At 39.4% G+C, this 120474-nt stretch overlaps 2 protein-coding genes across 2 annotated transcripts; one reads left to right on the plus strand and one right to left on the minus strand.

The window, feature by feature from the left end:
• Positions 1-6563: 6563 nt before the first annotated feature.
• On the plus strand, positions 6564-79146 carry THEMIS (thymocyte selection associated). Its single transcript, XM_027751257.2, has 6 exons — positions 6564-6654; positions 22531-22689; positions 30740-31198; positions 33886-34931; positions 69940-70090; positions 78998-79146. The coding sequence occupies exons 1-6, from the start codon at positions 6564-6566 to the stop codon at positions 79144-79146; spliced, it is 2055 nt and encodes a 684-aa protein (XP_027607058.2).
• Positions 79147-92744: 13598 nt separating this feature from the next.
• On the minus strand, positions 92745-105158 carry CUNH6orf58 (chromosome unknown C6orf58 homolog). The gene is made up of 6 exons (XM_027751397.2): positions 104837-105158; positions 100548-100634; positions 97462-97646; positions 96125-96258; positions 95435-95673; positions 92745-92939 (listed from the first exon to the last, which is right to left on the minus strand). Exons 1-6 carry the CDS (start codon positions 105156-105158, stop codon positions 92821-92823), a joined length of 1086 nt encoding a protein of 361 aa, XP_027607198.1. The 3' UTR covers positions 92745-92820.
• Positions 105159-120474: the final 15316 nt, after the last annotated feature.

A 120474-nucleotide genomic window follows, 5' to 3' on the forward strand; every position in this document is an offset into this window, starting at 1 on the left:
TGTAGAAAATGCCCACAGGTTATTATTGTTCAGTCCATAAAAAGTCAGCCAAAAACTTACTATTTTTCACAATGTAATGTGTGTACATGTGCTTTAAAAGCACTGGGGGATCCTGGTTCTTCAATAGACCATTCACTGGAGTCAAACATTGGCAAACAACCCTCTGGGCTCAGGAGCTTTTACTGACAGCCTTTTGTTCATACCTGCTAAGCCATTTAAATTTCATACGACGAGCATGTCTAAGATCTCTCTGCCGAACTGTAAGGAAATGTCAAAGAACCCAAAACGTATATCCTGAAAATATAAAGGAATGTTCACAATAAAATCACAGGGCCCTAAAACCAAGATTTTAAAGCCAGGAGCCATCACAATTCACAGGGGTGACCAACTGCTTTCTGAAGGTGTTAGCATTTTCAACATGATCATTTTTATACCAAGTCCAAGAACTTGGAGCAGAGCAAGATTGTAACTTTAGAAAGGTATATTTTATCTTTGTCTGTGGGCTTCAGCTGACGGTGAAGCAGCATAAAATTCTGTGGAAAATTATCCTTGCTTTTTAACATGACTCCTAATTTTAAATTCCAGCAGGATCTTTCTGTGCCTTTGTCTGCAGGATTGAAAAGCCCTGTACCCAAAGTGACTCATTCTATGGGGACTATGAGCAGAGGCTGTCCATGGAAGTAGGAATGTTAAAAAAAAAAAAAAAGAAAAAAAAAAAGAAAAAAGCAAAACAACTTTTTGGGGTCATTGAAATATTCTGTGCAATGAGTGCTTTATATTTTCAGGTGAAGTTATAAGCAATTGTTGGAGTCACATAAGTGTTAGGCTAACAAAGTTAGGTTTCTTTAGAAGGAATGATTGCAGTGCTTAAGAGCTGATCATCTTTGGCTTTAAGGGGAAATTAATCCCATTCACCCATGCATACCAAAGTAGCAGAAAAAGCTTGTACACAAAGATCCACACACCATGTTGTAACTCATGTTACAACAGCTCATGTTTCAATTAGGTCTTTAGCCTATTCAGCCCCTGTCTCTCCAGGACTAATCCAGGTGTACCATTGTAGAGGTTAGATTTTTTTTTCTTATGTTGGGGACAGCTTGCTCAAGATGCTGAGATCATCATCTTACATCCCAAAGACCACTGGAAGTTCGGTGTTGTGCTTCTTGAGTGGGTTGCATGAAACCTGAGTGATGTTACCAGAACCACTGCTGATTGGAAGAGGACGATCACAGCTCTTGAAAGTCTCTGCAATTTCTTTTTAAGCTCAGTTCGCCTTTGGAGCAGTTTCAGTATACTACTGTTCACTTGACTTAGGTTCCTATAAATGAAAGGTGACACTACAAGTGGTCATCAATATATCGTCTCTCCTTTTCTTTATCAGAATTGTTCTTGATGGTGTTTTATAGTCCTATATTTATTCAAGACCAAAACATCCCTGGTGTCCACTTGTTCCCTTGAGAGATTATTTCACAGCTCAGTGCACCTGTGACAGGGAGAATTCCCTACAGTTTAGTATTACTTTATTTTTAATGAAAGGTGGAGTTTCCAACTTTGTCCTGGTTCCATTCAGGGAAGAGTTATTCTTTTTACAGTAGGTGGGAGGAGGTGTGTCTAGGACTCAGAGGTTTTTCTATACCATCTCACGTCATTGCTGGGAGCAGGGAAAAGAGACTCTTGCTTCCAAGGAGAAGGGGTTCCTTCCAATCGAGAAAATGTGGCAGGAGGAGCTGTCCAGAATTCTTTATTGTCGTGGGCTCCACGGCGAGCATTTTTGCACATGAATCACTCTCTCTTTTGTATACTTTTCTTATTACTATTGTTGTTACTGTTCCTTTTCTTATCTCGTTGCCACTTCCAGTAAATTGTTCTTATCTCAACCTGTGATCCTTGCCTTTTGTACCTCCAATTGGATGTGAGTCAGGGGGAGACGTGTGTATTTTTTATAGTGGGAGTACTAAATTGGAGAATACCATTCCTAAAGCATGACAACATTAATTGGTGCCCAATGTGGGGTATGAAGTGTTGAGATAAGAAAAGATCTGCCCAGAGTGGACTGGAAACAAATTTGGTCTAGGCATTTTTTGTATTAGGTGTGGAGTCACTGGTAACAATATTGCTTGGTCTGTTCCTGTGGATGTGGTACCTAACCCTGAATGTATTCCCGTATATACTGCTCATGGGGATCTTTTTCAGAGCAGGGAGAGGGACCAGGATTGCTTTATTGCTGTAGTGTGTGATATCAGTTTATGATACGATAACATCAAGGGCAATGAGAGTCATTTGGAATGTGTATTCACTGTTGCTCTCCTACCCTTATCATGGGTGCTACCTTTGAGAGCCCGTTACCAACACATAATGCATCCTGATGCCATCAAGGTACATAGGGGCAGAATCCCATGGTATCTCTATTTCTGGGGTGACAGGGGGATCCCAACAGCTGACTGTACTGGAAGCTGAAGTGATCCTGACTGTGAGCAAATGGCAGAAACACCCCATTATGACTGACCCAGAAGCCCTGTGCATCCTTGGCATAGATTACCTCAGGAAAGAGTATTTCAGGGACCCAAAAGGGCATTGCTGGGCTTTTGGGATAGTTGCTTTAGAGAGAGGGGAACTTAGACAGTTGAATACGTTGCCTGGTCTCTCAGAGGACCCTTCTGCTGTGGGACTGCTGAGGTCTGAAGAACAACAGGTACTGACTGCTACCTCAACAGTGCACCATCAGCAACACCGCACCAACTGGGACTCTGACACCATCCATGAGATGATTTGTGAACTGGAGAGCCAGAGAGTTGCCAGCAAGACTTGCTCACCCTTTCATAGTCCTATATGGCCAGTGTGTAAGTCCAGTGGTGAGTGGAGACTGACAGTGGACCATCATGGCCTGAACAGAGTCACACCACCCCTGAGTGCTGCTGTGCTGGACATGCTGGAACTTCAGTATGAACTGGATTCCAAGACCTCCCAGGGCCTGGCTGTTCTGAGTTTCCATAAAGCATCTTCCTCTTTGGAATTACAGTTCTGCCAAATCAAGTATCAAATACATTTCCCTTATGTTTATAAACTCAATAAATGGGACATATCTTTCTGTTGACATAATGCCTAGTTTCATATTTATAGGATTGTTTTAAAGTTTACTTTCAACTAGCTCAACTAATGGCTGCATTTATCTAGAGAATGGTTTGAGCTTAAAACATACTGCAAACCTTCACAGGTTCAGAACTGCTTTCATTTGGAAACTTGGAACATTTTATTGACTTTCTGAAAACCAATAACTAAACCAAATTAATATACACCAGCAAGGTAGAAAAATATTCTTGGATATAGCTTTCAAAATTCTTTGTTTTGCCTATGTGTCCATTCTTCTGACTTATCTGACCATTATTTTTCAGGCACATTCCCCTACAGTTCTTGGCCACCTTCTGGGAGAATAAGCAGGGGCTTTTCCACATGGAGAGATGTGGGTCCCTGTTTGTGTGCATCTTCCAGAGCAGCTGGAGTTGCCAACACCATGGCTGCATGAGGACTCATGGTCGCTTTGGCTCTTGCAGGTGTAGGTGCTTGACTTGACCTTCACCCCATTGCTGGCAGTAGGAGATGGAGTGGCCAAGCTGAATGCTACCTGAAGATTCACACAGGACATAGGTAGCACTGAGGTCCCAATAGGCTCTTTGGGAAGAATGCAATAACTCAGAAATGAAGGTGTGGTAAGGAGAGGTTTGTGATCTCTGTTCTTTCAGTATGGGAAGAATAGGCTCAGATATTGCCTCTTCTCAGTACAGTAGATATACATTTTTCAGCAGCATGTCCTAATCTTCAGTATTGAAACTTGGACAAAGCAAAAGGAACTTTTCTAAGTCAAGATCCTCCTAAGAATTTAGTCTGCAATACAATAATCTCCCCAAATGGTCCCTTATTACCAGCAGTCCATGATGATAATGTGATGATTTTCCACTCTGGGATCAAGGATGTTTTGGAGATGGTAAAATATTTTCCTCTGCACTTGGCATTGCACATTAAACTGGAAAAAGCTCCTGCAGAATATTTGGAGAGCAGATCAGTGGTCCTCATTCACCAGTCTATGTGTTAGCAGAGATGGGCACTCCTCTGATAACATGTGACCAGTGGGTAGCATTCCTGATTAAAATTGCAATCTCAGACAAGTGCATATGTAGTTCCTTCATTGCAATGAAGATGATTGGTTTTGTTAGGTAACATGATAAAAAGCTGGTCTCTGCAACACAGAGGAACAGAGAGGGACAACAATGGGTGGGGGAACCCCAGAGGTATTTCCACGGTACTTCCAGGCACATCACAGGAGAGCCATCAGCACACTGAGGCTCATCTCCCCACTGAGGCATGAGGCTCTGAGCCTTGAGGGCTGCTTGCATGCCCCAGTGACAGCAGGATCAGAGGCCAGTTACTGGGTGGACTGTGCCTAACTCCAGCTACTGCAGGGATCCACACTGCATATGTATATATATATATTTCCCACTAGTACATCAATCAGCCAGAGGGGGGAACAGGATGAGACTGTTGGTGCTTGCTGTGGTTTCTGTCTAGGTTTTCCTGTGTGTACTTATGTGTATAGGTGCTGTATATGTGCCTATTGGGAACACATACTTCTGGTTGGCCATGAGAGCACAGAGCTGCAGCTGCCTTCTTCACACTGCTCAGCTTCTGGAGTCACCAACATAAAATAGGTTTTGTGCTAAATTTTTCTTGTATGAAATCCATGTCTGTTTGTACATTTGCTCTGTTGGATTCAAGCGATTTTGAAAGCCTTTATTAATTTGTATGTGCGCTTGCCATTCATGTTAGATGTTCTTTTGTGGTGTTGTTCCTGGCAGTCTTATCAAAGTGAAGAGCCAAATACAAGTGAATTGACAAACTGTAGAAATAGCTTTAGGGGTTCTTTACCTGTCCACATTGTTTTGGTCTATGGATAAAGTCCAGCCACTGGCACTGACACAATACCTCACAGCCTTGGGAGCTGGTACCAAGAAAACTGGCTTTGATTTCCTAGAATTGCACATAATCTTTAAACATATAAAGATGTCCCACTGAAAAAACTGAAACTACTCATACATTTCAATGCTTTGTGCCTGTAAGAACCAGTTTTTTACAATATGGGTCTTTTGACTACCACTGAATGCATGTGATTTTCCCAGCTCTTTACCAAATCAATTATATTTGTTTAATTTCAAATGCATTTTGTTGGGAGGGGAGAATAAGGAATCATTGTATTAAAATAGTTGATGAGTGGTTGGCTGTGCATGTTCTCTAGTTTGGCTTTTACTAATACCTGTCACTCCTAGATCCAAAGTCCTGTTATTGCTCTGCACCTGCAGGCTCCCCACTTAGAAAACCTATTTCATGTTCTCTGGAGAAATATTTGTTAAGACCAAGGTAAGAAACTCTTCAAACTCCATAGTTAGCATGGCAGCTCAAAGGCCTGTGCACCCACAATAAGAATTTGGGAGTTTAATATGTGAAGTTTTTAGTCTGTGAGTAATATTGCCTCCTGTAAAATATTACATATTGGTGAAATGAAGCTAATAAGCTTTTTGAAAATAAATAGTCGATTATTTTGCTCACTGTTTTGTCACAATGTCATGCTTTCTACTTTCCCTGACCTCTCAGGGAGACAGGAGAACAGTGTAAGGAAACATGAAATCACAGTCACTTCAGCCTTCCTCATGACCTGAGTCTGCTGCTTATTTACTATGGCCTTGTTCTTCAGAGGAGTACTCCAGCAATAACGATGCTCGATCAAGCTCAGAATAGCAGAGTTGGAACCAGTGTTGGGGGTTTGTCATCAAAGCAGTCTGATTTTCCCTTGGTACTGGGCTGTAGTCTCTTAAAATCCTTTCCCAGTTACAGCATCTCAAATTCAAATTCCCACAAATTGCTGGTGGCATTAAAAAATGTTGGCCATTTTGCATAACAGCATTGTCTCTTAATGTCCATTTACATGATGAAGTCATTTGTATTCTATTTGTATGTCTTAAATCCAGACAAAATATTTAAGACAGCAAAATGGTTAATTTCTTTTCTTCAAAGGCTGTTTTTAATTTTGAAGTGAACAAACACTAAACTGTTTTGCCATGCTCCAGGGGGAAAAATAAACCACAACAAAACCCCACCCAGACATGGTGTTTTTCTCCCACTTTAGGCAGGGTTGATATTCAGTATCTTCTTTTCACAGGTTCGATAACCATCACTGACAAAATGAAGTTTTGTAGCAGATCGCCCTGCCCCCTCCGAAGCCCAGTACGCACAGCAACACCCCCCCGCCCCCCTTCTCCCAGCCTGGCATGGACGCTGGGTGCGTGTGGGTGAGAGGACCACCAGTTGCCTCACCCCAGTCCAGCTGCACCCACGGGAGGAAGCAGCCACAGAGGGAAGGAAGCAGAAGTACCTCCCCGTGCCACTCCTCCCCTCCGCCGGGGAGCCCCACAGCTTACCGGAGCAGGGCATGCACCAGGCTGCAAGTGTTACTGCCTCGAAAGCTTTTCACTGGTCGTTACGTGCCAAGCCCACATGCTGCCTTGCTGCGGACCATGGCCTCTACCCTGGAGAATTTCATTCATTCTCTGGACCCCAGAGCCCTTCCCAGGGTCCTCGAAATCCAATCAGGCGTCTATTTCCAAGGTGAGCATCGAGTGCTTTCTGTCAAGGCTTTGTATTTGACATCAGGCCCCCCCTCCTGACGAGAATGTGGGGGAGGCAGAGGGAAGATGCTGATGGAGTTGTCTCCTAGCAGTTTCCCAGTTTTCACTTTGAAGAATGAGTGTTTGATCAATGGCTTTGAAAATGTCTTTGGTAGGGTGCGCATTTGGTCTTCTCACTGGCAGTGAAGAAGAAAATGTAGTTAGTCCTCATTGTATCCTGGAAAGAGTAGAGGAACGAGACATGAATTTGCTTTGCTCTTACACAGAGCCATCAATCCAGCAACCACAAATCGCTTCACAGAGTTTATTTGATTAAAGCTAGAGCTGCCATGAAGAGGTGCTTTCTGGCTCAGGGAGTCTGGAAAGTGACCGTGAGGTTATCCTCAAGTTCTGTCCTGCATTTGGCGATACTTCAGGTGGTGCAATAATACGAAGTGGTGGGTATGAGCAACACAGGTGGCATATTTTACTGTGTTTTCCTGCTGCAGAACTTTTTTATGTTTTTTTTAGTGCTGGGCTCTGCTTGCATACAAAACACAGTGGAAAGGTGGTAAAGAGGCTTGCATTGGAAGGAAAAATCCTTATCTTGGTCAGGGCATGGGCTTTGTTCCATGACAGTGAAAACATCATGTCAAGCTCATGTATCAGTCTAGGAAAAGAAAATTACCTCCATGCCACTACAAGGGGAAACTCGGGCTCCAGCTAAATAAAACAGAGAGAGTTTCATGACACAAGCTGAAGTCTGAATCAGCTTCAGCCAAATACCCATTTCAGGATCCACAATATCTGTCTTTACACCAATCTAAAAATCCTCATGCTGGTCCTTAGTAGGAGGAGACAGGAAGTGGCCATGGAACATCTGAACAGCAATTAGTAGCTGTGGCTGGAGTGGATGATTATTCCCTCCATGAGAACAGCCTTTTGGGGCAGAAAGAAAATGGAAAAGGGTCTGTGAGGGTCTGAGTCTGTGATGGTAGTGTCAACAACAACTGTCCATGTTGTCCCAGTTGCCCATTCTGGCTGCTCTGGAAACTGCCTAGGACACATGAATAGTATTAATATACAAAAAGGCATTCTGGAAAATACACATAACTAAAAATACCAGAAACTTTTGAAAATACACTTTTTCTGATCTTTGCTGTGTGGCCTGTTCAAGTTTTATGTTTTAAACTGGTCTGACAGCTGGGACTGAATTAAATTCCTGATAAGGAAGCTACTACCTAAGTGATGAAGAGTGGAACTGTAATTAAAAAAGGGAAAATCGCATCCTTAAGTTGGAGTAGCCACTATATTTGTCCCTTTCCACACACCTAGGAAACATAAGTGATATGAAAACAATTTGTATATATATGTAAATCTATGTACATATACATGTACATATATATGTATTATATGTGTACACAAAATATTGTGAGATATGTATATATATGTAAAAAATGCAGTGATAAAATGATAGTAGCCCAGCTGTCTGCATATTTCTGAGTTCCAACTTGCTGCTCATGGATGGTAAAATTCATATCAGTAAATCTTTGTAGCTGGGGTATTTCAATTTGTGCTTCCACGTACTGTGTAAACCCTTCTACATGAGGAGGAAAAACCAGTGGCAACTTAACCCACAGCCCATTCTGCAGCTGTGTTCTCACATGTGAGACAAAAAAGCTATTAGCTGACTATAATAAAAGTGCCTGCACAGCCTTGGGAGGGGGTGGTATGTGCTCTAAAGACCCGGGAATATTTGCATTAAGAAGTGTGCTGCTCTGATGCTTTTTTTGATCTTCAGCAGCACCACCTCTTCCTGTCCTCTGCTCCTGGTGGTTTCTCAACTGTACTCATACATGTTCCACCTGCAGAGTAGATGCAGCACTAGCATAGGTGCATGTGTCTCTTGCTTAATACAACATGCAAGACTGATACAGACATGCTACTTGGCTCCTTCCCCTCACAGTCAACATATCCCAAGAATACTTGTAAGTACCTAGAACACCAATATCCCATAGCACACTTATGGTGGTTCCTCTTCTTCCTTGCTTCAGAGGAAGTCTGAGATTCTCAAGACACTTGGTGCCTGATAGGCTTGCAGGATCTAGGGCTACAAAAGATCTTCTCGGGCCAGGCCCTCTCTTCCTCTCGCTCCCTCCATGAGCTCTCTGTCCCTGTCAGATCTCTCCTGAATATTTTGCTCCTTTCTGTACCTGGCAGCAGGGGTGAACATACTGTTCTGTGATTGCATTGTGTTTTATGTTGCTTTTTCTGAAGCAAGAGTAGTGCTTCAAAGAGAGTCTGAAGTCACTCCTGTTATATTGCTAAACAGGAGAATGAACTACTTTGAGCACTTCAAGCTTCCATTAGGGCAACCATTCTTCAGCCCTTCCTCAAGCAGATTCCCCCACCCCTGCGACAGCTTTTTTTATCTCTCTTACCCCATGTGGTACACCAGCAATCACAGTGTGGGTAATGGCAGGTCCATCAGCTGGGATGGGTTTATTACTATGGTTGCAGGGACCAAATCTGAGCATTTGTGCATTGATTGTAGTAGCTCCCAAACGGCTACGCAGTCAGGCTGGTCAGCTGAGTGGTTTTATGGAGTGGGATTTCCCGAATCTGTAATCATTCTCAGCACAAGAGGCAGATAGTAAAGGAGAAGAGCTATTTTTAAAGCACTGCGTATGATTGTTTGAAGCTGATCAATCACAAGGCATAATTAATTTTCCTGTGAAAGAATTTAAAATAGCAATAATTTGTATATATGTAAACATTAATATGTATTCTTCTCTCTACAACCTCTGAAAAAAAAGGCAAAGTTTCTTAATGTCAGCTTAACCAGGTACACAGAATGGCTAATGAAGTAAATAATAGTCTACTAAATCCATTAGAGCTGTCACATCAAAGTTGTAGCAGCCAAACAAAGAAGGCTACCAGCAAGCTATGCGATAAGAAGACAGCAAAGTGATTCATTTACTGTTCTGTGGTACCTTGTGTGCTATAGGGATGAAACTCTCCATTTACTCTGTCTGGAAGAAGTGTTTTTTACACACTACACTTAGGTCTAATGATTTTACAAATTGCAAATTAGCCTTGTGGTGCTTGACAGATTTTAAGGACCTCTGAAAGCATAAAGAAAGCATAATGCTTTGTAAAGATGGATGTATCTTTTTCCATGTGGTAAGGTACTTTACTTAGAAACTACAAAGTCAGGCTCTAGGAAAAGAGTGTGAATTTTTTTGCCTTGGGCAAAGTAGCATCTCCGAAATAATCCGTTCTGCCTTTATATCCATGTTATACCAAGTACAATCTAGGTCTCTGCTTTCAGACCCAAGCCTGCCCGCTACCATTCCTGATGGAGAGTATGTAGAAAATGTATGCTGTGTGCACTCATTCTATCATTAGTCTCTTTACTAGCCTATAAAAAATTATGTTCCTGCTGATAGTAGTGAAATGTTATGTATTTAACTTTAGTTCTCCAAACTGCAAATGGACAGGACTTTATAGACTCTGCTTCCATTCGGAATACTTTCAGCTAGAAAAGCTATAGGTAATTGAACTTTTACTGTTGGTAGTGAATACTATGAAGTAGACACCTTTCTGAGGAAGTTCTGTTCCTGTTCACATGTCTGTTCCTGGCCTGAAGCAGAGGGAAGGGTTTCCCTGGGGTGATATCAGTAGTTTTCATGCTACACCTGGACCTTGCAGTTGTTTAAAGCCTTACCAGTTTGCCTCTAGGCAGGATACCAAGGTCTGAGGAGATTTTTCATACTCTCATGTTCCTATTCCCCTTTCCCTCCAACCATGTGTGTGGGTGCATAGTCGGAGCCCCAACCTGCAGTCATCACCTACCACTGTCCAACACTGTGCAGAGTCAGGAACATGGGGTATTAGTAATAGCCCTGAATTCTTCCAAAGTGCTTTTCATTCATCATACTCAAAAGACCATACAGAAGTAGAAAAATTATTGTCATCCCTGGTTTGAAAACAGAAACAGAAGTGAAAGGAGATGGTAGTTCTGCAAATGCCAGGGATGCCTGTCGGGATAATAATTTCGGACTCTGCAGTCATAATGTCATTGCTACAGAAACTGGACTGTAGTGTTGAATCTCTGAAGGGAATAGGAAGGCTGATTATAAAACGAGAGCAAGTCTGCCAGATACAAATACCTTGGTAATCAGCACTGATTAGAAAAAACTACAGTGCAGACTGAAGTACATGACAATTTAATAGCTCATTAAAATATGTTATTAAAAAAATTAAACTGCTGAAACTCCATTGGGAACTGATTTGATTGATCAACTATCTTTCTGTGAACATTTTAGTAAATATTGATACTTAGTGAGGTAAGTACTGTCTGACCACTGATTTTTACAGATAGCATGCAAGTGTGGGCTTTCATCTTTATGTTGCAAAATTTATGTCTGTTTTAATACTGATATAATTATTTTATGGGTAATTGAATTTAATATTCTGCAGGCTTAATTTAACCAGTGGCAGAACAGTAAAAAGTGTCAAACTTTAATTGTGAAAAATGTAGAACTGCTCAAGGCAGCTATTTTGTTGGTGTTTCCTGTCGTTAGCCTACCCACAGCCTTCCCATTCTTGCTCCACCTAAACAGAAATCCCACATTGGTTCTTTTTTATTCCCCTAAACTAAATACACACATCAGCGATGGTATTCTCCCATTCCCCCAGGGATTGAGACTTGCCAGAGTGCGGGGAGAGTTGGTAGCTCTGCTCTGCAGCTCAGCTATGTGAAAGCAGCATGTGTGTTGTGTAAATTGCAGTTCTGGGACATCCCCTCTTTTCAATGGACCTGTGAAACAGATTGGGAAACCCTATGTTTCCTGCTCTTTCTCTGAGAAGGGAACTCTAAGCCAGCAGCCAGCCTCCTCCTCTCCAGGCTGGGTGTGCAGCATGCTGTAGCTGTGGTGCTCTATGCTTTCTGGAAAGTTACAGGTCTCTCTGTGTGGGGAGAAAATGTTGGGAAGAGGCAACTGTGGGGTCACATATACATCCTTGGTTAATGCCCTTCCCGACCTAAGGGATCTAAAGCTGCTCAGTATTGCCAGGCAAGGGTCCCTCCTCTGGGCAGCTGCTTCATGCTCTCTGACAGCTGCATGAGAAACAATGCCAGACAAAACCCTTTGGGATTTCCTCCTTCTTTGCTCCATGTGAATAGTTCCATTTCAGAAGTCACTTTGGTGAACTATGAAGAATATGAACGTGCTTAGGTTCATGGTTCCTCTTGCTGACTGTGTATCCACAGCCACTCTGCAGTTTCAGTTTCACTCTCTCTGCATCTGTGACTGGGAAACAACACCTTTCCAGCATGCACTTCTGCAAGCCTTTCAGGGGAGTGATCAATTCTGCTGGCCATCAACAGAATGCTAGAACTTTTCGCAAAAAGTCTTCTTAACCCTGTAGCTGTAGCTAGGCAAACTGAACATAAGGGGAATCCTTGTCTATCAAGTCTCAGCTGCCCCAAGTCCTAATTTAGACAAGAAATCACTCTCAACACTAGCAGAAAATGATCACATAGGATAGAATGTTTTTTTACAGTTTCTGAGTCAACCTAGAGGGAACAAATCCTGCTCCCTTGTCAAGTGTGATAAGCTGATGAGTTGATGAAGGCTAGGATATGCAGTCTGTAACATGTATGAATAAAACAAGCAAGCTGCCTCTTCAGGATTAATAAAGCTACTTTTTCTTACAAAAAGCAACATGACAATTTAAAATAGAGGCTAAAACATGGACAGGTTTGATGAAGATAAGGGTTGTATTTCTTAGAGGTGGAGTATCATTAAAAATACATTTACAGGGTGGACCCCCAGTTGCACATGCAATCAGTGAAATTTGTGGTACAGTGTTTGCACTTATTAATTTGTCTCTTTTTTTTTTTTTTTTACAGAGATAGAAGCCAAACTGTCTGTAAAAATGGAAGGGTGTTTTCCCTTGAACACAGTTGTGTTCTTGATTGAGCAATTAGGAGCGAGAACCCTAGGTACAGCCAGAGTAACAGATAGTTTGGATTCTCTGTTGTGGTCAGTAGTCAGAGCATGTTGGTAAATTTTCTCGATTAATATGTACCACCAAAACTCTCCTGCACTTGTTCAAGCTGCTTCAAAAGCAGGTTTTATTCTAAACAAGAAAGAAAATGTCCTTCAGTGAATGCAATGTGAGAACAAACTCTGACTTTTATGGGTCAAATATTGCTCACTTTATTCATACTACTGCCCTAAATGGCATGACTCATTCAGACACAGTGAGAAAAATCTGACCCTGGGTAGCTTCACTCAGGGTGAAGCTGTTTCAAGGATTTCTTTTGTAGGGATTTTCTTTCCATGACATTCAGCTTTGAGCCTCCCTGTTGATGGCACAGGAGGTAGGCAGAATACCCAAATTGCGTTGTTTGTCTCAATGCAGGGGTCAACCTCTTGTCTCGGCTTGCTAAAGCTCCCTCAATGTGCTAGTTTCCTCTAACAAAGAGGGCTCTCCAGCTGTCATTGCACTTGAGCCTCCAAGGGATGTGAGGAGGAAGTCTGCAGCAGGAGGAGCCCTATTTCCCTTCCCATGAACCTATAAAAAGCCTATAAAAATATCAAGACAATTTTCATAAACTCAGGCTCTGGGAAGATAATGGGACAACTATATTAAATAACATAGGAGGGAAGATCCTGAGATAAACATCTCATGATACACAAGCCCATGACCACACATTCTTTCTGAGTTACAGGGCTTTCCTGGGGTAATTTTTCCTTCAAGTACCAGGTGGTCTTTTCATGAAGGAACATGGCATTTGTCCAGGTCCACTGTTTCTGGTTAGCTCTCTTTGACACATGGTAATGGCATAAGGGGAAGAGTGCTGTGATCTCAGTAGGGGAAGATGCTTAAAATTGTTTCCAGTTCTGGCCTGCACCTGTGAAGTGCTCAACACTCTGACCTGAACCTGCAGTTTAACTTAAGCAACCTTCTTAATAATAGTCAAACAAAACATAGTTTTTCTGTTAAACATACACATCAATAAACATACTTTAATTCTAAGTAGCTTTTCTGCAAAGAAAATTAATAAAATTAAATAAATCACGAACAGCTTTATAAAGCAGTGGCTAATGCTGTTCAAAAGCAAGTTTGGGAATTCTCTTCATTGCTGCAGTATTTTCAACTCATATGGGTAAACCCAAATAAAAGGTGAAAGATACTGCATTGTGCGGTGTGGTTTCCCTTGCTCTTTCCATTATAGTGGATGTTGCAGACAATAAAGCTCCACTGCCACATACAGAGCATGACTCCTCTGGATAGATGAAAATCATAAGAAAGTATTTATAAAAAAAAAAAGGCCATAAACCTATCTGGAATAAATTAGAAACTGCTGAAGTAATTTTTTAAAAAAGTTCTTTATGATTGAAATGACTTAAAGCATTTGACATTTAAAGTTTTACATTATATGGCAAAAGATAAATCTTACAGCTTTTGTTTTTTGATGGTTTCATGCTGGCAAAAATCAGACCCTTTGCAGCCTAAGAAGGTATGATCAAGATAACATGCAATTTTGCATAGAACCTTTTGGAGGAGTTGTGTCCCAAAATGACCAAACCTGAAAGTTTTTGTTGCACAGAACATGTTAAAGAGAGGAGAGCTGTTAGAAAGCCCAGTAGGTTGCTCTGTCACTTGACAAAGGGTCTTCCACTCAAATTCACACTGCCTTCATGACTGCTGCTATCCTTCGGACTCGGGAATACCATGTGGGCATGGGAGAGCTGGACTCACCCACTCTCCCTGGGGACACCTTCTGAGAGTAGGAAGAGAAGGGTGGATAAAAGCCATAATTTATACTATTTGCAGACACTCTCACAGCCTGGAGTTAGAAGCTGGGGCATGCTTCCTTCTTTGCCTGACTTGTGCATATGCTTTTCAGCCTCTTCCCTGCAAGATAGTAGTTTATTTGAGCTTAATGGGGGAAATCCAGCATGCTGATGAGCATCTTTGGTGCTCAGGAGGTATTTCACTGGGGAAAAAAAAAAAACCAAACAACTAATTCACCATCAGGAATTGTTTGCTTTTCCTCTGCTTAATCAGAGTATAAAATAATTAAAATTATCAAGCAAAACTCTCCTTCCCACAACTTTAAAATAGATCTCTTTTCTTGCCATAGAGCATAAACTCTGAACAATTGGCTAGCTGTCAAAAAATGCCTGTAAAGAATGATTTTTTTTTTTTATTTACACTAATTATAGATACGTTATGCCCTTCATATTACTTTGGGAGCCTTCAGCAGCCTTAATAAAACTGTGATTTCAGCTGAGCGACGTCGTAGGGGAAAGCAGGCGATTGTAATGCTGGCTGAATGGCTGCACCAGGAGATTGAGCCTTTATGTGAAAGCAGAACAATTTCACCAGCCCCTGAAACAGTCACCTCTGATCGGGAAAGACAGCACCCATATGGGCAACTGATGACAACTTAATAGTGGAGAAAGGAGCACTGGGAAAAGGACATGGGGACAAAGTTCTACTCTTTCAGGAGATGTAGGGAGATCTTTCATCTCCCTGCTAAGCAGCCAGGTTCTCAGTTCTTTGGATCTTCTTTCAAAGACTGCTCAGCCTGCCAGCTGCAATGAATTCAGTAAGTGCTACTGAGAGATGAAAGGGAGAATTTTTTCCTTCAGGGATTGAAACTCATGGGGCTAGGGAGTCAATGCCTAGTGTTTGGCCTCCCAAGTTACTGGGTTTTGTTAAGAAAAAAAGCTTGGTCTTTGTTTAAAAAAAAAAAAAAAAGGAAGAGACAAAAGAACAGGGGATACTTGGAAGTGCTTAACAGCACCCTGTAGCAGAAAGACTGAGACTGGGAGTCAGCCAGCCTGGGCTTGAGCTTCAGCCCTGCTGAATAATCCTCTGTGCCGCCTTAGTCAAGCCTTTTGTTTTGCTTGCATTGCTCTCCCTGGCCCTCCCTGCTAAACTACCCAGAGGTATGTGATGAAAGAGCGTTACATCCAAGTGATGTATTGTTGCTGTTTAGTCATGGGCCTGATTTTGAGCCATACTTCCTATCAGCATCAGTGAAGCGTTCATTCTGAGAGCAGTCACCGAATGGAGCTCTAAGCTGCTGGGAAGAAAAAGGGACATATTACTGAGATATTTTACTGTTTTACATTGTATTATAAAATATTTCTCTCAGTGGTACTGTCACATGTCCTGACACGAAGAATGACATTCTCCATGTCAGGCATTCAGTGTATTTATATTTTATATTATTTGTTTTAATACGAAAATATTTTTCTTGTACCTATAACAAGAAATAAATCAAATAAAGGGCTCATATTAGGGAGGATGGTGGTGTGGTTGCTTAACGTTTTAGGAAAGATGGAGGAAAAAGATATTGAACCAGTTGTGGTGGTTTCTTTTATGTGATCACAGTGGTTGCTAACAGATTGTCAACTAGAGATGAGTTTATGAAAGGGTATAAATGTGTTTTTTATTGAACAAAGTAACATTCCATAAAAGGTGATTTCAGAGGCAACAAGCTCTTTAATTACAGCCTTCAGGGGCATTATTTGATCACTGTAAATAAGCTGCTTTATTGTGGGTTCTGCTAAAATGTTGGGAGGGTTTTTTGGATTATTATGCACACATCTTTCTCAAATCAAAAGATTCTGTTCTTTAGGTTACTTGATTTACATTCTCAAAGTGTTACATTTTCTTTGTGACTTGAGTGGGAAAAATGAAGTTATTGTTGTGCAACAACAAATCGATGTACTAAAAGGTCCATTTTAATTTTATTTTTAGAGATATTGTGTGATGGGGTCCGCATCACACAGCTGAAGTAAAATTTTGCAGGGTCACATTGTAACACAGGGGGGAATTTTCATAATGTTTTAAGATTAGTTATGATGGCTTTCGCAGGAAAAAAGAACTTTTATTACCCCTTTTGAAAGCTGTGCAGTTTCCCTCTCTCCCTTTTATCAGCACAAATATTTGCTGGAAATGCCTAGGTAACATTTTTCTTGTCTAAATGTAATCTACATTGTATTATTCCAGGCAAACTGCCAAGCAAGGGCTAAAATCAGGGCCAAAGCAATCCAGTTGCAGACAAATCTGTAATTACAATCAATACTGCATGTGCAATTGCACCCCCAAAATTGAGTCTGTGTGTGGCTGGCAGATTTTCATTTTTAATTTTTTTTTAATCCTGGTATCAATAAAAATGAGGCTTCTGCAATCATGGTTTCAGTCTGTTAGCCATCATCCTCCCAGCCTCTCACCCTCATAATCTTTTAACCTCTTGGCCTATTTTAAATTAATCTGGTAAAGGAGGATGTAATTAAACTCCTACAAGTTGTCCATGAAAATGGTCATCTATGTAGATATCTATCTACGTACATATATACACATCTTTATATCTGTCTATCCACTCATATATATGTTTTCCTACTGATAAGCTGCTGAAGGTTGGCCTCTGACTTCTTTAATCGGATGGAAAATGTGGTGGCATACCTCCATGATTCACTAGTTATATGAGCTATTTATCCAACTTCTCTTCTGCAATGAAAGGTACCATCCTATGGTGATGAGTACTGGGATTCTTGGGGACTCTTTGCTTCTACTCTGCTAAAGCTTTCCTATCTTCTAGAAGACTTAAATCATCTTTCTTAGATGCTTAATACCCTTTCTCTTCTTGATGATGCCCAAAAATAAATCTTTTCTTTCTTCCTCTTTTTTAATTCAAGAAGAGGTTCACTTTCACTGGTATTATTACAAAGCATTTTCTTTGCCAGTGAATTATGTACCATGTTTATTTCTTTAATAGTAGGACCACAGGCTTCCTTGATTTTAATTTTCTTGGGGTTCTTAGTTTGTTTTCTTGTTTGTTTTTTTAAATTAAAGCCATGTTTTTTTTTCTTTAAGTATTAATTTTCATCTCAATTTTTCCTAGAATGGATGCTCTTAGATGAATGATCCATTTGTTTTCCACAGCAATGCTATGTTACATTCTGATGCAATATTCTGAGAGGTAAGGTGCTATGGCTGCCCTGCTCATCTATTCTGTGCACATTCTTTTGTGGTTTTCACTGTGGCATTTATAATCCATTTTTTTTTCTGAATACATTATCTTGGCCCTTGATGTTTCGAGCAGAGCCTGCAGCTCCATGTAATGCTTTTTGTAGGCTCCAGCTTGTACTACATATGCTTGTCTGCCTTAGGTACTTTCTCTCTTTTATGAGTGCAGATTTTCTTTCCTTGTGTATTTTACCCTTTTCTTGTAGTGTTTTAGATTGTCTACCATCTCCACAGTGCTAGGCCACCACTTACCTGTTTTTCTCCTGGTTTGCAAATTTTGAGTGCTTTGTCAAAAGCTAATTTTTGTGTCATCAAATCATCTCTTTTTGAGTGTTTGGTAGAACAACTCTTTTCATAGAATCATAGAATCACAGAATCCTAGAATGTTTTGGGTTGGAAGGGGACCTTGAAGATTTTCTAGTTCCAACGCCCCTGCCAGAGCAGGAGTTTAACTAAATGACGTTGCTCACAGCCCCATCCAACCTGGCCTTGAACATCTTCAGGGATGGGGCATCCACTGCTTCCCTGGGCAACATATTCCAGTGCCTCACCATCCTCACAGTAATATCTAACAAATCTTTCTAATATCTAATCTAAACCTACTCTCTTTCAATTTGAACCCATTCCCCCTTGTCCTGTCACTACATGTTCTTGTAAATAGTCTTGCCCTATTTTTCCTGTAAGTTCCATTCACAAAAAGCTTCTTATGGGTATTGCCCAAGTGGACCTTCAGCCTCAGACCCATCACTAATTGATCCATGTTTTCACTTTCTTTCAAGCTGTTTATACTTCTTATTTTGCAGGACTTCTCAAACTCTGTCATAAAATTTGTAGCTAAGCTACTATGTCTGAGGAAAAGTAAACCTGATAAAAGTAGTAAGTCCCTCAGAATTAGCCATAGTCTGAAAAAGAATTTTCCTCTGACTCCCCTCTTTATTTTTCAGTGGCACCACTCTGTTGCAGTTACAAACTGAAGTAGTGGTTAAATATTCCTCAATCACACCATTTTTTTGAGAGCTTTAGCCCCTTAACTGATCCATTTAGTGGATGAGGGAAAGGCGGTGGATGTTTTCTACCAAGACTTCAGCGAAGCCTTTGACACTGTCTCCCACAGCATTGTCTTGGAGAAGCTGGCAGCCCATGGCTTGAACAGGTACACTCTTCACTGGTTAAAAAACTGGCTGGATGGCCAAACCCAGAGAGTTGTGGTAAATGAATGACAAGAAAGATCTTGGGGTGCTGGAGCATGTCCAGAGTAGGGCAACAGAGCTGGTGAGGGGGCTTGAACATAAATCCTATGAGGAGTGACTGAGGGAGCTGAGGTTGTTTAGTCAGGAGAAAAGAAGTCTCAGGGGAGACCTTATTGCTCTCTAAAACTACCTGAAAGGAGGTTATGGCAATGTGGGGGTCGGTCTCTTCCCCCAGGTAACTAGCAAAAGGACAAGGGAAAAGGGCTTCAAGTAGTGCAGGGGAGGCTTGTGTTGGATATTAGGAAAAGTTTCTTCACTGAAAGAGTAGTTAAGCATTGGAACAGGCTGCCCAGGGAAATGGTGGAGTCACCATCCCTGGAGGTATTAAAAACGTGAGTAGACATGGCACTTCGTAATATGTATTAGCGGGCATGATGGTGCTCAGTTGAAGGTTAGACTTGATGATCTTAGAGGTCTCTTCCAACCTTGATGATTCTATGATTCTTTGCCTCGGGGACAGTTTGGACAGCTCTACTCCAGATACCATGTTGTTAGCAAACCAGCTGCAGCCGGTGAGGACACCGAACCTGTATGGTTCAGTGTCTGTGCTCCTATGGAGGAACAGTGCTGGTGTGTGAGTGAACGTCCAGGGGTGACACTTGCGAAGGCTGTCTAGCAGAGATGAAAACAAATGTGCCTGAAGCCCCTAATTAGTCTGTGTAGTTGCTTTCATGTGTTAACTGGCTTCTAGGAGCTTGTTTTCAAGTGAGGTAATCTGGAGAATCTGGATCTAAATCTGTGCTGAAGAAAAAAAGCCTCTAGAAGCCACAAACTCCCATTTTGAGTAGGTTTTCACAAATATTTGTTCAGAAGTGAGAATATTGGAATTCTTTGCTCATCTTTCCATGTTTCTGAAATGCAGAGCTCATCACACTGGGTCCTTTGGGATTCTCTGTATCTAATAATACCTCGTTTACTTGTAATCTCTACTGTGTCTGATGTGAGGAGTGAGGTGGTTCAGCACAAAGGGAATATTACCCTCTTCACAGCTACTCAATCTTTCTCTCCCTCTCACTCTGATATGAAATAAGTAATGCACATACACTTTTCCAACTGTCATAAAATATCCTATGGAGCTCACCTAAAGCAATGAGACGTATAATAATTCCTCATGTGTTTATTACAGCAGCAGCCAGCCTAGTGATGGTAGCTATAGCAATATCCAGTGGAGACAGCTGAGGTAGTCTATGTTGAATTGTTCAGGGACTGGAGGGAGTGCAAACAACTCTGCACTATTCTTACAAGAAGAATACTAGATTGTTCTTTTTCAGTTAAAGGACAGCAGCTTTCTTATTCTTCTGCTGAGTAGCAGAATTGTTGAAAGCATGCATAAACAACATGTTTCTTCACCTGGCTCTGGTTGATACTTGTGTGTCATTGTAATCTAGAATTTCTGTGTTAATCCTCATCCCGGTGTGCAACTCACCTACTGGGTGAGTTTAGAGCCTAAGTACAGCAGGCCCCTTGAACCTATGTAGGGTTCTTAGCAAGAGAAACCAGGGGATGTTGTCTCATCCAGCCTGTCAAAAGCATCTGACAGATGGTTTTTTACTTTTTTTTTTTTTTTTTAAAATCTGAGATTCCTTCTCCAAAGGGTTAAAAACCTACATCTTCTTTAGAGGACCAGCTGGGGATCTTCTGGTGTCCATCTCAATTGTGAGAGCATTGCACAAGCAAATGATGGTTTTGCCTGAACGTGTGTTCACAATAGAGCACACTTAACCAGTTGCTGTCATTACTGTCGCTCATTCTCCTGTACTCACACTAACCTGTTGTTTTGTGGTGCTCTACAGAGGCTTTGGGTTTAGGCTAAAATGAGAGTAAGTTATGCTCAGGCTGGGCTCCCGATGACTTCCAATGAGGTCAAAGTGATAGCCAAGTGCTTGCCGCTTGCGAGTGCTTCAGCGGAGTCGATAAATATATCCCAGACTCAGTAAGAGATGCTTATTAGCCCAGGCTGGAATTGTTCTTGAGTGAACATTAGGAAGATCAGTCAGCTAATAATTGGTTTTTTGATGTGACATCTGGCAAAAAAAAATTAACTGCTTTTTTTCTTTTTCTCCCCTATCCCCACCAACTATAAGGAAAGCTGTGAAGTAAAGAGTGTTACTCTCTGTGGGAAGTGAGTTCTGCAGGCAATGGCAATATTTCAGTACAGGCCAACTCAATTATTGATTACAACTATGTAGCCAAAGGTCAGGTTTTAAATATCTCTCATTGCCTGAGACCATTCTGGTTACCTAGGTTTAAAAAAAAAAAAAGAAAAAAGGTGACTTTGAACAAGATGCAAGAAGGGGCTTAGAGTGATTGTGAGAAGGAAAATCCATCTTCTCAGAGGTGATAAAGAGAAGGGCAAAATTAACATTGCAAACCCCTTGGGGAAGGGAGAAATGGAAATGAGAGAAAAAGTATTTTAAGTAGCAGAACAATGTTAGTAGGAGAGCAAATGAATGCACTCACCAATGCATTGAGAGTGGAAATGACAACAAGGTTTCTCACTCAAGGGAAATGAAATTTTGAGATGAGACTTCAGAAAGGGTATGCCCACACCACTTCAGGACAGATTTTGGTAAGTTCTTGGGAGGAAATGTGTAGAATTGAAGCTAGCATTAAAGTCAGCATTTCTGATGTTCTGTGTTCAATGCAATTCTATCTACAAATGGAACACCATGTGTCTGCCGCATTGCATTTATATATAGTTAATTGATCCCATGCCTGAAAGCTTCTGCTAATCTCCTGAAGAGACCAAGAAGAATTTGCCTTCTGCTTAACTTGGCTTTTGGTTATCCTTCTCCCCCTGCACCTGCTTCTGAAACAGCAAAGGTTTGACCACAGCTCAAATGGAAAAGGGAAGGCTGTTTTTGGCAGGGCAAGATGCAGTTCCATGTTTTGCTGAGGAAATGCTGAAACGCTTGGCTGGATTGCCTTGTTCCTGTTCTCAAAGTTCTGAACATCACAGAAAAAAAGGAATTTTTTTGCTGCCAGGTCAGAATCAGTAGGGTTGTTTCAGCATGGGACAGAAGTTGCCATGGTTAATTTGCCAGTTTTCCAATTTCTTGTACTTTCTTCAGGTCTTCTGTTACTCCAGGAAGCTCAAATGCTGGTTGCACATTGATGTCTCCTGCCCTCCCTGGGCACTTTCTAGGGTCTGTGGGTTTTTATCTTCTACTGTAGTCTGTTGTTTCCTACACCCTGTGCTGTCCAGAGGCACCTTGTCTGCCCGAACTTCATTGCCTGCTGATTTCAGAAGACAACTCCTGACAACTCAGCCTATGCTCTACCTCGTTACATTTTGGTCTGGTTATTCAGAAATGTAGATTCTTCAGACCTTGTTCTCCTTACATGCATCTAAGAGCAGTGTACATATAGAGCTGATATAGAGGTCACTGAAGTCACAAAATGGATTTTCTCGTGACCCTAAGGAAGAAAATTAAAATTATGTCAATTATCACAGGATAAGTATTATTTTATATAGTTTAAGTATTGTTTTTGCTTTCACTCAAGACTCTTGACAAAGTGAGAAAAAGCTGAATAAAGTTTTTCTTTCTTTTTGTATTTCTTTTTAGGCTCCATCTATGAGATGTTTGGAAATGAATGCTGCCTGTCAACAGGAGAAGTCATTAAAGTTATTGGCTTCAAAATTAATAAGCTCATAGCAAGTATCTGTGAGAATAATGAAGTCAGCCAGTTTTCAACCAAAGTGGAATTACCACTAAATTTCCCCGGTATAGTATTTCATGCAAACATGTTTTTGAGGAATTATAGTCCTGAGTAATCACCTTTGTTCATTTTATTGATTTGCTGTCTTGATTGATATTTGAGGTTGTGACTGCTGAGTTGGATGCTGTCAAGGACACAGTTTTATCAGAAGATACAAGACACAATCAACTAATTTTTAAATTTCAACTCTTACAGTTCATTTTTAAACCTGAATAGAAATGCTTAATGTTATAATATTTGGTAGTAATGCTTTCTATACTTGGAGTCACTCAGTCTAAGAATTACAACAAAAATTTTCTTTTCATTTACTTCCAACTTTGCTGAACTTCGTCTGAGCTGAAATTTTCCTTGCTGTGTGCTCAAACTATAATTTATTTACCATTACTACATGTGTATTTTATTATTTTGGATGTAATATTTTCAATACTTTGTTACATTCTGCCTTTATTTTAATTATTTATTTTAATTCCAATAGTCAAAGTGGCTGTTCCATGCCTGGAAACAGGATTAGAGGGAAATTATGTGTTTTTCTCCTTAAAAAATACTTTAACTGTTCTATAGATAAATCCAAATATAGTCATATTTTGGAAGATAGACTTGAAATTTGGCATGTGATACTGACTTGTTATTTGAAATATATTTTCCTCTGTCCATGATGACTTGTTAGGGAGAGCTGGCCAAGTACTGAACCCAGGGTACCTAGTTCATCACACGTTATATTTATTAATTTTTGCATTCTACTCTCATCTCAATTCCTCTACTATTAGGGCCCAGCAGTGTTAAAAAGGGAAATGAATGGAGTGCAGAGGGAGAAGTAATGGACTGTGAGTATCCCATGTGTGGGAAGTAGAGGCGACAAACTAGGTTGGGAAAATGATGGAAAATGATTGGACCCCTCAGAGCAGAACAGAAGGATCAAGACTTGCCATGCAAAGATCAGGGACTGGAGACAGAGGTGCAGGTGATTTCAGCAGCAGAGGAATATCTCACCCACACACGAAAATATATAAGTAGGGAATTTCCTATACTGAGACTCTTGCAGGCAGCAGAGGTAATGGGAGCTGCTCGAAGAGAGGAGATGAGCAGGCTGGAAAACAGCATAAGGCCAGTAGGATATGGGAAGGAGTCTGTTTAGGTCTGGGAGAGAAGTTATGGGTCACCTGCAGGTAGGAAACACTGGGACAGAGCACGCACAGGACACAGCAGACTTCAAGAGTCTGAGATCACATCCAGGACTCACTTTTGCCTTCAGTCTAGCTAATGAACTGAATGAGACTACAGTTTTATAGAAAAAAAATATGTAAACATTTAATTAGCACTGTATTGTACTGCAAGCACATGGGAGGATAAGTTAATGCTACATGGGCAACATGATATGAATGTTTTCTGGTGTTTGAGTGCTTGACTTAATAACTTCATTGATGCTCTAATGTCTTGCTGAGCATGTGAGTGTGTGCATGCAAGGATTTAGGTTATGACAGCGTCCAAACTGGTATGTGCTTTTTCTGCAGAAGGAGACAAGACATGCTTCTTGAAGCAAATAAAATGTAAAAGTGCATGGGAATGCAATGTTTTATCTGATTTCCATATAAAAATATCTTCTGCCATGACTTTATTTCAGATTTCTCTCTGAAATAGTTGTATATATATCGTATTTGCCCCTCAAGTAGATGTTCAATTTACTTTCACGTATTTCTTTCTCAGTGAATCAGAACTATTTATATGACCACTTATCAAAAGACTTTTTCTGGAATGCCATTTTCAAGCACTAGTAGGGCCCAAATGTAGGATCAAAGACATTTTAATTGTCTGTGGCTATGTAGAGGTATTGAAATATGTATGTATGGCCAGTCTTCGTGAGCGAAGATTTGGGAAAGGTCATTAACCCTTCAAGCCTGCGCAGTGGATTTTTTAGGTGAGACACAGTGTGTGCTGAACTGAGCCCACCCTTTAATCCTGAGGTTCATCTGCCGGGGCCGAGCAAGCTTGGCAGTGGCAGTGAGGTCCTCAGGACGTAGGTTTGTTTAGAGTGACCTTCTCTTAGATGGATGGCCTTACAGGGCTGACGAGCTCCATCTGCCCTGGGGGAGTTTTTCCCTGGCCGGGAATTGAACCCGGGTTGCAGCGATGAGAGTGCTGCAACCTAACCACTAGACCACCAGGGGCCCCCATTGAAATATGACTCTCCTGTGAACTCTCAAGATACTTGGTATTTTATTTTTCTTGAAATCCAAGCTTCCTTACTATTATTAAAATTTCTCCTATCTCTAAAATATATATACCTATAGGAAGTCATATTCTAAATCCTGATTGGCAGATGAGATAAAAGCAATCCTACATTTGTTGATGTCTGGTCTTTAGAACAGAATGACTTGTGATTTCATATGCTTGAACTTAGTGAATCAGGATTTGTTTGCATTCAAGTGATCATTTTTACAACTTGGCATTTGGATGTTGTTGCCCTATTGAGCACATTTGCAAATTTGATCTAATCATCACAATTTGCATGCATAGTTACGAACTCTCGCAACCAGTGTTCTAGAAAACTGTGTTATTTCACTTGAAAAATAGATTCAGAGTTCGTTTTGCTGAAATTTATCATCATTATACTCCACGTGACAGGTATTGCTGAATAGCAGCACTGAAGAGGTGTATAATGACACTTCTTATTAGCCCAACAGGGAGCACCTCTTTCCTGTTTCTCTCTGTATATGTACTCTTATGCATTCAAGAGGTATTTGGTAAGATGTAAATCTGTCATTTCTCTAATTTAGTTCTTAGCTGAAGAATTATTCTGCTCTGCAGAGTCAAGATTTCCCCGTCTCTGCTTCTTCTTGACCTTCCTTTTCACTTTATTAGGTGCACATGCTAAATTCTAACTGAAACATTATACATGAAACATGGCTTTCCCCTATCTCCTGAACAAAGCACAGAACTGAATTACAGATGATCTTTTCCACACTGACATTGACTTAATTCAATAAAAATATCCACAGGTCTTTAGGAGGCTGACACTGTATTTACATTGTACGTGCGGTGCTCTCTTGCCAGTGTTGATGCAGAGAAATCTTTTGCTTTGATACTATTTTCCGATTCCTCTGTCATGAGTTTTCATTTGTATGCAATGGGGTCATGTATCCTTTAACCATGTGCATGATAGCATAAATAAACAATGCTCCTATTTAGGTTACTCTGAGGATAGCATCTCTGTGAGTGAAGAACTGTGCTCATTGGCTTTAAATGAGCCTTAATCTTTGTCTTTCTGAATGTATTTACAGCCTACAGAATTCCTTTTTTTTCTGCTCTGGCAAATCAGATCCTTGATAAAGGCCTAATCTGCCCTTTGCATTAGAGAAACCAGTGCAACTGCAAGTTCACTAACTGTGTTACATTGTTTTATCCTCATTCTAATTTTTTCTTTTTCATGCCTCAGAGGGCCAGGCTATTCTTTCTGTGCTTATACACTGGGTGAAAAAAAAAGAAATCTGCTGTTACTCTAGACACTTCAACGGCTACATCTAACCACATTTCGAACTACAATTTTCACTGCTAGCAAATTAGCAGACAGGTAATTTGCAGAACATCGGAACTGTGTGCCAGCACAAACAATTACATTTCATTCTGTTATATTCCTTCTTCTGCAAAAATATTTCTGGACTGACCTTGTTCTCATGAGGTCCCTGGCTGTTGGCCGCTGCTTGTTCCTATGTGGTCTGACAGATAACTGAGCACAACTGTCCCCTTTGAGTGCTCAGCCTCTGCGAGTCACAAGACAGAAGACTCGTCTGTGACTGTGCAGCACATCTGTGGAAGAACAGGGATTAGGAACTAGGAGGCTCATCTGAACAAGAGATGATGTAGAGCTGGCCTTTGGAATAGGATGGGGAGAGGAGAATGCTGGAGCAGAGGGGGTAGAGAGTGGGTGGTGGAGGTGAGGGAAAAGAGGGATAGCAATTAAGTCAGCTCCAGAGAAGTTAGGAACTGTGCTCTACCCAGTCTTTTGCATTACCTTGGGGAACAGAAACTGGCAGTCTGGGACAGATGATCTTTCTGCTCTTCTTGAAGATTACCTACTGCTCTACTAGGAAAGCCTAACTACTGGTTTTCTCAGTTTTCTGTGAGGAAAAGAGGGTAAAAAGGATAGTCCTTTCCTTCAGGACTCTAATTAAGACCGAAAATCAGAAGTCTAGAAGGCTACAGTGTGATAAAAGTATCCTTCTGTCAAAACATGCTTTCCCATAGCACATTTAATCTTGTGATCCTTAGGCTATGTTTTGTCTCCCATAATTTTCTCAAATTCTCAAACTCGCTATCAATCTGTACATCAATTAGTAAAACTTCTCTTGAAAATGATGGTCTGATTAGGTTTGGGTCTTATTAATTATAATGTTGTAGCTAGGCTGACATTTCACCTAGTGAAATTTCACTAAGTACAGAGGCTTCATGGAAAAGAACATATATTCCTGTAGTAATTGTATGTGTGTAGCCAAAACCATTGGGCATCAGTGCACTTTGATTGTAGGCCAGATTATGTTTAGAAAGTAGATCTGTAGGAGCAGTAATGCCAGATCTTGATAAACCAGATGGACTTTTTTCCAGGTTTGCTATTTCCATCTGTTTTACCCCTTAATAGTCCACCAAGATCTCTTAGGAAAGTCTAAGTGAATTTGATTTATTCATTTTATGATTTATGAAAAAATACAAAAATATTTTTTTTTGACCTCAAAATGTCCAAACTTTACTATCTCAAACTTACCATATGTCTCCTCCTCCTGGAGATTTCCTTGTTATCTTAGGTTTGGAAAACATTTGGTTTTGCAATTTGATTCATAATGATTTTAATAAGATTGTGAGTGGTTCCAGATAATACTGTTTGGGATTCTTTTAGTTTTGTTTTGTTTACATATAGTAGCAAAGAGAGCATTTATAAGAGGATACCATGGCAGATTATGAGAGTTAGATAGGAACCACAGTCACTTTCACCCAACATACCAAAATAACTTTATATATATTTACTTATTTTCTAGAGAGAGAGAAGCATATGGAACTTTGCATAGTCATAACCACTCATAGGTGGCTATTAGGTGCCTCCACTTCAGGAATCTCATCAATGCAAAGCTAAGTATGCAAGGCCACGTGGCTCTTGCCTAAACAAGCATTCTGTTACCAAAATTAAGAACACCAGTAGAACAGAAGGTGAAGATTTCTCTGCTCCCAGCCTTGACAAAGTCAGTCTACCTGGGCCCAAGAGGATAATCAGTTGTCTAGTTTTGTATGAAATTGGATAATTATGCTTCCTGTGAAACCTGCTTTCTAATTCAGGATGCTCATTGGTTTGCTGCTGAAAAAGCTGGCTTACAAATAGCTCTGTAGTCCCAGCAAAATTAGTAGAGCCTGAGACTACTGTCAGACTCACAGAGGAAAAGAATGTTCCTTGTACCTGTACATTGCAAAATATTTTCAACTGGAAGTGTTTTTAAAGCACAGTTTATGGAGGCATTTTAATGCAAATCTGGAGGTTTTGTGAGGGAAAATATGCGTGCTCCTGTATCACAGATGGGTAAGCATAGTTACTGCCTTTGGGACACAACTACTTTGAATATATTTTTTAATTGAGAATATTTGTATTTGCTTTCTCCCAGCACTTCCAGGAGATGATACCCATCATGTGCTTGCAAAGCAAGAAACTGGAACACTGAGGGATACTGTCTTTTCCACAGTTTCAGTTTGTCATTGGTGCTTCCCACACTGTGCTACTTTCTAAATGCTGATGAGCCTGTTTGTGTTCATCTGCACTGACAGCTTTAGTAGTGATTAGGAGTGGGGTGGATAGCTTCCTTGCTAATAATTGTGTTAAAAATGGCTATGAGAAATATTACAACTACCAGTGGGAAAGAAAAGTGTGTTGCAGTTGTACTTTGTACTTGTGCAGCTACATTCATGGATGTGGCTTCCTTGCAGCCCAGGAAAAAGCCTGGAGTTTTTCCTGCAGTGCTGCTGTAAGGACGTATATGTAGAGGATGTATGTACACAGGGGTACTAATTTTACACAGGAAAAGCTGGCTTTCCTACAGACAACTGTGAAGGCACAGAACTGCAGAAAGCAGTGACATAGGCACAACTAGTGACTATTTCTGCAGAAGATCAAATAGACTATTACTCTTCAGGCTGCTAACAGGCCCTCAGAGCTGCTAGTTCCCACAATTACTAGTGGCCTCATGGGACACCCAGAACCAAACATGCCCAATTGGGTGATAAATTCAGTTAAAAGCAACTCAACAGACAGAATCTTAATAACATTTCCTTTAACAAGAATGGTGCTAGAATTATGAGGTGAAAGTAGTGGGTTTTGTTCCAGTAAAGCCAGAATCACATTTATTTTGTAGCCAAAAGAAAAACAAAACAAACAAAACAAACAAAAAAAAAAGGGAAAAAAAAGGTTGTTGTGTTGGAGGTAATGGTTTGATATTCTTTTTAAGGAATACAATCTTAGGGAGACCCTGCTTCCATGCAGGCCCCTCAGTTGTGTTGATTGTGGTCAGTAGTAAGGGAAGAGGTGGGGGAGGAAATAAGCAAATTGCTTATTTTTAACCAAAGCAATCCCCTAATCTAATTTTTTAAACAATCCCACAATCAGGGAAGGTGTAAAGAAGGGAGTGAGTTTTTTCCCAAGATCTTGCAGCAACTGTGTGTTTTGCAGCATCCCACCTTGCTGAGATTTCAGTATTTGCTGGGACATCTTGCACTTTTCTCACATTCTGGTTCCCACAAGAAGGGAGTCATGGCTAGTGTGAACCCAGTTCCCACACTAAGTGGCTGCAGGCAGTTGGATTTAAAACCTTATAGACATGGCTTAAACTAACTACTCTTGAGATTTGGAGCTGCTGTGAAAGTCTCTGGTGGTACCAACCAGGACTCCTTGATTCCTCATCCCATACTTCCTCCTTAACAGCCAAAGTAAAGTGCCCTCTGGGTAGCCAGAGGAGCAGAAGTGTGGAGCAGTGGGTTAATAGGATTTTTGCTAGTTGGCTTTGGGAGATAAAAGGGAGAAAAGGTGCAGTATCTCCAAGGGAGCTTGGCTTCTTTATCACTGTACCTGTAGCTGTTGGTTAAGTTGTGGTCAGCAAACTTGGCCTAACAATAACCTCTATGCTCAGTTATATAAACTCAGAAGCGAGTCTTTGTCTCAGGAAGCTGCACTATAATTCCATGCTTCACACCTTGTGAAGAAGACAGCTGAATCACACAGTTCATCTAAGCCCTGCATTTTAGTCTTCTAAACCCTCCAGTTCGTCTTCCTTCATGAAAACACTCACACAAATATAGAAATGTACACATTTTTCTTGCAATGCAAACTCCTAATGAGACAGCTCCAAGGGGCGTGATTAACATGAAATAATAATGTCCCTAGGGGATAGGGAAGCTCAGATACGGCTTCTGCTTTGCAGAACTTCAACATTTTAATTGCGTTGTGATGGTTGGAGTGCTGCAACACTCAGCCTTTGAATTAATCCAGCTGGTGCACTGAGCTATCAGATATGCTAAAATCTGTTTGCTTTTTCTTATCTGTAGGTGCTACTTTTTCATTTGTGTTGTATCTTTAAGCATACTTTGTCTAGGAATCCCCAGTCTGTGTGTGGAAGGTTATATAGTACTGATGTTTAGGCAGAAACTTATCCTGCATTCACTGATCACTTTAATGTAGCTCTTCCTTGTACCATATCTGCATTTAGCTCTTAAAGGTTGGCTTTCTGAGAAGACAGATAAAAATTTAGGATGATTTTTCTTTATTCTGTGGCAAAGAAAAAATTAACTGTGGACAGGAAAATGTTGGATGTCAGAAATTAGATGCAGAGTAGAAAGGGTTAATGCCAGCTGCCTGTACCATGCAACCATACCATTATCTTTGTAGAGTCAGATTTCTAGCAACTGAACTGTCATCTATGAATTGTCTGATGTGCTTTGCTCCCCATTTTTATTACGCTCACAGTCTAAAATTTGGCGTGACTTGCTTTGTATATTTCCCTTTTTATAATGCAAGTTTTCTGCTCTTAGGTCTTTATAAGGTTGTGGCAGATAAAACTCCATATGTCAGCATTGAAGAAATCACTAGAAAAGTCTCTATTGGGCCAACAAGATTTGGCCATCCATGTTTCTACAGCCCTGAGGATATAAAACTGGCAAACTTCACAATCAAACATGGTGAGCAGATCACCTTCAACTCGGTGGAAGAGGTCAATGGAACAATGGCTGTGAACTGTGTCTTGGTCAGAAATAAACAGATTCATTCCTTTACTTTGCCTCTTTCACAAGAAGGAAAATTCTACGAGTGCGAAGATGACCAGATATACACCCTAAAAGAAATTGCAGAATGGAAAATCCCTAAGTGCAGAAAACGGATTGTCAAACTTTCCAATACTTTACATATGTGGGATTCCTCTAATCCACTTCCTGAGAATTTTGATGGCTGCTTGATTCTCATGCCCGTCTATGAAGTGCAGGCAGTAATGAAATGTAAGTAGGAATCAAAATCATGTTCTGTTAAACTTGGTATAGCACAGTACCCTTAAATACACAACATTTGCTTAAAATAACCAGGAAAGATTCAGTTTATCAAAAATTCCTGATCCATATTTGACACTGATGATAGTTTCAAGATGAAGAAAGTTAAAAATAATATTGCCTTTATTATTCCTTTATCATCTGTTAATTCAGATTGTTACCTTGAATTTTTTTCTGTTATCATTTTATTGATCACTACAATTAAATCCTCACTGCAAATAAAATATATCACATGGTGAAAAGGTGGATCTTAGGAATTCTGTTCGGTTGTCCGATTCTCTTTCTTTGCATCTCAGACTTTGACCATGGAGAAGCCAAATTTATGACTATGGCTAAGGAGGTAGAAAAAGAATATAGACATATATGTTGCAATACACTTAATCACCATTTGTTTTTCAGAATGAGGATGCCACAGAAAGAAAAATCATATTACTTTACTTTATTGCGGAAACAAATATCAATAGAATATAAACAGAAGAAACTCATGGACAATTTCTGAAACCTCTAGGTTTGAGGAAACAGAAAGATTACAAACCCAATATATTTAAAAGCTGTAATTTGTGTTATGAGTTTTTATTTAAAAAACCCAAAAATATCCATGGCACATTAACACTGTTCTAGTTGTTCCACCAAAACATTGAAACAGCTGAGTTCTAATTGCAGGATAGTAGCTTAGCTTTTGGAAGGGTTTTGCTGCCTGTTGTATTTACTAGAACCAAACTAGTGAGCTGCGTAGAAATTAAATCCTAACAGAAATATGTCATTCGTGAGGATATTAAGTAGGGAATCTTTTCATAATTGAGCTTTCTCTGTTGAATGATGTAAGAAAATGGATAAAAGAAAAAGAAATAAAAGTGGGCAGAGACTGTTAACACACTATACTGTAGTTATATGCTTATCATACCATATGTACTTGCTATGTGATTTAATGTGTGAGTTTGGAAAACATACTTCACAAGATAAAGTACTCCATTTGTTATAACTCCAGCTAGATTCAGGAATCTAACTCATCTCCTGAAGCTGCATTTACTTAGGTATGTTTCTATACCCATTTAAATATTTGTGCAGAATCAATAGGAATTTAATGTCCCTAAAAACTTTAAGAAGATGCAGAATGTTTGGTATTCACTTGTCTTCCAATGAGTTATTCCAGTGAGAGTTGTATTTGTTGTTTTTATTTTATATTTCGTAGTGTTCTCAACCTTTAAGAAGCATGAAATGTGTCCTAAATAACTGTTTAATACAAACTTGAAGAGCAGGCTTCATGGTACATGATTAACTACTTTCTTGTGGACCATGAAAAATGGATTTTCACCATTTTTAGAAGAACTATAAATAGACACAAGATAAAGTATGAGAAATACTATCCACTATTCAATAAAAAGGATTCCTGATAAGAGGGATAACTGATTACATTTTCACAGGCTGTGAGCAGGGATCCTCTATACTTCTCATTCTTAATAATGAACAAGTTATGTGTGGGGAACTCCCCCAAATGCTCCTAGAAAACTTTCATTTTCACTAGCCATTTCTCCTTTGTTGTCTTTCCCTTGAAGTTCTTAGGGTGTTTGTCACCTGAAGGTGTCAAAAGCAAAGTTGGAACAAATAGGTCCTGAATCACTGCCACAGAACTCTCTCATATAAAATACACTTTATACCAACTTTGCAGTATAAAATATCAGTATGTCCTGCTACAAGGAAATGTGAACCCAGGGTATACTATCCATGTGTGTAGGTCTATGCAAAATAAGTATTATTGAAGAAAGTACTTAAATATTATTTGCTTGTTAAATTTTACTGCTCTGGTCAGAGATCTGTGGTGTCACTGATTTGGAGCCAAATTCTTAAACAAGCCTTAATTTCATAGTCAGCTTTATGCTTGGAAGTTTTGCATTAAAAATTTTGCAAGTTCAATTGTGATAAAAGTGCTGTTGTTCCCTGACAGATGGTTAAATTCAATGGCTCAGTTCTGGTAGTGAATAAAACCGGGTGATGCAGACAAAGATTTCCACAGAGGAGCATTATAGTAAAATGTCCTAATTCGTAAACAATAACCTTAGACTTTGTTACAGAAAGGTTTTGCCTTCTTTTTTTTTTTTTTGTGATATTATTTCCTAGTAATTACAGATGTTTTTATTAGTCTTATAAATATCAAAACACCTTATTTCTCCCAGAATGGCCATAGCAACAACATGTGCTAAAGGATTCAAATGTATTTATTTATTAAGCATGTTTTCCCACTCACTTCTTTATAGAAACCATAAGTTACTATGAAATGAAAGAATAGAAATAGTACCCAAGAAAGATATCTTTGATAAGATAAACAACTGATTACATTTGGAGGTGCTGTGGATAAAATAGTGAACTAGATATTTTTCCCATTCGTCTTTCTTAAACTTTTCTTTCACTCATATACCTTATTCTCTCTCTTCCTTTGTGTGGTCTTATGCATATCTGATAACCATATATCTCAAATTACAACGGTTAGACTTTCTGGCCTTATTCATGGTGCATGTTTACACATGGGGCAGCACATCTCAGGGAAGGTACTTTTAGTATCTGGCCAACAGGATGTGTATTTTATTCCAATGTCAGTTTGAAAACAAACCCCAATGTATTTATTTTCTTTTCCTTTGCAGTTCGAAAGGACATAGTTCATATCCTCTCAGATCTAGATGTTGAGGTCAAGGATATAACAGACTGTTATGATATTAGCTCTTTCCTTCAGCCACTGTCTTTGGAAGATGTATTTGAGAGAACAAGCATGGAATTTCCTATGGTTGCTGAGATAATGGAAGGGCCTTCAGGAAGTCAAAACCCTTATAATTTATTGTCTACAGGGAAAGAGATTATCATCTACAAAAAGTACCAGGCAGCAAGAGTCCTAGCGTCTGAGATCAGAAGTGATTCTCCCAAAAGACATTTTTTAATCCCTATGAGCTACAAAGGAAAGTTCAAGAGAAGACCTCGTGAGCTTCCAACTGCCTATGACTTAGAGATAGCAAGAAGTGAAAAGGAACAGCTTCATGTTGTAGCAACTAAAGCCTTTGCTTCCCCTCATAGAGAGTTTTTTTCTGTTTCGGTTGGAGATCAATTTCTAGTTCAGCAGTGCCAGACTAGTGAAATTCTTTACGAGGGAAGAAAGAAACTTGTAGATGTTTTAGCTTGTGAGCAAATACTAAGTGATACGTATAAAAAAGTGCTCCTCCCTATGTACATGGAAGGCAGCTTTGTGGAAGTGATTCATGACAAGAAACGGTACCACCTTTCTGAGATTTGCAAAGAATTCCGTTTGCCTTTTAATGTCAAAGTGTCCATGAGGGACCTTTCCATTGAGGAAGATGTCTTGGCTGCAGTGCCTGGTCTGCAGTTTGAAGAGGAAATCACAGACTCTTACTTGCTGATCAGTAGTGCCACCAATCCAGTGGAGAGCTGGGAGATTCCCGTATATCGCTTAAACATGTTGGTCCATTTGCTCAGCAAAGATGTCCAGGTAGTTGTACCACCTGTGACTAAGACAACAGTGGAAGAGATCAGTGAAGAGCAATACTATATGGTGCGAAGATATGAAAACCAAACCCTTCATCCACCACCTAGGCCTCCCAAAAAGCCAACAGCACTTGCCCCCAAACTTGCTTTTGCAGTAACTAAGCAAGATGTGTCTGATGTACTACAGGCTCCAAAGGTAAGGTATCACAGCTTGTCTTTGAATGTCTTATAATCACAGGTCATGTTCTGTGCGTTTCAAGTCTTCATTTCTCTGTTGAATCCTTACAGCATGCACACAGATGTCTCTCAGCTCCCAGTAATAGGCAAATTAGCCATTATAGACAAGAATGGCTAAAATCTCCAGTGTGTGTTAATTGATCCATGAAAAACAACAGAACCATGCCAGCTCACAGCAGAAATCTTGGCTGTATAGTTTTGCATGGATAATCCTTTACTGCACCACTGTAGAACTGAAGGGAGAGACTTGAAGTGCCTGTATTTAAATCTTTATTAAGGGGAAGCGTATGTTTTCATGATGTAAAGATAATTTTGCTCAGCTGGAAATGGCAGAATTAAGTTCAAGTTCCCATAAGGACAGGTTGTATAGAAATTTTTGAATTCATTGTTTGCACTTACCTAAGTGGCAAATAGGTTTGGGAATTGAAAAAAAAGGCAATCGTTTTAGAAGCACTTGATGTTAAGAAAGAAGTGTCCCTTCTAGGACAATTTTATTCATGTTTAACCTAAGGGAACACATTGTGTTTTGGATTTGTCACTTAATCAGGGTTGACAACATCAATCTTTTGGCTATTGCACAGCAGTGCACCCACAGCGTCAAGGCCTTCTCTGTTTCCTGGGCTTCCCGCAGAAAGTTGGCTGGGGTTGGACAAGAGGTTGGGAGGGGACATAGATGGGACAGCTGACCCCAATGACCAAAGGGATATTCCATGGCATATAATGCTATGCTCAGAAATAAAAACTGAGGGGGTGATTGGTCTAGGAAGTTAGCCTAACTCAGAGACTGGTCAGACATCAGTCTGCTTGTGGGAGGTGGTGAGTGACTGCCTTTGCATCACTGTTTTTGTGGGTTTTTTTCCTCTTTCCTTAATTTATTAAAGTCTTTATCTCAACCCACGAGTTTTCTTGCTTTTACTCTTAGTCTTCTCTCTCCTGATGAGATCATCATCCTGATGTCATGGTGGAGTGAGCAAGCATGTGGATGAATGTTTGGCTGCTGGCTGGGGTTAACCCACCACAATTTTCTTGCTTGTATTGAAAGAATCAAAGGCTGGTTGATGGGCTTTAATGAGAGACACTGTCTAGGAGGTATTTAACTTAGGTTGCAGTTGACCTCATGTGCAAATAAAAATTCCCTACAGAGGAAGAGGGAAAAACTTTCAGGTCTCCGGGTTGTGTTTGTGCTATGCTTTAAAAGCAATGTAACTCATGTAGTTATATTTTGAGGGGTTCATAGAAAGTGGGGGTTTTTTTGTTGCTATCAAACTAAAGTCCAGTTGGAGTCCCTCTGAAAGGGCAGCATTTGTGAGTACCTCTCTGCCTGCTGGAGGTTTTCCTCCCCTCATGCCAATTCCAAGACTACATGCAAGTCGAAAGCTCCACATAGATCCTGGAAGATGGTTACAACACACCATAGGAGATGTGAATGGATAAGGGGGTCCCTCAGATAAGGGTAATACAATAAAAAGGTATATCATTTTCTCCCATCTTTCGTGCAGAAACTTCTTTTCTATTAATTTGTTCAATGAACATTGCAGCAGCTTAAATAAGCCATCCTGTTAGGTGAGGCAGGATACATGAGAAACTGGTCTCTGAGATAACAGGCAAGCAATCGGCCTGGTACTGTTCTGGAGTACAGAACTGGGGAAAAATTCCCTGAAGTTGTATTTCTGGTGGACCTCTACCCTTGTCAGGAGAACTTAGACCTCCTGCAGTTAGTGATGGCTGTGTGTGGAGCAAAGCAGGGGGATGCTGCTTCCAGATCAGGTTCATGCAGAAGATGATATTTTCCTGAAGTGAGGAGAGAGCAAAATGAGCAGGAGATAGATGAGCTGAGGTTCCTTCGCATATGAGGTTCCTCCTCGTGCATTCATGAGCGAGAGCAACCTTAGACTGCAGCTGTCCAGATGAAGGAGATAATTTAAACACTATTTCAGAAGACCTTTTTTTTTTTGTCACATATTTGTTATAAATAAATAATAAAGTGCAATCAGAATGCTTAGATTATGCAGATTTGCAAATCTCCTTCCCTGAGAAAGTGAAACAAGTAGAGATCCCTTATTCATTAGATTAAGCATCCTGAGCTGTAACATATTGCGTTTAAAGTCACACAGAATGCATTATCTTTTCTATCCCAAGCACCATGAGTCCTCCGAGAGGACATGGATGGTAGCAGCTAGGCTCTGCCTTGGCCCCTCTGCAGCATTAGGGGAGACTACATTTTCTTTTACATGCATCAGGAATGTCTGAAGTTGGAAATTGTGCCAAACTGATAAACAGCCCTCTTTGCATATTTGTGACTATGCATAGGCTTATTTACATAAATAACAGATGAGCGTCCTAATGAGCTGAACTTAAGCCTGACAAGGTGGCAGCCTGGAATAAGCTTTAGTGCTGCATGAGTTGCCGTGCTCCTCCTGCAGGCAGCTCCCTGCCTGGTGCTTGGGGAGCTCTGGCTGCTTGCTGGAGGGTGGTAAATGGCTTCCTTGCCCACCAGTTGGGAAGCTCTGCTTGGCTCCAGGATTTAGTGCTGCTGCTGCATGAGTCCTCAGAGGACTAAGATCTGTCTGTTTTATGCCAATACCTGAGGATAATCTGCCAGAGTGGGTCACCTTTAGCTACAGCTTGTGCTCTGATTGCCTCTTAGCTCAGAGCAAGGCCATGAGGGCAGAGAGGCTCCAGCTGTCTCTTCCTGCTGTTCTCTGACCTTGGTAGGGGAACCCTAGGGCCAGGAGCAGGACTGTATGCTTCACTGTGTACTTTTGGTCATGTTAGTCACTGAATTGTACGAGATTAGCAGCCAACACAGACTGGAACCTCAGATGAGTGTAAGAACTGCCTGCACTTGTGTGCAAGGTGCAATGCTGCAGAGAAATGGACGTTTGCACAGTTCAGCAAAGTCCAGAGATAACACATGAATTCTCAAACATAATATAGCTGCATTAACCAAGCACTCTGCTGAGTTTTTTCACAGTGGTAATTAAGTTGGCTCAGGTCCTGCTGATACAGCTTTCCCTTCCAGAGCCTGGAGATCTCTCCTCTGCCCTCCACAGTACATCATAGACTTTCCCTTTCTCTCTCATACGAACATTGTTTGAGTAAGAAACATACAGATCACATATGTTTGCAATTTTGTATTACTTGCTAATCGAATAAACAAACCACAAGCAAATATGTTTAAACTAAACAAATGAAACAAAACAGCTTGTACTGAATGATGAAATTAATCTGATCTCATATAGCAGATATCAATTTAGTATGGATAGAAGATATCTATCCAATAACCAATATCACCTCTACCTACAAGCAGGCCCAACTGAGGACAAGGATGATAAAACAACTTGTACCCTTTGTCTTATTGTAAAATATGGGATACAAGCAGTCATTCACCAGAAATCCACATTTTCCTTGCTGGAATAAAGTTCACTAGGGGATCTAACTGATATGTTTAATTAAATGGTTTAAGTCATTCAGTTCCTAATTTGTTAGCTTATCTAGAAAGTGAGAATGATCAAACAAAACCCTAGAAGTTAATGCTCCATTTGAGAATGGAGCATCTCACTTTCTTGCCAAATTGGTCCTGGAGAGAAGTTCCTTGGAGAGGAACCAGTCAGGGCCTCACTTTGTTGAAATGAAAATTCATTTAAAGGGAACAAGACAGATGTGTCTATTCTGTCTCCACAGTTACAACCACCACTATGAATATAACAAAACCAAGTTTTCACTTAGCAACTCCATTGAAAATTGTTTTTTAAAATTTCTTTTTACCTGCTACCTGTTTTCCTCCCATTCAAGCAGCAAAAGTTTTCTGGCTTTCTCTTTGCCTATTAGTTGAAGCTGTAAATATCCTACAGATTTAAGAAGGTGCTAATATATGCCCCTCAATGTTTTTGTATTAAACTGAAACAAAGAAGAGCCCACACCAGATTTTGATAAATGCAATCTTAATGCATGAAAAGCCACAGTTTAGTCCTAGTACTTCTAGTACCCTGAGTGCACTAAGTGCACTACATAAGGGACAAAAAAAGGCAATATTTCACTCCTGATAAAGAGACGTTAGCTCCATCCAATGTTATTTTCAATGGTATGTTTAGTCATGTATCTTACCTGAGCAACAATAGAATCAGTAAAATACTCAGCAGCTGGATTGTTCCTAAATACCTTTATGAATGTGGTACTGGAAAAGTCAGTTTCAGGCAGTAATCTGCTCTCTGGTAGGAGAGAATTCTAGCCAGGGAAACTGGATTTTAATAAAATAGGAGTATCAGGGCATGATAGTTAATCGTCATTTTGTGCTAGGGTCCATTATCCTTCCAAAAGTCATTACAGTGTTATGATATCAGGAACTTTCTTGCTTTCTTGCTTTTTATTTCAAAATTAAAATGAAAGAAAAATTATCACTTCCATCTGGCTTTGCAGTTCTACAAACTGAACTATCAAAATCTACCATTAACATATTTATCGCATCTGTCTTCACAGCAAAATGGAGACTTATCTGGAATTAAGTTGATAAGACATAAGCTGCATTTCTCAGCAAATGAGTTTTCCTGCAGTGTCTCCTTTCCTTCCTCATAACTATTTCTTTTCTGCTTCCAGAACATTTTTGACATTTTTGGGGCCTTTATGGAGTAGATTTAACACAAATATTTCTGCTGTGTAACAAGAAACTAACCTTCGTAAACAAATGCATGTTTGAAATTGCACACTGGACAGCCAGGAAGAAATAGGTAACAACAGACTTTAGGAATTAACAATCTTTTGGCTCTGGAAATGAAGAAAAATGTGGTTCATTAGCAGATGCAAAAATGTGCATATGCAAACATAAGAAGGAGGGTTTTTCTCTGACACTGTGGCTGCTGAGGCAGCAGCTGTGGTCCCTCTTCCTCTCTTTTTCTCTGTCCGCACTTAAGAGGAGGTTTCCCTCTCCCTGGAATCTCACCTTCCACACTCTCTCTCCTTCCCCACATTCGATGCATTGCTTCTCCTTGTAACTTTCTAGTACCTTTATAAGTCCCTAATAAGGAGTATGTGAAGTTTGGAAGCACAGCCCTAGAGACTGAGGGCCACCCCATGCTGTCACTGTGGTCAAGTTCCTAAAGCCTCTCAAAATTCCATCCCCACAGCAGCTTCACCTGGTGAATCAGGCCCCAGATCCCTCAAAGTCCTTGTGCTGCAGCTTCTCGCTTCTCTGAGCACCATGTCAACACTGTGCCATGGGTTCCTTTTCCTCTTAACACCCATCCTGTGCCACATATGCCTGATTTCCCCCAGACCCACGTACCTTGGGCCCCCCTGTACTACAGTTTTCATGTAGCCTTTCACTCCCCCTAACTTACATGACATTGGTTGTCCAGTCCACTTTACTGCTTTCAACAGGCTTGCCTTTTCCTGTTCCTTGTTTCTTCCCAACACATCTCCACTGCTTTCTCTTCTCTCATGCAGTGAGCTGAAGCCAAGGTCACAGGCATAAGGGAGAAGGGGTTGCAGGGATATCGCAAGTTACACACAGGCTTTTGTTGCGTTCCCCAGCAGCACGTATTCCAAACCTCAGCAGAGCATCAGTCTCCAGCTAGGTTCTTAGGAGCAAAACTGGAGCAGGATGTAGGTGCTGACAAGTGTCAAGCAATTTAATTCTCTTGTTGACTGGACAGTCCAATCTGAAGGATTTTGCGTTGGTGCTCTGTTGCAGAGATACTTATAGCTATGTTCAGACCCTGGGGGCCCATGACAATTTTCTGGAAAGCCTATATGCATCCTGATACCATACTGGGCTGAAGTCTACATGTGCGCCATCCCACTTCATGTCCTGGGTTTTCCTGCAGAAGAAACCAAGCAACGCTGTCTGTAGAAGCATTCTAATCTGGATGGTGAGGGACCAGGACTGCTGGGTACCCTATGGACTCTGTATGAACCAACAGGAAGGAGTTAGAAGAGCAGTAAACTCTAAATCCCTAGCTAATAAATGACTGGAGTTTTCCTGATATTTTCAGTATGGAGACCAGGCATTAAGACCTCTTTCTTCTTTAAACAATAATAAAAGCTTAACATTTTCACAGAGAATCATCATGTCTGTAGGCACTTGCTGTGGCATGATGTGTCTCAAAAACTAAATACAGTAGGGAAGATAGCAATGTGCCTGCAAGAAGGACAGGCAGTACATAATTGCCTGGATAAACAGCAAGGCAATCTGAGGTGTGTCATTGCAGAAAGGCATTACTGCTATAGGAAATGCTGATATAGTACATGAAATTAAGGAAGGTACAGATGAACATTTGGATATGCTGATGGATGAAAGTGCCAACTGGTTAAAAGCAAATTGCTTAATTTAGAGCTAAAAATTAATTACTTTGAGAACAAAGAGAAAAGAAATACAAAAAATAAAGAGGATGCCCAGAAGAAATAAAAAATTGAACCACATGAAAATATGGAACCTTTGATAAGAAGGAAAATCCTGCAAAGAGTGTGTGAGCCAAAAGCCATTGATGTCAGTAAGATGAGAATTGGCTGGCACGTTTTTTTTCTTGCCTCACAAAAAGTATATAACATAATAAAGCACATAACAAAATCATACAATTATGTATAATTATAAAGCAGGAAAAAAAAGTAAAAAAATAAATCCAAAATTCAAGGATGCACTGCAGCAGAATAACTCTTCAAAATAGAAACTAGAATTTATTTTTTTTTTCAACTGGGGTTCCAAGAAGCCTGACTTCCCACGAGACTGTTCTGCCTGCTGCATCCTACTGTTTGCCCTTCTCACAGCCAGAAGATTGGAAAATTAAGTTCATGGGTAGCTAACACTACCTCTTATGGCCTGTATTTTGGTCTGTTTGGAAGTCACCAAAGAGCTTTTCAATTTATGATGACCAGAGATAAACTACACCACAGTGAATTTCCATCAGGAAGGACAGTCCCCATACTCCTCAAAAGGCTGTGTGGAGCAGTGGCAGTGACCTGCCAGGCAGCTCACAAGGATCTCACAGAGCTAGCTGCTGAAGCTCTGGACAACTGCCAGGCTCTCTGACTCCATCTCTGCTTAAACACCTTCAGGGACTCTTCTGGGTTCTGAAGGCCAACTGGCATCTCTGCTAGTAACCCTTTGGTCTCCTTATTTTTGGGAGTGGGCCTTGGTGGTGCTCTAACCCCCAGATCATGCCTGGGAGTTGTTTGGGAAAGTGCTAGTTGGCACAGGTTGAAATGAAATCCAAGGATGTTTATAGGCACTGTGTAATCAACTAGTGTTGATATAGCCACTGCTAAAAAAAGATGGGAAAAAAAAGAAAAGAAGGATGCTCACCAAAGTCACTAAAGTGTTGTATGTGATCAGTGTAAAAGACAACACTGACACTGCCCATTTACATTATGCCTTCTTTCATGAAATTCAAGCTTTCGCAGTACTATCAGCTGGGCATTCTGGAAGTGAAAGCACCCCAGAAGGTTGGGATTATGCTTTGAAAAATATGCCCCATGAAAGGAAACGAGAAACTTGTTGTCAGTGTGACAGCAGGGTCAAATCCCAAAAGACCTGTGGGCATGTCTCATATTTTCCAGAGAGTCCTTGCAGTAAGGAATTGAGTGATTATCAAGAAACAGAGAATGCTGTGGAAACAGTCATCAAATCCATTAAAATTTGTCATGACAGTCTGTCGTGGGCTTTCACTCTTTACTTTTTGAATGTGTTAGTCCATACACATGGCAAAAAAAGTATGGTGAGGGAGCTTTTGAGGATTGAAAAATAATGTACTTAATGTCTTTACCAAGAAAATTAATTTTCCTTCTTTATGCATAGATATGTATAATGTACACCAAACCTTTTAGAGGTATTTAACAACATTATGTTCTTGTTTTGCCTTAGGACACAAAACAGTTTTACTGGTAAATACGTTGTGATGACAATGTTGTGGTGTTGTAGTTCAGATTTTTCTCCCACTTCTCTTTTTTCTTTTGTTAATATAAAATGACAAGGGGATTGAGGATGCACAGGGTATTCAATTCTGCTGGGATTCCCGTAGTGCCACTGAAAACCAGAGCAATGATCCCAGGTTTGCAATGCCTGTAGGCAGTGGCTTGTATCAGTGGTCCATCTGAACTAGTGCGATGGAGTCTACGCAAAGTATCACTTCATAGGAGTCACTGGAGAAAAAAAGGAAAAGAAAGAAAGCTCTTTGCTGGTTTGTGGCATGCCATGCACCACCCTGATGGATGACACTGGTGATGAACCACTTAGACTATGCCCCGGTTTGGACTCGAAATTAGCTAGAGTGGAAATCTGCTTAATAAAGTAGAATAAGGCTATTCCCAAAGCATTACTTTTAAGCTTTAAATTTAAGAGTATTTGAAAAAAAGTAAATAATATTTTATGTGTGAAATTAAGAAACTGTATCTGGAAGCTACTTTTATGGATCCATCTGTTTTGCATAAGTGGTAAATGCATACTCTGCAGTATTAATAAGGGAAAGAATGGTTGAGTTTGCTTGTGAATTATTCTCATTTGAAAGGAAATGTGCCAAGCAATTGAACAGTATCTCTACAAGAAAATTCTGGCCATGAGAGGAGTAGGGTTCATAGGAGCTCAGTAGGTCTGGTTTACATTGCCACTTCTGTCACATGCTGCTTCACCAGGCAAATCACATAAATATCATTGCCTCCAGATACATGAAGAAACTGCCAAGTGTGAAGAGGGAGTGTGGATTTACAGCTCATTAGTTACTTTGTATGGTTGCTTAAATCTCAGGTAACTGCAAGATACATTTCCTCATTTTCAGTAAGGGTCAGAGCTACCTCACATTTACTCTGGAGCACTAACCACACTGACAGTTGCCATGGAGTATTAAATGAGCTGTAAATCCATGGTCATTTACTAGGTGGCGACTTGTTCATGTAGCTGTCTCCTCTGTCTATGAAATGGGACACAATATTTCATTTTCCTATCTTGGATATTTGTATAGACAAGCATAATTTTCATATGTATGCAGCATTTTGTGCATTGGCTACTGCAATAGGAACAACAGTAACAACATAAAAATAACATCAACAATGAAATTACTAGTACCTTTTATCCTTGTTTAAAAGTTTTTATCTGGAAGTTAATCTACAGAAGAGGTGAAAAAGGCAAGTGACAGTTGTCTAGGACAGATGGATTCTGAAGTGTGGGTATTTGAAAGAGGAAGAAACAAGAAAGAAGAACTTATTTAAGAACTTGTGTCACTGCAAGGTGTTAACCCTGAGGCTCACTAACACTTTTGTGAGCTCAGTCTTTTGTTAACCAGTTCACAATTTATTGTAATAGTAGACACTGGTCTTTGTGCTTGCCTTCTGCATCTACTGTGGTATATCCTGTGTCTTAATCCTTGTCTGCACCTGCTGGCTTACAGAAGGTAGCAGTTAGTTTCAAGACATGAAGACTTACGGATGGAAACTCAGATGTTTCCAGATGTTACAATGCTCAGATGTTATAATGCCTCTGTAAATTTTTACAGCTTGTGAAACTTTGACAGATAATAACATTAAACTAAGAAATCCATGTTAAAGGTTAGTTTGTGCAAGCATGAAAGGTGTCAGCAAGGGAAGAAAGTGAGAAAGAGACTGCTACAATATGGGTTATATAAATATATATAGATTATACTGATAGATCATACTTGGATAAAAAGTAATGGGACATAACTGATCATATATAAATGAATGCTGGACTAAAAGGTAATTTTTTGAAGTCAACTCTAGCACACAGATTTTACAGACACATCATTTATACTACTTACAATGGTGGAGCAGCACCACCATTCGGATGGAAGAGTGGATTAAGCAGCTAAGCTAGGAAGGTAAAATTGAGAACTAGTGAAACAGTAAAATGGAATATCCAGTTACATTCTATCAAACTGTGAAATGGGATGGGAAAAGAGAATTTATGTAGGATGGAGGGAATTGCATTTTTGCTACAAAGAGGCTTTTTTCAGGGGGAGGATTTTTCTTTTTAAGTATGTTTGTTTCCTCTTTTGAATATCCTAATTCATAACTATCCCACCTTCATTGTCTCTCACATAAATATGAAAAGTAGTGTACTGTAAAAAAAATTGCTCTGCTTGAGCCAACCACATGCATACATACATTGTGGTTAACATGAAATATCTGCTCTTCACCTGTCACTTTGCACCTTGTTGACCAGACGGACCAAAGAGGTCTTGGTTTGCCTCCTACTTATACTGTATATAGTCAACATCTGATGGTGCAAATACCCAGGCTACCAACCCCCTACACTACTGATACTCCCTCTCTGTTCTCATGGCTCGAGCTATAGGAGTATGGATGAAAAAACATGGGAGCTAGAAGGAAAACAGAACCTAAATCCTTAAACAGCAGGCTTAGATTTTGCATAAGGCTTTTCATTAGTTTGCATCTTCAGAAAATATAAAGATAAAATCATCTCATGAAATATTGAAACCACTTCTGCCCATACGAATAGCTGAATGTGAGACATCTCCCCCTCTCCTCCGAAACAGAAAATAAACCTTCTTTGAATGTTATGAGTTATTGAATAATAATATGGCAGTAGTCTAATGCTGCTATTGTTGAACCTAAATGAAAAACCTTATTAATCATGGATTTGACAGCTCATTCAGTTATAATAATGTTTCCTGTCAATCCAAGCTCTCATTATAATTGGATCTTACTTAGAAAGGAAGATGCTCCATTGACTGCTCAGATGGAGAAAAATATAGGTTTGAAAATGAAAATACCAGTCTGAATTCTGTTTCCAGGGAGCCTGCTTATGCATTTACAAGTTGGATAACACTTTAATCCTTGCTGTGTGTCACATTTGGATGTTGCTATAATAAGATTCTCTCACTGACTAGACACCAGCTCTACAGTCATGACAGTCAAAGTGAAAGCAGGAAGAGTAAATGAAACTTCTTCTCGGGGATGCTGGTATATCATCACTACGACCTAGTTGCAAAGAATTAACTGAAATAGATGGCTTTTCTACGTAAAGAAGTGTGTTAGGCTGTGAATTTACAGCTAATTTGGTTTTCTACATCGCCTCTTTTGTGATTATTCAGTATGAAGAAAGTATTAGATATTTCACGTGGCATTGAAAGGAGATTAAATTGCTTTGAACCAAGGAAATTGTTCAAGGAAACTCTCTGTAAGAGAGTTTACAGAGAGAGTTAGTGGCAAGAAACTGTAAATTCATATCCTAACTTACTGCACAATATCTTTATAAACAAGAGCAGAGACAGAACAAGCATAGGCAGTTGAGGTGGTTATCAAAGCAGATGAATATTCAGGCTGAGACTGAAAGCACTTTGAAAATCATTTCAGATAAATGTCATTTAGAAGGCACTTTGTGGGCAAAACCCACAAACTGCATCTTGGAGGCCCCAATTCTGTGGGTGTAACAGAGGGAGGTGATGCAGTCTATGCAGGTCACAATTCATTAAGGACACAGAAGCCACAGAGAAGGTAAAACTTAGACTCAGTTTAAAAAATAAAGGTCTTGAAAACACTTTTCTAGGGCAGCCGAAACAGTAATTCCCAGAAAGTGTTCTTGTTCTGATAAATCAGTGTGGTTACAAAAAAGGGGAACTTAGAGTAGCTTCTAATAGTACTGTAATGCCAACCAGCATAGAGACACTGGATTGTTTTCACTGCTTTGCAGGTCAAGTAGCAAATAATCTGGTAGCATCAGTAATCTTTGCATGAGTATAAGGGCTTACTGGTTGTGTGTTGAACCTACAGCAGATATACACACTGAGAAGAGCATAAGTAATCTTTTCTCCCTCCATGGCTCAACTGGATGAAGCACAGATGGGAGAATAGGATGTAATCAACACCAGAATGTGTTAGCTGTATTGAGACAATATGCTTTCTTCTATTATTTGTCTTCAATCAGTGCACCTTAGCACTATCTTTTATTTTGCTTTGTGCCAAGCGTAGACAACTTAGTCTTCACTAAAATTGCAGTGCCTGAGAGAAATAAGGGCAAGGCTAAGAACAAAGCTGTTACAAATGTGAACAGGAATAAAAATCAAGGCAAAGTGGAAAGTGCTTGTTTTGGTTTTATTGCTGTACATTCATTTTTAATGCACAGTAGCTGACTGGTTTCTCATCTCTGAATGAATAAATGTCAAGATTTGTTTCAGGGGAAGAGCTGATATCAGAGGGGATTTCTTGTATTGTTACAGTGCAAAGATCATCCAGTCATAGACCAGAAGTAGTCATATGCCTCTACAGCCACACATGTCGTGTAAATTTGTGGAGTTTATACAATGGTTTGTAAAGTGCCTATTAGCATAAAATACCCATACAGTTTGTCATGGAACTATGTAATTTGAATGGTGGAGTAATAATTCAAGCAATACTATTCACAATATGTAACTTGACCAGCAGTTATTGAATGCATAAAATAAATATTTATATTCATGAGATAGTTCTGAAAAGGTCAAGTAGGAGACATTTTAATCCGTGCTTTCAATTTATGGCTATGTGTTTAGAGTAACAAATCATAGCAGCTTTCAAAAATAACAAAGGTAACAGTAACATATGACTCTCAAATGTCTGTGGGCTGTAGATTAAACGAATTTGTTTTTCCTTAGCACCTAAGCACAATTTCTTTATTTGTTGGTTGTGATCTCTTCTGTAATTACAAAAAGAGATTTGATACCTAATGGCATAAAACATTATGCTAACAATTTCAAATAAATGGGAGCTTCCAGCTTATTTCAAAAGACACATTGCTAAGTGCTGCCATCGTATTTTTCATAACTTTTTCAAATGTAAATACATTTTCAAATGTACAAATGTAATTTGTATTTGCAATTTTCAAGTGTAAATGCAACTTCCTCACCCTGTCTGCAGGTACAGCACAACAGTAATAACATGACAGTCTGAGACACTAATTTGTTGATTTAAAAAATCCTTTACAGATGTTTTACATGCTTATGCATTGCATGCATCCCTAACCAAAACGTCACACTTGGGTTTCTCTCAACATATAGTGTCATTCAGATGTAACCACAGAGAAACTTCTTCCCCAGTATGAAGATTCCTGACAGAGCATTTGGTTTTTCTATCTTTGGTTTTGCTAATGACTCTGGTCATTAGGCACTGCTAAATAGTTTCCTTACTGAAACCCATACTATAAGCAAACTTTTTACTGCTCTACTGTTTGACTAGCTTCTCAGCTCTGTCTACATTTTAATGTGTTCTGTCTTAGGCTGGCTGTGCTGGGATAGATGGACCTCACGGGGCGTGTGCAGGCGTGGTTTAAAGAAACAGAGCTCCATTTGCTTTAGTGGGATCAAAACATTTTCCAAGTGTGAATTTGGAATATTTGTTTTGGGAGAGAAAAATGGCATGCGTGGTTCCGTGACTGATGGCCTGGTACAGCCTAGCTACAGAGAAAGGCGCCTTTGCTTAGGTGGCCACAAGTTAGAGATGTGAGCTACATCTCTAAGCTTCCACTATGGTCTGTACTCTCAGAAGCTCATTTAATGGAATTACTTAGTAGGACTGGGAAAATTTTGTGTTTCTCAGATTTGCTTTTCTTAATAAAACTACATATTGTCATGGTAATTCTTTCTGGACAGAGAGACAAAGTAAGAATTCAAATGTAAGCTAGTCCTCCTGTTTCCATAGCTTTTGCAATGCCAGTAATTGAAAGGGCACATTGGGTTCTGGGATCTCTAAGGTATTTGTTTTCATCCACCACTTTGCTTTTGCAGCATGTTTTTTAAACTGTAGCTAAGGGCACAGGTGAGAAGATCCATGCATATTTCAAAGACATAGAAACACTGACCCCTCAGAAGCGACAGGTGTGACTGTTTTTCTTCAAACACTTATTTAAAACTGGTTGTATTTGCTTAGTGGTCAAATCTTTCTTTGAAGTCTTGAAATGAATAATGGGGATTTTTGAAGACATCATCTTTACTGCTGATGAAGATGTAAAGTATCAGCTAGAATTAAAAAATTAATAATTCCAGTAAGTTTTTAATGCCTTTGTTGTGACAAAGAAAACTTTAATTACATGACTTTACATGTGAAAAAATCAATTTACATTGAAAGAAAAGAGTATGATTTGTAGTCCTGCCATAAATTTTGATTCCTACATACTGAAACATTGCACATGTGAATGTATCAGTTCAGTTTCTATTTCAGGTAAAAGAACATATACATGTGTCGTGGTTTTCCTTTCCTCACTGGTACATAAACTAACAATTTGCTAAAATTGTGACCCCCACACACAGGGTTATTTAATTGAATGGGTCCTCTCCCTCTTCATCTCCATCTCCTTCTCCCTCTCCCTCCTCACTGCATGTTGCCAATGTAACATGACAGAAATACACTATTTTTTAGCTCTCCTTTTCTTTTTGAATTTTATGAATCCATTTAATTCATGTTTATTACACAAACATCTCAGTGTATTAAATGTCTGTCCTAGAAAATTTTCAATGGCAGATAAAAGAAATCATCCACAGAAAAATTTTTTACTGAAATTCTTTTTTTCATAGGTGTTTAATAAATGTGTCCCCAGCTACTAAGCACACAGGGTCCATATTTTCATTAATAGGTGCAATAAAATAAATTTATTTCTTTTTCATATCACTTTCTGATTTTTAGTTCAGTAACATTTCTCTTTCATCTAGCAGATGTATGTGAATAGATTTAATTTATAGAGAATTATGTTTTACAAAACACCACACCATTATTGAGAGCCCTTGCCTAAAACACAGTAAATGGTTTTTCTATTAATTTATCTCATATAGTCATAGCTTACAGACAGATAACCTTGGACAAGGTATTTTTTCCAAATCTGAGAAAACCATCTACTGATATACAACCCCTATGAGCATTTTTGTGCACCAATGTTCATTACGTTTAAAAGCTTGTTCAGTTAAGGAAAGATGCCATCTCTACTGTTTCAAAGAAAGAAACCAAATGCATGAAAAGTACAGCTTTTCACATTAGAATTTTATTTACTATGGCCTAGTCTAATAATAAATGCCATATTCATCTTAATTATCTGTAAATTTTTTTTTTTAGCCATTTAGGCCATGTTCTACATTTTACAATAAATGGGGTGATATAAAATCCCCATTTAATAAATTGATCATTCTGGAAAAACATCACTGTCATTCAACCTGCAGAATATAACTGATGAGTAAAATGTTCCTAGTAAAGCATATTCAGTAGAAGTTCAGAGGACAAAGCCCTTGCTAATGCCTCCTACTGTCACAAACCTTTTTCTTTTTCAGTAATTAAATGTATATTTTTAACATCACATACTTCTTGTTTTATTTGCCTTTTGTGGGCCTATTTGGATATATTCTTTGAGAAGAGAGAATGCATCAGCAGTCCTTTGCAATAAATGGAATTAGAGGTGAGACAATAGGAGCACAGTTGTTAGCTTTCCAACATTCCTAAGGAAAATTTCACAAGAGAACCCTCTTGATGCACATGAGCATTACCTAATGCCTCCTGAGAAGAAAAAGAAAAGAAAAAAAAAGCAATATTGTATCACATTTGAAGCACCATCAATGTATCACAGAAAGATGAATAGCCCAGTTGTAGTACCTCTGTTTGAAGGGGTCATAACCAGTTGCAATAATGTACAAATGCTTTGGCTCCAAGGCAATGCTGAATGCAGCCATGCGATTGAGTCCAGTGATCTTGATGTATAGTGTCTTGCATTCTCTTCTCCGAGAGTTCAGAGGCATGATTCCTTCTGGCTGTAATTTGCACTACTTCAATTTCTTTTGGACAAGGCTTTAATTCCTATTATAGAAAAGTTAGATTTTTACCACTCTTCTGTGACTGGTATGCATTCAAGCAGGAGATTACTTCCCATGTGTGGATACTAACAGCATGTACCACTGGCACGAGGAGCATGCTCTACTGCTTGTAGAGCAGTATAAAACAGTTTAAGTTCTTCACCAAGAGACTTGAAAGCTCAGATAATAAATTGGCTCTGACAATAATTACTAGTAAAGGAATTTTTTTTCTATAAATGTGATCATATCTAATTTTTATGACCCTTTTCCCTGTTGGCGTTTGTGACCTTTTAAGCCAAAATTTGCAGGAGTTTTGCATAAGAAGCCTAGAAGCTTGGTTATAGAATTCCCTTGTTCTATATGTTTCTTCCCTGTATTTTTTCTTTTTGAGAACTGAAAGGCTTATCCTATCAATTCATGAATCTATATATGCATTCTCTAGATCTACAAATGTTGTAAAATCAATTCACTGGAAATGCCTGGAGTATTAATAATTTAAATTAAAACAACCAGGACTGAGCTGGTGTTTTATAGTCAAAAAATATCTTTTGCCTATACTATTTCCCCTTCTGGTGCATAAATGATTCCTCTAGCATTAGTGGAGCTATGCTATTTTATATCCACAGAGGACTTGGTCTCAAAAGTCTAATTTAGATGACAAAACTGAAGTGCAAGGACTTGCCATTTTTATTTGTATGTAAAGTACCAGGCACTCAAGTAGTTGTGTGTCATTAAATTATTTCTAGAAAATAAATTGTCGTTTGGAAGGCTTGCTCTTGGGTGAAATTATATCTTTTTCTATGACTTTAGACAGATGCAATGAGTTAATTTGAACAGCTGCTCTTCACTTCCTTAATTTTGTTCTCTCTTCTATCTCCCATCTCTCCTCTGCTGAGCATGCCTTCTTCACTACATCAAACTGAAATAAATACATCCTTGGACCGTAGCTCATGTACTTCGTTGCACTGTTTCCTCTGTTCTGAAGGGCCTTGGTAAAAAATGAGGTAGTAGGACACAAAACTGGCCAATATCAGCTCCTGGGACAGCTAAAAGTTGAATGATAAGAAGACTATTTTAAGCCATCAAAGCTCCCTCTTCCTCAGCTGTAATTTTTTTGTTGCACAGCACAAAATTTCGCCCTAGGGTTTTTGACTGAATAGTGATGGATTTGACAACAGTCTCATCTGTACAGTGGACATGTAGCCGTTAATGGGGCACTTCATTTCAGAGGAACCACACAATTAAGATAGCTAATGTGCTTCTAGTTTTCAAGCCTCATGTTAGTAATTTCATAAAGGCTGTGTTCTGTTTTCAGCAGCCAGTTTTGTCTGCATTCATTGCTGGAGTATTTGCCATGAGAGAGGGCTACCTTGATTACAGTGAAGAAGAGATGATCCTTGCTGAAAGAGCTTGCCATCTGCAGGGAAAAAAAAAACCTGCAGAAAAAGCCTGTATCAAGGTTAAGGCTGGAGTTATAGTTGATATAACTGAAATGAAAACCTTATGTGGTCTGAAAAGGCATTATGGGCATTGAGGGAAGCTATGAACTGAGCCTGTTGCTTTCTAGTATATTTTCCTGTGCCTGTCATTTCATCAGTGCTTACCTGCCTTACAGCCCAGTGGAATACAGTGTCCTGCATTCTGCTTTCTATTTTCGTGTAAGTCAGGTCCCCTTGGTGTCTCAGGTAACACTGTGAGTTGATTGGTAATTATTGTCATAGTGACCAGAATACATGGTGAATGTTCACAAAAGGCAGCTCTTTGTTTTGAGGGATCAGGTTCACGTTTTCTCAGTGGTTTTAAGACAACTAACACATTTGTGTAAGATACCATTTTTTATTATAAAAAAAGTTAATTAGAGACTATTTTCTTTATTGGCAGACTATGTTTAAATCAACTCATCTTTGTACCCTTAACCATAACTTCAGGGAAGTTTTCTGACCTTAGACCTTCATTTAGAAGGTTTCCATCATTCAAAAGGTTTTCATATTCAAAATATATATGTCATAAATATATCAATATTTGTTATGTGTGCATGTTTCTATTTTGTCAAGAGTAAGGGAAACTTGATTTTTTCCACATTTTTCATGTTACTATTAGCTGTACAAGAGAACTGTATAAGGGTAATATGAAGAGAGATGAGAACAAAAGGCAACTGCTTGCTATAAGGATCCTGGGGAGGTATCTAATACTATTGCAGCTGTCTGTAGCTTCAGTTTCTAGGCAGCTGGAGGGCTTCTTACACCTGGGGACTTGCCTTGGCCAATCACTGGAATATAAGAGTGGGATATTTGGATGAATAGAATTCCACTAGGAAATGGTGTGATGGTGAAGATTCGTTGTGCGGATATATTTACAACCATTGTATCACCTACAGGCCCATGCAGAGCGAGGGGCTTGGGGTCTCTGAGCCCTGCAGAAACATGCAGTGAGTGGCAATCCCAGCAGATATCCTTCTGCTCTAAATAGCTGGAGAACTCTTGTCAGAGGGAACAGACAGCAGATGACTTGCCTGCAGTCACTCAGCAGGTTAGTGGCTGGGTTTCTTGGCTAGCAGACCTGTTTTGTCTTAAATAAATCTCTGGGCAGAATTTTTTCTCTGCAGTTTTTGAGGAGAAAAATAAACTGAGATCCCAGATACAAAGTTTGTCAAACAGTCAGCCTACGAAATGAATTCAAAACAACCATAGTATTTTTTAAGTCAGCATTGTTGTTCAAGTTGAATTAATGCTATACTTGGAAGGATGCACTTGTCACAAGTCTACATCTACACCAAAGTCTAGCATGAAGTTCTGTGTTAGAATAGCCTTGTGAAGTAATATTAGGTATTAGTTTTGCATAATAATTCTGACCTAGTTGGAAATCATCACCAGATATCTCTTTCTTGAATGATGTCCCCTTTTGTAGTGGCAACCAGAATAAGTTTGCCACCTTACTCTCCTGGAAGTCCCTCATGTTCTTATCTTTATAGTGTAAAGACGAAATATAGGCAGCTAAGAAAAAATACTGGAGCAAGTGACTATTGTATTTAGCTCTCCTCTGAAGCAAAATCCTCAAGAAACTCTTTTGTGCCAATATGCGTTACTGTTTCCCTGGCCCAAAACATTAAATTCTACTATGGCCATGAGAGACCTGAAGTCAGAGGACTGCCAGAAATAAAGGATTTTGGTCAGGTATGAAATAAATGTTTTTGAAGAGGTAATTTTGAAAGGAAGCATTTGAGATGGGCAAAAGAGGCTATTTTAAGAGAGTGAAGTCCACTCTCCTATATTACTGCTTTCAATCTTTAAATCACTTTGCAGCCATTGATACTGAGCAGCAGTGAAAAAGCATGTGGCTCCATTTCTGCCTCTGTGCATTCATTAACAAAATCTGATAAATTGTTTAAGATCAGTATTGATATTTGATTGGTCTCCTGATTTTGTGCCTCTGTAATGCTACCATGTTCAGTAAAGGAACACCTGCCTACACTGGAAATCAAACCTTTGGTTTTGCTTCGTCTTCCACTTAGGGCTGTGACCTAATAATTACTAAGCAAAAGCAGAAGGATGCTGCTTGATTTTATGAAATGCCCATGTGATACATTTCTAGCAAATAATAAATCACTAAATGAATCTTTTAGTCTATAAGAGGAAAAGTAACACTCATCCTGATGTATTTACTCGAACCTAGGCTGATTTCCAACTTTTGTCATAAGCAAGACAAAAGTAGCCATTGGGAGCAGGAGATGTGCAAGACTGGAAGAAAACATAGCATGTTAATGAAATGTACTCAGCAGAGAGCCTATTACAGTATCTGTCCTCTGTCCTGTGCCACTGCAGAGCTAAAAGTGATTGATAATAACCTTGTAGTTACAGTACAATTTGCCTACAATTTTATCATTGCAGTCATGGCATTGATCTACAGTTAAGTGAGATAATTCCTGTGTGCTATCTTGCCAGTCTGCCAGGAGCAATGTACCAGTTGTACCTGTAAAATCACAAAAAAATGAATACCTGTTTGAATCCACTGCTTAATATAGAAGTTTTAGATAGCTACATTCTTGCTATAAAGAATATTTTTTAAGTTAGTAAGAGGAATTTGATGAGGACTATTTAAACCTAAAAATTTCTATCAGTAATACTGCTTTTCTCAGAAGAGTATTTGATAGCCCCTGCTTTTCTCCTTTCACTATATGAATGCAAACCATTTTTTCAGGGGAAAAACATACGAAACTTCATAACTGCAGTCTTACTTATATCAAGGTCTAAGACATTAGAAAATGTTTATGCAACGAACAATCTGCAAAAGTGTTAGACTATTACAAATATCGAAATAAGCTGGTTTAAAATACAAGACCCTTTATTTCTGCCTTTTCTGTTGTTTTGGGTTTTTTTGTTTGTTTGTTTGTTAAATCTCAAACATAATACATGGTGGATCAAAAGTCAAGCTCTTGGAAATTTTACCAGAAAATTCCAGTGAAATCCTGGACTAGAAACCAGGCAGTTCAGTGAAAACTTTCTGAATCTTTCAAAGATATGTGTAAATCTTTCACCCAGTTTCTTCAAAAATATTGTCTTTCACCTAACCCCCCAAACTTAAGATGAAACTTTTGGGACACAAACCCTCACAGACCACCTCCTGCAAAGGTTTGCTAAAACCAGTACATAGTTAAAACTCGCTGACCTCAAAGAGCTCTAGACTTTAAACATGGCTTCTTACTCCTCCCTGGATCTACCTCTCACTTGCATTAAAGCCTCTTTTTGCTATGGCAATGCAAAATGGGGCCTCAAAAAGGAGACAGTTACTGTCACAGGAGGTACGTTTCCCTGTTGCTAACATGCCGGTTATAGAGGTGGCCAGATGGGCTAGGAGGAGTCAGAAATTGCTAACCCTATAAAGTCTGTCTCAAAAGGAGGTATTGGGGGTGCCCTCAGGTTGCCTATGACACAACTTTTTAATTCACAGCAATTTTTTTTCCACAGTTTCAGTCAAGATTGCAAAATTTGAGACTTTATGTCTTAGAATAATAAGTAATGCTGAAGGGAAGGCTTTTGTTGGCAAGCAGGGTTATGCCATCCACAAACTGTTGCTACCTCACAGATGCTCTTTGATGATCCATGTGAAATTAATGAGAGATTTCAGTCCAACTCCAGGTAGATTAGAGAATTTTCTCCCTAGAGCCATTTTCACATGCAGTGTCACCTGCTGTTGATCTTATTAGTTATCTAAGAAATCAAAATAAGTGTTGGGGGGTGAGGCTAACCTGAGATCCGCATGATTTTTGTAAGCTTTCAAATGTCACCAGGCACCCAGAAAGCATAGATTGATCTGTAAGTTTTGAAGTTTTCTACACCTAAGTAAATAGAAAACTATTAAACCACAGAATTAATGACAACACACTGTACATTCTTCCTTTTTTTTCTTGTCAGTCTTTTCATATATCCACAAAGAAGCAAATAAATAAATGATGCCAAGTTATTTTCTCATTTTTTTTGTTTGAATTTTGGTAGCACCCACAATATGTTAAAGACTGTCCCCATACAGTTTCTTCCCTGAATACTTTTTTCTTTAAGACATACTAGATTTATATATCTGATAGATTATTCAGCTTCCTTCATGCCAAAAAATACGCATAACTGAAGAAAACATTGTTTCCAAGGTCCTGACTTTGCCAACTGTTAGCCTTGTTCAATACCACACTGAGATTTTCCACTTGCCAAGTGGGATTGTTCACCACAGTAAACTTCAGTATGTGTGAATGTGTTGGCCTCTAAGGCTCTGCTCTTGCAATTAAACATGTGCATAGCTATACTCACAAGGATGCACACTCATTGTAACAGACTAATTTACTCCAGCTGATTAGATATTTTTCTTGCATTAATCTGTTTCTCACTGGGTCAAGAACACAACAATAGCCGAAACCAGCCAAATTATTTTGAGAATTTGTGTTGCTTTTATTAAACTCTCAACAAACCATTTTTCAACCAGCTTGAAACAAGTACCAGCGACCTCTGACACCACCTGTGACTTGGCCAGGCTCATTTCAGGCTTTCCATTTTGTTTCAGCTCGGACAACTTCATTTCTGCCACATACCTCTTTATTTGCATGATCTACAGCAATCTTAATATGCTCATGGTGGCTTGCAGAAGGCACAGATGGGAGGTAACCTTGTTTTCCCACAGCTGGAATATTTTTGCATCTGTTCAGTGCCATGCCCCTATACAGCACTATACTTCCACAATCTATGTTTTTGGTGAAATCAAAGAAAAGAACAGCTCTGGGGAGATAAATGTCTTCTCACATCTGGCTGTGGTGAGTCTTTCTTCACAGGCCTGCTGTGCCAGACAGTTTCCTGAGGCAGCAATGGCTAACTCCTGGCACTGCAGCCAAGAGCCTCTTCCTCTTATGCCTGCCACCATTTTGCAAACCAGATGAAGGAAATGAGAGAAGGTTGGAGATCAGCAGTCATTTCAGCTGGAATTTCAAAGGAAAAAAAGTCCTGCTGCTGGCAACGCTGCCAGTTTGATTAGACATGCTCACCTTTTTGCTTCTGGAGCCAAAGCATGAGAACCAAGTTCATAGATCTGGGAGACCAGCCTGCAATGTTGCTTGCAAACTTTGCTGCAATGTAGGGCATAAAAACTACACTGGTAATCTGACACGTAACACATATCATTGAGGGGAGGCCTAGTGTGCATGTTTGGACTACTTACTGTCAGTAAGTATAAGAAAGTTGTCTTTCTTGTGCACTAAATAGGGCTGCCAATATTACTGCTAAAGACTGGCATAAGATTGATGTGATAATAATCTCTTTTAAAACCTTTTGTGATCTTGTATTTCCACCTCCTGGACCCACCTGACCATCTGAATGTTGAGCATGAAACCTCAGGAGAAGACAGCATTATATTTTAAAGGCTAGCTGCTGAATCGAGAAGCAAATAAATACTTAAACTTGGCTCAAAGACTGAATGAGATGAAATTGTAGGCTGCAGAGATAAAACCTTTTCTAAATTCCCAAGGTAATTCAGTGGACTAAGGAAACCAAAGCAGTCCTACTGTTGAAACTCATGAGAGTTACACAGCTCTTTGCCCTTGTCAGTACTTTGAAGTATTGTCCACCAAGCAAGTATTTGTTTGCTCGAAGAATGTTCTATCTGGTGTACATATGTTGTCACTGTGGCAAAGCACTCTGAAAATGTATGTGGATACACTGACAGGTCAGAATGTAACAGCTGTGTGTGTGCCTAGACATAGGATAGAGCAGAGCATGCCAACAGCTCTTTAATGCGTTAGTCAGCTGCAGCGGTACTTAAAACCCCACCAATGTGGATGTCTTCTTGGGTTTTGTAAATGTAGTACGGGAATTATTTACTTCATTATTTTGGTTAGGAAATGCAGATATTTACCACTTAGACTGTATTCTGCACATAGAGTCTTTCAGAAAAATATAAAACAAGTGGCTTAAAAGGCCAGGTTTAGTATGTTGAAACTACCTGCAAAGTTCAGACACTATTTCATGAAGACGTACACATGCAGAACATGAACGAATATGAGCAGGGGATAAGCAACATCCACTTTCAAGATTGCACCATCATCAGTGTCATCTACAGAATGGTGGAACTAGCAACCAAGATTTTATCAGGGTATCTTTGGTTTTATGAAAAAATGCATATTTAACATGGATGAATTTTCTTGATCTCCTTTTGAGCTACAACACTCAATGAAGAGATGGGAAAACAAATCTTTAGTGAGACTAATGAAATCCAGATTCTCCCATTTTTGACCCAAGAAAGCCAACCACTATTATACCTAAAGTATAATTCTATAATGAAGGAATTGTCCCATATTAAAAAGAGAAAAACAGTGAAAGGAGACCTATTTGTCAAGCATGATATCTGACTGAGAATAAAATCTGCCTTAAAGATCTAAAAATTACCTAAATATTTATATACCTTAGAAGACTTTATCAGAGACCTTTCTGTGTCTTACAAAAATAAACCACAGGTGTTCGCTCATCTTTTTAATAGCATCCCAAATAAATGGAATATATTGAGAATGAGTAACTACTGTCTCCAGATTAGTTCCTTTGGGAGCAACAGGAATGAATGTCAAGATACCATCACAATCAAACAAGAGAAGAAAACATCTAATTGCCACATAACTCCTGTGAAGAAAATACAGAAGGCAAGGCACAGTGGTGTTTGCTGGAAGAAGCCTGTGGTATGACACATCCATCTCTGTCCTTTGGACAAACTCATAATGCATTAATATGAACACGTATGGGACAGGCCTTGACTTCCCTATCATAAAGTAAAATGGCTGAATATGAACCTTCTTCTGCTATTCGACATTTTTTAGTGTATGAGGGAAGTACCATCATCACTGTTTTCCATGCTTATTAGGATGACTTTTCAGTTGTTATTCTGAAAGACAAGAAATAATGGGTTGAGATTTGTACAGACCCTCTCTTCTCACTTATCTCTTTTTGAATGGGCTTAAAAGGCTTTCCTTATAAATGCCACTGAGGCATAGCTCTGAACATTGTTGGAGTGCCAGGCCTGTCCTACAAACCCAGCTCTCTGGAGAGAACTTAGAAAGGGAGTGGATTTAACAAAAGCGATGGAAAACAGTTATGAGCAGAGGAGGATATTTAATTCTCATTCTCACAGCTTGCCATTGAGGCAGATCAGGCTACAGCCTGGCTCTGAAGTGAGCTGGTTATCAGGGCCTGCTGTTTGCCATAGAGATAACCCAGGGAGATCTCTCAGACCTCCAGTAGCTCCAGTGCCCTGGAGGGAGGGTGGTTCAGGGTGCGGGGCAGGAAGCAGAAGTGGGCACATCGCATTACAGAGTTTCATTTTGATACTGGGGAGCAAACGCCCTTGAAAGCCTTTCCACCTCTTACTTTTTGTTCCCTGTAGTGAACTGAGGAAATCAAAATCTAAAATGCCAACAGACAGAAACAGACCAAAAAGTCTCCTTTTAATAGTTTTGATAGGTACTTGTAATTAGAAGTGAATTTTTTCAGGGGGTGAGCACTTCCCAATTTGCCAGAAGTTCCAGGATGTGAACATCCTTTCTGATGAGGAAAAATCCAGATCCTCTACAGGACATGGTTCAATGTTGCCAACAAATCAAAATCCCCTGTGACTTAGCCAGGTTTGCTAACTACCAATATGCAGCTTAACACAGCTGCTAGGGAATTCATTTTCAGAGCTTTGAAATTATGTTGGAGAAAAAAGAACAAAAAGGGAATTGAAAATGGGGCAGAATAGTTTCTTTCTGACAAAACAGGCTGGCTTCTAGTGGGCAAACTGAAATATTTATATACTCATATTTATATACTCATATTTTTGTATACATTTTTATGTGCATATGTGTGTGAGAAGGCAAAATTTTCTTGAAGGAATCGAAACATTGCAGAAATACCTGTTAGAATAGAAATGCATTTTACTAATAAAATAACCCATTTTCTTTTCACTCCTGCTGTTACATTTCCTGCTGTGGCCTGGAAACTGGATGATTTTGAAAAACAAGAAGCCTGATGCTGGACTCAACCATGACTGAGTAAATCCAGAATAATGCTTTCAAACTACAGGGAGTTACTCCAGATTTACACCCAGTTTCTGAGGTCCGAGTCCAGTCTGAAGTATTTAATTCCTACCAACACAGTGTCCTGCTGCTTTCCTGAGGCTGCTGTCTGCCACGCACAGCATTTTCTGTCATGCAGTAAGAGGAAGCACAGTGTGAGCTCTGCAGCTGGACTTGCAGACTTATGCTAGGAAAGGCAGCACAGCAGTAAGAATTGAAAACAATTTATTTTAAAAATCTTGCCCCCCTACTCCTTCCCTTCCCCAGTCTCTGCAGGACCACAATTAGAGAAAATGGGGCAGGATACATTCAGATTAAGGGGAGCCGAAACAAGGCTGGAAGAAGATCAGGAGTTCAAGAGGAGACTGAGCAGATACTTGGAAGAGAGACTCTTTAAGGGTTACTAGTAGACAAACCACATCAAACTCAGGAAATTCCCTGAGCTGAAAATAATAAAAGACTGAGAGTGTGTTTCAATATAGCAGGTCACCTTGCTCAGTTCTCACTCTTCCTTGCTGTCTGCATAAGGCAATGGTGAAGAAAAAACACTGTGTGAGATGCATTTTGACCTGAACCAGTATGGTTTTTATTTCATTTTTTAGGGACAGAGAAGACCTGAGGACTCCGAGAGAGACAGCTGAGACAGCGGTGCAGTGAGGGCTGCCTCATTTGAGGTTCCGTGTCAGGAGTTACAGGAAATTTCATTCTTCTTTTCATTTAGTTTCAATTCAATTTTTCAGCACACTAAACTGCACTTATGTTCACATCAGCTTCAGCATTCAGATTTCATTCTGTTGAGTAGATTCCATCTGCAGTTTGGCAAACCTGCAGGTAATTAGCTCTCCCTTGTAATTATATATCAAGTTAATGTCCTATTAAAGATAAATGAGAAGAATTCGCATCTCCTACTTAAGTGGTGATTGCACAAAATGCAACATTTCATAGTCGTTGAACAAACAAGCACTTCCATTTGCCAAGGCGAGGTGCATTTGTAATACAGAAGCAGATCTCAATAATTTACTTCTTCAGGTGTACACTTTTTTTCTCCCAAGAACTTCAGTGCTGAGTGGGTGAGTAGCCCAGGAGAAGAGCAAAGCCTCCTTGGGGTTAAGACAGCAGACTCTCCGAGAAACTATGGAGTCCTCTTTTTTCTTCCTTTCACAGTTGCCATGAGTGCCATGGAAACCAGGATTTTCACAGGTTGCTACTAATGGTGTTTCATTGTCCAATCTGAAACAGTCCAAGCCATGCTGCAGTTGGCTGTAGTGTGGCTGCAGTGTGGCTGCAGTTGCTGTGCCTGCTGGCAGTAAAGGCAGAGTGGTGAAGAGTCAGTGTGTATGGAAAGGTGACAGCTTGTGGCACCTCCCTGGCTCCTACACACTTTCTGAATCTATGTAGAAAAGAGCACATTTCAATTTGCCAGCATGTAAAATGCAGAAAACAATATTTACCTTTCACTGCATACTGTGCTGAAGAGAGAAAGTGCTGTTTAAGAAAAAAATCCAAGCCTTAAGATAAAGACATAGCTGCAAAAATAAATGCAATATTATTATCACCCACATTGTAGTAAAGATGAAAAAACTGCTCTCTGCTCCAAGGCACTGAGGATCCAGCACTCCCACCTTTATGCATTTATCAGGCAGAGAAGAGGGAAGAGATGGAGCTGGGAAGGCAAAATGCAGATATGCACTTTGCATTTGAACTATTGCTTAAAGATTTTCAAATACCCTTTTTGATTTGTAACACCAAGAGCTGAAGGTGTAAGCCTCGTGATTTTGCGCTGGCTAATAGAGCATTGTTTCATCCCAGGCCACTCATGGGTGCACAACATTATTTTCTGTTCTCTTTTGCTTGTACACGCACAGAGCAGGAAAAAATTGTCTGGGAAAAGAGGCTGACAGCTTCAGTTACCCAGAGGCATAAAAGACCCTTTGGTAGCAAAACTTCATTTTAAAGTCTCTTGAGACGTAAATTGTCTTATTCTGGGATAGATTTTGGGAAAGAAAAAGATCTCATTCAACAAATGATTAAACGAGTACTGTGAGCGGTGAATGAGTACATGAAAGTCATTGGATTAAGAACAAAAAGCTTGGGGCTCTGAATTTCTGGAGCAAGCAAAGAATTTTAGTTGAACGAAATATCAGTACACTCTTGTGTGATTTTTATTGATGACTTAATGCAATTTATTTTGTCTCAGTCATCTGTAGAAAATTCACCTGAACTGTGGGAACTGTCAGTGAAGAGTGGCACTATTTCATTAGCTCGTTAAAGCCCTCCCAACATTTCCTATAAAAGCATGGACCATTCATGCACAACAGCTCTTTTTTAAAGGCCTTTCTGTCGGCTGGATCCCTTTTTTCCGTCTGTTTGCTACTCCCCCTGCAATTATAAAACCTCATCCTGCTAAATTACAAGATTTTAACATTTCACCATATTTCATCCCCAAAAAAATCATCAAATCTGATCAAGCATATTTTCTTTCTCCCTAGTCCCAGACAGAACCACGGAATTTGCTGTGCTTGTCGTTTTAAACAGGTGGCAAGGGGGTGAACCAGAAGGAGCCGCGGCAGCCCCGATCCGGCGGGAGCGCCCGGCGCAGCGGCGGGATGCGGCGGCGGACGGAGCCCCCTAGCGGTGCTCGCCGCCCACTGCCCCGTTTATTCCTTTCAGTCGGTACGTCAGGGGAATCCCAGCTGGCTGATAAACTGCGTGTCGGGCAGGGCTCGGCGCCGCTGATTTTTTCCAAGACCTTTCGGTTTGGTACGTTATTTTTGTAGAAATGGATCCGGCTAGAACATGGCTCTCTGCTCTGGTTTGTTTTGGTTTTTAAATACAAATATTCTTATTCAAGCCCTGAACAAGGATTAACTAATACTGTCCCTACTGTTAGGAAAACACCACTTTTTAAATACGGTGTTTGAACCCTTAGAATGAGCCTACAGCAGCATCTGCCTGTGATCGAGCATGACTTTATTTATAATCTCACCCTTTTTAATCTTTGGGAAAAGAACCAGGAGCAACCTGGTCTAGTGGAAGGTGTCCCTGTCCGTGGCGGTGGAGATGCAACAAGGTGATCTTTAAGGTCCTTTCCAACTCAAACTATTCTATGATTCTATGATAAAACCCATACTGCTGACAATGAAATTCAAATTAATGGTGTTCTTGTTGGTATGTACAGAAAGTACCTTGTGAGGAAGAAACCTATCAAGTGCTTGAACCTGGATCAAAGAAACCTAATGTGATCACATGTTCTGTGTCTCTTTTAGGCAGAGAACTCATAAACTAATGTAATTTTGTTCCTGTCTTTGAGATGATATAACCTTGACCCTTTCTTTGTCAAAAATAGCTCATCTGCAGTTTATAGTACCTTATGAGTCCTGCAGGCAAATAATAATTCTCCAAAGTGCTCTTGTCCTGTATGTTAATAAGGCTAAATGAGGATCCTTTTTATTGCCCATGGCCTTTCTGAAGTATCTTCTAACTAGCTTTTCTCCTTTTCCACACTCCAGTGGACTGTGGAAAATGAAGACTTGATATCATGTACTGGAATCAGTGCAATCGAGAAGACCATTAAAATTCTTTGCTACAAAATCATAGACCCTTGTCAGTACCCTTTGCTATGGGTACACTGTGCCCTTGCAAAAATTACCTTGATGTGCAAGATAAGTTGGCTTGCCAATAGATCATGCAAGAAGGCTACCTTGGGATACAAATGAGTAATAATCTAAAGGTAATTGTTTCTTTTCAAGTGGAATAAATCAATCCTGTCTGCCGTAATAATACAGATTTTGAGAGGTGTCAGCAATTTGCATGTGTGTGTTCCCATTATTCAAATTTGTCTTTCCCATCTGTTAGGTGGGAGCACCGATTCCTACTTCTAGTCATGCAGTGGATGAAATATATTTTCACAGAATCATAGAATGGTTTGGGTTGGAAGGGACTTAGAGATCATCTGGTTCCAACTCCGCTACCATGGTCAGGGACACCTTCCACTAGACCAGCTTGCTCAAAGACTCATCCCACTTGACCTTGAACCCATCACTTCTCTGTGCCAGTGCCTCACCACCCTCACAGTAAAGAATTTCTTCCTAATATCTAATCTACTTCCTACTTTCAGTTTAAAACTATGCCCCTCTTGTCCTATCACTACAGTACCTGATAGAGTCCCTCCTCATCTTTACTGTAGACCCCCTTTAGGTACTGGAAGGCTACTATAAGGTCTCCCGAGAGCCTTCTCCAGGCTGAACAACTCCAGCTCCCTCAGCCTGTTTTCATAGGAGAGGTGCTCCAGATCATGTTTGCAGCCATCCTCTGGACCCACTCCAACAGATCCATGTCCTTGTTATGTTGGGGTCCTCAGAGCAGAGGGGCAGAATCACCTAATGACGAACATTGGTGTAAATCTGATCAATGAAGTTACTCTAGAATATGGTTACTCCAGAATGTATTTACTCCAGTTTATGCTTTTGCAAACTGAAAAACTATTCGGATCTGTGTTTCAGGATGGTCTGAGGTTCTGATTGTGATAGTGTTTACACTGGTTGATATGATATGGGAATCGAAATCTGTGATTCTTCTCTAGTTTACTGTAGTTCCAAACTGTCCCTGCAGAAACTCATGCAGTTGAAGCAAAATTATATAAGTAGGTTGTAATTCTGTAGGTTGCTCAGAAATTCATGAAGTCTTCTCTATAAATCAGCAACTATGAATAACCTTAAAATGACATGACTCTTTCACAATTTCCTTAAAATGTTCTCTAAAATATTGAAAACTAAATCTTTGTTCAGTCTGGTTTGGGCTTCCCCATGAATAAAGTGCTGTGTGACTCTTGCAGAATCATCATATACAGTTTTTGGGGATAAATTGTCTTTTTTGTTTGTGTTTTGACTGTGAAATCATTCCTCACACTTTCATTCTATGTATACAGCTTTTTTTTCTGGCAGAAAGGTGCATCCAGCAATTAAGCATTTTGCAGATAAATATATCCATGCGGTATATGCCAAAGCAAAAAATATGTATCTAGAGCTTTGGCTTGGGTTTGTGCAAGCAGTAGACAGTACCACTCCAAGCTGTCTTTAAAGACTGCAGTAAAAGGTTTATGATCTGTATTTACTAGCGTGGGTGACTTGTAATAAATGTACTCCAATGGTGTAGTGCCATGTCCAGCACTGATTGCTCCAACAAATGAGTACTCCTCTTCGCTAGAGTCATTTGTAATCATGTAACAGTTTGACTTTCTGCCTGGAAAAGCATAGTTTTGTCACACTGGTTTATGCCACTACATCTCTCACAGCATTTTCAGAGACTATGACAGCTGTTGGTTTTGTATTTACTCCCACATTATTCTGTACTTTAAACAAATGTTTCTCTTTCTTTACTCTGAATGTTCTAGATGCTGTTGAGGCTTTGTTTCCTTAAAAAAAAGCAACCAAACAATAATGTGTATTATGAACACGTATATTATTTTCTTTTTTTTTGTAAACGGATTTAACAGTCTGTTTTCTTACTTGCTGTAAGAGCTTCTCTTTCTTCTGTTCTATCTCAGAGGTTACAATAATTTTGCTGGGCAGCTCCAGAATTGATAGTTGTTTTTTTGTTATTTGTTTGATCTGTGTTTTTGTTATTGGGTGGTGGTGGTGTTGTTTATGGATAGTTTTTTGTAAGAACTTCTGTGCTATTTTATGGGCTTACTGAGTAGTTGTGACCAAATACTGCTGTCTGATGTATGTGTGGAATATGGATTGCCTTCAGTATTTTTGGGTCGTATCTTGCAAAGGAGCAGGAATTTCCAGTCATGTAACCATCCTGGGTTACAGTTCGGTTCCTGTAAGAAGAAAGCTTAAATAGATCAGAAATTCTTCAACCTGAGGAAGAGGCAGTCCAAGAAAAAAGAGTAAAAACCTGAATGCAGGGAGCAAATTAATAGAGAGGGATTACAGCAGCAGCATGAAATTATGAGGTAGGGCAGCAAAAAAACCCCACAACACAAAGTAAATTTCAATGCAGAAGTAAATTCTGGAACTCCTTGCCACATGATATTGATAACAGAAATGTAAATGAGTTAAAGAAAACAATTAGACACAGTAATGAAAGAAATATTTATATGTAAACAATTGTTGATATCCCAATTTTTTAAGGGAGAGGAGAACACACCTTGGAGCTATGAGAAGAAGATGATCGCCTACACTTATATTGCAGGAGAAACTGGCATTTTGGGAACAGGTTTTGTGCAACTGGGGCTGTAGATAGGGAAAGCATTACTATTTGTGCAGTGCCATTCATAAAATTAAGAACTACTGTCAGATTTCACTGCTTCTGCAGAGAGGCAGAGGGAAGCCTTGCCTGCAGAAGAGAGCTCACACACACACACACACACATACATGTAGTGCATTAAACTCTTCAGGTAATCAAGGGAAATTAATTCAAACCGTTTAGTCAGAAAGTCAGTTTGCTACTGCAGTGTTTTCAGTTCGAGCACCTTCAATAAACTGCACTCACAGCTTCTGCAGAATGTTGACACTTCTGTTCTTACTAAAATGATGCATCTCTGCCTCTTTAGGTCTCACCTTAGCACTCACACTTTTTTGTATCCTGTTTGACATAACACCTCCTATTTCCTGACAGGAACTGTGTACATTTAGACTACCTTACCTTTACGGTTTTGTGCTTTGTCTCCTGAGTTGTTCCTGGACAATGAGCGAGCCTAGAGATGTAACGGGCAGTGCTTCGCCACTGGGGTAAAATTTTTAGTTCATGCACGTGTTGCTGTTGGTTGTATTTTCCAGATGCTGAGATTTGGTGTTTCCTCATGAGTAGTCTCTTATAACAAGTGACTGTAGTTCTGATGATGAGTTTTTAATTGAATTAGTGTTTCTTCTGGCAGTAACTACTGAAAACCATGGCTGATATCCTGACTTCTTTAAATTAGTGGAATAATAACTGCATAGATGAAAACCCTCTGCTGTTAAGTACACCAAGTATTTGAAAGACAACTGTAAGACTTCACTCTTACATAGTTTAAAAAAAAATCTTATCTCTATGGGTCTCTAATATAATTGTTATCTATAGTGCTATTAAGGATGTTAAAAAGGCTATCAGATTTCAGCATAAAGTGATGTGACAGTTCACTCTCTGTAATTATATTAGTTTTTAAATATTTGAATTCTGCATATTTTAATTGGTTTGCAAGGTGCCCCAGGTAACTATTGTTTCACAGCATGTGGTTTTACTGAGGAATTATAAGATTAGCACAAATTTCAGCTACATTTTTCCAGATGAGAGGATCTTTCTATTTTGATTCCAAGGCTTGTTTTTAGTTAGTTAAGGCAATACAAAAATAAATAAACTCAACATACTTATTCATCATATTGATTGCTAGTATTAATATGTTAAATAAGGTGCTGACTAGAAAATAAAAGAATTTATAATTAAAAAAAAAAAAATCTTGTTTTTTCTTTTTTTAATGTGTACTATTTAAATTAAGGATCCATTTTCACCTGAAACCTGATTACTAAGTGAAAGTTTTCGGTGTGTTAAGTATGCCAAATAACTTGAACATAGAAATAATCGGCCTGTAAATAATAAAGTTACCCTACTCTGCCCAAGACCTTTCATTTGTGATAAACAAGTATGACTGATACAAAGGATGGGACTAGTTTAGTGACAGCTCTGAAACATGGTTATTTAAGCATTTATTTTCCCCAAGTAGAAGGTGGACATTTCTCAATATCTGTAAAGTGTGTGTGTTAGGGAAGGTTTAGGTTGGATATTAGAAAAAGATTCTTCACCCAGAGAGTGTTTGGGCACTGGAACAGGTTCCTCAGGGAAGTCGTCACAGCACCAAACCTGACAGAGTTTGAGAAGTGTTTGGACAATGCTCTCAGGCACATGGTATGATTCCTGGGGATGGTCCTATGAGTTGGACTCAATGACTCTTGTCGTTCCCTTCCAAAACAGCATATTCTATGATTCTGGGATTTGTTTTATTGGGACAGTCCGACAACAAACAGATGGTGCATACAGGCATGTTTAGGTGCAGGTGATCAAGAAAAGAACTGGAGATGAAAGAAAGGCCATGCCATGCTGGTGAAAGAAAGTTAAAGATCCTGTAGCCTCAGTGAAGCTATTCCACAACACACCAGTCGAGCATGATCCCAGTTTGAACAGTGTCATTTCCATTGGGTTAATTCTCTGCTGTGAAGAACTTATTCTGATGTTTCTGTCCTCTTTGCAAAATATTGCTTAGCTGAATTTATTTTTGTACAAGTCCTTGAGGTTTTTTTTTATTATTACATCACTGCTTAAAGCTTTGCTTGGCCTCAGTGGCAGTTTTGCAATCAAGGAGAGCACTGTCAAGCGTTGTAGAGCCTGTAGTGCACAAACACGCATTGAATACTGTAACTCAACTGCCCCCTGCAGATTCAGCTTGCAGTATTGTTTTTAGAAAGTAGAGAAAAGTACCATAGATTCCTCTAACTGAAAAATGAGGGTCTTCCACTTACGCAATATCGTGACCCACCCACTGAGGAAAATCATCCCTACGTGTTACACGTTTCATCCTCATCTGGTCTTCTTAATATACTCTATCAAATTTTCTATTTCAATTACCTGTGACTTTCTTGTTGCTAGATAATATCTTTTTTTCAGAAAGAGCAGATTGTCATAAAATGTGGGCTTGTGTTGTGCCTTCACAAATTGTGGGTTGATTCTGAAAAGATCAGATACTATTACTGTGTGGCTACTGTCAATTTTACCAACATGACCTTATCTCTCTGAATAGGATGGGCTTTGTCATTGCTGAGGAAAAATCTACATTTGATTTTGAATGGAAAGTATATACTGATTATTTCTTAAAATATATACTCTCTGGTATAATGATTGCAATTGGTTTGTACCTATACTGCAGCTTCACCAAAGATACACCTTTTGACACTTTTAATTGACTGTTATTTACACAGCCAAAAATAGGTATTTGACTGAAAGTATTTATGACATAAATATCTCTGAATTAAAAATAAAACAAACAATGGAATTATGGAAATGTATGTATCAAGCCTGAATTTCAAGGGATGCAAATATTGCAGCCATATAACTTATTTTCTGCAATGTAGTAAAACTATAATTAATTACTCCATAACTGTCTGTTCCCATCATCCATCTATACTTACTATGCTATGAATGCTACTGGGTAAATGGAATTGAAATGTCAGATTTTATATGAATTTGTGATGTAATATCTAACAGAACACATCAAATGAACAATCAATACAATAAAAATAGTTAATCAGAAAGTAATCTGTGTCAGCCAAACGGATAGATAAATCTCCTGTTGTTTGTGTGACTACATATAGCCAAAAAAAAAAAACCCACAACAAAAAAAAAGAAAGACTGAATATAAGTTTTAGAGGTAATTTCTTCACCTAGAGTGCCTTCTGGTCATGTTATTTCGTGATGTACATGCCTCAAAGACAAACATTGTGGTAAATGTGATCCATGACTTTGACAAACAGATCTGTGGTTAAAACTCACAGAAGCAACTCAAAGAATGTTGCGCTTACATGTCACATCTCTGAATGCATCAGTTAGGAATAACAATTTACATGTAAAGTTAATGTACTCTTCTGTTTCAGAAATTTTGTGTAGATACCATGAAGAAATTGTGCTCAAGTCAAGCTGCTGATGTTTCGGAATTGCAAGTTAGTTGTCAAAATGATTTGGTGCATTGTGAGAATAAGGACAAGACTGGGAAAGCTCCACTAGTGGAACCTATGATGATTAAAGGTCAGTTAAGCCTTATGGTTTGAACTATTAATATAACAAAGCTTAACCCCAGCCCTGATGAAAGACTGACATACAGGAGTATCTTGTGTTATTTCACTTGGAATCTGTGGCTTAGTCAAAAGGGATGAAAAGTGAACATTTCTGTTCTTCCTCTATAAATGCCATAAGGCAAATTCATCCAAGCTCTCAACGGCAGCATGGTATTAAACTCTGTTTGACACTCCAGCATGAATATTCAGTGGGTTTGAGGAACAGACGTTTGGAAAAGATGTGCTTTCCTTTAGCTTTAGGGTGATGCTTACACATAATCTGTTAGAAAAGAATACCTATCCCAAAAGGTTTTAAGATGAACAAGCATTTTGCATAAAGATATGAGGATGTCTTCAACTCACATTTTTGTATTTTGAAGAAAAAATAATATTGAGCAAATTGCTTGACTGATAATTGGTTTTAAAGTCACCATTTGTTTGCATTTCCCATAATTTTTGATAGTTAGTTTTTCTACTTATCTTTCAAGTTTTTCCTTTCTCAACTGAAGTTGAGAAGCTAGATGACAAGAGGACAAATCCAAATTATATTTATTGTATAGATATAATAACTTTGCAGTTAATAGAAAAAAATATTTCATTACTCTATCAGTCACAGGTTATATCTGAAATACAATCATATCACATTAATTACAACACCGGAACATTTGGAAGACTAAAGCACAAATACTCATCCTTACAGCATTTGTTAACTGATAATTGATATCGATATAAGAACCTCCCATAAGGTTTCTCTTTATTTTCTTGTCATTCAGTGTGTCAGACTCTTAAAAAGGATTGTCTATTTGAAACTATGTGTATTAAAACTTCTAAAAGCAATATAATTTTTATAGAGAAGAATTACAGTGTCATGCTGAATATTCATTAATCCTTATTGCTGTGGAAGTTGATTGTTTGAGGACTGATTTTTGAAAGTGCTATGGTTTCACGCCAGCTGGCAACCAAGCAGCCACCCGCTCACTCCCCCCAGTGGGATCGGGAACAAAATTGGAAGGGTAAAAGCTAGAAAACTCATGGGTTGAGGTTAAGACAGTTTAATAGGGAAAGCAAAAGCAACATACACAAACAAAGAAAACCAAATAATCATCAGGCAGGTGTTCAGCCATCTCCAGGAGAGCAGAGCCCCATCACGCATAACCTTTACTTGGGAAAACAAACACCATCACTCCAAATGTCTCACCATTCTTCCTTCTTCCTCCCACTTTATATGCTTAGTATGATGTCAGATGGTATGGAACTTCAGACTTTGGTCAGTTTGAATCACCTATCCTGGCTGTGTCTCCTCCCAGTTTGCCATGCACTCCCAACTTCCCTTGCCAGTGTGGCATTATAGAAGCAGAAGAGGCCTTGGCTCTGTGTAAGCACTGCTCAGCAATAGCAAAAACATCTCTATATTATCAACCCTGTGTTCAGCACAAATCCAAAACATAGCCCCATAGAGGCCACTATGAAGACAATTAATTCTACCCCAGCCAAAACCAGCACAGAAAGGTATTTTAATATCTGGCTGCTTTGAAATATAATTCCACATATGTTATTTTGTGACTTTGAACAATCTCCCTTCAGGCTTTATTTTGTCAATGTTTAATGAATTGATTAGATTTTATAGGGGTAAATGGTGAAGCTTACATATTGGTAGCTACAAAGGACAGTATCTCTGTTTAAACCTCACCAAAAAAAGAAAAAAAAAGAGTACCAGCATGGGTTAATGTGGTACTCATTTTTGTCAAGGGAACTACCTGGGAACTACCTGCAAATCACTGAGGCTTGAGTTTGAAAACCGCTGTCCATGCTACAGGGATCAGTTGGATCACGTGCATGGGTTAGTCTCTGTGGGGTGAGGCAGGCATGGGAAGCAGGGGGAACACACCTGAAGAAAATATGACCAAAGCTTCCTTACTGAAGTAAGCCAGACATAAAGGTTATGCTGAGGACACAGAAGTCAATGCTTGTGTAGGTGCTTTACTTGATGGGTCTAGACTCCTCACAGACATGGAGAGTCACACAGGCTAAAGTTTCAAAATGGCGTTACAGTCAAGATTCTTCAAATATTTTTCTGAACGCAGCTGCTTGGTTCATGCAGTGAGAAGTGGAGTCGTACAGTCACTTCCTGTGCCTCTTACCTGCCCTAGAAAGAGGGCTGCCTCTGTCAGCCATGCTACCAGCAAAGTTTCTTCCTTCTCCTTCATGTTGCTTGTCAGCTAATGCAGTTAGTGGTTCTGGACACTAGAAAACAGACTTGGACTTTCTGCAACAGTTCATTATTTGGACCTTTCTACTGAACATGTTTCAGCACTATGTTGAAACAAAACAATATTGCTGACTGTCTGAGCTTCCCTGCTCAAAGTCTGCCTGCCACCTCTCTATATTCACTCAGAGGCACTAGCATCTAGTCTTTTGTCCACCCCATTAAGCCTTATTTATATGTCCTTGATAATCCTTTTTCAGACTCTTGAACAGCACTTGATTTTTATTGCAATTTTTCACTTTCTAGCAAAAGTCTATTTGTCCCAGCCAATTCTCCATTTGTTTTTAATTCTGAAACAATCTGATTGAGAAGAAAGCCTTTTCTAGAGGCTTTTTAAAGTTTGGAAATATCTTCTCTTAGCTATTCTTGCTCTATTTCCTTTGCTCCTCATTCCATCAAGATCCTAATGTTTGTTGTAATATCCCTTCTGAGAAAGCAGAGTTTATTTTCCTGCTGGTTGAGATTCACATATCAACCGTCATGGTAGATTTCTGACTTAACTGTTCCTGTGTCCAGTAGACATATTTTTTTAAAAACTTAAAGTATCAGTCAGGCTCATTTTTTTCCTATCCATTTATTTCCCTGAGTTTATGACTAGAGACCTGTGCTTTGAAGGTAGCTTTGTGTGTATGACCAAGAGTATTAGAGAAAAAGTGATGTTAGAACTGCTAAATGTTTGAGGGCCTCTGGTACTGCGAAGATTCACAGCACTTAACTTTTGCCTGCTAGCACAGTTCTTTGCCATGTATCTGATTCAAAAGCTCATCAGTCACGTCTCCTGCCTCCTTTATCATGAAAGTGGCCATTAGATAATTTGAAGTTCATCCTATATACTGTATTTGCTTAGACTACTCATGGAACACTAGATAAAGAATAACCTTTGTTACTGAAGGTTTCAAACAAACTCCTGGTACTTCAGTTCAGTACACACATAGAAAATCAAGAAGTAGTATCATAATGATTCTTTTTTTGCAAGACTAGGAAAATACTAGGAAATTGCCTTGGAGTATATCCCTTTACAAACTCTGTCTGAATTGGAGCATAGTGTGTATTTGAGCTGGGCAGATTGAACCTTGTCCAAAGAGCAGTGATGGATTGTACACTGACATACCCAAATTAAAGCTAAAGGTTTTTCTGAAAAATGTATGTTTGTATAGCCCAAAATTATTTGGCTTTATTCAAATAGGACTGTAGAATTATACAGGAGATTGGATTAGATGATAAAACAGTTCTTCCTGGCCAGCCAAGGGATCCCCATGAGTCCATTGTTGCATGCAGCAAGCTCGCCTGTTCCAGAGAGTATGCTCTGCTAATTCACAAGATAATGGATTTAGAAAATATGTCAAGACTAATAACACAGACTCACTCCTGTGGGTTTTGAGTGGGAGGAAATGCACCATTCACTGACTAATCTTTAAACTTCTACTGATGAATGTTAAGCCATCCTCCAAAGCACCAACCTATTTCAAATTCCTAATAAGGATACTGAATATGTACTCTCAAAAAAAAAACAAAAAAACCTAGTTACAGAGACAGTTAGTATTTCTTACCAAAGGTCAGATAGTTCTGAAAGGAAAAGCAACATGTTTTTCTTTCAGTTTTAAAACCTCTATTGTCTTTCCTAATGGAGTTCATGTTAATAAAGGTAGGATTTATTATTCTTATGTCTAAGAAATTGAACCTTTTTCCTCTGTTGCAATTAAACCTCAATAGGCCACTAAAAATATTATTTTCTAATATTTGACTGAGCTTGAATCCATTAGAAATAGTAGCAATACCTGCAGGATAACCCTCAACAGAAATCTGCTGTATCAGCTTCTCTTTAACCTTGAAAGTTGTTCTATGTGGAGTTTCTGAAACATTGCATAATCTTCTTGCTCATGGCTTAGTTTCTGGAATTGTTACAGTCTGCACTAAAACAGTATTTATGTTGATTTTATTTATTGATGTTAGGATATTTTAGGGAAGGTATTTATTTATACTGTCTTTAGGCACTTGATTTAGGAGGCTAGTGGCCTTGAGAAAGAAAAAGAGAAATGGGCCTTCTGATTGTACTTTAGGATACACATATAATGTCTAATAAATTTGGCAGCAAAGATGGTTTAAGAAATTTTTACCCCTGTGCTGTAACTTGCTGTCCCATTAGTTAAGACAATACATGAGGCTATGTCACTGTGCTCTAAAACCAGTATTAAAATGAATTAAACATAGCAAACCCAAAAACTTAAAAAGCAAAACATAGAATTCTAAATTATTTGAAAATAAGTTGCTCTTTCTTTTTGATGTCATCACAGAGATTTTGCATTAATGTTCTGAATTGGGTGCAGGGGATAAGCAATATGAATTAGGAATCCTTTACTCTATGCATGTGTGACAACTCTCTCCAGCTTCCACACTCAGCTCAGGCTTTGATTAGAGCAAACCTGTTATTAGATTCTTTGGCTCCTCTGGTCTTGTAACTATCTTAAAGAAAAAAAAAAAGACTCTTGGGTTTTGGGCTGTAAACACAAAACTTATTCTTGGCTGCCACATCTTCTGAGCTCAGTTTAAAAAAAGGCGAGAAATTTGCTTAAAATACGGAGATCATCTAATTTCAGAGGATGGTGAGTACATTTTAGTAAATTATATTTAAACATTTTCAGTCAGCTTTGCCCTTAACCAAACTCTAACTTGCTGTACAGCAGGGGTAAGAAAGCATAGGCTTCCACATTTTACTGATTTATTAGATATGGTCGGTTTTAATTGCAGTAATATGCAGAGGTTCCAGGCAGGAGCTCATGGATATGGTTGCAAAGATATCGCAGTGTTATATGTAGTGTAACTAAAGGGTACATCATGTCAGTCCCCTCTCCCACTCTCTGGCAGGTTCTGCTCCTCCAGCCTCTTGACGAGCAGCACTTCAGAGCCTGGGAAAGTGTGGTTCATGGTGCCCTGGGCCTTGGAACGTGTGATGAGGCAAGAAATATGTGATTGTTTAAAACTTATGGCAACCATTTCTGATCTGCAAGAGCTGTTGATACACTGGAGATTTATTTTATACAAGGCAGTGGCACAACAGTGGAAATTAGATCTCAAAAAGTTCAATAAAACCATCAAGATAGACTAGAAAAAAAACTGAGAAAGAAAAAAAAATTAAAGGGACAGTTAAAGAGGTGAACAGTTGTGTCTCTCAGGAAACTTAAGATTTTTTTAAGAAATTAAATTTAAGATTAAACTTTTCCAAACAATAGGTTAGTAGATTCCAGAGGGAGATAAACATTATTCGTACATGAATTGCAACTCTACAGTTTATATGAAATATTTGGACTGTAGCACTTAACAGTTTTTAAAGATACACTACATCATCACATGAAGCAACGGTTGATGGATATTAGCTCAAGGAACAATCCATTAGTTTTATGGGCTCAGATTCTGCTGTCACTGAACGACTTTTAGTAGCAGTCCCTAAGGAATTAGTTCTCATTAGCACTGAGGAGCATTAGAACCAGGCTCACAGCAAATAAAATGCTACTGTTCATAAAAACACTTTGGTTTATGCATGTGCCTTCCGTTCTGTGCATTTTCACTTATGTGATGTGCAGAAATAAAGATGTGGTTCTACCATGTTGAATCCATAATATTATTATGCAGAATATTTCACAATTACTTTTTTCAAGTTAGGCATAAATAAACAATAAATGCTGTGTGGTTGAATGTTAATTTATGCACTGTAAATACTGATCTTAAATATTTACCATAGCTATAAAAATGTGTTATGATCACACAGCCAAAGGCATTTAGGTGTGCAGCCAGCCTTGTATGTACATGAGTTGGGGCCTCTAGCACTTGTTTCATCCAACCAAGAGTCTTGATGGGTTGGGTTGCTTCTGTTGCCTACATTTTGAATAAGGCCAAAATGGAGAGTTATGACAACCATTTCTGATCCTGAAATTTGTGAAAAACAGCAAGTATATTCTGAGAAAAAAAAAACAAACTCAAATCCTACTCACTTGAAGATACAAGTGAGATAAATGGAAAATTTTAGTCTGCAGAGCACTACCCTTCCACTGTAAAGGCAAACGTAATTATATAAATTGTTCCAGGAAGAGCAGAATTAATGAAATTTGGTTTAATAAGTATTCAGGTCTGTTGTCCCCTACTGCTCCTCTCTGCCTTTCCTGATAATAACCAAAACTCTCTTTATGGTGCTCCTATCAAATGAAAAAGAGCAGGTCTGGAGCTATGTGTGTGTTGAATGGCCAACCAATGTGCACATGCTGACTTATCCTGCAGTCTGCTGCCAAACAGAGTGTATAACAGCTGTGTTCTGCGTCCTTCTCTTTCAGTGGAGGAACTAATTCAAATCTTGCTTTTGTAACCACGGTAAGACTTCTGCCCCCTTTTCAAATCTGACTGAAATTGGCAGAAATAAACTTGTAAAAGTACCAAAGAGATTGACGAATGGATAGACAGCATGATGACATAAGCCTTGTTTTCTTGGCAGGCTGACATGACCTATCTGATTAGGTAATTCAATGTTGAGGGTAATAGATTTTTTTTTCCAAACAGGGAAGTAAATTGCATTGATTTCAATATTCAGAATCCCCTTGGGATTGTTCAGCTTGTCTATTCATTGCTTAATGCTTTATTGAAGTGTAAATATATACATTTGAGAAGGCATCCTGCACAAGTTTGGTACTGGGGACAGCTGTGATTTAGTCTGGCCTGATGACATTAATTTTCTTTCTCCTTGAGCTGTCTTACTTAGAACCGTATAATTTTGTTTGCACATGTTTGGGAAAGAAGAAAGTCTAGCTATGCCACCCATGAGCAATCTGTACCTTATATCCGTATTAGCAAGTCTAAGTGCACAAACAATATTTCCCTTGCTGAATCACAGGGATTAGCTTATTCTTTCAGTGCCTGTTTTATTCATTAGTTTACTTTTACTGATATCAAACATAGCCAAATTGCAAATGAACTACAAACCTGGAAATGGTTATTAACAAGATAGTGGCCATATGTGTGAATGAGATCTTCAATACATTTGTAATCATATGTTTGGGATTTTGTTTTGGTTTTTTCCTTTTGATGCCTAGATCTGGAAATATTTTGCTAATTTAGTAGCAGGGGACTTGTGGATAAATTGGTCTGTGATAGACTGTGTACTGGTGTGGCCAGACAGCTGCTTGATTAACTTGGTGTTTATTTCTAGCCTTGAAAAAAACTTATAAAGGAAAGGATCGCAACTTCAGAAAGAAATTATTACTAACCAGTTTTTCAGGGAGAGACACGCCAGCCACGGAGAGTCTCAGGAGGAACACAATGGGATTTGGAGACTACTGAGAGATTATACAATTATTGTCTTGGTGAAGGGGCATACGATGGTTGCAAGAGTAAACTTGGCAGGATTCGTGTTTGAGAAGCTTGGTCCCATAAAGAAGGACATGTTTGACAGGCACAGCCTTGCTGGGAGGTCAGTTAGTGCACTACTGTAGGTTGTTTCAGGTTGTGTCGTAGCAAGTTAAACGACCAGGACCAGCTGTACCCAAAGCAGTGTTTCACGTGGTTTTGCAATTTCAGGTGAAACTTTTTGCTGTAGAAATACAGTATCCTCTCAGCTCTATTAAATTATAGTCTTCCCGATAAACTTCAAGGGTGAGCTGCTCTTGGCAGGGAGACTTTGGTGATGCCTCCACCACTACCTCAGCTCCAGCTGGTCCCACTGCCACTACTTCAGCCCTGGCTGGTCTTATTGCTACCTGGCTTTTCCCCACCACAGCCTGAGCTGAGGGATGGGATGGTTCTAGAGGAGGGATGTGGGACACTCACTGACTGATCCTTATGGGGTTCTGCAGGAGACCAGTGGTCCCATGTGTCTTGCGGAGCTTCCTCTAGCTTCAGGGAAGTGGTAGGACCACCCAAGCATGGGAGGAGACTGGGCCTCCTGACAGCAGTCTGCAGCTCATCAGTGTGAGCTGTAATGTGAAACTGTTGCTGTGCCCAGATAAAAAGCAGGGGCTGCCCCAGCCCTTGAACTCCCAAGAGGCCTCCAGTGAGCATCTTTGCCCTTTTGGAAAAGGGCTGCTGCTTTCTGAAAAGCTTGTCCTCAGTGTTACTTCAAGCTAGTTTCTGTGGATATAAAGAAATGTACTTCAACACTTTTCATTTTAACCTCAAGCCACTTTCAAGACTATGTCTCTGTTATTCCCTTCAGAATAAGCAGCAAGCGGGTTTTCTGGCTCTAGGAAATCCCAAGGTAACACCCTGCTTTCCTAGCTGCAGTGGCTCGTTTTGTCAGGCAATGAAACACAGGAGCATGGGAGCACATCTGTGGTAAGGATGGTATGTGTGGCTCATGGCAAGTGGACTACTCTTCTCTTACTATGGTCAGATAATTTTATCTGCCTGCTTTTATGCTGTTAGTGATTATATCATTTAAACGTTTCAATAAACCTTAGTTATATGTGCATAGGTAGCAGGGAGTGGTCAAATTAGAGGTATTAGTACTATGCGAAAAATGAAACATTGTTTTCTTTGCTTTTATGATTGCCTGTTTGAATTGTACTTTTTTTTTTCAGGCCAAGGGCAGAGTCTTCCATTTCCTACAGTTATTTTTTGTTAATTTTTCAGGCTTAACAAGTAACTATGAGGCAGAAAAAGAAGAGGAAGAAGAGCATGACTACAGCTACGTGGATGAAAACATAATTGAAAACATAAGAAAAGCATTTCACGACAGCAGCATTGGGAATAAACCCGCAATCTCTGAAGGAAGAAGGTGAGCATAACCTATGGTCACTTATGCAAACAAGAGCAGGCAGAGTGATTTTTCAGACTGGACAGTAATCTTCACTCCCTGAAACAAGAGAAGTTTTTCCCTTGGGGCTGCTGCTGTTACCCCAAACGTCCTATGAATATGGCAGGAAAGGCACCTCTGAGCTGCCGCCTGTGACCCCCTGTCACTCTTAGCTGTGTCACCTTTGTTAAAGCGGTACCTATCATTGTTCTGGGGATAGAAGTGCACAGGCATTTCTTCTGATTTGTACCAGTTTGCTGTAACAAATTATAATACTCTGAATTCAATCCTTTTCCTCTTTTTGGAAATGGATGCCTTGTGACTAAGTTTAGTCACTTTAAAAGCTTTCAGGAATAATCTGTGTTTTCATTTAAACCTCAAGGTTCTGCTCCAGCAATCTGCAGAGGCTTTAGATGCTAATGAGGAGAGTCTTTGCTTCTAAAGATCTCTAGGCATCATTTCCAGCTAAACAGAGATGAGACTTTTTCTAGGTATGAGTGAAACTATGTGGTCTCAGCTCTTTTCACTCACAACTAAACCTTGTATGAACTTCATTTGATTCAGCTGAATGGCTTCTTTTGTGAAGAGAAATTCATGAAAACACAGAGAAACTTGAAATTTTTTGTTTCAGAGATTTAAAAAAAATATTTTTTATGAAGCAGTATTTTATTTCAAAATGTAATGTCCATTTATTTTTAACTGGCATGCAATGTTAATGTTGTATTTGAGTTAAGCAACATCATGACTCTGAAATAAGCTGTTATTTTTTTTCTGAAATGTTCAAACCCCTCAGAAACATGACATCCAGGGCAGTGTGTGGTATACGTGAGACCATCTATTCCCCTGCTCACAGCTGCAGAAAGTCCAAAGTTACAGAAAAGACTGAAAAATGAAACAAAGTAGTATGTTTCACGTAACACATTATTTCCTCAGTCCACATACCACTGAGGGTGGGGTCTTGCTCTGTCATGTAAAGAAGCTGAGAAAGAGAGAATTAAATTTTCTTTTGACTAAAATACCCCTTGCAGCTATAGGTATTAAAGGAAAAGCATGCTCTCAAGAAGCAAGCCAGGTAGAGGATCAGCATCTGATTATAGTACTTACTGTTATGGCATCAGCTCCTTTAAGACTTTATCCACCTGCCCTTTAAACTCCCTATCAGTGGAGGTAAGGTTTCACTTTATTAGTTGTCTTCTAGTGGGGCTCTAGCAAAACATGAAAGAAAGGACCTTTGCCACCTTGAGGGAGATCACTGTCTGGATTATAAAGCAGTCTCATAAATTATCATCCTTGATGGCTCTCACAAGTATCCACCCTCTGAAATTATTAGCTAAGGAGCATGTGGCTCCTCCAGCTGCTGGTCTCCCCCAGCCATCAGAAATGCTCCATTATGGCTTTTTTCTAGCATTTAAAATTTCTATTAAGCTTCCTCACATGTGAGCATTGAGAGAAATACAGATTTGATGTGGGCATATACAATTAACCTTCAATGTGGGCGAAAGTCTTACAAAATATCTAGCCAGATAAAGTAACCAAACTAGCTCTTTTAGGCTTATACGTAGAGAAATAATGCACCAAAATATGTTGTCTCTTTCACCTGTGCCAATACTTAATATCTGATCATGTTAGTTCTTCAAGAATTCATCAGTCAACTATTTCCCACCCATAGTCCCTTCTTTCCTCAGGATATTTATGCTATTTTTTAATGTCCACTTTTAATTATTTGGTATGTATGATCTATCAAAATTGAATCTATTGATCTAAATTACTTTCAAATAGAGTCATTAGGAGGAAAAATAGTTTTAATGAAATAAAGAAGTAAACCTCAACAGTCAGGTCTACTTAAAAAAACCCAGTATTTATTATTTGCAGTACTTCACCAGTGTCACCCTCAAAATCTTTCCACAGTCAGGGCTGAAGCATGCCAGGATGATACTACTAAGAGTTAGTCCTCATCCTAAGCAACAGTGAGAAGGAAGAAGAGAGACTTGCCTCAGGTCATTACTATGTTAATTTTGATAGAAAAAATGTGCCCAGTGGGTCAATGATGTTAATATGACCTCATCACTCCAGAACAATAAGCAATTAAGCAAGGGACTTCACTACGGATGCATGAGCTTGCTATAGCAACAACCATCATTAACATATTTTATTTAACCTTTCATTAAAGATTCAAGAGAAATTAAGAAAAAAACACACCACCCTGGAAGCATTTAAAATGTGTGGCTTTCTTTTTAACAAGACAAGTTTCTCCTCTTTTACTGCCATGAGTTGTTTTTGCTTTTTTAAGGAGGAAAGCCTTCAGTTTGACAGTCTTTTAGGTGGTATTAAAGATGTCAACAGTGGCTTTTCTTGGGTGTGAGAAAATTGGAAGAGAAAAGGTCCATTGCACTGAATTGGAATACCGGTGGTGCTGCTGTAATGTCTCCTCCTATGTCCCTGCAGACAAAAATGAGAGGCGTGCATGCAGGAACAGCAGTAGCAACAAAAGAATAGCAGCAAAACCAGAGAAGGCAGCTTCTGTCTCCGGTCCTGATAGCTCCTTGTAATCTCATGGCTGAAAAAACAATGTGGTCCAGCTGCCTGGAGAGCTGAAAATGAGTACTAGTGTCAGACTGTTTCAGGACGTTGCTTTCTGGACTTGAATTGCACATAAGTGCCAGAAAAGGAATGGTCTCAGCTGACTAACCTTCTGTGCTTATTAAATAGGAGACAAAAAAAAGGAAGAGTAGAAAAGATAGAGTAATGCAGTAGGGAATGAAAAAAATACACAGCTGTGTTTTCCTGTTCTCATGAACTGAACAGCTGAGGGGGTTTTGTTTAGGTAAAGTAGATTTTTGTATTTTCAATTTGTACCAAATTTTTAAAGTAATTGTATGAAACAGATTGAGGAGCAACTTTTTTTTTTTTTTACCTTGGTTGTGCTGAGATTCAGGTTCCTTCATAATTGAAATGTAGAGTCAGTACTACAAGTGAAAACCAGCCTTTCTGACTCAACCACGTCTTCATTAGTCCTTTTGTACTGTTTTTCTAAGACATTTCTCTGGAGCTTTTGTACCGCTGACCCTCTAAGTTAGCTGTTTCTGTCTTAGAAAAGCCTCTGGCTGAAAGGCTGCGGCAAACTTTGTAGCCTTGGGGATGTTGGAGTGAGGAACCCAAATCCATGAATGTAGTTGTGTGTTCTCAGCACTTTTGAAAGTCTCCCTCCTGAGTAACTTTCATCTACTTTGCTCATTTTCATTGTTAGGTAATTTTTCAACTGCCACTTTCCCCTAATATGTGAAGTGGAGCTTTTTTCTAGGTTGCAACCAATGGTGATTCCAGAAGGAAGAAAGAATCAAGAGGGAGCAAATAAAGGGTGCTACTCTTAGAGCTGCAGATCAGTTCTTAGCTTTGACACAAGCAGGACTTCAAACAGGACTTCAAACCCTCAAAACAGTTGTGGGTTCAGAGACTCCAAGGGCAGGGGAGACTACCACGATTATTTAGATGTTCTAGATGTTCTTCCTACACGCACAAGCACAGCAGATTCAAACATTCAAACACCCCAGACAGCAGATTCAAACATTTTTATAGTGTGGCAGAGCTGGGAACAGAGCCCACTAGTGAAGTCTTAGTACACTGGCATATTGCCATTAAATACTAATTAAATTATTAATTAACTTCCCTCCAGGCCTACACCTTTGTTACATCAGCCCCAGGGCACACCTCTTGGAAGCCGCTCTCCAAGAGGGAGGTATCTCTTCTCCCATGTCTGCCAGACCAGCAACATGACACAGGCACCATGGTTGTAATCATACTGGAGAAACGCTAGGAAAAGTTTTTGCTGGAGTCACAGTTTATACTGACTAGATAAGTTCTTTGGCCCCATGCAGGTAAAATATTTCCCTAAACTGCATAAGCTAAAAGAAAAATTTACTGGTATGAGTTTCACTTATTTAGGCAAAATTGCTGGCATAGCTGTGTTGGAGTCATATATTAGCTTTATTTTTTGCTATAGTCTTGGGATTGCTGGTGTAATGGTACTGACAAACCATTTTACAGCACAGACAAGCCCTAACTTGTAGCCATTAATTTGACTCGAGAGCTCATTCACCTGTACTCTCTGTGCAATTTTTAGATCCAAAAGTAAAATTTTTTATTTCACCTTGTCATTTTGTTTTGTTTGTTTTCAGAAACATCTGAAGCAAAATAATTCTGAAATTAACTGGAAACAAGTAGGAAGCTCCGTCCTTCACACATTAAGATTGACCACAACTGTAAGAAAAAGCTACTCATGAAAGTGTCCTTCTTGTCTCATGAAGAGCAATGGGGCTGTAATTTACCTATAATAATCCCCCACGAAAATAAACTGCTTAGTTGTCCTGAAGAAGAAGTCAAACCAGCTAATGTCTCATAATCCTTTGAAGGGACAGAGTTCTTCTGTACATATTTATTAATGAATTCAGATAATAATGCCAAGTCCAATTCTTCATTCTCATTACACCTGAAATTCCAGTTATTTCCTGAATCACTGTAGGGTATAAGCAAAAGGAACATCCCTTACTGAAACAGCTGCATGGTTGTTTCCTTAGGTTTTTTTGAGAAGGGAAAGGTAGAAAGGGAAGGGATGTCTTAGGTGAACAATTGGCCAATTTCTTTGGCCAATCTTACATGCTTCAGGTTAAGACTCAAAACTGGAAATTACCAGATTCTGCCACTCTTTCAGATGATGAACAATGTACAAGTAATACTGTTGCAAAACATTTAATTTTTCCTGGAAAGCAATACCACTCCTCTCAGAGGGAAGTGCTACTCAGAAGGCCCAGGAACACCCAACTTAGATAGCATTGCCATCTCTATAACCCCTTGCACAGCTAATATTTAGAATCACACTAGAACTACTATATTCAGCAATGTTCTGAAAATGCAACCAGGAAGGATGGACAGAAGCTGGAGGTGAAAGGTTAGTGTTTGTGCTGACTCTACAAACTGAGATAAAGGCACATGCTGCCCTCCTTAAGAAGTCTGAGAAAAGCAATGCTGAAGAACTTCACCTACACCTTGTGGTACCTCATATTCCGACACAGGGGTTGGGGGAAGAGGCAGCCCCAGATGCCTCTCTGCAACACCCATGAATGGCCAACGTCACTCCACTGGAGAAAAGGTACAGGAAGGGCATCACAACCTCTTCTTTTTTAAATTAAACAAGTGTTTGTTTTGAAGAATTTCCTTTTACTTTGTACATCTTAAAATGAAAATGAGAGCAAAATGGTTGCATGATATCTGAAAGGATACAGGACCTCCTTGGCCCAGATGGAGGGACCTCCCTTTGTGTCCTGCCCCCCTAGCCTGTGAGTGCTGAGCAGGGATAGGGAGACCCTCTGTTTACATGAATGAGTATCTCAGTGGACTTAGCAGGGAACATGTAATCGATGCTGATATTAGACCTGCCACATTCCTGTCTGGGATTCATTTGGGCAAGCACATGAGCTGCGCCGGTAGGGTGTGCTTAACATTTTTGGGTGGTACTGAACCTAGTCCTTGTATGCAGCTCATGCATAGTGAGTCCTGTGTATCTAAAAGTGTTAGACCTAGGAGAGGTGCATAACCCTCTGGCAGTGATTTGACTTCCAGGGAAAATTATCAAGAACTGATATGTAAACACAGAGTTGATGTACCAACAGTTTCCAGACTCAACAGCAACTTGATCAGAGTGACCTATCCAGAAATCCCAGACAGCAGGGTGGAAAAAGAGAACATTTTTACAAAGCCTAGGCATACCTATTTTTAGTCCTACTGAGGAGTTAAAAAGCAAAAGCTCACAAAAATGCCTTAAAATACTTTCTTGTCTGCTTGAAAAGACTTTTTCTTTGTAGTATCTTCAGACTTGTCTATTAAAATTCTACTGAATGATTAATTTTCCCTAATGCAAATTGATTTAGGATTTCTTAATAGTCTCACATTAATTTATTCAAGACAAATTGTAACTGATTTTAATGAGGATGAACATTTAAGTATTAAAAGTATCACTCAGAGTACTCTAATTCTATGCATATCACTAGTTAATACGGTTTGCAGGTGTGTACAGAACTTGTAAGTGGCTGACACATCACTTTTGGATATTTTAAATAAATTTTAAGCATTTTTTCACAAAAATCTGTATTTCTCTTCTAGCAGCTCAAAACAGCCCTGTTTGTTTCACTGGCGAGTACAGCCTGGTATTTGAATAAAATAAATTTGTTGTGCATTTTACTGATTTTCTTTTTCTCTTTTCCTACTTTTCTACTGAATGTGGTGATGTCATCTGCTGAATGTTTGAAAGGTATGATACATTACTACCACAATTTTTCTTCACTAAAGTACCAGAAGCCAGGCTTCTGCAGATAGAAAGGAGAGGAAAGCCAACAGCCTCTTGGGCTACAGTGGTGGAATGGTGCCAGCAGGTCAAGGGTGATGACTCTTCCCTCTGCTCAGCACTGGTGAGGCCACATCTGGACTGCTGTGTCCAGTTCTGGACCATGAAGATGACTGAGGACTTGGAGCATTTCACATACAAGGAGAGCATGAGACAGTCTAGAAAAAGCAAGGTGCTCCTTAGTTGCTCTAAGTGTTAGGATGAGTGTGAACGAGGTGGGATGCAGTAACTTTCCCAACAAACCCAGGCTTTTTTCAGACATTCTATGTCAGTATTTTGGATCTAGTTTGTGAACCAAGGCTCATGAGTCCTTTTTGCAAATTCTTCCCTTTAAAATGCTTTCAAAGAAGCAATTTCTCTTCTTTGCATAGATCCTGTCACATAAGGAGTCTGGTTCTAACACCCTTGTCCCATGCTATAATCCTGTCTTGTATGTTCAACCTCACTGAGTTGAATGAGTTTTATTGATCTGAGTGAAGGCCTGTATCTTTTCCTCAGGCACATGAGCCAGCATCATGTCCTATCACAGAAATGAGAACTAGCCTGGCTGTTCAGTTTACATGACACAGAGGGACAGCGCCTCTTGCATTCAGTTCTGGCATAGAGGAGAGGCCGTGGTGCTGTGCTGTGCTGTGAGGAAAGGGCATCCAGTCTTGCTGAGGAAAGCAGAGGGGAGGGAGGAGGCACAAAGTAAGGTCCTAATAAAAGGCTTGTGTTTGATATTTAAGACTTAATAAGTATTGTGATTCCCTTATGCCATACAGATGACCACAGTGATTTCATACTGTTTGCTAATACATGTTTGACAAAGCTATAATGTCATTGCAGTCCTTGAGGGACATGGTTATCATTCCCATACATTAATGCTCAAGAAGACTGCATTCAAGAGGGGAAAGCCATTTTCAGCTAAACACAGACCACAATCACTATGCCTGAAGAGAATACAAGTGTATTTAAATAATAAGATATTTGCTTTGCAAAAGATTGGCATAAGCTTTTGCACAGACTTGTTAGCTTAAAGGCTTATCTCTTTTAATGCTAAGAAGTATTTCCAGTGTGTTCTCACTGAGGACCTGATCAGAAGCAGCTGCTTCCACAGCACTCCATGTGTACATAAGCCCTTAGTGAGATGGCATTTTCTGTTTGGATGATCAATATGCACATTTTTTATATATCCAGCCTTTGTGCCTGGGAAGATAAGAAGAATCTTCTCCCTGCATTCTTCTTTAAATGCCAAAAGCTCTTTTGTTTAAATGACACATGTCACAGGAACACTTATCTACCACAATGCTCCCAATAAGAAATTGCCTTTTATTCTTGCTATCTCTTCACTTAACTGTTATGATACCTTTCCTACCTCTCCTAAGACTGCCCAAGTGTCTTCCTAACATTTTTCCGCTTTGGTGCACCTTTAATTTTCAACTTTTTGACACTATATTAAAACTGATCATCTCTGAAGAGAAAGTTTTCTTGCGTCTGCTTCATGTATTAGTGGCAGGTTTTTGCTGGTTTGGTTTTTTGTTGTTGTTTTGTTTTATTTTGTTTTTTCCTCTTGTTTTTTTTTAATGCATCTGTGTGCTGGGAAGAGTTCTTGTGCTTTGCAATAACACGTCTCTTTGATATGCTTACTTCATATATTTTCATAGGTTTTTTTATTTTCTAGGATAGCCTTTTACAACTCTTTCTCTAGGACTGATAAACTATTTGGGTTTGATGTAAGTGCAGACTGCCAGCTGCTGGCAGGCTGGGTAGGAGGAGAGATTACCCTGCCTTTGCCTTGCTACCGCTGCTCTTGTCCCAGTTCACTGCTGCCAGCTCCCAGCAGAGAGAGGTTACTGGGATGGATAACTCAGTCTGACCCTTTAAATTTTCTCATGTAACTTTAAATTCCTCATGTTTATTAAGATTTGGGAGTATGTGGAGAAGGTTACATGACGTCTCAAGGGGCTGATCCCCTCAGGATCTAAGAAGTGCCTGTACATGTGCATGCCTTGTTCCCATGTCCTCTTGTGACATTGTCCCTGAGGCTCTGGACACAGCAGTGCCAGCAGCTGGAGGCTCAGGCCAACCTCAGAAAGCAGTAACTCTTCCTAGGGCAGCCTCAGATGTTATGATCTTTCTTTCTAGGAAATAGTGTTCCTCTGTAATCCCCCTGGCCCCCATGGTGCAGAGGAACGGTCTGAGTGGAGGTCAGAGGATTGCCTCTCATGGGGCACTGCAGCTACTTTGTCAGCAAAAAGATTCTTCTGCTTTCCCCCCTTATTTCAGCTGCCTGTTCTTCTTAGCTTCAGTGATCACATCTGTTAGTATTTTGGGATCTAACATCGCACAAAAGGAGAGGTAGAAGGAGCCTTTCTTTCTAAAACGACTTTTCTAGTCCAGAAGGCTGGTTTATACTGCCACTATTTGTCCACTGTACCTGCTGCAGCCCCTTCCTGCAAACATGCACATAAGCAGTTCATGCAAATTTTCACACAGCTACAAACAGTTTGTAGAAGGAAGTGAAAGACATTAAGGATTTTATTTTATTGCATTTTCTGTCCTGGAGAGTTTGATTAGGCATGAATCAGTTAAAAAGCGTTTTTAAAGTATCATGTTTTTTTTCCTAGAGTCACATTTTAAGTAGGTATAAATGCTTTTTAGCAAATCTTTATGTGATTCTGTCTCCATTCCTCATCCTCTGAACCCTGTTTTGAGTGACTGTCTATGCTTCCCAGCTGGAGCAGCCCTTTCCAGTTGGTGCAGTCAGGCAGATCTGCAGTCCCAGGCTCCCTTATGCCCTCCAGGGATCCTTCCCACCTCTGCCTGTGGCAGCACAGTACTTCAATGCCATGCACTTTGCTCTTGAAATACATCATGGTCAATTGTATCTCTTTGTAGAACAAAGAATTAAATCCAAAAGGAGCTTAGACTCAGATTTACAAGCATCAAAAATGTCCTATTAGGTCTTAGGAACCCAAATGCCGCTGTGGATATAGACTGTAAGCACTTCAAACTTAAATAGAACAGAGCCCACCAAGTGCTCTGGTGTCCAGCATTTGTGCAAAAATGAAGTGGCAGTGGGAGAGGTGGTATCAAGCTGGAATTTTTCTTCAAAAATTAAAGTGAAGGAAATATCATACCTTTTTCAATTGCCAGCTCTTTGCACTCAGTATATCAAGGTTCAGTATGAGCTCTGGAAAAGACAACATGCTCCTTCTGAAGTCGCCGATGTTAGGATGAGGGAAATGTTATGACTGCATCATCTCAAACCTCACTACCTTTGGTAGTGGGAACTGAAGGCCCACAGCTCACAACACCTGGTGAGAGGGGCAGGCAGCATTCCCTGGTCTGAAAAAGTAATGGAACAGTTTAGGTTTGGGAAATGCAGGAGTTTTTTAATGTTGTGCACTACAGTTAGAGTACTTGCATTAGGTCATTTTGTTTTCTGTCGGAGTGCAAATCTACATCTGCTTCCCAGATTAGAGGCTGCCCTGGGCAAGAATGTCTTTGCTCTCCTCCACACCTGGCAGGTGTGTGGAGAGTACTTTTTCCCACCAGAAAAAATGCAGTAGGGAGCATAGGCTGGGAAGGAATGCCCAAGTAATTCTGCACAGGTTAGGGATCATAGGGAAGGGGAAATCTAGGGTTCCAACTCCTCCTTGAAAAAAAAATAGTTTTTTGACATCTTTGCGAATGACCTCCTTGAGTGTAGGCCCTGTGACCTCTGTGTCTTGATATCTAAGAATTCTAAAGAAATGACTGCTGACCTCTGTTTGCAGTTTTGTGAAGAGAGAGGTATCTTTCCTAGAGAAGGACAAGGGTGCCATTCGCCTTACGGAACAAAAAAGGGAGATTGCTGGAGAGGTCAGCCCTTACACATATCTTTTAGGTAATAGTTTAGGACAGTATTTTTAAAGCACAGGTCCATTTTACCATGACTGTATACCTAGTTGCAAAGAGTAGGCAAGGACAAGAACCTCATTTCTCACCATTCCTCAGAAATGTGATCATTCCTGTAGGAAGGGCACTGAAAACTGCTCAGCTCTCAGACATAAGGAGCTGATCCACCTAAAATGAGCCTGGGTGACCTTGGGTGCAAGTAGACTGAGGAGGCAAAGTCGGTGGTTCCCCATCAACCCCACAGAGGAGGTGGGGCGGAGCACTGCATGGTGTTCAGCACTATTATCCAAGTTTTGAGGATGGACAGGCTGTTTTCTGGTGGGCTTTTATTCTCCCCAGTTCTTCCTTTATCACATGCTACATTTCATTTCTAAACCTCCCTTCTTCAATCGCAGATGTTTTTTCTAGTCCTCTTAGGCTTGTTATTTGTAGGCACATATGGAAATTTGTCTTGCTGGCTTTCTGGAGATGCAACCAACTGTAGTTATGCTTTCTTCTAACAGCACCTCTGTCAGACAGAAACTAGTCCTGTGTAATGCCAGGCATTCCTCAGTAAAGAGATTACATGTGTAACAGGTATGAGAACAGAGCTGCAAACCCCAGACTAATGCTGAGTAAGAAAAACCCGTATGCTTTGCGAGTCCTTCTTGCTGGACAAACCCCTGCTTTGGTAGTTATCAGCTTTTGCTAGCTCTAAATAGCAAGCAGGCTCCTCCAGTGCTCTCCCATTCCTCTCCAAGGACACCTACCATACCTCTAAGGCTTTCTGTTGCTGCTTTTCTCTCTGTTTCTATCTGTTTCTGATACCCAGATGTTTTCTTACAAGAATACATCTATTCTGTTTCAGGGTAATGAGTTCTGCTCTACTTGTAAGAATCTCCCATCCCATATTTTATCTAAAGTTTTATACATTCCTCAACCTCCAAAGTGCAATCATTGGCCAATATTTAAAGTCTTTACCTAACTAGTTGTTGGATTAGGACAGTGTCTAAAATACACAAGTGTTTGATGCTGTATTAGAAAGATGACTCTTTTTCAAAAATCTGAAATATTTCTTAATGTTGTCATAAATTCAGGTAAGGAGTTATTTGCTTTTTTAAAACGTGCTTTAAAAATATTCTCTCAAGTGCAGTTTGTAAGTTTGTATTAATGGCTCTTTTTGTTTTCTCAAAGCGAGACTTAGGTTAAATCTAAGTTAACCACAGAAAAGGTCAAAAATTCTTTTTTAAGTTTTCGGGAGCACAACTAGCTTAATATTTTAGCAACTGGCAGCTGTGGTGACCTAAAGTCTGTTGGAATCTAATTACTCTGATATATGAACCAGGTAATTAAGGTAAAAACTCCCACATTTTCGTAGACCTCATTAATGTATTTCCTTTGAAAATTGTTAGCTAATGATGGTACATTAAGAGTTTATCCATTAAGTGACAATGAATAATTAAAACCTTTGTCCTGGGACATTAAAGGACAGAATAGTGTTTAACTGCTCAATGTGTCGGTAATTATTTCTTAATTTGCAGTGCAAATGTCGTGCAAGTTTGGGGAGAAAGGACCAGTCAAACTGGGAAGGTGGAAGAGAAAGACAGAAATAATTTCCTTTTCATAGAATCATAGAAAGGTTTGGATTGGAAAGAACTTTAAAGGTCATCTAGTTCCAACCCCATTGCCATGTGCATGGACACCTTTCATTCATTTCCTTGGCATATGGCTAATAATTTAGGAGACATGGAGCCTCCTGAGGAGTTGATGTTTCTCCTGCTGCCTGAAGCTGAATCAGCAGTACAAAGAGACAGCAAGGACTTGTGTCTGGCAGTCATGCAGAGGGGGCTGCTCTCCCACCTCAGGGTCAACCTGCTGGGAGGGTGGGCTCCTAAGGGCAGCCTCAGAGGGTCCCTGCTGGAAGGGCCTTTGCTCAGTGGCCAGCAAGGCTGCGAGAGCTTCTTTCAGTCACTCTACTGATGGAGGAAAAGTTCAAATGTCACCTCTGATGTCCACGGAAAATCCTGGACTGTTGCTCGTGTCGGAAAGGTCATCTCTACAATGGCTACAAATGAAACGTGGTGTGTGAGTGCAATAGAATGAAACTCTGTGCTCCAGTAGAAGAGCAAGTGGAACATGCTTTTCTTCTTCTGATTGAGTGCTGTGGGAGTGGGTTACCAACTGACATGTTGGGTGAAACCAAAACTATGAGGCAGACCTAAAATGGTGTCAGAAGAAATCTGCTTTTCCTGATTTTGACTTATGAGTCTAAGACTTGTGTTATCTTTGACTACACTGTAGTGCAGGCTATAACCTGATACGATATAGCAGGCAGTGGTCCTGCACTCCACCATGGAGAGGGAGCTCCAGCTATGCCTGCTCTCCAGGGGGAGTTTCCATAAAGATGGAGGATCCAAGCCAGCAGATTTCCCAAGAAACTTCCCTGTCCCACCTCCCCACAACCTCTGTTTCCAAGTTATAATTGATTCCCAGTATGTGTTATCACTATGAAGACTGCTATCAGCACTAGGGTTTGAGTGTGCCAGGCACTGAGATTACAAACATTGCAAATATTTCTCTTCCTCAGTAATCAAATCTAACATATGACACACTGCAACAAGAGGATTAGACATGGGAGAATGGAAAAGCAACCTGTGCTTATACAGGATACATAATCACATAAATCAATATACAGATCAAAGTTTTCTTGAAGTAAGTGTAATGAATCAAAAACCAGAAATCTCTGTTGTCATGTAAAAGTAGCTACAGAATGAGGTAATTTGCTTCAGGACTTCTTTGGATGGGCTCTGCACTACCACGAGGCATTTACTTGTTGCAAAGCAGCCTACCGAGGGAATCCATCTGTACTCTAGTATTTAACCTGAAAAGCCTGAAAACTTCAAATTTGATTGCAGCTGGTCTGCAAAATAACAGCTTTGGTGGGAAACAGTCAAGACATTGGTTTTTGATCAGAACTTCAAAGAAAAGTTTCTGGTGATCATCTCTTAGACCATCAAGGACCTGAGTAATTCCATATCTGGTGGAATCCCTGTCTACAGGGACAAAAAAACCCAGTCTGAAACAGAATATAATTTGCCTGCATTTAATTTTATGTCCAATAATGATACACTATTTATAAGTCGAAAAAGTAGTAAAGTAATATTTACTGTGAGGCCTTTTATTTATAAGGAATTGAGTTAAAAAAATGAGATAATTAGAAAAATTAAGGATAAAAATATTGATTCAATATGAGAGAGATGCACACATGGTTTCTCAGGAAATCCTGCTGTAAGAAATTACCAAAGCCAGACACATGTCTGCTAAAAGATAAAATCAAACAATGTTGGAACTGCTCTTTCTCAAGAAACTGGGCACTGTCAAATCATCTCCTTCCAAATCATTCTAAATTCCCACTAGGTCAAGCTGTTGGCTCAAAGTCAAGCTTTCAAGCAGTTCTCGGCCCATTTTTCTTCCTGCTTCGTTAGACATAGCCTTTTGCCAGAGCTTCAGCAGCAATCCTCCTTGGAAAGAAACACAACATGACATTGTCAAATTAGCATGGAGCACATGCAGCTTGCAGCATACAAGGGATGAAATACATGTCTGCACTTGTCTCTCTCCTGTGGACAGTGAAAAGCAGACAAAGATGGAGATTGATGATGGGGTAATAATTGCCTACAAATGCGTAGGGAGACACAGGCCATTCATTCAGCTCAGGATCCTTTGTACTGAGAGACAACTGGGCTTGTTCCCCTTGTCACCAGTGTTGCAAGTCAAGATGATTGAAGACTCATGCTAAGGTCTTGGTCTGCACTTGCACATACCTTCATGGTTTATGAAGTAGTAGTGTGGTAGTTATAACTAGGCATGTCTTTGTTTTCACTCTATAACAAAGAATTTGTGCTTTCTGCCAGCTAAGGCCTCAAGCTAATGAAGAAAATAATCCCCAGTACTTATGTCCAGGCAATAAGCTGTGGCCCTCTAGGAAGTGTGCCTGGCCAGCCCAACCTAACATTAGCACCAGTTTGCAGGATAGTCATTGTTTGCTCCTCACTACACTCAGTACTGATCTTTATAGTGGATAAAGGGTCTACAGAGGAAATTTGAGGGTAAAAAGTCTACTAGAAAATCAAGAAGAGTTATTCTCCTGCAAAACATGCTTTTGTATAAAACTGGCAACACTGAAGAATTGAATTTGCACAGTATTGTACTGGGGGAATGAATTAGGAGGAGAAGGAAGCAAACAGTCCTCTTGCCTAGGAGGACCACAAGAGGACTGCAGAAAAGGTGAGGACATCAGGAAAGGTTTTGAACAACGTGGCATATGCTGCTCTACCTTTGGGTATCAGTGAGGGGCAGAGCATAAAAAATAAAGATTCTGACTGTCCATGGATTGAGAAGCTTTAGTGGTAGCACAGCACTCTCTCAGTACAGTTCCTGCTGGACTAGCAGAGGCAACTAGAAAAAACTAAAGAGTAATCAAAGTCTGAATCAAGAAATGAAGTCTCACTCTTGGTTGGATGGAGTCCCATCCTAGGAGGTACTATCTGCTCTAGTCTATCCCTCTATCTGCTGTTGAAGTTTGCAGTACCAGAAGAGGACTCTATATCTCACAGAATGTATTCAAAATTTTGAGGAATCTGACTCTACAAAAACAGTATGTCACATTTTGTCACCTGAGGTTTTTAGCAATAATGTAGGGTCTTTCAGGTTCCTGCTGATGCTGTGGATCCAGACAAAATATATTTCAAAGCTTCTTTTTCTCATCTGCAAATCAGTCACCAAACTGAGTTAGCTGGCCTTTAATTCTCAGCTGAATTCAAAGCTCATCCCTTAGAGCAGAGTCAGGGAAACCTTTTCCCTGCAAAGCAATTTCAGGATTTCAGCTATGAACTTTATTTTGGCTGCACCGGCATGAAACTTCATCTCTCTCTTTCCTTCCATCTACCATATTCAACACTGATATCTCCTTTCCTCTCTCCCTGCATTGTTATCCTCACCTGCTGTGCTGCCCTGGTACTCTTCTCCCTCCCTGCCATCCTACTGGTGATGCTTTTCTTTGCTCTGCCCCTTTTTCCCTCTGGAGGTAGGTCAAGAAACCCTGAGCTGTGGCATAGACTACCAGGCAGGGGATAGAGCTGTTAAGACCCTTATTCAGATTCTGAGGAATAATGCTATATGGAAAGTGGGAGGGAAGCAATCTGTGATGGGAGGGTGCCCTTTTGTAACACTCGAGAGCTTCATTTCACATCTTTTTCAGCTGCAAATGCAACTGGTGAGAGAATTTTCACTGAAATATATGGACAAAAGAGAATCACAAATGCCATAACTAGGCATACTAATTTTTCAGTGCATTTTTACGTTCTATTTCCATTTAAAGATTCAAAATAACTTTGCTTCATAAAGGTCAAACAAAAATAGCCAACCCAACAGAATCTATGCATGAATTGAATCTTCAGAAGAGTGTAATTCTATGTCACACCGCTGGATGGTGATGCGTGACTTATTTTGGTGAAATGATGAAGCCAGCATTGTCTAAGGATACAGTTTTGCTGGGACAAATGATGTTCTCTCAAAAACGAAAACCAGAACACTTGTGAACTCACAAACTCTTGCTCATGATCGTTTACTTTATGTTGTTGTTGTTGAACTGATCTATTAACTTCATTAACAGCTTTAATGTTTCCAGATTCAACTGGTGAAACACAAATTAGTCTCTGTGTTTTTAAAGTTTCTGTGAAAACTGGGGGGGGGGGAAGTAAGATCATCTGCTTAAAAAATGCATTTGTCTCACTGAAATCCCATGTGTAGTCAGTCAGTGTTATCCCATAGCTGCATTTGCTCTCTGGTGTGTTGTTTGCTTATAGTTGTATTTTTAACTGTTTTACTGTTAGTCTCGAAGTGTTTATAGTACTTTATATAAAAAATTCACTGTATTCATATGAAGAAAGGTATGTAGAGAGAACAAGATATTAAATATCTATGGACTGCAGACATTTGTAGGTCAGTCTCATACCTGTTAATTTATTTGCTTTATGAAGAGCTCTGATTGAAACCAGAACTTTATTTTGCCGTGGACTGAAGTCACTAATGGATGGGGGAACATCCCCTTCAGCAAGCATCCTCGGGGGCAGGAAAGCCTGGAAGTTGTTTGTGGTTGGTAAATCTGTAGGGAAGTGTGTGGCCCCAATGAAATCTACAGCATTAGACCAGCCTTCACCAAAATTTGCTTCTGGATCAGAGAGATATTTTAAGCTGAAAGAGATGAAGATAAAAAATGTAACAAATAATTGAAATCTCCTGTAGAACACATTATTTGATCATTTATCCCAAATGTTTTTGTTCAGTATAAAATCCTGAGTGGTCTTAGTGCCACAGTGACCTAAAGCCTACTTCAGTACTTTACACCTAATTTCTCCTGGTATTACTGCCTCTGCCCAGACCCAAAACAGCTCCTGAATCAGGCCCTGGCTCCCAGTGGGGAATCAACATGTCATTTTAAGGGCACAGCCTGCTTGCTCATCACAGTCTGGGCAGCCATCTCTCACTGGTCATCCCATACTCCGAGAGAGTGGAAAGAAGAGCAGAGCCTAAAGAGTAGATGCCTAAAGTAAGAAAGCTCATGCAGACTTTGTTAGGATACTATCCTTCCAAAGAGGCATGAAGGTGGGAAGATCCTCCTTGGCCACCTTTCTCATCCCCTTACCTGTCCTGGAACTTGGGGAGTGCATAAGCAATGGAGCTAACATGTGCCTTCCACATAAGACCAAGGGCATCATCCAGTTTGAAGGAGGAGAAGGTTGCAGAGCTCACAGCTTTGTGTTCTGTAGATAGCAGATACTACAGCAATAGGGAGGAAAAAAGGCAGAGAATGAGAGGGGGGATCGAAACACAATGAATTTTTTTTATTTACGCACATACTTCACAAACTAAGGAGTTTGCAAGCTAAGGAAAATTGCTTTTGAGTAGTTAGAATGTGCTGCTTTGTATGTAAATATAATGTCTGACATAGGGACAAAAAGATGATTAATATAAATTTTTAAAATGAATATGTATCCACGTTGGAGTTAATGGGAGCTGCTGTTCTTTGACATCAACAGAGCAAGGGTTTTATTCACATACTTTAGGTATTCTGTCAGTGGACTTTTGTATCCAACTTCCGTGGAAGCTACTGCAATGAAATATTGGATTCCTTAAAAACTTGTCTCTATCCTTTTGGCCACAACTTTCTGGAGATTTTCAGAAAACAAGAAAATTATCCTTAATTGTTATCATTACGGTTATTTGAGGAGTTGATATTTTATAATAATTTCTGAAACATGCTGCGTAGGAAAAATGATCTAATGAAGAAAAATCCAGCCTTTCAAAAACTCTCAAAGTCTCTCAAACCCTCTACCTTCACTCAGAGGTGCCAAGAGGAACTTATAGTTTAAGCTTTCAGATCATTATAAATTATTTGACTACCAAAAATAATGTTGACTGTAGTAGTCTAACTATAAAAGATGGTTATTAAATCTATGAAATAAGAAATATTGTCATCTTTGGGATTAGGGAACAGCTGAATGTGGAGGAAAGACAATATCTACTTGCATGAATAAGTGTCCCTCTGAATGAAGTTTCACATTTTCAGGTTTTTAGATGTCTAAAGGAATAAATGAACCCTATAAAACCAACCCAAGGCCATTTCTTAATGGCAGTGTTCCATCTCACATGCTTATTTTGCATTGCTAACATAAGCAGTATTGGAAGAATACAAATATAATTGTTAACAAAGCAGTGTCTTGGGACAGAGGCCAAATTACAGAAATTATCTTAAAGGAAGAAAAGAAAAATCCATAACTAGTAAAAATCATGGCCTTCTTATCTCTGACTCAATTTATGTTATGCTTTTCATTTTTCCTGCTTCTTGCTTTTATATGAAGCTGTTATTGAAAGAAAACTAAGCTCTCTGAGTCTTACAAGTGACAGTAATAATAGTTTTTAAAGGGAATATTCTGGTCTCATTTCTAAAACTATGGGGGGGGGGGAAGTAACATTATTTACTTCAAAAAAGGCCTTCCAGTCATCCATGAGCTTGGGTATGCGAGACCTGCAGTCTGCAACACTGTAACAGAAATCATCTTTTCGCTCCTCTGGTGGCAATATTTCTACTTGGAACGGCAGCTGCCCAAAGAGGCCAGCCTCCACTGCCCCCAGCAAGGGTATGACAGCCAGGTAGTAATTCATACCTGTAACAATAATTAAAAAGGAGGAAGTGTTAATCACAAGCAAATGAAAAATTCCTGCATAGAGAAGTGAACTCTGTCCCACACCAAATTCAACCGTTTCAAATTGCCCTGATACAACTGTGTTCAGCAGTGGGACATATTTACTGAAATGCACTAATGGTGTCATCTGTATTAATTTAGATATGATTTGTAAAGTTCATTTATATATTGTCCTTTAAGAGCCTTGCATGAGCTTACAGAGGGCTTTACTTTGCCAGAAATGAAAACACTACTGAAAAAAAAGTTAGATCTTTGTAGGCTGTCACAGACAGGACAAGAAAAACCTCTCAAATATTAATTGAAAACTAAGTAAGAAAGACTAAAGGGTACTGCACAAGTATTGTTTTCATTAAAAAATCCCCTTCTTTGCATCCTAGACCTATAAGAAATGAAAAGGCAAATACTAGCAATATTTTACTGGAAAATAATAATTTTGCTTTTAAAAAATATTTCACGCACTGAAAACTGATTGAAAACTACCTCACTTTGTCTGTCCAGTTTTATTTTAGGGTGATGGCTTCCTTTGGTCTGATCCATAATTTGGAGCAGTCAGATCCAGCATGTAGGAAACTCAGGCTCATTTCTCGCCTCTGCCAAATCACGTCTGCAGTGAGAGTGCCCATAGGGCTATTTGATATTCCACATTTGAAAGGAGAATTTTAAATTCTCCTTTTAATTGTGTCCCCTTTGTAGAAATAAAGTTTAATAACTTTCAGTGAAGTAAAGCCTGGAAATCAGTTATTCTCTCTTTTGTGTGGGTGCCTCAGAGCTGCTGTGCTGAAAAGTCATTGGCTTATGGTCTCCGGGCCATGGGCTGCCCTGGTATGTTTTATACAATCACAGCAATGAGGACCAAAATTACCAAAACCTGAGCACCAACCATGTATCCCTGTCCTACTAATGGGAAACCGTCATTCCACCTTCTGGGGAGAAGACCACAAAACAAAGTTCAGCAAAAAGGAGTGTATACCTTGGCTATAATTCACCAGGGACTATCTGTACAGGAACACTGAGGGAGCTTGGTGTATTGCTCTAAGGATGAGATGAGAAGAAGGATGGAGTGGCAAGTATGAAACAAAGGATAGAGCAACACAGTGGTATTGAGATTATGCTCCATCAAAAACAATGCAGCTCAAAATACATATTACTTTTGATGCCCTACATATATTAATGACTAAAGTCACTCAAACTCCACCTCAACATGAAATGTCATCAACTCTAACTTCAGCTTCTCCCTTCCCTCAAAGAAATTAATATAAATATCACTTAAGTAGGGAGGGAGGTCACCGAAGACTCAATCGTAACTTCTGGGATCAGTCAACAGGCTGAACCTGTCTTCTTCCCCATAGGGATGCTTATTGAGTAAGAATCTCATTCTATGCAAGCTAAATTATTATCTCTAGCTAGCTTAGTGGTTAGAGCTTGTCTATATATTGCTTCAAATTCATTTCTGCAGTCTGTTACTATCAACAGCAATCTCTGAACATTAACCTGTCACAGTCTTCTACTATCAGTGTGTTTGTTAATAAAATGTGTTATTCTGTAAACTATTTGGTGTGAGTCCTTCAAGGGCACTAGGAGTGGCTGGCAGCAATATCATATTTGACAAAACTAGTCATACATAAAGAGCTGGAATGCTCTTGGTGTATGAACCTGAATAGGTTGGTTGAACCACCCTCCAAAACAGTGAGCTAAAAAGACTGATGTTCTTAAGTAGGGAGTTTCCCATACACCTAGGGGTGTATTAAATGTGAGTTTCTTCTTTAAACTCATTCCTGGCTTCTTATGACTACTCGTGCCAGAGAGGGCAGCTCTGAAGGACAGCTGAAAGCACTGATACACTCAGAACAGTAAGAGACATTTCCATGCAGTCTCAAAGACTTTTTGCATGTTCTTGCTGCAGTAGGCTAAATCAAGGCTGAGTTTATACATTTTTGGAGGCAACAAAATTGATATCAAGCAAACATGCAATATTTAGAAGTAAGTGAAGAGCAGGAATGCAAACACTGAGAAGGTAAAGGTGGTGGTTTCTATTCCAGGAGGGTACCCTGCTTGCACAGGGCTATGAAGTGACTCTTATTACTTGTCACTTCATGGGACGCCTTCCCACAGAGCGTGTAGTGCTATCGAACCACAGAGATGGGAAACTGAAGCTGGAGTGAGTATCGCAGCGGCTTTGGTTTTACTCTAGATTTACATTTTAAATTTTCTCTGTGCTTGTACCTTTGTTCACTTGAAGACATATACATTTAATTGCTGGCTCACAGCCAGAAGCTTCATTCAACAAAGCATTCCTGTGGCAGGGAAGAGCTGCTCGCTGAAACCTTCTGGCAGGTCTGGTGGAAAGGGGGACCTAGGACAGGACAGCAAGAAAGCTGAGGGAGCAAGGGACAGAAGTGATGGAGGGAGAACATGCTATGGGAAAAAGAACCAAAGGTGATTGCAAGAACCACAAAGATTCCTGCTTGACATTCTCACACAAGGTTTTAGTTTGAAGTGCTACCATCTAAACTGAACAAATCTGCTGTTGAGTAATTGAAAACTGCAAATATCTACAAATATCTACAAGTATAGGTAACTGTCAAGGTGTTTCCCACTTATTTAACATAAATTTTTGCAGTGTAAACATTTTTAAAGCTGCAAGTTTGGGGTTTTTTTTCTCCTTCCTCAAATATATTATCAAAATCAACTAACTTTCATTTACTCACACTTAGGTGTCTTACTGCAAGTTTGCAATGGAGCATCACATAACATGAAAATTACATTGTAATAGAGAAGTCTAAGGGGAAGAAAGATTTAGAAATAGCCTTCTAGGACACTAATCTTATTCTGGAGAAGAACAGTATATTAGCATATACTTACAGGACCACCAGCTTCTTACAGATAGGCACAGGAGGTCTCCATATTCATAGCCACAGGAAGTTGCACCAGAAGGATCTGCTAACCTACCTGAATAAATCAAATGGAATAATACAACAAATACTTATCAAACTTTTCACACAAGAAATCCTACTGAGATGAAAAAAATATATAGGAGTAAAGCACACAGAATTTTGCTCAGAGAAGCAAAACAATTACTGTTGCTTTGTTTCATAAACTACTGTTCCTAGAGTAGTTAAATCTCTCAGTGCATAGTAATTTGATCGTGTTGTACAGTTTGATTTATACCTCACTGTGAATTTATGGAGCTGTTTGAAATCAGGACACCACAGTGATATTTTTACAGAGGTGTAAATATATATTCATATAGAGAGGTAAACACATGCATAGCTGATGCATAATTTCCAATAGATGTAGGGCTGCTAGTGCAGGAGAGCTGCTTAATGAGCAGAATAGCACAAATTAAATGTACTAGTAATTGTCTCACCTAATTGGGTTGTGTGATACAGAATCCCCTTCAGTTTAATCATGCATACAAACATGGTCTTACTGTGAAGCTAAGCATGCAAATGTTGTTGTAACTGATTAGCAAGGTTTTCAAGCGTCTATGCTGTAGCAAACATGCAAGACATTTCACAATTATTCATGACAGCGTGTAAGGCATATTTTTCTTTAAGCGTGTGATGTGAAGAAACAGCCCAAGTATTAAAAGAATAACGTACATGTATATGAAGTGGTAAGTAGTCATGTAGTGTGTCAGGAAGTCTGCTTGAATTGCATGATGTGAAATTACCATGGTCTAGTCCAAAGACTTGAGCTATTCCAGAAGCTCTCAAACTCTGCCCTGCAGAGCACTTACTCTCTGACAAGTCAGCTGAATGAATACAGCATCATTTCTGTCAGATTAGAACTAAACCTCGTTACCAACCCAAATTTTCTGATACTTTTTGCTCAAGAAGAAGAGATGATCATGAACAATGTGGATATAAATTATCCTAATTATCTTCCCTAGATGACTGGACAGAGCTTGTGCTCTGGGGCACACTAGGTGCTCAAACTCATATCTTTCATTAGCAGAGCACATGAACTTGCAGTGATGAGGATTGCAGTTCAACTGGATTATTTTTTTAATGAAAAATTATAATTTTTAATATTAACAGAAAGATTATATTTTTGATATTCTACTTCAACAGAGAGTGCCAAAAATAGGCACAATAGATCACTGGTATGCAAAGGAGATGAATGGGAAGGATAAAGGATAAGAAGAAAAGAAGACAAAATGTTGCAAAGGAGTTGTATATGAGGTTTATGAAAGATTGTTAGCCTTGGTGTTTTGGCAAAATGAAGAGTCACAGGCAGTATCAGTGATAATTATAAGATATGTAGTAATTACTAGCTGTCCTTACAGGTCTATACTCCATTTTTGTTGTTTCTGCTCCCTCCTATTCCCTGTGCTTAACATGATCGTTATTTCAGTCTTCAGGTCTACCCAAGCTAAACTGTGTCTCTCTGTATTAACAGTGTCCTCAGCTGTATGTTATCCCATCAGCAAGATCTCTCCACTATTTTTTGTGGAAAGGTTGTTACTGAAAATGCTAAATGCAGTTGTTCTTATCTTGCTGAGGAAGAACTCTGAGCGCATCCTCCATTTAGCTGTGTAATTCTCTTAGCAACGCTCATCACTAAATTCTCCTTCAGGTATTCCTTTACCAAATTTACAGTTCCCTGTTTCGTTCTTATCTTGTAAAGTATCATTAAAAATTTTCATCCTATGCTTTGCTTTTACAAAGGGAGGAAATACATTTCTGGACTTTGATAAAATAACATTCATATAACGAAAGAAAATATAAGTTAGCCTGACACAATCTACCTTTGATTCATGTAAGCTCTGCTTTATCCCTTTTTCTATTTAGTTCTATGTCTTTAATTATTCTTTCCTCTATACTTATTCTAATGTCTCGTCTACTGCTGATGTAAGACAAATGTTTTTGTGTTCTTATCCCACTTTTCCTTCTTCTTAAATATAGGTACAACCTATCCTGCTCTTCAGACATACAATTGTGCCTGAATCTTTCTCGAAGTTCTTGCTCCTGAATTTGTACTTCTATATGTGAAGTGGGGGTAGAGACTACCCAGTTTCCTCAGTTTGTGTAGGTAGGACTCCCAGTCTAGCTTCATCTCCCAAGTGACAAATTGTGCTTCCACAGTCTCATTCCTAACATCCGTTTTGTCTCAACATAGTTTTCACTACTGTAAATTTAGGGAAATTACTGATTTCATTTTATGTCCATGAGTAGATTATTGCAAATCTTTGTACCGCTTTTATTAAGTAGCAGCTTCGCTTCCTCTTTATGGTTTATACAGAACTATATCCATAAAAATATTTTCTCAGTAACATAACTTTCAAGACCAGACAGAACTGTTAATTCAACAATTGTTGTAGTATTTTTAAAGATCTGTTTTCTTGCACTCTGGACTCAAATCCTGCTTTTGTATATCCAAGCTTATTAAGTCAATGTACAAACACTTCAGCCATTCCTCACTAGTTTATCCCAGCTAGTTATCAGTTTAACCTATCTCAGTTAGGTTTAGCCTTTTGCTAACCTCAATGCTGAATGCAGCAGAATTATGTTGTTCTTTGTCCCTTATCGATTTATTTTTCAACTTCTCATATTTTTTTACTGTAAAACCTTTTAGTAGTTTTTTAACCTTCTGGTCATGTAATTTCAAAAATTATCTCCTTGTCTAAAGACCAGTCCTATGACTCTCTGGCAGGTGACAGTACATCTTTACCTATCTATGCAACAAGGTGCAAATCTTCCTCTCATCTACTATGTCCCTCGTCTCTACTTGGAAATCCTCACTGCAACAAGGCACATCCTCACTTTGTGGAAGAGGCCATTCTACATAACTAGATCCTTTCCAGCAGGTAACCACTGAAGTGTAGCTTCTGCATCCAGTCGTCTTTGCCTCACAATGGGTCAATTCTCCTGCTGCACTGGCCTCTCCCCTTCTTGTATACATAAAAAAGGGAAAGAGGAAAAAGATTGACTAAACTCCAACCAAATTCTTCTTGTTGTTGTCTGTTTGCCAGTTAGTTTCCTGCTTGGATTTTGCTTACTATGTTGTTTTCCTAATTTTTACTTAGGAGTTAATTTTCCATTAGTTGTGACTAAATGCTGGCAGCCTTGCTTCACTGCCAGGGGCAGCACCTCTAGCTTCTTCCAAACATACAGCTTCAGCCAAACCACCACTACAGATTATATCCAATAAACAAAAAAACAGGCAGACAGATACATTTGCTTACATCTTGTTACCACCAGGCACAAGTTCGTGAAAACATCCTTGACTTTTATTCCCCTCTTCCCCTCTTTTTTTGATTGCTAGAACAAGGCGAGTTCAGCTCTGGCTTTGAAAGGAAAACTTCACTGACTGCTGCGTGTGAAGCAGCCTCTGAGAGAATGCATTCTCTGATAAAGCCCCCGATAAGATATTACAGCCTTAGCCTTAAGGGACCTTTCACATATGTTTCTGTGTCTGCTTCCCTGTCATGAACAGGCAAATAAGAATGACTGCCCTAGATAAAAACAAGCTTTTAGGGGATAAACCATTAGAATTTGGACAAAATTGAAAACACCACAAAACCAAATCAACAACAACAACAAAACAAATTCACAACCCCCACAAACAAACAAAACAACCTCAACAAACAGAACAAGCTTTAATTTTTGTAAAAAGCATATCTAGAAAATAATGAGGCTACTTCTAAACTGATCATAAAGAGCAAATGGAAACAAATTCTCACAGAGAGAGGTGGACTTTTAACTATCTGTATTAGAAATTAAACTAAAACTACCTATAGAAGATCATAACATTAACAGCCATTAACAAAAAATAAAAGCTTATTAGTTAACAAATTAAGAGCAGCCCTGCACAGTGCAGGCCCTGAAATCTATCTACTATATATTGGAACAACTGGGAACGCCTTTTCAAAGATTTTCTGCTAGCTGAAATATTACCCATCTAAACCACAGATCTTCTGTATTCTGACCTCTTCCTATTAGGAATTTTAATAGTTATTGCTCAACAAGGCAAGGGTATTCTCTTTGTTCAGCATTTCTTTTTCAAATTGGCAGCTTAGCTCAGCATGTCAAAGTTTACACATACTGAGGCTACGCTGGGCTTTCGGGGCAAAAACCTTGGAAAGGAAGACTCAAAGCAGATCCAGTAAATACTTTGCTCATCTAACATCTTAAGGACATAACTCATACCTGTACGAAATTGCCACCCATGCTGCAGTGGTAATCCCCAGAGAATGTTGCCAGTGTTTTGGAGTCCAAAGGCACTAAAATATTTGGCTGAAGAATTTAGCAAGCTCTTATACACTCCCAGTCTTTCTTGATAGTTCCAAACATTGATGACAATTTTGTTGTCCTTTACTGGGAAATCCAACAGGTTTTTAGGGGCAAGGTCCCACAGAGGGGGATATTCATCTTCTCCAGGGACTTTGTTTTCACTCCATGCTGCAGCCGTCACAGGACTCAGGGTAATAGTCACTGTAAAAAGAGTATATATGCCAAGGCAGGGCCACATTGTGAAGGTTTGTAACCCAGGTGTTTGTGGCTGCAGGGCTTTTATCAGGAAAGGTGAGGGCTGGGCAAAAAAGGGTGACTCAAAAACAGAGGTCTCCGTTGTCGCCCTTCCCTCTTCCCAGTGACCCTGACATGGAGTTGCCAGATTAGCAACTCTGTGAGTAATGCTCTGTCCTTTCCATGGAATCTAGGGAGCAGCAACAGATGTTTAAGAAGAATCAATCTAATCAGAAAATGTCCAAGTCTGCGCTGCCCATGACATATACTCACCCTTCCATGTGGCTGAGGTGCTACAATACTGACTGTAGAGTTGCATTATCAAAATTTTTGTTGCAGTGTTTCTTACTAGTTGTCAGCTTCCCTTTCCCAGCCTAGTTCCTTCAGGTAAAAAAGGGACAGCAATGCCATAGAGCTCACCCCAGCACACACGCAAGGCAGAGTGGGGCTAGGGCTGAGGTACTCTGAGGAGGGCTCAAAGTGCTGACAAAGGAACAGCAGTGACATATGGCCGGCACTGCCATTGGCACCTTTGTCTTTTGGCCTCGAGACAACTGCCTGCAACCTTCAGGTCATAAGAGTGTTGGAAATAGCCAAATCAGCCTGTCTGCAAGTACTGACTTGTCTTGTGTGGAAACGGTCATCATTGTAAAGTCCTAAAGTCTCCTACTAAACCTCCATGATCTTGTAGCCTGTAAAGGGAATACAAAGGTCAAGCCTCCACTGATAAAAGGGGTGTCTAAGTTACACTCCAAAAAAAGTGAAACTGTCCAGCTGCCTTCCTCTCACCTACTTCTAGGAATTCTGGGACTTTATAATCATCAGCTGCTTTTTCTCAGATAAGCAATGGTTGCAAAAGAACACTCAGTAAACACATGGTTTGTTATCTCTGTAGTCTTTTATTTGCATGAGAAAAATTGCAAATGCCCCTTTTCTTTGAAGTAATTCTGTGAGTTTCGGTTGGGCTTTGTGTGCCTAAAGTACCTTAAACTGTGGATGGAACAAGTCAAAAGTGGCTGCAAACTTTTCACAGTAAATTTAAAAAAATTTATCAGTTCAATTCAAAATTTTTCCATTTTCTCTATGTATTAAGGAGACTTTCTAGTCTCTAAATATCTAAATAGCATGATTTTTCAATGATCATTTATTATTTTTGGCTCCACTACTGAGAAAGAAGCAAAGGCTTTTGAAATACGTAGATCGGAGAACGCTTTTTCTAATCATGTTACCTTGCAGAGGTTACAAATAATCAAGCTGTTCTTTCATTAACTTTCTGTGGATGGGTTTTATCTAACCTCACTGTGGACATTTAAATAGTGAAGAATCTTCTAGCTATGAAGATTCCCTTGATAGCCAAACCAGAGAATGAGGCATGTCCAGAATGTAACTCATTTAAAACACACCACTGAGAGGACTATTGCTCCTGACTGGTTGTAGAGGGAGTAGAAATTACAAGTTTACCTTTAGACAGAGGAAAAAATATTTTTAGATTAAATAAGATCAATATTGTTTCACCTACTTTTCTGAAATAATTCTTTCAGAAATGTTTTCAAAGGTACTTTTTATTTCCTTGAAATAAGACATTCTGTGAAATAATATTGAGGATAAATGCCAAGAACTGTGTTGATTTCATACATACCTATATATATATATATATTTTAGAATCTAGTTGAGACAATGGGCAGTAAGGCTCACCTAAAAAGGAATAATGCTGAAAGGCATTAACTAGGTCACAAGACTTACAGAGGAAACCTGTGACTCAATGAAATAAAAGGCACAAATTTCATAATTGCACTAGGGCAAAAATTTTATTTGGAAACATGAAGGAGTGAGTAAGAGTGGCTGGTTTTTTGTTTTTTACCATCACTGAAGGAAGTGTCCAAATCAGGAGCCTAAATTCTTTCTGATTTTCTATAGTCAAGGGGGAGAGTTTGAATTTGCTAGTGAGAGATACCAACCATTTGTATTACGAATTATTTTGCTTTAGGTAATTAAGGTAAAGAGAGGTGAATAAACTTCTTCACTTTTTTTTGCAGAGGTACAGTATATTTACATCCTCATGACAGATTACATATAGTAAATTGATTGGTTCCATGTTTGTGTGGAACTTTATTGTGCATGAAAAACTGTCCTCCTGCTCTACCATCTGGAAAAGCAAACCCTATTAACACTGGTCTGGGCAGGAGTAAAAATATTAATTACTAGTCTGAATGCAAAAATGTACTTTCTCAAAAGACTGATAATACAGAATTAAGAGAAATTAATGACATAATGCTTGTCTTATATCAATTTTTGAGCTATTTTATAGAAAAAAATTGTGTTGTATGCTAAATGGTAAAAAACAAAACTTGAATACATCTACTTAGACAAACTCTGCTGAGTTCGTTCACTTTTAGGAGTTTCAGCCTTTTGCTTACTATGGTAATAAAAGGAGTTCAACAATCCAATTCATCTTTAAAGAGTCAACAATAAAAAATTCTTTCTGAAAAATATTATAATTACTTTTATAGCTCTTACTCAATTTTTGCATTTATCTGTGTCAGTAAATATGTTGCTGAAGTTTCTTTAGGTCTTTAGGGACAGTGGTTTTCCTTTGAGAAATATCTGGCGTTTCCAGTTTCGAATCCAGGCCTGTTGGTTTTGCTGTCCTGAGGGGGGGGGGACAAGGGTGTGCTTCACGTGATATCAATTGGACTTGAGTGGTGGTGATGTTGGGTGTTAAGTCATAGCACCCCTTCAGGGCTGTCAGCATTTTAAATAAGTGGAAGATTAAGGAAGACTATTAGTAATGTCAGCACCTCTGTTCTTTTCTCTTAATAAGCACCCTACCAGTTTCTCAGTAAGGATGTGCTCATACAGACATTGCAATAGAAGCACGTGCTGGAAAAGACTGTAGATTATGATAGATGGTAATTTCAGGTCTGATATGTAATTGTTTTCAAGTTTCAAGAGACAACTCTATAGTTTTCAGATGGTCTACAGATTTTGCTTCAAGATAACAGCAGAAAAGCTGGTAAGCATCAATTAGACCGGTTGAGGTGATTGCAAGAAAAGACGGCAGCCTTAAGTCCCCAGACTATCAAAACATAAAGTTCTGTAGTCCTGGTGGGATACTCTGAGGAAGGAACTGGAAAGAGAGTGAGGAAGAAGCATCAGTACTCCCACTGGAGTGAAGTCAGAAGCATGTGAGAAATCTTTAGATTATCTGGCGCTCTCACTACCCTTCAATCACATAAAATAGCACTGAAAAGAAGGGTTCCCACACTTCATTTTAGGGCAACTGTCCTAAGAAAAAGAAGAATGAGTTTTCATTTAGATGGGATGTTGTTCTGGATGAGCCTCCCTATCACCTGGCACATTTTTTCATGCCCTGACATTTCCGCCAGTAATTGTGAGTGCTCCTTGACTGTGATCTGTTCCAGGGAAAACAAGACCACACTGTAGCTGAAGGTATTCTTCATGTATTTCACTGGATAAACTTAGAACAGTGGATATATTTAGGTTACTTACTCATATTTGTTGTTATTGACTGCAGCTATCGTTTTGAACAGACTTTCTTTTTGTCACAGGCAGGGATATTTGGCAAGGGAGGATCTCTCTGGTTTCAGTGGCCTCCAGCAAAACCCCTTAACAGGGCTATAAAAGAGATTATAAATTGCTACTGGTGTGGTTGTGAGTAAAGGTCGTCAGCTAAACCTCATGACCATGAGTGGGCTCTACCACTAATGCAGCAACAAACGTGGTAAGACTGTCAGGCATCTGAAGGGCAACTACATTGTGTATGTAGTGGACCTAGCAGCAGGTGCTGCATCATCATATCCTGTCTTCTCCATATGTCCTTGGACCTAACATTTCTCCTTCTTTGGAAAACATCATTCTCATGTTGTTCTCCCCTCTCCAAAAGACTTCCCGTATTACCTGCTGATTTTGCATCACCGGAAAGAGTAACCTATGCTGCAGAGCTGCAGATCCTGACAATCCAGACTATAAATTGTGCTGATAAATGTTGGTGAAGTATGGTCATAATAATATATTCACTTTATCTCTCTCTCGCTTTCTTTTTTTTTTTTTTAACAGAAGCAAACTATTGAATTGGCCATACAGCGTAGCACAAAAAACATCCCAACCAAACCAACCAACCAACCAACCAAAAAAAGAAATAAAAACAAACAAACCCACAAACAAACAAACAAACACAAATAAAAAACCCAAAACCAAACAAAAACCCTCAACTCCCCCAAACCTAATAATCAAATCAAATCCAATCACTCCTATTTTAGGAAATACTAGATTCATAGCTGTGGTGGGATTTTACCATATGCAGTTTTTCTTTCCCAGATGAAGCAGCATTCTTTCCATGGAGCTGGCTGGGTGAAAGTCTGGCTGGATAACTGGCTACAAAGGCAAGTGTAAGTCCAACATTTCCAGAGTTCCAATTCATAATAGTAAAAGAGGAGTAACTACCAGCAAGGTAAACACATGGATTTAGGAGTAAGCTACAAGATGTGTAATGCGTACCTGAAGCTGTCCCAGGTGTACTCTTTCAGATCAGAGTGCTCCAGAGGAGTACAGACCATACTCAAGTTCCTGAGCAGGCTTGCTTGCAGGACCAATGTGACTTTATGCGCGGGCAGATAAGTAGATAGATAGATGGATACAAAACCAATCGACCAAAAAAAAAAAAAACAACCCTTCATCAGACCCAAAACAGGAAAATATGAATTAACCTATAGTTTTCATTTTCATAATGATATTTTGGAGGTATATTTTCCTTAGAGGTTAGTTCAGATGACACCATAACCTTCACATCTTTTTGTTATCTTCAGTTTAGAAGGTGAAGCTTAAGCTGATCACAGACTCAAATATCTGTAGAATTTAGCACCTACAGATCTATGGTCTTCCACATCACCTCTTCAACACCTACTGTACAAGACATCAACCTTATTTTCATATGGTGGAATTTGTTCCTTTGAGACAGACCACACAAAACCTCCATTCACTGGAACAGAGATTTAAAAGTTGGTAAAACCAAAATAGATAGATATATTCCTGAGAGCATCAGGGTTGTAAACACATGTCTAATGGAGGAAGGTGATAGTAAATTTTTCATATAATATTTCTATTTTGTCTCAGAAGTAGTTACTCAAATACCTCCCCAAGACTGTGTACAAAGTCAAGGAAGTCTTCTGGTTGCTTTTTTGTATATCACTAGGGAGTGAGCAAACTGCAGCAAAAAATACTAGAATCACACTGTCAGCTGATGAAAGATTTTCAATCTTTCATTAATTATGCATCCATTTATAAGACAAATTAACTGAATCTTCACTTATATTTTTAGCATGACATTTTAATTAGATGAAAATGAGAATAAGTGGGAATAACTAATTAGAAAGAATCACCATAATGGCAAAGATTCATTAAAATAAAGGCACAAATTTCCAAAGCAGTAAATCTGTAGCTAGATGCTGGTGCCCAGATTTACTGATGTGAAGTATGCAAAATGACTGCATCAATTAGAAACTTGGACCAAAACAGCTTTTTTTTGCCATTTGGAAGGAGTAAACAATTATTTCAGGAATTAAAATCAGGATGTATTTTGAGGCACTTGAAACTCAGAGACTGCAGAGAAAATTTTCAGAAGACTGTGAACCATCTTCTTCCAGCTGCAGCCATTTTCCTCAGACTGAAAAATAAAAGGGAGGGGGAGGGGAGAAGCTTCCTTACAAGAAAGGAAAGGAGAGCTAACAAAAATGTTTCTCAAAGAAACAAATTAGTCTTCATTGTGTAAGCAGGAAAGATAAATTTTAATGTAAGAAAACTGGAAGAAAGTGTGGTAAAATAAAAGACAAGTGGTATAAATTATCCTCACATTTCTTGCCTAATTTTGTTTCTGTCATGGAAAAGAATAACACTCTTGTTTTTTCTAATTGATATTCTCTGTTGGTATACAGCACAGTATTTTGGTCTGTAGTTTCATTTGCAATGACAGAGGAAATAAGGGTGATTTTCAAGAAAAACAGATTTCATTCTTGTTTAGAGAAGTCTGAATAACGCACTGAAAACAAATTCCAAACCTATTTGATTAAACTAAAATGTGTATTTAACATAAAATTCCTAAACCAAATCAGTAATTTTTGAAACATAATCATGATACTATAAACCTAGAAAAGGTCTGTAAGAAGCAAAGATATGCATGGATATGTATTAAGAGAGAAATGACTTGGTATTCACAGATACTTGCACAACAAAGCTAACATTGAAATGAGACCTAATGATACTATATGGAGAGATGTCACATCACCAAGCTGAGATATGATAGAAAAAGAAATAATTATAAAATAGAACATTTTTCTGGAAAACATAATAAATATTTCCATTGCCCATTTTTTCATGCTTTTCTTTCACTTGACTTCTCTTTGTTTTTAGATCACACTCCAAGCTCCAATACCTGGATGCTACTAAGGACTCTGCTTCTGAGATTTCTCACGACGTGATTTCATACCTGTCAATATCAATTCCATAATGCAAGTGTCCAATGCATAAATATTCATGTGAAATATATTTCCTATATCTAACAGCTACCTGCTGATATTACACAGCGAACATAAACATGACTAAGTGCCACAAAGCCCACCAAGTTTGGGACTATAATAAAAGCCCTGCAGCACACAACTGGGCAGCTATTGTGGGACAGGGCTTTCTAGTCCATTGTCCCAGGTCATAAAAAATTAAGCCTTGGATTATCAAAAGGATGTAAGAGAAACACATTTTTAATTTTAAATAGGTTTTAAAGGAATTCATTTTAGCCCCCAGGTATTCCTATCAAACAAGAACCTCTGAGGATTCACTGACTTCACTGAAAAAACTGTCCAGCTTCCCAAATATTCCTGGCCTGCTCTGAAGAGCCGTTTCCTCAAATGAATGTGGCACATGACCTTACTCAGCTCAAGTCATACTTAGTTGTCACATTTAATTGGGATCAAGAACATAAGAATAGGCTTTGTTGATAAAAAGGTATGCCTCCCTCAGCCTCCTATCCAGCTGTCTGTCCTGTTCCTACCTTGGTTTCCAGTATAACCTGTCTGTCTCCTCCCTGACTCCACCATCACTTGATTCATGCTCTGTGGTCTTTGTGGGGAGCTGCAATACTATGCTTACTTACACAGGATGGCATAACATGGGAAACCATCGAGCAGAAGAGGCTAGAGAGATGTGATCTGAATTTTTTCTGCTGTTTGGGTGGTGAAGAGAACTGCTGTGCGCCCTAGGAAAAAAGGTTGCCTTTCCTGGAGTGATGTGACCTGTTAGGGATGACTAAGAGTGTCATTGACACAGATACAAGAAAGTCTTACGTTATAGCCCAGATTTAAATGAAAGACCAGGGATAATTTTTTTCTTTTTTTTTTTTTTTTTGCATTAGCATAGACCTTGCTACCAGCTAGTTTACACATACTAACACAGTATACAGTTTAGCACAACTGATTTTAAAATCTTGAAATCTAAAGCTTTTAAGAAGGAGAAAAAAGCAAAACCCCCTTCAGAGCAGTGAACATAAGCATCCAAGCTTTATAGAAGGCAAGTTTCTGAAGTTTGTGACTTCCTCCTGGATTTGTATTGCATTTTCTTGTAATTAATTTAATTTAAAATGCTTAGCCTTGAAGAGAGAAGATTCGCATTCCTGTTCTGATTCTCTGTCTTTGAACAAGTACTTAAAAAGTAAAGCATTGTAGTTTATTTTGTCAAATCTGAGTAAGTACAGCAGGCTCTGAACCTGGGCTTTTACCATCCTTATACTAAAATCACACACCAAAATCCTCTGGCTTCACCTTATTTTCAAAAATACTTGCAACAAAATATTTGATATTCTTGTTCTTCATCTGTGAATGCTAACAGTGTGGGTATGACACAGCTCTTTCTTTCTTTCTTTCTTTCTTTCTTTCTTTCTTTCTTTCTTTCTTTCTTTCTTTTTCTTTCTTTCTTTCTTTCTTTCTTTCTTTCTTTCTTTCTTTCTTTCTTTCTTTCTTTTTCTTTTTTTTTCTTTTTTTTCCTTAGAGTCCACAGACTGACAGCTGGAAATAAAGAATTTACATTACGTCTTCCTTTGGAGTCCACGCTGGTGCCAGCTAATCTGAATAAGTAAGGGTGGTGAAACTGCAGGCTCCTGTAAATTTGTAAATGAACACTAGATGATGCTATATAACTTTTCAATCTATTATTTTCACACATAACTGAAAAAAAATTGAATAAAATCAGAAGACCGGACTAGAATTTGGTTTTAATACACTGACAAGTATGCACGTAAGCCAAACCACAGCACTGAAATAAAAAAAATTACATTCTCAGTCAGCTGTCTCCATCTCAGCTGACAGATGCAAACAGAGAGAGTACATGTGATTTTAGGGCTCCTTGTGCCAGACATTGTGGCAATGTGCTACAGAATGATTTTAAACAAATCTTTAACAGCAACAGTGCTTTCCACTTGCTTTGCCAAAAAAAATTGGCAACAGCCCCCCTGCCCATTGCACTGACTTCAGCTTCTTAATTCACAGGCTTCTTTAAAGCATTGCTCTGTCTGTATTTAGCAGAGATAACAGAATAGGCCTTTTTTACTGGACCAGGTATCAACTTTTTTGCTACAGTCAAGACAATGCCTTAAACTGGCAGAAACATCACATGCTGTATTTGGACTGAGTCAGCTTGATCCAGATGAAACTTGTGCTGCCAGGTAGTGTGGTACTGTACAGAAAAAGGGTGTGACCCAGAGAAAAGGCTTTGGAGTCATTCTGACGTCTCCTGTTTTTCCTATAAGAAATAGCTCCTCTGATCTTGATGATCCTTGTATGTATGATGCCTCTATATCACAGTTCAAACATTAACCAAGTTGTGAATCTGAGTCTCAGGGTGGATACAGTTACAGATACAAACAGTTCCCTGTCCACATATTGATAGTTCTTTTATAATTTGCAGCAATATTAAAAGGGAGAATCCCAAATTTTGCTGTCTGGGAAGTGGACTAGCTGCTGCTCTTGCTCCAGGTTAGTATTCATCTCTGCAGTTTCCAGAACTCCTTAGTCATTGGACACTGCCTATGCACTAATATGCATGACCAGGCAGTCATGGAAATAACTCTGCTGTTATGCTCTTTTCACATCACTAGTGCGGTTTACCATTATCTTTGAAAAGGTGGTTGGTGAAGGTACAAGGGCTTTAAGCTTGCTTGAAGAACTAGTTTGATCCTTAGCCAAAGCTTTCTTAGTGATTACAAGATGTAAGATTTGAAAGGTTATTCACCAAGAGCTGCAAAATACTTCCAAAAGGTGAGTTGTCTGGCTAAATCCACTTGCTTTTCTTCTATGTAGTCAGGTTTTTTTGGGTATTGAAATAGTAAAAAGCAGGCTTATACTTTTGTGAAGTCTTCTGGACTTTACAAGCCACTACTTGGAGACAAATTCTATCCACTTGATGGATATATAACTAATTCCTCCATTTTGGGAATGTGACTAAGCCAAGTTGTATAAACCACTGATTAAGTATTAGAGGCCCTAGTGGATGAAATTACCTGTTCCTTCAAATATAAATATATGTAGTCAATCTGCTCATTTGCTTAAGATTGAAATATACTAATGTTCTTGGATTATGTTTGTTCTGCTTGGCACAATTTACCCATTACACGCTTTCTCAGGTGACACCAGATAACATATTAAGTTTAGCAACATCCCTACTTGTCACACACCATTCCTAGAATGGCTTACTCCATCCCCCTGCTCCTTCTCCCCTTCCTTAAAGGAGAGCAAGGGAGGAGTCAGCTTCTGACAACCCCACTGATTCTGTTCAGCCTCGTCCCTTCATGACAGAGGCAAGAGACAATGTTTCTTTAGTATCTCATGCTTCCCATACAGTTTCTACATCAGCCTGAAACAGGAGGAGGTTCAGTAATTCAGATCCTAGATTCCCCAAAAAACTGAGGGGGTCACACATGGAGCAGTGAAGATCCACGCTGGGCTTCTGCCCACCCCTGAAAGACTTGTAGCTCTGGCTTGCCATTGCTGCTCTGGCCTTGCTTTAAAAGTTTTGACCACCAAGATGTGTGGGAGAATTGGGTGACTATGCTAAATAACAGCCATATGTCCTCTGTTCTGGATAGCAATGTCATCTGACAGATGTCTTGAGTCTTCTGTTGCTTTATAAAAAAAACCTAGAAGAACAATAACAAAAAACCCAAACCAAAAAACAAAAACCCCTACCCAATGTATTAATTACAACATAATGTCAATAAAACCATTCATTAACACCACTGACATTTTACAGTGAAATGACAGAAGGTGTTTCCACTGCCTAGTCGAGAGACATCAAAATACCTGCTTCATTTTTTTGTTGCTTTATACGTGGGAAAACAGTCATGACTGTCTTTTGCAAATGCAAAAAGTGTTGTGGTGTTTCACTAATTTAATACCTAATCATCATGCTGTTCACTTAATTCTGATCTAAAATCTATTAGACACACCCTGAAATGAAAACAAAGAAGAATAAAGTACAGCAATTCCACTTGTATGCAACTTACCCATGTCTTCTAAGTTGTCATTTCTGACTGTAATAAACTCTGTTCTTGATGCTCATTTTCATCTACTCTCTGTGTTGAAGAAGAAATAACATGAAAATGGATATGAAAAACATAAGACACAGTGTTTGGTTTAGTAGTTCCCCATTGCTGGACTCAGCAGGATCTGATTCTGAATCTTGTTGTGGGAGGATTGCATGGCCCTTGCCTGAAGTGCCTCAGAAGTATCATGATCCTGCCTGCAAAGGTGTGTGGCTGGAAAATTAGTGAGTAGAATGCAGAAAAACAGGAGGTTAAAATTACCAAGCAGGCTTCTGCAAAAATGAGTGGGTTTCAGGGAAATCATTGAGTGGAATCCAGGAAAGTATCATTGAAAAATTCTCTCCAAGGCAACCTCCACTGTAGCAAGGATGTGTGTTCTCAGATAAGACACATCAGAATAGCTGTGAAGGCTGTTGCTGTTTTTGTAGAAGAGAAACCTGTAGTGGTGAGAACATAGTTGAATTTTAGCATACTTGAATTTTAACATTTTCAGAACTAGGGCACAGGGTTTTGTAATGCTCCTCTAGAGCCCGAGAACAACTCTGAGCCCTGTCAACTGATTATGATTACAAGCGTGATGATAAGAGTGCAACCAGGGAACAGAAGCTGCACTCTTTCGTATAAACTAGAGAAGTTCTGACTTAAGAACACTTTCATTCTCAGCAAGACTTTTCTCATACTCTCATCAAGAATATTTTAATATACAACAGAACTTTTGCAATTACTCCCTGTATGCACCTTCAGCTGCATGTGTTAGGAAATGGGCCCCTGCACACAGGCCCATCATTTTCTGTTTCATTAGTATTACTCCAACAGCAGTACACATCAAACACCTCTGTAGATCTACAGTTGCTCTTCTGAGAGATCAATATTGTCCTTTGTGCACGTGGGGAAAGTTTGATTTTTCTGATAAGAAGAGAAGGATGGTAGTAGGAACATTCTTTACTCTGGGAAGTCATACATTTGACAGTTCCTCAATTTCTCATCTTCACAGGAGCACAACAATTTTGGGGTACTACATTATACAGGCAATACACAATGCAAGATCCAATTTAACTGCTTCATTGTAGTTACGAAATTCTCACATATAGCCCAGAAAATGGGGCTGAAAGGCTATAAAAATAAACATAAGCAAATCAGGGTCATACTTTAGCACTCAGATTCCCAATGGCTCACAAAACATTCTGCTGTGAGAGACAATGTCACCACAGCAGTTACTGAAGAAGCCACTTATTCTTGCTGAAAGAGGGATATTCTGGGCTCAATACAAATTTTCACGTGTCTTTTTGTGGGTTTTAATGCTAGTGAAGCCTTCAGCACTGGAGTTTTTGGTATTTCAAGCTACTAAAAGCATGGTAAACAAAAAGAAAGCTGAAATTTTGTTTTAACGCAGTGAGGCATCTTTAAAATTATCGATTGATAGAAAGCACATGAAAATGAAAAGTGGGTAAAAATGCTTTAGCTTTTTTTTTCCCTCAAAAAATTGAACTCAGTCATCTCTGAGAGAAGGGACTTCCCTGAGTTAGCCTGCTTTTCATATCTCATTCCAGAATTAGATCTGAAGGATAGGAGAGGAAGAGATGGTGATGAATATTATCATTACTTTAGAAAACTCTGTCTGAAAGTCATAAGGTACATGGCCAGTATCAAACAGAAGATGGGAGTGCACTGCTTGGCTCTGTGCCTGAGCATCGGCAGCCCCCCCTCAGCAGAGAGAGCCTTCCTTTCCAGTAACTACACCATTTCCTCTTGAAAGAAAAGCTTCATTATAAAAGTGAGATGATCTACCTTGCTGCATTAAGTGATTTTTATTTTGCTTAAATTTTTTTTCTGTCATACAAAAATGTTTTACACACAAAGATAGCAAAGACAACTACTGTTTTAATAAAGCCCATTCCTAGTACAATTCCTTACTATGTTTCATAGCAGTTCTCAGGTTATATGAAGTATTTCAAGTGAACTGACCATATTTTTTTCCAGTAATGGCAGAAATAAACAGTGATTTGAAAATATATATTTTTTTTATAGCAATTTATTTAGCAAAGCTTCTAAATTAAATCTGTCAATACTCAAATCACTGAGCAATCCTGTGCCACTTTGCAACAATGAGCAAAACAGCCAAGAAATCCTAATGTTCGGGTGTGGTCATTTTGATGACAATATAAGATTTGCTATTGACTTCAGCGGACCTAAAATTTAGCCACAGAAGATTTTAGGGAATATCCCTGTAATATGAGAATTTGTTGCTTCCTCCACATGCCTCTTCTACTATCACAAGACAAGTTGGAGCATAGGAAAAGAGGATGAGTTTGGAAACAGTGTATCGCAGCTCTTTTGAGCAAGCATAGGTTTACAACAGGGTAAGTTTGTGCGCTTTCCTTGGACTTCCTCCCTCAATAATGAATGAAACCTGTGGGGCATCCTCTCCTGTAATAATGGCCAGTCTTCGCGAGCGAAGATTTGGGAAAGGTCATTAACCCTTCCAGCCTGCGCAGTGGATTTTTAGGTGAGACACAGCGTGCGCTGAACTGAGCCCACCCTTTAGTCCTGAGGTTCATCTGCCGGGGCCGAGCAAAGCTTGGACAGTGGCAGTGAGGTCCCCAGGATGTAGGTTTGTTTAGAGTGACCTTCTCTTAGGTGGATTGCCTTCCACGGCTGACGAGCTCCACCTGCCCAGGGGGCCGGGAATCGAACCCGGGTCGCAGCGGTGAGAGTCAGACACTCTAACCACTAGACCACCAGAGACCCCCCTCTCCTGTATATATTTCATTAATAACTGTTTAGTTAGGCTGAACAGAAACTTTTGGATTTATTGCTGACTGCTGGGATATGTACCAAGTTAACCCCACATTCTGGCTCAGAGGAGAGGGAGAAAGATTCACTCTGCAGCACCCTTTTCAACCCAAAGAAATTATCTTAAGCTTAAGGGTCAATTTTACTAAAATTTTGGTCTCTTACACCTCACATCAAAAAAAGATTATCTCACATCTGTCCTGCAATGTTCTGATTCTCCATAGGCAGCAGTATGAGCTGTCCAGGGTTTACATTTTGCTATGGTAATGTGACCCAAAGCCTTGTTGCAGGACTCCGATGTCAGCGGCCCTGTCCATACTGCACAAAGCTTGATTGTTATGTTGTTTGTTATAGAATTACACCAGGGTAGATGTGCTGTGCTGAATAACATTACTCCATTGGGACTCCAAACAAGATCAGGCTATCAGCATTTTGTCACCGCCGTGCTTTCTGTGAGATGCAAAGAATGCAGGAGGGGATTAGGGCGGAGGAGCCCAGCATCTCCTTGAAGCTTGCCCTGCAGGAATGAGGTCTCTCCTATTTCCATTCCCTGACACTCTGACACTACCATAAGGGCTACGGAGGATACAAACCAATGCTGATTTCCCAGGTGCCTCCTTGGAAATACTCCTTCCTTGCCTCCACCTCCTCCCCCTCCCCTTCACCAGCTCCATGGCACTGAAGAAGGGCTGCCTGATGGGGTGACGTTCAGGTAAAGTCACCATAGAAACAGAGGCTCTGGCCTCATTCACACAGTGAGCTGCTCTCCTGCAGCCCGGAGAGAGCACAGAAGCAATTGTAGGTATAGTCAGAGCTGATCAACACTGTCTGTCATTTAAAGCCATGTAAAACAATACCAGCATATGCCAGAGATGAGATCTGGGGCAAATAATTTTCTCATTTGTTCATTAAATATGTGGTCCCTGAATCAAAAGCCATGCAATGAAGCTGTTAAATGTACTTCTCAATACACCTACAGAGCTTCTCCTGTGCACATGTACCAGCTGGAAAACCTGATATCCTGATTCTCTTATTTTGATGTGTGCCAGAGTTCTCTAATTTCTCCAAAAGCACTAAGGTACTATGTAAGAAGCTTGGATAAGATCCAGAATGTAGATAACAGCATAACAGGCTTGATAAAAAGCCCAGTAAGTTGTTGAACAAAGGATCTGATTCACTGTTGATTTATTAATTTTCAGCTTGCCTAAGCACAGTGATTTTTCCATAACATTTGCAGGTGTAAATTAACAAATAAAATGTCAAATCGTCATATTCAAAATCCATTAAAACATAGAAATGAAAAAACTTATTTTCAGAATTGCTTACATTGAGGTCTCACAGGCATTTAGGAGAAAAAAGAACAATATTTTCAGAAGTTCCTAGTCCAAGAGTTATCTCTGAAAATAACATTAAGCTCACAAATGATCTGTACAAAAATGCGCTGATCCCGAAATGCAAGTAATAGAGAATAATTAACAGAGAGAGTAAAGAAAAAACAAAAAGAGAGATTATCCATAAGAAGAGGACAACAAGGCAGAGAGTAATTCAGGAGGCATCACAGGTGGAAAGGCAACTAATTGTCTAACATCAGCTAAAAAAATACTGTTTATTCACCTGTTTCCTCATTCCGTCCCTGCCTTTCCTAAGTTTCTTAGCCGTCGAAGGGAACTGGGCATTCTAGTGCCTTTAAAGTTGTGCAGCTTTGTTTTACACTTGCCTGACTAATGCAATGGTCAGCTGCTGGGCTGTAACAGTTTAATGAAGAAAAATCACCAACTGTGGAAACCCCTGGAAAGTACTGTACTTTGTTAGTCACCAGATGTACAATACTGGGATGGCCCTGCTTCTCCCATACTCTCTTTAGGCACAGAGGAAGGAGTCTGTAACCCCTCTAGGATGCTAGAACCTCTGTTTCCACTTACTTTAA

The sequence above is a fragment of the Pipra filicauda genome, unplaced genomic scaffold (genome assembly GCF_003945595.2).
Source record: "Pipra filicauda isolate LSUMZ 115617 unplaced genomic scaffold, ASM394559v2 scaffold23_size5868930_pilon, whole genome shotgun sequence".
In the NCBI taxonomy this organism is placed as follows: Eukaryota; Metazoa; Chordata; class Aves; order Passeriformes; family Pipridae; genus Pipra; species Pipra filicauda.

What these genes read in the sequence shown, in the direction of transcription:
- THEMIS (XM_027751257.2), top strand. Translation starts at nt 6,564, where the DNA reads ATGGCCTCTACCCTGGAGAATTTCATTCATTCTCTGGACCCCAGAGCC. An exon ending in AGTGCAGGCAGTAATGAAAT is followed by an intron (nt 31,199 to 33,885) that starts GTAAGTAGGAAT and finishes TTTCCTTTGCAG; the next exon opens with TTCGAAAGGACATAGTTCAT. An exon ending in GGAACCTATGATGATTAAAG is followed by an intron (nt 70,091 to 78,997) that starts GTCAGTTAAGCC and finishes TTAATTTTTCAG; the next exon opens with GCTTAACAAGTAACTATGAG.
- CUNH6orf58 (XM_027751397.2), bottom strand. Translation starts at nt 105,158, where the DNA reads ATGTGGCCCTGCCTTGGCATATATACTCTTTTTACAGTGACTATTACC. An exon ending in TGGGTGGCAATTTCGTACAG is followed by an intron (nt 100,635 to 104,836) that starts GTATGAGTTATG and finishes TGATTTATTCAG; the next exon opens with GTAGGTTAGCAGATCCTTCT. An exon ending in ACTGGAAGGCCTTTTTTGAA is followed by an intron (nt 96,259 to 97,461) that starts GTAAATAATGTT and finishes CTATTGCTGTAG; the next exon opens with TATCTGCTATCTACAGAACA.